The sequence below is a fragment of the Cupressus sempervirens genome, chromosome 10 (genome assembly GCF_028749045.1).
Source record: "Cupressus sempervirens isolate cs-2001-9-10 chromosome 10, ASM2874904v1, whole genome shotgun sequence".
Taxonomy (NCBI): Eukaryota; Viridiplantae; Streptophyta; class Pinopsida; order Cupressales; family Cupressaceae; genus Cupressus; species Cupressus sempervirens.
The window spans coordinates 639,170,882-639,290,348 of record NC_143127.1 but is presented as its reverse complement, the minus strand read 5'-3'; the positions used below and the strand labels follow the sequence as shown (position 1 = coordinate 639,290,348).

The 119,467-nt window shown below is 36.4% G+C and overlaps 1 protein-coding gene and 3 long non-coding RNA genes across 6 annotated transcripts; 1 reads left to right on the top strand and 3 right to left on the bottom strand.

The window, feature by feature from the left end:
• The first annotated feature begins 26,172 nt into the window (after window positions 1–26,172).
• Window positions 26,173–89,799, top strand: LOC149535453 (zinc finger CCCH domain protein). Its single transcript, XM_089804633.1, has 2 exons — window positions 26,173–26,384; window positions 89,406–89,799. The coding sequence occupies exons 1-2, from the start codon at window positions 26,274–26,276 to the stop codon at window positions 89,541–89,543; spliced, it is 249 nt and encodes an 82-aa protein (XP_089660759.1). The 5' UTR covers window positions 26,173–26,273; the 3' UTR covers window positions 89,544–89,799.
• LOC149535455 (uncharacterized) lies at window positions 28,093–45,448 on the bottom strand. The gene is made up of 2 exons (XR_016357034.1): window positions 44,700–45,448; window positions 28,093–30,783 (listed from the first exon to the last, which is right to left on the bottom strand). It is a non-coding gene; the product is annotated as an uncharacterized LOC149535455 (long non-coding RNA).
• Window positions 68,390–70,713, bottom strand: LOC149535454 (uncharacterized). Of its 3 annotated transcripts, none has more exons than XR_016357032.1 (5): window positions 70,368–70,713; window positions 70,185–70,265; window positions 69,291–69,503; window positions 68,813–69,190; window positions 68,390–68,708 (listed from the first exon to the last, which is right to left on the bottom strand). It is a non-coding gene; the product is annotated as an uncharacterized LOC149535454 (long non-coding RNA). The 3 variants fall into 3 exon arrangements; XR_016357030.1 differs by having other exon boundaries at window positions 70,368–70,669; XR_016357031.1 differs by lacking the exons at window positions 70,185–70,265; window positions 70,368–70,713 and having other exon boundaries at window positions 69,291–70,178.
• A 593-nt stretch (window positions 89,800–90,392) lies between the features above and the next one.
• On the bottom strand, window positions 90,393–91,657 carry LOC149535452 (uncharacterized). Its single transcript, XR_016357033.1, has 2 exons — window positions 91,514–91,657; window positions 90,393–91,415 (listed from the first exon to the last, which is right to left on the bottom strand). It is a non-coding gene; the product is annotated as an uncharacterized LOC149535452 (long non-coding RNA).
• Between the last annotated feature and the right edge of the window lie 27,810 nt (window positions 91,658–119,467).

Genomic DNA, 119,467 nt, shown 5'->3' with positions numbered 1-119,467 from the left:
CCATGGCATCAACCGCTTTATTATCTGCGCTTGGAACTTGTTGGAAGGTGATGTGTGCAAAATACTTCATCAAGTCATCAACCATGCATTTTTAAGGAATTAGTTTCTCATCCTTTGTTTGATACACATCATTTACTTGGTTGATAACAAGCTGAGAGTCACCGAAGATGTCCAACTAATCTACTCTCCATTCAACTGCAATTTTCATACCATTGATCAAAGCTTCATATTCAGCAATGTTATTTGTACAAGGAAACATAATCTTGTATGCTTTGGGCAATGAGTATCTCTATGGTGTAATGAAGAGTAATCCAACACTTGATCCTTGTTGTGTGAAGGATCCATCGAAGAACATAACCCCTGTATGGTGTGTGAGTGTCAGAATTGACTCATCTGGGAAATCAATGTTCATTGGTAGAAGACTTTGTATGGGTGCCTCGGCCAGCTGGTCTGAAATTTCCTATCCCTTTATAGCTTTGCGTTCAACATATTGGATGTCAAACTCACTTAGTATCATGACCCATTCAACCAATCTTCCTGTGAGAGCTGCCTTACTGAGAAAGTACTTTAATGGATCTATTTTAGCCACAAGCCGTGTAGTGTGGGCAAGCATGTAGTGTCTCAACTTCTGGGAAGCAAAGACAACTACCAAGCAAGATTTCTCAATAATGTTGTAGTTTTTCTCATAAGAGACCAATGTTCGGCTCAAGTAATAAATAGCTCTTTCTTTGTTGTCATTGTCTTCCTGAGCCAACATGATTCCCAAAGATGTTTCAGTGGCTGAAATGTATAAAAGTAAAGGCTTCCCATGCATAAGAGGCATAACGATTGGTGGATTGACAAGATATTGTTTGATCTGTGTTAAGCTTTGTTCACAATCCTGGCTCCAATTGAATTTCACACCCTTATGTAAGGTATTTATGAAGGGTTGTGACCTATCTGCCAATTATAAAATAAACCTGCGAATAGATTGAAGCCTTCCCTGTAGTCCTCTCATCTAACTGATATTTCAAGGTAGTGGCATGTCCATTATTGCTTGTACTTTTTTGGGATCTACTTCAATCCCTTTTGCAGAAACAATATATCCCAACAATTTCCCTGATGTGACACCAAATGCGCATTTCTTAGGATTGAGCCGAAGATTGAATTTTTTCATACGATCTAGGACGGTCCCAAATCTTGTAGCTGAGTATTGCGTTTAGCGCTTTTGACCAGGGTGTCATCGACATTGTCCTCCATGGTTCTATGCATCATATCATAAAAGTCCTCCATGGTTGTATGCATCATATCATAAAAAATTGTAGTAACAGCTCACTGATATGTAGCACCAGCATTCTTTAAACCAAATGGCATCACATTGCAACAAAAGGTTCCCCATGCAAATGTGAAAGCCATTTTCTCCTGATCTTCTAGTGCAATTTTTATCTTATTGTATCCAAAAAAAACCATCCATAAGTGAGTACATCTCATAGCCAGTCATCATGTCCACAATCATATCAATATTAGGGAGCAGAAAGTCATCTTTAGGACATGCCAAGTTAAGATCATAGAAGTATGTACAAACCTTGATAGATTTATTGTGCTTGGAAATAGGAACAATATTGGATATCCATTCAGCATAATCAATTGCACGGATGAAACCAGCCTTTAGGAGTTTCTCCAATTCTGCTTTGACGAGCAATGCAACGTGAGGGTGCATTTTTCGAAGCTTCTGTTTAACTAGTTTGATGCCTGGTGCTATGGACAAATGATGCATGATAAGATCAAGATCTAATCCTAGCATGTCAGAATATTTCCAGGCAAAATTTATTTTCTTTTTCTTGAAAAATGCAATGAATTGTTCTTTCTCTTTAGGTGACAGTGACTGCGCCAAATGTATCATATGAGGATGTTCTTCTGTGCCCAAGTTAATTGGTTGTGTCGGCTCTATTAACACTGATGATCTCTCCTGAAAGTGACTGGGAAGGACATCAAATATCTCATCCACGGGCGCCTCAGAGAGGTTTTCACCCTTGGATATGTCTTGTTTTTACTTTTTTGGGATCCAACATTGCCACAATGTGGTTTTCACCGTCGGACCTCTTGCATTTTTTCTTTTTAATTGTATGACTGAGATATTTGATGTCAGCCTCAGTCATGTTAATACTTTTCTCATTGGTGGAAGACGTTACAGGTTCGATAGTGTTTAGGTAACAGGCGAGAGCGTAGTCATTCTGGAATGTGGGGACTTCGTTAGATGCATTGGGGTTCTAGTCTATAAGCTCAGGATGTGTGAGTGAGAGAGGAGTGGCTGGTTCAATTACATTCACAGTATAGTCATTAAGTGCGTGGACCAGCAATTCGAGACCTATGGCAACCTCGTCCACAAGTGTGTTCAAATGCCTCAGACTACTAACATCAAGAATTGACGACTCTAGGACACTAGTTTGATCAAACCCCCGTGACCTAACCCTGGACATTTCACCCACTTCGATTCAATTTTCATACACATGCACTTGGTCAATGTCTTTATCAATAGTAGCTTCTGAAAGATTGTCAAACTCATATTCATGAGAACCGGTGCTACATGGTGAGAGACTATAAAACTCCCCAACAGTGATAGGGACATACTCTCCTTCAGCCTCTAGATTCTTACACAAATACTCAATACGGCATGACTAACTAGATTCTCCCTTTTTTGAATGATATTTGAGTTGCTCAGTATTGTCCTCAGAAGAATCACTAGTATCATCCACAGTGCTAACACATGGCAAAAAGTCATCTGGCTCAGCAAAGAATTTAGCGAGATCATAAGGAATAGGATGAGGGTAGGAATCCTCATCATCAAATTCTTCCTCTTGAGTATCTGACTCAGCTTGTGACTCATTTTCAGATGAAATCTTAGGTTTGGGGATGAATTGGTTTGATCCCAAATGAAAAGGGACCTTCTTAAACCCTAGGCCAGTTGTATCATGGTTGCTTTGAGCTCCTTCTTTGATAGGATCAATTAGGCCATTGTTATTGCAGCCAATAGGGTTAGTTCCCTTGTAACCAAATCACTTCATAAGCCTAAGACCAGGTCCATATTTCTTAGGAGTGATTCCTCAAGCTTGTTTAGTTAGGTCCACTGGAGCCTCTTCTTTGTAAAACCATGCAGCAATGGCTCTGTTTTCACTTTCATCTTCTAAGGGAACTATAGCCTTGACAAAAGAGCCATTAAACTTGGTTTGAGGTGTCAGCACGAATGGCTTCTTTGCTTCTGAGGGCCTCCCATAATGTCAAGGGAACTTTGGGAGAGATGTTAATGATAGCACTGGTTCCATGTGGTACTCTCCCATACCAGTTTCTTTTAGTTTAAATGACTACTCAATTTGTTTTAGCTTATAATCGTGATAATCAGTGGACTCACGGTTAGCAGGGATGAAAATTTCAGTAGCTTTGAGCATATTGCAGGTGTAGCTAGTAGTGGTAGGAATAGTAACTTCGGAGCCATGAAATGGGAATTTGATGCATTGGTGGTATGTGGATGGCACAGCGCGCATCTCATGTATCCATGGCCATCCCAATAGAATGTTGTAGGCCAAGAGAATGTCAAGCACCTGACAGGTGACATCCCTTTCGACATGACTGACGCGAATTGGTAAAACCACAAGACCTAGTGACTTTCATTCCACTTCATCGTATGCTTTAATAGTAATCTTTCATCGGGGATCAATAGAGTCCTCAGAATAATCCAATTGTCTAAGAAGAGCAGCAGAGACAATATTTAGGCTAGCATCGTTGTTAATGAGTACTCAACGAACATGTATTTGGTGAATCATAACCTCAATGTGTAGAGGCTGATTGTGTGGGTGATTCAGCGAGTTGTCATCTTCTTCAAAAAAAGTCATAAGATATAGTGAGGTCAGGTGACCTACCATGGATTGAAATCACTCAAGATCAAGATCTTGAGGAACATTTTCCTCAGCGAGGGCTTTGTCCAGAATTTTCCTGTGAGCAGGTGAGATTTTAAGCAGCTCAAAGATGGAAATCTGAGCATTAGTTCGTTTTAATTGATCGAGAACACTATAAACGGTTACAGTCAAGTTTGTTGTAAGTTTTGCACCTTTACTGGATGGACCAGCAAGAGCTTTGTCTTTGTGTTGTTCAAGATTTGAAATAGGAGGCACAGGGCCTTTGAGCACCAACTTCGCATGAGAGCGAGTAATAGTGTTAGCACAGTTTTGCGAAGACATATTATCTATCTCATTGGAAGTAGGGCCCCTTAAGATGTAATAGACCCTTACAAGGTCTACGGAGATTCCTTCTATTTTTCTATAAATACTTGTCAATCATATGAGGAGGGAAAAAAGTAATTTTTAAGACAACCAATTAATGATAAATGGAAATACTATCAATATAGATTTATATCAAAGTGGCTAACTTCTTTCAGTAATAATTTGATGGAACAAATTTGATGTACACCAAACAGTTGTGAGGAGAAAATATTCAAGAAATGTTAAAACCTGAAGTTCAACTAGTATTTATGAATTCCGCTCTTGGTCCACCAATTGCTACGGCTCTCTGCGAACAATTTCTCCTGTCATCTGTAGTGCTAACCCTACTGTCGGCGGTTTCCTTGTTGGGTTGAATTTGCACCTCAGATCGATCTCTACTTCGTTCAACGGATAATTGCCCAAAGTTTTGTCTTGTTTGGTTCCCAGTCACACTCTATCATTCCCACGATTTTCTTCTGAGGGTTTCCCAGACTTCACACGAGCGACAGTAATGGCCACGGGTGTTTGGAAAGAAAACATATCGCCGAAAACATACTTCTGCCCGTCGTTATCTCCATATCTCCATTTTGTGGGTTTTTACCATTCATTTTTATATTTTCCCTTCCGACCTACCTTTGTGATTTGCTCGACTATGCCTTAATCGACCCGTCTTGGACTGAGCCTATCCGAATTTCGGTTTGACGGGATAATGTTTCAAACTAGCCTGGAGAATTTATCAAGGTGTCTTTATTTGTTTCCCTTCAAATTCCTCTGATTCTGCAACAATTTATTTCCTTCTAACTTCCTTCTAACTGATCGTTAAGTGGACCAACAATTTGCATTAATTGGCCTTAAGCCACAGATCTCTGTCCAGATGAATTGACTATGTTATCACCTCCTGTTTGCAATCATTCGGGCGATATTCCACACCCTCAAAATTGCCTATCAATGGGAGTTTTCGTTCCCAAAGATAATCTGAGAATTTGCAGACCCTATTGACTACAAATCGCTCCAAGAAGAATTAAAGTCGAATCCACAAAACTGCTTGTCCAAATGGGAGCCTTAAGTCCTCTATTTATTCACTTCGCTGAGAAGTTTCTGGAAGTTTTTCGGAATCATCTTTTATGATGTACTACAATTATTAAACTTTATAAAATTAAATAACTTTATAAAGTTAGAGTACAACCTTAATTTAATATTAGAACGAGTAGGCCCCACTTACTAAATTATTATTCTTCGAGAGCAAAATTGTAATCATCGGAAGACAAAAATGACCCTCTTCCCATAATCATTTGCCTACGAGAGTCGATGATAGGCAAATCCCCTGTTAAAGTTATGTTGCTAAAAAGGGGACATGACACAAGACAAATGGTGTCTTGGGTTTGTCGTTATCTTGCTTGCCCTTTATGGTAATAACATCGCAGTATTCAGAATCTACAGGTTCAACCATGTGAATGACATTGTCATCATTAGAATATGTATAGTTGACCTTATTGTAGGGTTCTGGTTTCGAAGTCTCTTCTTTTTCATAAGCTGGGAAAGGCTCTTTGAACACCTTGTGGTCCGAGTTTTTGTTATGTCCATCTACCACAAGATCACCAGCATCAATCATGTCCTGGACTTTATGGCTCAAGTTTATACAATTGCTAGTTTTGTGTCCCTTGTTTTGGTGATACTCACAAAATGAGGTCTCATTCCACCATGGTGGACATGGTTGTGGATCATAGGGATGAGGGTTATCCATTGGTGAGATAAGCTTGTGTTGTAGCAATGTTTTGTAAACCACATCCAAAGGTTCTCCCAAATGCATATACTCTCGCTTGGGTCGTGTTGTCCATGAGTTTCTCGGTTTTTTCCCAGACATCTTATTGTCAAGGGGAGGCTTCTCAACATTTTTGGCCACTTTGAGGCAATTTGTGAGATTAAATGCCATTTTAGCAGGTTTGGGTGTGACATTGTCAACAACCCCATCATGTACAATTTCTCGGTTCTTGTTGACATGTTTGGTTTTATCCCTGTTGGAAGTGGAACCTTGTTTTGTGTCTCTCTGAAGAGTGAGCTCACCTTTCTTGACCATAAATTCTTCGATATGGATAGCCTGTGTAATCATGTCTTCAAAGGCACTTGGACCTTGAAGTTGGACTCTGTATCTGAAATCAGGTAGGAGGTTGTCAGTGAAAATGTCAAGCTTCTCCATTTCTGAAATTTTGTGAGAATACTTAGTGTACAATTATCTCCACCGTTGGAGGAAAGTGAGAAAAGGCTCACCAACCTTCTGTTTAAGGTTGCATAGATCTCGAATATTGATAGGGTGTTGTATGTTATGAGAATATTGCTGAACAAATGAATTGGCAATTTTGTCAAACGTCTTGATACCAGGAGGTAAATGTGAGAACCACTCCAAAGCCTGACCACCTAGGCTTCTAGGGAATAAACGCATGAGGTATGTTTGATTGTGTATAAACTCCATAGACAGAGCACCAAATTCCCGCAAGTGATCTTGGGGATCAGTAGTACCAAAGTACTTGTCATAGTTGGGTAGTTCTACGCCTCATGGGAAAGGCGACATGTTTATGCTTTTGTCAAATGGAAATGAACAAAGAGCGTCCAATGTGTATGTCTTTATGGGTTTCTCTTTCTCATGCATCATCTGAGCCAATTGATCTTGCATAATTTTCAATTATTTTTGGAGTTTGGAAGTCTCAATTTCTTCTTTAGTTTTGACAATGGTTTCCACATTGAAATGAGAAGGTAATTTTGCTCCCTCTTGGGAAAGTTTGAGAAAGTATTTTTCTTTCTCTTCGTTGATTAGGATTCCCATGACCTTCTGAAAGTTTTTGTCTCTTTGACATTTTGCTATGTGTTCAGGGAGTATTTCCACCTCTTCCTATTCCTCATCAATGTCATAGTCTTTCTCTTTCTCTTTTTCATCCCTATGTGGTTCTTGATATCGACTATGACTACCATATTCAGGTTCACGATTAGTCATTATAGGAACGTGTTCAGTTTCTGTATGTTGTGTTTCAAAAGGGTCTCTGGAGAAAGGATCATACATTGTGTTTGGGAATGCAGGACCTCTACCTGTCTCAATATCCTCTTGGTAAAAAGGATTCCTAATTTGTTGCAAATTTTTGGAAAATATTTGTTGAACTCAAGATGACCTGGTAGGTGAGGGAGATCGTGAAGATGCCTCACTAGCCAAACTGGATACAGATTGCATAACGAAAGGTAAGCGACCTCTGCCATGGTTACGACCCCTAGCACGACCACATTTAAGGTTATAGGGATAAAATATGTTGCCGCTTTTGGTTGTGACAGTCATAGACAAGGAGAAAAAGCTAGAACCTGGACAAGGACTACACTAAGACTAAGTCTCAAAAAGGACAAGATAATAGTAAGAATGTTGTTCACTAAGGCACAAATGGTCTGATTTAAAGGATAGAATAGCCAGAGATTATGACCAATGCAACACAAAGTATGACAAGCATTAAGACAAAGACCAAAAAAATTACTTATGAGACAAGACTAGTCAAGGTGTAAGACACAAGTCTTCAGCTAAGCGAAGTGTCAATATTTCAGGACTGTTTGCAAATAGAGAGCAATAAACGGATGCAGAAAAAGACAGCGTGCAGGCCGTAGACAGCTAAAACAGACCCAAATTGGTAATGCTAACACAAGATCTCGCGTAAAAAAACTTTACAGGCCGCATGAAGAAGTTTCACAGATCACACGAAGAATTTTTTTGGCTCGCATGAAGGTCAGTGATAATAATTTAATTTCGCGCAAAGAAGTTCATAGGGTCATGTGAAGACTCATAATAGCAGTTTAATTTTGCACGAGAACAAAATTATTTTGCGCAAGGACCAGATGATTTCCCGCGAGACCAAAATGATTTCGTGCGAGAAGGCAGACCAGTTTTACAACAGCAACTCATTTTGACAAATTTTGATCATTTCAATAACCAGGCAGATAAATAGGCACGTAGAACATTAAGCAAGTGATTTCAAGCACGTCTAAAAATAATGAGCAAGGGCAAAAGCAACCTTGCGCATGAACAATCAGGTGACTTAGTTTGTGCTAATCCCTAGGAGAACTATTTGTGTATGTTTTCAAAGAGTTTTGCAATCATTGCACACATTCCTAGAAAGTGAAAAGTTGGCCTCTCTAAGGTTTTTAGTAATGTTTTGACTCTACAACTTTTATGACTCACAGGGGTGACCTCTAATCTCGGCACACTGAGGTTTCAACACAGTCTGAGAACTTAATCTTCAAGAGCTACTGGGGAGATCTGACAACCCACAATAAACCACACCCATGGAGATTTCTTCCACAAGGACATTTATAGTCACTACCACGTCAAAAATGGCTATTATAGCTCGAGGTTCCGTCAACACAGTTTGCCCTATAGAGGGATTGTCTGCTACGGTTAACCCTCTCTAAAGGTGACCGACTCACAATAGTGTACCACAAGGGGACTTAGCTTCCAGATTCAAGGTCTTGACACCTTTTCACTTTTAGCCCAATCAAAGCAGACAGATTAATCCAACACGCTAAACTAAGAGTATCTCTTAAAGATCTATGATATCAACTCCCAGTGATCTATCAACCTCTTTGGAGAAAGGATGTCTCAATCAACAAGTTGAAGATTTATCTATCTACAAGATGCTCAAAGTATCCTCCCCACCTACAAGGAATCCGTCTTAGAGAGGAGTTTCACTAGGAACCCACTCCCTTAAGATCCACGAATAGTGTTCATGGGGCCTAATTACTATGTGTTTACATATGTTAATTCCCAAAAGCAAATCTATCCAAAAGTAATCAAAGAGCACAAGGTGGTACACTTAACGCTTTAACTAATGTGAGGTGAGTCCAAAGATGTGGAACATTTAACCCCTCACACAAGCCAAAACGAGTCCACAACTCATAAACTAGTGAGTTCTAGAAAGCACAAAAGGGTTGCCTAGTGGAGCATTTAATGCTTTTTTCCTGTAGACCCCTCCCCTTTAACGTGGTGCTGATCTTGCAACCATAGGGTGAAATGAGGGGTCGGTGGATTAGCGAGTCCAATAACCCAAGATAGCTAATTAGATCTACCACTAGTAACTAAGCCTGCTAGATGAAACTAATAGAGATCACAACCCAATATCAAATTATGCATGTGTTGTAAAATGAGAACATGGAAGTAAACACACACAAGCTTGACACAAGAGATGTTCATTTTAGGTCCAAATGAAGTGTTATCAGTCAAAGAGAATTACCTGGTAATCCTTGCAACATGCTTAGTAGATGTTTTACCTATTTTTAGCAACTTTATCATGCTTTTCCAATTGTCTCGCAAACTGTTGTTATGCTGTTCCAAAAAATCAGAAAACATAGAAAAACCAGAAACAGTGAGCAGTTAGCAGAAAAACCAGAAAACACAAAAATCAATCCAAAAAATAGCATTTGTCAGCAGAGTCTCGTGCGAAATTCCTGATAATCTGTGCGAAGAAGTTTTACGACTCGTGCAAAATTCTATTACGGCCCGCACGAAGAAATAGGTGTTGCACGAAGTTTTGCATGCTTAGGCACTTTCTTGCACGATACAAAAAGAATCTTCACATGAAGATTTTGGATCCTTGCATGAAAATAAACAGTCTCGCGCGAAGATTCTCAAATCTGTACGGAACAATACAGATAGAGAACAAAAAAATGATTAGAAAAAATGCAGAAAGAGGCCAGAAAAATTAATTTTCCCTGCACCACGATGGGCGCCAGAAATGTATGCGTGAATATGCGACCTATGCTAACACACACACTTCAACACGATCATTGTATATGGATTCATCCCGAAATGAACATTGGATTGTTCATCCGAAAATCAGCCGACAAGGCGACCTGTTGCCTTCTATCTAAAGGGAATTGCTTGTTAGATATCCTCAGATTTGAGGTGTTAAGCAACCAGACCCTCTAAGAACGAAGGATTTAAGAAATGAAATGAATCTATATGATTGTGCAGATTAACCTAGAATGAGAAATGCATTCTAATCTAGGAACAATTGAAACAAAACTAGATTAACCTATGCATATTAAGCTAAATGAAATTAAGCTAAGGATGCAAAATGTATGCAAAAATGTGAGCAAATGTAAGTATGAATTTCAATAGCAATTCAATGCATATTCTAATTCATCCTCCCTCAAAATGAAGAGATGAGGGTCTCTTAAATAGACTTTCCTGGAATCCATCAACGGTTGAGATTGATTTCAATCAACGGTCAGGATTGAAAATGAAGTTTAGTTATAAAGGAAGATTCCCAAATTAAAGGGAGTTAACTGATTTAATTTGAGTAGAATAAGGAGTTAACTGATTTAATTCCTTTTTGATCAATAGTGAACTGGAAATTTCCCTTTTTGAACTGAAGAGAGATTTTGGTGAGATATTTAATTTAATAAAATGAGATATACTCTCATAATTACCTTTTCTATTTAATTAAATAATCCTTTAATTAATTTGATACACTTTTCTTATTTAATTAAATAACTTCATTTAATTAATTAGGAATGGCTTCCCATTTAATTAAATAACTTTGTTTAATTAATTAGAAGTAAGTACTCCATTTAATTAAATAATTTTGTTTAATTAATTAAAATAGGCACATTTATTAAATTAAATAAATTTAATCCCATAGTACATTAGTCTTAGGAGATAATTTAATTTAATAAAGTATAAATACTTTTAAATTAAATTATAATTAAATCAAGTAGGTTTAATTCGACTAATATGAGTACGTACTATAGGAATTAAATAAGAAATGTGGTGAATGCATATTAGGGTCTTCTGCATCTAACAATTAAGTCAAGTAGCGAGTTAGATCAAGAATGTGTCTAATGAAATAAGATTTTAGCAATGATCAAAATAGACCAGAATTGGTATCATGGCAATGAGCCAATTTTGGGGTATTACAATAGAAAATCGATAAATTGATAAAAATAAACTCCAAATAAATTTCTGCTACTTTATAAATTTCAATCACAATGGAGGCATCTTTATGGAAGGTTATTTTCATAAATAGGTAGTATAAATGATTTTGCTTGTGAAACAAAGATCTTAAAAAATAATGCTAACTTCTTTTCAATTAAGTATTTAAGTATAGGGCTAAAAACATAATTAAAACAAAGCATTCTAATTTCAGAGATAGTAAGATTTTATTATCAATAAGGTATGCTATATTTTAGATTTTATAAAATGAAGATTATAATTATTTAAAAAAACACTTATTGAAATTACATTAAAAAATAGTAATATGAAGGGTAACTCTAACTTTTTATTATATATTGATTATTTAATTATATAAATTATACAAATATAATGTAAAATTAATTATAATTAAATTATTATTGAAATTAAAGTTAAGTTCTGAAATTAAAGTTTAGTTATTAGTACAGAAAATTCATTCCTTTTTATTCTTATTATAATATTTATAAATAGTGTTGATCAATTGATTTTGAAATCATCATATCTTTGGCATGAAACAAGTATAGATGAATTTTCTACATAATAAACCTATAAGCGAACAGGCTTTTTTAGTGGATCTAGATTTCTCTTATTTGGTTTGGATGCACTTCTGTGATATTGTGATTAAATCCTTAATGAATTTGTATTCAATATTTTATCAATTTTAAAAAAGTAATCAATAATTTTGATATTCCTTCCAAAACATCACAATTTCTTACACCATATTACATTGTCAGTCTTAAGGCTAATAAAAAAACCTCTTACCCAATCACATAGCAACACCTCAACTCTAACATCCTCACTTGGCACAACACCCCATTTTCCATCACACAAGCTTGATGAGGGAGGACAATTTGAATTTAGTAAATCTATCATCTCTAAAAAATAGAGAAACTCTCTTTTTATTTCCATGTCTAATTTATGGAAGTTAACATACTCTAAAGCAACTCCTATAGCATCCAAATGAGATTTAAAATCATCATAGTAGCCCTGATTTATCTCATCATTTTATGCTTGTTTAGTTATTGGCTTGTGGAATGAACCTTTACTAATAGTGTGGCTGGTAAATCCAATATTCGTAGCTAATTGACACATGCATAGAACTAGAACTTTGAAGTTCATCAATAAATCTAGCATTTGATAGAATACCCAAAGTCAAATACAAGTGCCCATAATCATCATCAATCATACTCTTCTCCAATTATCTATGAAAGTATAAAGGGATTTTATTCTTTTTGTTATAGATAGATTTGGGAGATCAGGGGAAAATAATAAACATACAAACATATTTCAAGTGGAATGAATAATATGTTTATATTAATCACAATATAAATATATTGCCACACTTATAAGTTTTGCAACAACTCCTAACCATTAAGGAAATGGAATAAAATTAACCTAATTTATTAATAAACAAACCTTAGAGAAAGTGAAAACAGAAAGTACAAATGAATAATTATTAGTGACTAATTATCCAGTCACTTATTTGGTAGTTTATTTGTTCTGTTGTGTTTAGGTGACTACTTATGCAGTCACTTATTTAGTCATTTATTTGGTAGTCTATTTAGTCATTTCAATTTGGTTGATCTTGTGATTTTACCCAACGACCAAATTAGTCACTTATTTAGTCACTTGTACTTATAAATTGCAAATAAATCGTGGAATGTGATCAGTTTCAGTCACATGCCTAAAATTTTTAGTGGCATGACTAAAAGTTTTAGTCACATAGTCACATAATTCCCAAAATGTACTAGTGAATCCATCTCCCTGAATCCTTATTTATTATACATCATATCCCTAAAATCCTAGGGTTGCCTCTATTGGAAATGATTGAAAAGATCTTTGAATGAAGAATGATGGAATTGGTAAAGAATGTTTTCAATCATTGTATTGTCATTGATGTCAAACTTGCTAACTATAGGAATGACAATTGCTTAAGTGATCCAAATACTATCACTTAGTTGATTGACAAGGAGGAGTTAATCAACAAGATGTAACTAGAACACCTAGAGAAAGGTTGAAGTTATAATGTTGTAATGAAGTATAAGGATCAGCTAAGACAATGATAAAATCATGTATTAATGACATACTTTAAGACACAGGGAATGGACACTACAAAATGCAAAGTTTGACTAAACCATTTGCAAAGACTGACTAAGTTCATCTATGAGTGCCAAGCAATCCTTTAGGTGTCGAGCATCAAAAAAAGGTAGTGGATGCCGAGAAAATCAAGAATCATTCAGGTACCAAGTGATCCAGAAAACTGTATATGCCGAGTAATAGAGATGTTCATATGCCGAGCTATACAAAATTCAACATGTGCCGAGTAACTCAGGATCCAACAGGAGTCGAGCACTATGGAGTAAATAGAAGTCGAGTGATTCAAGAAAATAGTAGAAGTTGAGAAATATAGGAAAGCTTTAGGTGTTGAGTAAAGCAGAAACTGCAAAGGATGCCGAGCAATCCAAACCTAGTTAATGTTGAGCATCAGTAAACCAATGATGTTGAGTTGCTGCATTATTTGTTAAGTCAAAAAAATTGCCAGATCAATAATGATAAGTTTGTTACATTGAATTTTTTGAATCAGTTGGATGATAAGGATGATGAGTAGATATCACAGAATTTTATGTAAACCATGCAAACCAATTCAAGGCAAATACTGATGAATTTTCTAGAAGAAACAGTTTGGAGGGAAAACAATTTCGAAAATCAATTCAAATTGATAAGCAGGAAGACTTGAGCGAAAAATGAAGAACATAACTTCTTTATAAGGAGTTACAGGTCAGAGATCAAGAGAGTGAGTGAGTTGGTCATAAGTGTGGTCATGTGAAGAAGCCAAGGAAGGCTAGTGTGAAGTGTCAAGAAGAGAGCATAGTAAGGAGTAAGCATAGAGCATCAAGACTCTGAGTTGATCAAGTGACCATAAGAGTGCATTGGCATAACGAGTGGAAGAACTCAAGGAGACAGATCTTGAAGGGTGGACAAGCTGTCAGCACTGCAAGGAAGAAAATCAAAGCAAAGAAAATAATTGAAGAGCGGTCTGAAATCTGCAAGGTTGGAGTTGCAATCTTTATCAGGTCAAAACCTTTCTAATACTTTCTTACATTTGTATTAGACATTGGAATCCTACATTGTTAGGTTAGCTTAACAGCTAGGTGGATAAGCCTCAAGAAAAGGATAGAAGATCCTTAGGAGAAGGATAAGAGATCCTCAAGAGAAGGATAGGAGATCCTTAGAGAGGGATAAAAGATTCTTTTGAGAAGGTGACTGTAAATCCCATGGACTTGGGTGGGCCTAACAGCTCTATGTAAATCCTTTAATAGGGTGGCATTCTAAGTTGAATGTTCTTAAGTCCTCTAACAAGGCACACTCCTAACAGGGTGTAGAAATCTTTTAACAGGGTCACATCTGATAGTGTGTAAATTAATAGGACAAACCATCATAAGTGGTTGAAATCAATTGCGCAGTAATTTTATGGGTGTCATCCCCACCCCAGTTTTACCTTCTTATTCTTGGAGGGTTTCTGGGTCACCAAAATCCTTTGTGTTATGAGGTGATGCATGTTTACTTTTCATGGTTGTTTAATGTTTAATTGCATGCATGATAATTTCAATTATATGCCATTAAGGATTTGACAAGAAAGTAAAAAGGCTAGTACTTCTTATTTACCCTCGTTTTATTAAACAAATTGTATTGGACATTATTGGACCTTGAATAACTAATTCACTCCCCTCTCAGTTATTCTAAAAGAATTCTAATAGCCTCTAGATGCCCTATCAAAGTTCAGTTTTGACCAACCTAAGGGAGGAGGTTCGCATTTACATTTATCCCTTGCCTCTTGACTCCTTTTTTTGTACACTAATGGTGGGTTGATCAGATTATTTCAATTTCTTTTCATCATTCCATCCTAGTCTGAAAATGCCCCTTCTTCTTTTGGAGTCTTCCTTAGATGTGTATTCATCACTTCTACTATACACGCTTCTATTTTATTGAGTAGCATAGAGCTTGTCAATTCTTTTTCACAGAATATCCTTTTATTTCTTTCTTTCCAGATTTCTGAAAAAAAGATCGAGGGGCAAATGATCCAAAGTTTATTATAGATATGTTGAAAATTGTCAGAAGGCCAACTTTTCATATTTCTCTCAAGGCTATTAGGTAATGGTGAAGACCAATCAAGCCTTAGTTTTCACCATTCCCAACAGTCTTGAGAAAACTTGCACTGAAATAATAAGTGATCAATAGTTTCACTTTCTTTCTTACATAAAACACATCTAGATGGCCCTTCAAATCCTATTTTCCTAAGCCTGTCTACTATCAGTATCCTCTTGTGGAGTACAAACCAGAGGAAGGTCCCTACTTTAGGGAGGCAAGTAGAGTCCCAACATATTTTTAAGGGTATGTCTACCTTGTCCCATCTCTATGATTGGATAATAAGATTGTAACCTGTTTTAACATTATATTTCCATCTTTGGAAGCTCCCCATATTAGTTTATCTCTTCTTACTATTTGATTCACTTTCCTCTCTCCGAGAATCTTTTCAAAAGCCTCCTTTTCTATAGGGTCCAGATTTAAATCTTCTAGATTTTTCCACTTCCATATTTCTAATCCATTTTCCTCTATGAGATGTTTGTAATTACTCACTTTATTCCCTCATAACTGTACTAGTACATTTTTGACATTCTTTGAAATACCCAAGCTATCCAAGGGGGGATGTCCATCCCATGAATCTTCTTAGAACAGGGCTTCATCTCCCCTTCCTGTATCCCAAGTAATGTATTTACTTGTTAGTGCTCTACATTTAGTAATGAAATTCCAACACACTGATCCTTTGGGTAAATGTTGCATCTAGAAGAGGGAAGTAGGATCAACTATATTTAATTATTTATTATATATGATCTTAGCCCATTTTTTCTCTCTTTCATAGTAAATTCTCCATACCAACTTGGCACTTAATGCTTCATTCTGCTAATACAAATTTTTGATTCCTAAGCCTCATAGTTACTTGGGTTTGCTTATGTTTTCCCATTTTATTAATGCCAACTTCTTATGTTCCTCTATATCATTCTAGAAGAAATGTCTAAGTTTTGTTTCTATTTTTTTGTTAGTAGTTTGGTTTAGGGGTAGGCAAGACAGTTGATATGTAGGAAGGGCTGAAAGTACAATTTTAATCTTTATTACTTTTCTTGCTTTTGTTAACCACTTTCCCTTCCAACTTCCTATTTTGTTATCCATTCTTTTTAACATGTTGTTCCAGCCTTTATTGTTACTTGAGCCTTTCTCTAGTTCTATACCAATATATTTACAAGGGAATTGTTTTTTTTTATAACCCATCAAATTGCAGATCTGTTGAGGAAGAAAATTTCTAATTTCTCTGAGTTCACTTTCTCACTGGATGCTTCTAGGTATAGTTGTATTACACTTTTTAAATTTTGAGCCTCTACCATTGTGCTTTCCCCTAGCAATATAGTGTCATCGAAAAATTGTTGATGTGTGATGTTTGGGATATTGTCAGTTATTGTTATTCCTTTGATATTTCCTTCAATTTGAGCTTTTTTTAACGTGCCTCTCGAAAGCTTCTATCATGATTATGAATAGAAAAGGAGACAACAAATCTCCTTGCCTAATACCTCTAGAGATGTTGAAGAAACCTTTAGGAGACCCATTGATGAGAAGTGAGATTTTGGGAGACAAAATACATTTGAAAATATAATTTGATCCATTTATGGGAAAAACCAAAGGCTTCTAGTGTTTTGCATAGGAATCTCCAATCCACCATGTCATATGTTTTCTAAATATCCAATTTCATAAACATACTAGCCTCTTTGTTTTGGTTAGCTGAATGGATCGTTTCCTATATAGTTATGATTTCATCTAGAATAGATTTGCCAGGGACAAATCTTGTTTATTCTTCTGAAATTAATTTAGGAAGAATCAATTTAAGTCTCTTGGCTAGTGTTTTTGACAAAATTTTGTAGATAGTCTTACAAAGAGCAATAGGTCTAAAGTCCCTAGGGTAAGCAACTTCCTATTTTTTGGGTATGAGTGTTAAGAAAGTATGGTTGATTTCAATTAACAAGGATCCCCCATTCCTAGATGCTTCTAAAGCTCTCCATAATTATATCCCGATAATATCCTAGCATTTCTGATAAAAGAATGCTTGGAATTTGTCTGGCCCTGGAGACTTATCTGGGTTCATACTAAATAGTGCTAATTTAACTTCTTCTAAGGTGAAGGGTTTGTTTAACATTTTGCTATCTTCTAAAGTTATTAATTTTGGGATGGACTCTAACATTTTAATTTGTGTTAATCTATTTGAACTATCGTTGTTATTAAGAATGTTTCTATAATAATCTATGAATATTTTTGCAATATCTAATGGATTTTTGTGTTCAATCCCTGTAGAGTCTTTGACTCTATTGATCTTATTCCTAGATCTATTGAAAATGGTATTGTTATGAAAGAATTTTGTATTTTGGTCTCCTTCTGTAAGCCATGTTTCTCTTGATTTTTGTCTCCAAAATGTTTCTTCTTTTACCAATATGTCTTCTTGTTTTGCTAGGAACTCTTTTTCTTTTAGGTAATCTTCATTATTCATTCCCTTTTTTATAATTTATTTATTTAGTTTTTTTAGATTATATCCGTTATCTAATTTTTCTTTAAATATATTGTTAAAGTGTGTTTTATTACATTTAAGAATATTCTCTTTTAGCATTTTCATTTTTGCCACAATTTTTTTTTTTTGGATCCTTCAAAGTTGCCTTGCGCCCACCATAATTTTATCTGATCCATAAAGTTGTTATCAAGGAACCACATTTTTTTCACATTTGAATGGATTTCTATGAGGTTTAATAGGTTCAGTTATTTTGATTCTTATCGAAAAATGATCTGATCTAGCTATAGGTAAGATGGTAGATTGAAGATTCCTATCTATGCTTCTTAATTCTCCTTTAAGGAAGAATTTGTCTAGTTTTTCAGTGATGTAGGTGAAGTTTTTCCTTCTATTATTCTAAATATATGTTCCATTATTAGTTGAAATATCTAATAATTCATTAGTATTTATCCAATTTTTGAAATCATTGGAAGCTTGTGAAATATGTTGTATGCCTCCAAATTTTTATCTTAGGTTTAAGATTACATTAAAGTCTCCTCCTAATATTATAAATTCATTACTAAAATCTCTCATGAAAAGGCTTAATTTGTCCCATATTCTTTTTTTGTCTACTATTTGAGTAGGGCCATATATATTAATAAGAATTATTTATAAATCATTTTTAACACTTTTGACTTTACAACTCATCAAGTTCTGATTTGAATTAATTAAATCTAGATTTATTTTCCTTGGGTTCCATATTATCCCTAATCCTCCAAATGCACCTCTAGATTCTTGTAGGACTATGTTCCAACTTCCTAGCTTTTTTTCTAATTTTAGACCTTCTTCTTTGTTGAGTTTGTTTTCTGTAGAAATATTACTTTTGATTAAAATTTAGCTAAGTTTCTTTTTATTAATCTTTTTTTTGCTAGGAGCATTAAGCCCCCTAGCATTCCAGGTTGTTATTCTCATATTGACTTGGGAAGGCTCTTGCCCTTTCCTGCCTTAAGAATTTGAGTGATCTTTTGTTGTTCTTTTTCTTGGTCATCTGCCTCTCTCAGTTCTTTAAGGGATTTTCTTCCTTGCTTCATCTGTTGTTTACCACATCTGGGGGTCTTTATACCTTCTTGATTGATAGAAATGCCTAGTTGTTCCATATTTCCTTGCGTATTGCTAATACTGTCTATTTCCTTTCCTTCTTCCTCCTCATCTTTTTCACTATCTAGTTCTTTAATAATTTGTTTTGCTAAATCCAATTGTTCTTTATTTTGGATCCTTTGTTCTTCATTTTGCCCATTTTCCTCATTGTCTAATTCCTCTGTTTCTCTCTATTTTGTTTCTATAAGCATTCCTTGTTCTTCCCATTCCTACCATAGGCTTTCCTCCATTTCTTCATCATTGTTATGATCTTTTCTTTGTTCTACAACATTCCTTTTTTCTGTTATAATTTGGTCTTTTGATTCCTCTACTTTTGTTTCTTCCTTGTTTGAGCTTGTTCTCCTTTGTACTTCAAAAGGATCTACTCCATTATCTAGAGTTTCCCAAAATCTATGGTTGCTTTTCTTGGCTCTTTTTATGATGGTAACATTGTACCATTGATTTGAGGTTGCTAGAGGAATAATTTCTTGCTTGTTCCATGCTCTAGAAGATCCTTTTGTTGCTTCTATTACTTCTTCCATTGCTATATAACTTCAAGTTGTGTAGATCCATTTTTGTCCTATCTTATTGGTGTCCTAAACAACCAATAATTCTCCTTATCCTCTATACTCTGATTCTACTCTTGTCCCTACTTATCTTCAAATTCCAGTAGTTCTGTTAGAGTTTGATTCTATAGGTTCCTATTCCTTTTTTCTTCTCTATAATTTGATGTAGTATTTTTTATTTTATTCCCTACTGATATCCTCAAAATTTTCATTTGATCTATGACATCATTTATTTTTAGTATTATTTCTTCATTCATTTTTAAAATTTCTTTGATATTCTCCTCCATATCTAATATTTTTGTCCCTAAATGCTTTGAATCCTCTTTTAAAATTTTAACTTTTACCTTTAATGTATTTTGCAATTAGATTCCTTCTTTATATCTCCTTTGAGTCATTAGATTAATATTTTCTTTCTTTGTTTTTTTGGATTTCTTTTCCATGCTTCTCAACACACTCTGTATGATTTCAAGTTTTGTTATCTCCCCTTCTTCAATCTCCTTATTCTTTGTGATCACTATGCTATCTATTTTACTTTGTATTATGCCTTACATATAATCCATTTCCTTTAATAATTCTACTATATTTTTCCTTTTTTTAGTTTCCCCTCCATTTTGGTCTTCCATTTTTACTTCCTCAAAATCTTTGTTGATTGCTGCCCTTCTAATTCCTTCTGTAAAATAATTCACAAAACTGATTTTCCCAGTATAGATCACATACTTAATTATGAATATGGATCTATTTGTAATTATTTTGACCTGATCTTGATCTATGCCTTTTAGTTTTAGATTTATTAAAGTAGTTTCATAGAGGTTGTTTTCAAGTGATGAGGTTCATATCCCTTTAAATCTCCTAGTGTTTCTCTGATTCTAATGAATATTTCTAAATCACAGAGTTCTACTTATCCATTTTGGTTATATTGAGTTTTCTAATTTCTGTGTCATTGAAATTAGGCTTCCATTTCATAAAATTTAAACTAAACCCATTGAAGAATCTTAATTTACTTCTAAGTAAATATTCTCTAAATTTTAAATCTTTACAATTTATATAGATTAAAAACTCTAAAAGGAAGAAAATATTTACTTGATTCGCATCCATCATTTTGAACCAATTCATCATTTTTTATTGTTCTAATTGCGGGCCAATTCAGATAGCATATAGTCCTCTCCTTTCACACTCAAACCATTTCTCTTCTATAATTTTGTTACTGATTATAATCATGTTTTCCATCTTCATTTCTATTTTGTGGTTTATTTGCTGCCGGTTGACTATAATGCTATTTTGAAAGTCCCCAAATTGAAATTTAGGGTAAAAGGGTTTTGTGGTTTTCTCTACCAAGATATTATTTCTTGTTATTTTAGCCCTATTTCTAGAATTGAATGTTACTAGAACACTATTAGCTTCAGAAATGATGGAGGGTTTAGGGCAGGAATGATCCATTTTTGGGGGATGATTCCCTAGGGCTATTCTTCCCCTATTTTCTCTTTAATATTGACTTTCTTTTGCATACCTGGTTTTTTGAAAGAAAAGGGCTTGATTTTTCTGTCTTTCTCCTCTTTTAACTTCATGATTCTTGGTTGTCCCCTCTCAAAAACAAGTTGAACGGGAAGTGGTGTTTCCAGTGGAAAGCTATTCAACTAGCTGTAAATTAACTGTCATTTACCTATGCAACTGTAATTAGAGCTTTTTCCAATTCAACTTCTCTTAAATATATTCATGAGTAATATTATGAATGGGTTTGAGTCTAATTCTTTTGTAGGGAGTTTTCTGGGTGACATGTATGAGAAATTTAGAAAATTGGAGATAACACACAAAGTGTTTGACAAAATACTTGAACAAGATTTAGTAACCTATAATTCCATGGTGGTGAGATATGGAAGGAATGGGTATCTAGAGGAGGTTTGATTTTGTTTCAAAAAATGGGAGAAAGGGATGTCTACTCATGAAACTGGATGTTTGCAAGGTATGCACATTGGTTGATAAGGCAATGAAATTCTTCCAAATAATGCTTTAGAGAACTCAAATATTGTGGGATAATGTGATTAGTGGGTATGCATAAAATGACCAAGTTGAGGAGGCACTAAAAATGTGTGACAAAATACCTTGGAGAGACATCGTATCATGGAACATTATGATTGTAGCATATGGGCAGAGTGGGGATTTTGACTAAAACTTGGAAATAACAAAGAGGGGATTTTAGTCAGATGCTTTTGTGGGCAATATTTATAATTGGAGAGAGAGCTGAAGAATTGGATAGAATGCAACATCAAATATAATTTTTGTTATTATAAATGTAAAAGCTAGCTAAGATGTGAGAAGTAGAATAGGCAACATGCTCAAGTTCCAAAATGTGATATGATCTTGGAGCCTACTAGTCTATTAGCACACCACATGAATGCATGGAGAAAATCTAGAATTGGGTTGCATGACATCAATTTCTTTAAAAGTATTTGCATCTCCTAGTCACTTTCACTAATTGTTTGTGCAGATATCATAGTCTGAACATGCTCCTAGAGAATCACACTCTCACATTGGTTTTATGAAAAATGGTACAAAGACAATGCAAGATCTTTCTACTATTTATTTTACTAAGCACATTTTTGAAATCCCAACTAAATCCAATGTAGTTTAAAGGGCATGGCTAGGTGTTTTTACATTAAATTATGGTGATCATGTTATCCTTGAGAATAATAATTAAGGGTTTGATTATTGTATTAGGTATGTGTTATTTGCAAAGCACTTCATATGTCATGTGTTTAGTCTTTCACTTTGCATACATGTAGGGTAGCTAAGTGATAGATGGAAGCATTTTTCCATACATGTTAATTGACTTTTCTCATATTAGTCAAGTTGGAATAAAAAAATAAATTTCAATTTAGGTTGTAGAAATTATCAAAGGACTTAAATGGGATAGGCTATAAAATCAAAGAGTTTCTAATGCCAATTCATCCATCATATCATAGAAAGTTATTACAACAAGATTAAGTTTTGGTATTTTTTAGATTTATCATAATTTGCTTGATTGTAATGGTAGAACATTGACAGACACATCGAGATTGGAGTCTTTTAGTTTTAGTACTAGGCTGTTGGTTGTATGGATTGATGAAGGCTCTACTTGTTAACATTAGTAGGTTTTAGCTAGAAAAAACATGTTTCTTCAAGTATTTTGTAACAATTGCCTATTTCAAGAGCAAAAGTAAGAAAATTAGTTATATTTTTCATATACTTTTGCAAATGGAGATTCTTATAATTTCTTGTTTTTTAAAGCTTGCGTTGATTAAATCCACAAGAAAATTTGAGTTTGTGCCAATCTCAAATGCTACAATGTCCTGATAACAGTCATATTGCTTTTGATTGAATTATTATGGTTGCTCTTTCTCTTGTTACTACATGTGATCCTACCAGTGTTAATAAGACTATATCATTATTATGGTCAATGAATATTTCATTGATTTCAATTATTTTTCTATCCCTATCTATATTCTACATAGTTCTTTACAATGTGCATGCCCTTAATCATAGAGGAAGTCATAGAGATGCAATATTTTAGTGCAGGTATGTTGTAGCATTTAGACGGTTTGCAACCTCTAATTTTGTTCTAGTTACATTTGCAACAGGGGTCTGTGCTTACCTTACTCCAACAACCATTAGATCTGGTATACCTAAAGTTCAAGCTTATTTAAATGGGATTGATGCTTCTGAAATACTTTATCTAGTGACAGTGATAGTGAAGGTATACGTTGAAAAAATATAAGTCTATCTGAAACAAGAATTGTATTTGTACCCCTTGCTACAAAGATTTAGTAGGTTGATCAATTTTGTGGTAATTCTTCATTAAAAAAGGTATTACAAGACTAGATTTCTATTTTCATGAATTCAACTATGAGCTTCCTCACAACCCTAAAACAATTCCCTGATGGCTGCTTTATGTTCTATGTGACCTCTTCCCTTTCTTAAGTCGATAATGCTATGTCATTTAATTTTGTCGAGTGTCTTTGTTATAGTTTATGACAATCTAATGATTTGAGTAACATAAAGTATATGATATTTGATGATGTACATATTGATGAAAATGGGTTACATTAACTTGAAATATTGTCTTCCTTGAAACTACCACTCTTAGTGCATGGGATTGAACTCAAATGTTCTGGCATTTAGGCAAGATTTTTGACTGGATTTCATTTGATCGTGTGGATCTTCTGCAACACTTGTTGCTACATTTCGTGCCCTTGTGACTAACATTTTATTGACCCTCAAAGAAGTATCACCATGGTATGTCTATTTGTTTTCCTTAAGATTTTGATTGGAATCATTTACACTTGCCTTATTAACTCTAAGTGACAAAGAGACACACAATTGATGAGGACAATTGCAAGTAGCAAAGTTACTGAACATTTTGCATGAGTTAATTATATGGATTTATTACCTATAGACCTATAGACTATTACTATATTTGATAAGTTTTAGAGCATAACATAATTTCAATTTAAACATTCATGTTATTGTATTTGAATTAATAGAATGATATTGGTATTTGTGTTGTTAACACTTTGATTGATTTCCTTTGTTTAGGTGGCAGAATGCTTTTCTTGGGAGAATGTTTTCACAATAGTGGTTGTGGTAGTTCGACAGGAACTCAAATATTTTGTGAGACTTGAAATTGTGGAGGGTTTTTAATAAATTTCCTAATCTCTTTTATAGAAAACCAACTTTATCGTTCAATGCATAGTTCTCCACTTTTTTTCAACTACCTCAAAGGCAACTTGCTAGAGCCATTTAGGATTTTAATTGATGGTGTTTTTGATTTTCTATGGTTTCAAGGGGTATGTATACTATTTTTGGACATATTTCTTTCAAGCCTCAATAAACATGGGGTGATTGCGTGAGAGGAAGGATTATTTTTGGGCATTTATCCTATCCTCGTGGGAATAAAAAACATAGGGAGAAGAAGAAAAATATGAAGAAACAACAAAGCATGATCAAGATCATTGTTTGATGTTATTACTATCATTTTTTTATTGCTTATTGCTCATTGTTGGGGGTTTGTAGGTAGTACTAGTGGAGATTGGCAAGGATCTCTATATAATCTTTACATTGCCTTTCTTATCTCCATCTAATCTTCACATTGTCTTTTTACTCCATAATATATTAGGGCACCTAAAGCCATACCCAAAACCAGTTGAGGAAAAAAGCTCAAGCTTATTTAGGTTTACAGGAGTTTGGCTCTCAGAACTCTTGGAATTGAACCACAAACAGGTCAGAGCAGAAGATCTAAATAAAAATATGTAGATAAGGAAATAAGTTCAATATATTCTTCATACCAAACAAAACCATAGATTAAAAAACAAGACGAGAGATGGCTGTAGAGAAGAGAGAGTATATCATAGTCTTGTAGAAGGTTTTGAACTTGAATTCCTTGAGCATGTTCACTAAGGGTCCGTTTAGTAGCGAGAATATGAGTGGAATAGGCATATGCAAATTCTTAAAATTTCAAATTCTCCATTCAGGTGCACCAAATTAGAATTGTGAATAGGAATACGCATTCCAAATTTGGTCCAAAATACAAGCATTTGCAATCCCACCTAAATAGGTGGAATTGGAATACATATTCCTATTCTAGTTTTATTTATTTTAGAAAACCTAAAATTTTGGTCCGTGAATTCCCCATCAAATTCTGACTGAACCAAATAAGAATAGGAATAAATATTCTTATTTTCTATTCTAGAATAACAATTCCAAAATACATGTTCCTATTCCCATATTCGTATTCCCGCAACCAAACAGACCTTAAAAGATTACCTTGTAGATAGTGGCATGAAAATTCTTAGTGGTACTCAGTGATAGACTGGTAAAAAATGAAATTGCTCGGGTGAAAAATGAAGCTACCAGGGTGAAAACCATGGCCAAATGCAACTGTAAGCCTAAAAAAAGGAGTGTGACTTCAAAACACTTCTAGACTCTTCTACATTGAACAAAACAACATTAATTGCAAACAAATAATTATATTATTTCCTAAGTTTGGATAATAATTATTGGTAATTTTTTGTTTGGAAAAATAACTTTTTCCCTTGCTATTTTCCAACATACCCAATATGATATTAGATTAATGGTATTTTTTTGTTTAAAAAATTTGTCAAAAGTTCAAACTTTATCATAAATTTGTGTCTTCAAAAATCCTTCAATTTTACTGGTTAAGCAATCATTTTTAATAGTTTTATATTGGTTAAGTCATTTCTTATAGTGGACTGAACGATTGTGTTAGTTCTCTACCCGTTTGGCAATGAGGATACAAGTGGAATACGCATATGTATATTCTTAAAATTTTAAATTCTCTGTTTGGATGTACCAAATCAGAATTGGAATAGGAATATACTTGGAATACGTATACCAATTTTGGCCCAAAAATGAGCATTTGCTATTCCACTTAAATAAATGGAATAGGAATACATATTTCTATTCCAATTTTATTTATTTTAGAACACACAAAATTTTGAGTCTTCCGCATTAAATTCTCTGGATGAACCAAACAAAAAAAGGAATACCTAACCCCATTATTTTCTTTTTCAAAATGAGTATTCCAGAAAAAGAACTCTATTCCCATTTTCATATTCCTCCAGCCAAACAGACCACCCAGATAAGACCATTCTGGTCCCCTCTCGAAATGGACTAATTAAAAAATTTAAAAGAACAATCTAATGAAACTTAAAACGAACAAGACGCTTCCAGATTCCGAGCTCCAGAATTAAAACACAAGAATGGGGGCGCCTCGGGAGTTTGCTAAAGGAGCCGATGAGAATGGAACTCGCGACGCAACACCCACCACAAACATCTCCCATGCACAATTTCTCCTCTGGAAACAGCGCAAGGTCTCTTATATATTTATTTTTGGCATTATCGTATTTTACACCATTATTTTTTTTTCCCTTCAATATACAGTTTATTGATCTTGAATCCAAAATAAAAAGTTCAATACAATAGTCTTCCCCACTCTTCGATCTATCAGGCTCAGTCAATTCGGTTGCAGTCTTTAAATGCCGAATTGCTCTGGCATGCGGCCATTCGTCTCACTACCCTTTAAGCCAATCCCTCAGCACCAAGGGAAGACCCTCTCGCTATATGCACAGAGGAGATATTGTTGGGTTTTTGCAATTCATAACTCTTCGGTGATACCTCTTGCCATAAGGCGTAATCGCGCAGTTTATAATTATTGCAATCAGTTGAACTCCAGAGGCCAGCGCATATTGATTTTAGAATTTCTCCATGGGCATGCTGAATTTGGACTTCTTTTTTAAGTTCGAGTTATCGTTTGCCGCTGAGCCTTGGTACATCACAATCAATGGCAGAGAGGTGAATGGGGTGTTAATATGATAAACGAAAGACGAATTCAATGAAGGGTGATATTAGGTTTCCAGCAGTGGGAAAGCACCTGTCCAATTTATAGGGTCTTCATCCCACGCTCCTTATTGGGTGAAAAAGATCTTGACTCAGTTGTGACTTGCTGGGCAGCACATTTCCATATGTGGTCGGTGGTCAGCGTCACTGCACTATGACCATCTTTAATGAGTTGGGAGACTTTGAAATTCAAATATTCTGGGTTTTTGCTTCCAAGTCAGTGTTTCTACTTTTACCTTGCAGAAGCTCCCTTTGCCTGGGTTAATGACACCTTGATGCTACCATTAAAATTCATACAATTTTAAACCACAGCAAAAAATACAATCCAAGCATTAATGCATTCATCTTTGCAATGGATGCTAGTTATTAATCACTGCTTTCTAACAGTAACCCACAGGTACTGTATATTTCAATTTGTTATCCTCAAAATACCATTGCCAATGTTTTCGTTGACCAAAGATGAGATGATCATGTCAGCATGAGTTTATTTAAGATCTCTACATCAATATTCGTGCACACGTGCATGCTGTATGATGATCTTTTCATATCTTATAGCATTATCTATTGTGAACAATAATATGTTGTTTATGTGGTGATTGAGTAGCTAAAATGTGGTACATATCTTCCTTAGTGTTCATGGGTGTTTTATGACCACCCCAATGCAAAATAGAATACCAAGATATCTGATCCACTCTTGATCAAAACTCTGTGTATGCTAAGATTGGAAGAGAGATCACACTAGTAATTTCCAAGGTTCCTTTTGTTGTGGATAAGCTCAAGGGTTGATGTGAATCGCTGGTATCAAAAAGGGACTTCCATTATTCTCCTAAAGCTGACTTCAAATGGTACTAGTTTTGGGAGCTCTCAGATGATGTGGCAAGGAATGTACTTTTTGGGATTTTTCATAATATATGCAAAAAAAAAATGAGACAAGGGTTTAGGAATTCTACTCTAGTCCTAACAATTCGAAAGATATTGACTGCAAAATTTAAATCGACGACACTTTTGCTATGCCAAATTCAACAACTACCTAAAGTGAATACAACCTCCAAAGATTGTGCAAATGATTTTTATAGCACCAATAACAACCGTTAGGGAATAATGCATATTCACTGATAAAAGTCAAGCAACCCCATATAAGCCCAGAACCCCACAACACATATAACTCAAAGGATAAAACCGTTTCTTTAAAGAAGAGGTAAATTCATCTCAAGATGACATGATTTTACTGTGCGTAGCATGATCATCTTGAATCTTAGTCTCCCACCAAACCAATGCATTGCTTCCCATTTGAAGAGTAGCTAGCTGGATTTTGGAAGAATCATCCAAGATCTATTGAACCCTGCAATACACTTCGATCTGCTTAGAACAATACACTTCGATCTGCTTAGACCAGTTATCCAATTTTTTTGCATCCAATTAACTGTTATATATAGACGACCCAAAATTAACATCCAGTTTTAGTGAAGGATTTTGCACAGGTTTTTGTTTTTAGAAGTAGACGAAGAAGATGAAGAGGATAAAGATGGGGATGGAGGTTCAGGAAGGTCATGACCACCTCCTGCTCCTTTATCGTTGTCATCTTTCAACGAGGATTCAACTTCCTCCTTTCTATCCTTGCCTTCCTTTCTCCTCCGTCACTCCTGCCTCTCTTGGAAAAGCACTTCCACCATAGATTTCATGTAAAGGAAGGCTTTCGGAAAATCCCGTTCATTGAGCTGTGGAGATTCATGTTCAGTTGCAATCTCTGACATTTTTGGTGAAAAGGTTCTTTGTTTCCCAATCTCAGGATTGAACTTTGTAAGAGCACCTTCTCCATGTTTCAGTTTTTAACCTTTTTAAACGTTCACTCCACAATTTCCTGCAAAACTGCTCTGATAGCACTTGATCTGTATTTAGTGGTTTTACAAAATAATTTGTATTCAATTTAAATTGCAGATTTAGCCTGATTGTAAAGTTGAATTGTGTAAATGTTCATAAACCGTTAGAATCACAAACCAAGTTCATAAAACTTTTACAGAACTTGAGGAAAATGAATAATTACTACAATGTTGTAATTAGAACCTAAAATACTGAAAAAGAAATTAAAGAGAATGTAAGACAAGAGAGAAGAATGATGAGACAGAAGATAGAAGGATCACACACAGGTTGATAATGAGTTCGTCTAAGTGGACACTGTCTTTGGGTCTGCTTGTCAATGTTGGACTGCTTACTGAAGTTACCAAGCGAATTTGCCTTCTTACAAAAATCCAAGCTCCAAAGCCTGCAAACAAAATCCTTGCAATCTCTCTCACTTTTACATTTCTGATGTAGAATAACACCTTGTAATTATTCTCCTCCGAAATGGTCACACTTAGAATTATTTCTCCAAGAGCATTCAGACCTGCCTCGATTTTTGTTTTTTAGTTCTCTCCAACCACTACTACTTCACCCCCTTTAATACACAATGCTTACCAATATGGCTAACAACCATATGATTTGAAAATCTAACCCTTATCTCCCAAATTTAAAGTATAACTTTGAAAAACCCTTTAAATAGCATATGAAATTTGACCCCTTAAAATATATGACTTATATTTTAATCAAGCCTTAAAATATAATCTTTGGGATGACTCTTAAGTTTTCTAGTTATTGGGGTCCTACAAACATAGAATAAAATAAAAAGTATCCGGCTAAATCCGGAAAACCATGCAGTGGCTTGATCGCAGAGGAGATAAAAATGTATATGGGAGGTTGACAGATAAAACCGTCACCCCACCTTTTTTGCTTTATACAGCTGCCTAACTTAGTTTAAGTATTAGTTTAAGTACTACTCGGCCACATTATTTTACAACGCAAGTGTTTTGCAGATCCTCCAACCATAACTTTGGTTTTTGTGAGCACTGATTATTTTGATATGACTGTTTAAATAAATTGTGCACTCAAATCATACCAATTTGAATGTATGGCGTGTTGGTGGAGAGAAAAATTAGTAGAAGAGAGGTCAAAGGGTCAAATCGCTTCTTCATTTTGATCTAATACTACTGAAGTCAACATGCCACAAGGTGCTACATGTCTTTTCAGTGGCTAGAACCTAACTTTACCTGTCATGTCAGTGCCAAGTATGCTGCCACATCATGCTGATGTCATCATTTGACCTGGTCAAACCATTCTTTTTGGCAACTTTAACCAGCCGTAACTTTCAAATACAAAATCCTTTTTTGAAATCGAATATAGTTCCGGAATCAGTGTGACGAGCACTACAACTTGTCATTGTTTTTGCTTGAATTTGAGACAATCAAATATTCATCCTTTTGAATGCCTGATAGTTCAAATTTTGTCAAGATCATGTCAGTGAATTTTACGCATTGATGTGGCTTTTGTGAGATTCTGAGACTGTAATTTTCAAAATTTTTTGGTCCACTTGGATCACTGCCAATCCTTTCTCTCTCGTTCTCTCTCTCTCTCTCTCTGTCTCCATTGGTGTAACCTGGAATGCTTGCATATGTTAAATCTCATCATGAAAGACTGTAGCTGAAGGATAAATTAAACAATTACACCATTCCACCACCAACACTTACAAGAGAAGGTTTGGTCAGCAGGTTAATAGGCAGCTCGAGCCCCGGGCAGCGGAAATCAATCAGTAGTGTGCATGTAGAGGAGAAGCATTTGTTTGAAGGTGTGGTCGTTTTTCTCGAGTCGAGCTACTCCATCCACTTGACTGTTCCGCGGCTTACCCGCCCAATAACTTCAGATCCAGATGCAGCAGATTCAATGCACCCTACGGGCAGCTGGGTCGAGTCCAACTATAGCATGGGAATCCGCCCGGCAGGGGGGCATGCATCTCTTTCAATTGCCTCTCATTCCACTCCAAGCTTCTGCCGAAGCATAGGTCTGCATGCAGAGGTTGAGGCATTGATTTCAAAAACAGTTCACCTGCAACAGCTCAGAAGTCACAATTAATCAGTAGAAAATTAAAAACTATTATTTATACAATCAATGCATCATGAAACATTATAAATACAGTTGATTTAAAATACATACTTAGCCCCTTATAAACTTGCTATTCTTGCTTCAACATAAATTTACCATCTGGCTACCCAATTCTATATAAAATAAAAACCATAGTTTGCATGCTTGGACTTGGAGAGTAATTGGCAAGGTTAAAATTTACAACTCGGAAAAACTTGGCAAGTACTCAACAAAAACTTGGCAAATACTCAACAAAAACTTGGCAACTTAGAAAGAACTAAACATTAAAATCTCTTAAGGAAACATGGTTTTTTAATAAAACTCAATTACAAAATGTTTTAAAATAAAAATTGACATCTCAAAAGAGAAAATGCAAGGTTTTATAGCAAAAACAACAAGTGAAAAATGCATTTTAACCAATGTTTTACCCATGCCAAGATCTTTACCCATGTGTTTTTTGCACCTATAAAAATGCAAGAGCTAAACTTCTAAAAACTTGCCCAGCCAAAAAAATAGAGTACTTGACAACTCAGAGAGTGCTCAGACTTTGAAAACCATGATAAAAACAACATATTATTATCTCATAAATTAGGTTAGCGAGATAGCTAAATCAACACTATCCAATAACAATCAATTGCTTGTAGATTATATAGTCATTCAGGTTAAATTGTTTTCTATTATTATATAATTACAAATTGATAACTCTCATGATGGCTCAACAATCCTCTGTATTGGACACAATTGTGTTCACATCATTGAATACCCTCATGCACGGGTGAACAAGAGCAAAAGCAAGATAACATACAAGGGAAACGTAAATCATCTTTGTAATGCCCTGCCCTGTTCCTGTTGCAGTGCTACTGCTGTTGCGATTGCCACTGTGCTGTTATCCCCACCAGGGGGCCCCGAGCTATTGGTTCAACGGGTGCTTATGCACACTCAATCTTTCTCAAATGGATTTTGATCTGCATTACCGTTAATCCACTAACTAGTATAAATAGATCCACAAATCTATCCCATTTTGATCAATAAAAGAAAACTTACTTTCTCAAAATTGATACTGGTTGGGTCTTGCCGGTATCAACAACTGGATTGATCCCATGGAAACGGGAACAACAACTTGCTATGACTCTTGGCCCAGACAATGTCCGCCCTTATTCATTGGGCCCGCCTATAAAAAAATGGGCATAAACCATACCCTACCATAAAATTCTAGGCTAGGCTAGGGCCCCCCATAAAATTCTAGGTTCTATTATTGTAAGGGCTATGGCATCCGCCTTAGCGGTTATGCCCTACTCCCCAACCCCGAAGCTGTCCATGGAACCCTTGAGAATAGACAAATTGGTACTGGTGCAAACTGTTGGACCAACTGGATCTCACTAAATGATTGGATCAACGTATGGACCAACAAGATCCTTGGAACAAGGATAGATAAAAGCCTATACAACATCAACATGCAATCGATCAAAAGATCACAATGGAATACTTAACCAAGCAATCCAGATATCCAACGGATCTCCAAGTGTCACCACTTACCAACACGACCAAAACCAACTATGAAAGTTTAACAATTACGAAAACTAGAATCTCTGATCTGTCAAAGCCTAGGAAGGTGTGCAACCCTGAAGGGTACTCAAAACACCTAAACATGTTTCCTGAAAACAAGTGGAAGTATCCCTAGTTTTTCATGCGAGGAAACACAACCCTGCAGGTTCACACGAGGAAACACAACCTTGCAGGTTCGCGTGAGGGCTCTTCGCGCGAGGAAGTACCTCGCTACACGTGAGAAACTGCTTTCTCGCATGAGAGAACGCACTTCCTGCGCTAGGGAACGCCAAAACTAGCCGGCAGACTCTTAGCAACGAAGACCAAGGCTTATGCTAGAGAATGCCTAGCTTTGCGCGACAATCATGCGCAAGCATTCATCGCGCTCTGCGTAAGAGAAAGGTTTTCTTGAGCGAGGACTCCCCTCTCTGACGAGAGGTTCAACATCAACAAAAAGGAAAAGCAAAGCTAGAAATGTAAAGCTGAATAATTCCTCCACACTGGGGAGTACCAGATCCACAAATATCAAGGCTTGAACACTCGAATGAATGTAAAACAAATAAGCATGCTAGAAAGGATGAATCAACTAGCTAATCATATAATCCATAGCATCTAGTAATCATGCGGAAAAATAGCATCACAGTAACATACATAAGCATAAACCAACTATCTCTATAAACCAAAATAGCATAAATCACATGGAAACATACTTTGGAAGAAACAAAGAACCATATGAGAATCCAACTCCAACACTGAACATGGAGAAAGGCCAACTCTGTATGCCGGTCTCCAACAATGGCAAAGGTAGCTATGCCTCCCAACCACGTGGAACCCTTCGGCCCACTCCTGCTGTGCTGATGGAGATAGTGATCCAACTACAATCACTAAAGACAATCACCCATGGCTAACACACACGCCAATCAATAACATGATACAAAATGTCTATATGATCCATAAGATAATGCAGTACAATAGGTCACTGGTCAGACTCACTAAGGATAACTATGCAGGGACTCTAGTGGAGTGTTATTACTTGCCATCGGGTAGCACAAGTACTTTGAACCTTCAATTAACTCCCTCGCGAGGCCAGACTCAGAATGTATCTTCAATCAACTCCTGCAGGAGGACAAATACTGTGCCGTCGATCAACTCCCTCAGGAGGCTAGACACACACCTTCGATCAACTCCCTCGGGAGGCCAGGTGTTCCTTAATCTTATCATTCATTAAGTTTATTTCTTTTCCTTTTGTTAATTTTGGTTATCACTTTTTGAAAACCTCTTTACATTACCTTGTCAGCCACTTCCGAGCCTGGGTACACGAGAGAAGCCACTCCACACGTCTACCCTACATACCCATGGTCATCACATGATGAGTGCTCGCAGGTAATGTAGTTTCCCAACCCAACCCCCAAATGAACATAAATCCACCGATATCAACTGGGAGTTCGGGCCTTGCAAGAGCTCGACTAGTGCATGCTCACGGGCACACCAACTACACGAAGATCATAACCAACAAGGGTTGGGTGAGAAACATATAAAATACAAATAAAACAAATCACTCAACTGGCCTATGTTCGGGAGTACAAATTCAACACGAATCCCAAGGCTACAAAAATACATCAAGGGTTGGATAAATATCCCTACGGATAATCTGGATCCACAGGCAACCTCCATGCCAAGAAAACCTGAGAAAACCAGGCGGCATTCAAATCGAGGCGGAAAAAAATGACAAAAACCTTGAAATTAAAACCCATTATGTCATTGGGTATAAAAATCACAAATCAAATAGAATATGGGTTCGGAGTCCGTATGCAAAAATGGCCAGCATAACAACACGAAACCCCAAACCCTTAAGTCCAAAAAGGGACAAACTCTTGTACCCACCTAGCATGCAGAAACAGAGGGGAACATTAGTTCTCAGCCTCCAAATGTGTTACTACCAACAATATGTTAATTTTGTAACTTGTTAGCATACTGATCTGATAGTAGATCGATCCAATTTGAGATAGCATGATAAGTGTAGGACTAAGTCTTTGCATTGTTCCCTTTATAAGATCGAAGTATATCCTTAGGTTTTGGTTTAAGACTAATCCAAACTCCATTGTTTATGTTTGTGATTAAACTTAATTATTCTTGGAAAGTCGCCAACTTCTAGAGGTTAGGCAAATAACTTTGGAAGAGACATGCCCTTTCTAAGGTCATGTCCCTTGATTCCTATACTTATAGAGGGTAAGGATGAAGTCTAAGTGCACACAACAAAGACAAATCTGCTCCTTAGTCATTACTGCCCACATAAGAATTGCAGAATTAAAAGACAGAATTCTGAATTACATTTCTAATTCAATTGAAGGCAATACTTTGAAGTTATTCTCAGCAAATCACAAGGAGAAGAAGAAGATAGAATCTAGTCTATATTCAGTCATAGAAATTGCAGAAACTTTACATGGTATCAGAGCTCTGGTAGTCGAACCTAGGCTCTACAAAATTCAGTAATCAGACTTTATATATATCTAGCAACTATCTCCTATCTTCAATGGCATACACAATCAGACCCGAGAACAGGTTTGATGGGCAAGAACACTTTGAAGCCTAGAAATTCAGAATCATGATGATTCTTGAAGAGAATGATTTAAAATAATTTGTTGATAAAGCATCCAAACAACCTCCAGTTGAACCTCATAAATCTATCTGGAGCAAAGGAAATAGGAAAGCAATTCAAATCATATTAGATGGAGTAAAAAATGATATCGTACCCATGCTTACAAAACATTAGACAACATTTGATATGATGAATACATTACTAAATGCATATGAGGTCAATAATGCAACTAGGGTTCTCGCATTGAAAGACAACTAAATCACATTCAAATAAAGAAAGGAGAATCAATGAATTCTTACTTTCTAAGGGTTGCAGGCATTAGAGATGAACTATTAAGTATAGGAACCATTATTAGTGACACATAACTAACACTAATGGTAATAGATGGATTACTAGATTCATGGGAAACTTTTACACAGGGAATAAGTGCTAGAGATAAACTTCCTGACTTAAAACAGACTTAAGGGTGATTGTCTTCAAGAAGAATCCAAAAAATTAAAGAAAGGAGGGAAATTGAAAACAGAGGATGAAGAACTTCATGTTCTTAATACAAACTCTTATAATGGCAAGAAGAAGCATTTCAAGAAGAAAAAGGGAAATCAAAAGAATGGAAAACCCAATAAAGATCTATCCAAAATAAAGTGTTTCAAATGTGAAAAGTTTGGACACTACAAATCTAATTGTCTTGAGAATTCTAAACAACAAGTGAACTGTACAAATGTTACTAGGGAAGAAGATAATTATGATCCTAAGAATTGTGTATTATATTCGTCACTATCAAATGAAATCTCAAATAAAGCATGGGTAATTGATAGTGGATCTTCTAAACATATAATAGGATACAAAGAAGCACTAGACTCTATTTCAGAAAAGGTCAATGGTGAAGTTACCATTGGTGATAATTCAACACATCTCGTCGAAGGAATTGGAAATTGCATCTTGAAACTAAAATCTGGAAATTCTCTTCTTCTCAAAGGTGTACTTTACGTAACAAGAATTAAAAGAAATCTAATCTCAATTACAACACTTGAAGATGATGGGCACAATGTTGCATTTGTGGACGACAAAGTAATAATTTGGGCAAAGAACTCCTCAATCAAGCAAGCAAAGTTGATTGGTCAGAGAAAAGGATATTTGTATGAATTGAATTCAGATTCTAGTCGACCTATTCAAGCCTTAATTCATGAAGCAGAAGACATAAATGAAATTTGGCACAGAAGATTAGAGCATCTAAACTTCAAAACCTTATCAACTATGGAGAAGATGTTTATTGTTTTACCTAAACTCAATAAAGACCACTTAAGCATATGCAAAGGGTGCGTACCGAGTAAGAACATCAGAAGTCCATTTCATGATAGCACTAGAAAAACAAATAATGTTTTAGAATTAATTCATTCAGATTTATGTGGACCTATGTCTGTTCCTTCTCTTGGAGGATTCTGGTACTATATTTTGTTCATAGATGACTTCTCTAGGAAAACATGGATTTACTTTTTAAAATGCAAAGAATCAGAAGAAATCCTAAAGAGATTTAAAGAATTCAAAACATTAATTGAAAAATTATGAGGACATAAAATTAAAACTCTTAGAACTGATAATGGAGGGGAATACACCTCAGATTTGTTTAAAAGGTTTTGTAAAGAAATAGGAATTAAGAGGGAATACACCGTTCCTTATAATCCAGAACAAAATGGGGTAGCAGAAAGAAAGAATAGAATAATTATAGAAGCTGCTAGAGCTATGATATTTGATCAAAATCTAGAATATTATCTTTGGGTGGAAGCCTCTTGTATTGTTGTTTATATTCAAAACAAAAGCCCTCACTCTTGCCTTAGAGATAAAACTCCAGAAGAAGTCTTTACTAAGGTTAAACCCAATATAAGTCATCTTAGGATTTTTGGGTGCCCTATATATATCCATATTCCAAAAGAAAAGAGAACCAAGTTAGAACCCTTTGAGAGGAAAGGTATTTTTGTAGGGTATACTGAAACATCTAAGGCATATAGGATTTTCATACTCGGATTGAAAACTATTGAACTTAGTAGGGATGTAATTTTTGAAGAAGATCTAGCATTCAAAAGAGCCCTAAGTTTTGAAGAACCTTCTCTTTACCTAGTTTTGAAAGAAATACTGAGTCTGAGTCTCAAAGGGAGAACTTAGAAGAAATTGAAGACGAAATACAAAATCTAAATCTTGAAGAAATTCAAAATTTAAAGAAAAAACCACTGTGGGCCATCAAAACAGTAGAGGAAGCACAAGACTTTGCTACACCTTCTGGAACAGTTAGAGAAAGCAGAAGACTTAAAAGATTTTCTAGTTATACAACAAACATGAATGATTTGTTCAAAACAGAACCAATCAATCCTTCAGATGCTATTAAACATACAACTTGGAATGAAACAATGATAGAAGAATACCAATCTATTATGAAGAATGATGTTTAGGAAATTGTTCCAAGACCTAAAGGAAAATCTGTTGTTTCTTCCAAGTGGATATTTAAAATAAAGCATGTTGCTGACGGTAGCATTGAGAAGTATAAAGCTAGATTTGTAGCCAGAGGGTTTTCTCAGAAAGAAGGGATTGATTATGAAGAAACCTTTGCTCCTGTTGCTAGATATACCTCCGTAAGAGCAGTCCTAACAATTACAACATCAAAGGGATGGAAAGTACATTAGATGGATGTAAAAATAACATTCCTAAATGGAAAAATTACAGAAGAAGTATATCTAGAGCAACTTGAAGAATTTGAAACTCATGATCCTAACGTTTTTGTTTGCAGGCTCAAGAAGGCTCTCTATGGGCTTAAGTAGGCTACAAGGGCCTAGTATGAAAGAATTGATAAGTATTTCACCGGCTTAGGATTCTCCAAGAATGAAGCCGATCCAAATTTATATTATAAAAGAGATAAAGATGATATGGTAATTCTGATATTGTATGTTGATGATTTACTTATAATAGGTGATGATCATCTTATAGATCAATGCAAGAAAGATCTAACTAGAGAATTCAAGATGAAAGACTTGAGGCTCCTTCATTACTTCTTAGGACTGGAAGTACGACAGAATTCTGGCTGTATCATACTTAATCAAGGGAAGTATACATCAGACATTTTGAAGAGATTTGAAATGTGGAATTGCAAGTCTATGTCTTCTCCAATGGAGACTACTCTACATAAACTTAAAGAAGCAGCAACAGAATCACCTTCATAGATTCTACTCTCTACAGACAGATGATTGGGTCCCTTATGTACTTAGTAAATACAAGACCTGATATTTGCTATGCTATTAATGCCTTGAGCCAGTTTATGTGTGAGCCAAAGGAGATTCACCTAGTTGCAGTTAAACACATTATGAGATACTTACAAGGCACTCTTAATTTTGGACTCAAATACGAGAAGGTTGGCTTAGATTTATATGGATTCACTGACTCACATTGGGGTGGAAGTGTTAAAGACAGGAAAAGAACTTTAGGATGCTGTTTCAGTTTAGGATCATTGTGTTTATGATCAACAATGATATCTTGGATATGCAGAAAACAGTCTTTAGTAGCTCAAAGCTCCACAGAAGCCAAATACATTGCAGCAACAATGGCCCCTCGAGAAGCAGTTTGGCTAAGGAAGTTACTTGTGGGATTATTTGGGCAAGCCATGAATCCTATGATTATTCATTGTGATAATTAGAGTTCCATCAAGCTTTCGGTGAATCCAGTTTTTCATGACAAGTCCAAGCATATTGAAATTCCTTAGCATTATGTAAGAGATATGGTAGACAAGAATTCTGTAAAATCATAATACATTTGCACTGCAGATCAGACAACAGACATATTCACCAAACCTCTATCTAGAGTGAAGATAGACCACTTAAGGAGAAGACTTGGTATGTTTGAATTGTAATCCATTTGCATCCTTTAAACTATTAATAAAATAATTTTATTTGTCAGTCTATTGATTGTTATGGGCTCCACCATTTGTATTCATTATTTAAGAGGTGACGATCTCTGAGATAATGAACACTTGTATAAAAGACATTGTGAGAGGTGACAATTTCTTAGATAATGTGCTAAACCATAGAGTTCTATTGTAAGATCTAGATGAGTTCAAGATCATATTGTGATGTTGACATTGCTATGTCAATAAGTCACAATTTGGATAAAGGAAGAATTTTATTATTCTCCGGGTTTATCCTGTATTTTGGTAGATCTTAAACTCATGATCATGTCGTGATATAGAAATACCAGTATCTATGAGTCACAACTTGGATAAATGAAGAATTTAAATCACTCTTCAGATTTATCTTGTACATTGTATTCTTTGCAATACTGTTATCACTAGTAGCAGTGATTTTTCATACTACAGGTTTAGTAATATGACATTGTATCATGTGTTCTATGATACCACATGCTAAGGAGATTTAGATAGATATAGAGTATCAATTCTTGCTTGTTCATCTTTATTGATGTTGCTAGATATGATATCTCTTAGCATAATTATCAAGTTAAGAGGGAGTGTTAATTTTGTAACTTGTTAGCATACTGATCTGATAACAGATCAATCTGATTTGAGATAGCATGATAACTGTAGCACTAAGTCTTTGCATTGTTCCCTTTATAAGATCGGCGTCTATCCTTAGGTTTTGGTTTAAGACTAATCTAAACTCCATTGTTTATGTTTGTAATTAAACTTAATTATTCTTGGAAAGTCGCTGACTTCTAGAGGTTAGGCAAATAACTTTGGAAGAGACATGTCCTTTCTAAGGACATGTCCCTTGATTCCTATACTTATAGAGGGTAAGGATGAAGTCTAAGTGCACACAAGAACAAAGACAAGTCTGCTTCTTACTCATTACTGCCCACATACAAATTGCAGAATTAAAAGACAGAATTCTGAATTACATTTCTAATTCAATTGAAGGCAATACTTTGAAGTTATTCTCAGCAAATCACAAGGAGAAAAAGAAGATAGAATCTAGTCGATATTCAGTCATAGAAAGTGCAGAAACTTTACAAAATAGACCCCAAAACAGAGCGAAAACAAATAAATGGGAGAGCCCTACCTTGCAGCCAAAAGGGCTAAACCAGGGACGTGTGCAATAAAATAATCGCTCCACAATCACTGCCGAAAATCTTGGCAAAATGAAGGTCTCCCCAAGTTGGATCCAACAAGCTCAACGTTGTGACGATCCCACGCCCATAGCTCTTACAGTGAACAAAACGGTAAATCCTTCAAAGAGAATTTTGGAATTTGCTCTCCAAATTCCTATTTCGCAATTGAGAAGTGAGAAAATAATTCCCTTTTGGGCTATATATTCACTTTTAAAAGTGAAATATAATATTAGGAAATTAATTGGCTCACTAAAACAACCCTTTTTAACCCAGACAAATTCGGGCAATTCCAATTAGATGAAATTCAACTGCGGCAAAGATGCGGGGAATTAAAATAATTAAATTAGATATAAATTTCCCAAAAACTTTTAAATCACAATATTCCTTAATAACTTTTGCGACAGTTGCGAACCTCTAAATGCGCAGACATGCTCATGGGTCTAATCACATAATGCAAGTGAGTCCGGATTTATTAAATCACTAGAGGGTTTAATTAATCAATTAATTAGGATACGTTGATCATACAGGGATGTCATTGGCTAGGTAAGGACAGTCGAATCACTAACTCCATGTGCCACTATTGGGGATATAAATCCTGCACACTAAACAACACGATCAAGTGCAATTGCATATAATAGTATAGCTGAAGCGATAAATGCATTAAATCACATTAATAACCATTTATTTAATTACATTAAAATAATCTGTATATAATAGTATAGCTGAAGCGATAAATGCATTAAATCACATTAATAACCATTTATTTAATTACATTAAAATAATCTGTTTATCACTGCGTCATAAAACATTCCAAAGCAAGAATGACGTAAATAACTGTAGCATCAATTCAAAGCATAAATAATCCAATAAGTCCCTAATATAATCATAAACAAAGTATATGTCCGAATACAAAATAACCAGATATCATCATAAAGCATCATGTCACATCATATGATCAAATTGAACAGCATAACATCTAACATCTATGATACTAACAAAGTATCTCTCGAATCCAAAATATAACAAGGTACAGAATGCAAGCACGGGATGCACTACAATCTTCTAACGCGAGATCAGGTTCCCAGGTATGCAGAAGCTGATTTAGGCAAACAAGGCTAGGCCTTGTAGAATGATACGCAATCATTGTAGTAGAAGGGATATCATATCCAGACATTGTTGGGATCTATATTCTTCTGAAGAAGGGGGCAAAAGCAACCACAACAAGGCTACATGCTGGTCCACTATGATTTCCATTCACTAATCTTCCTTAACTAATAAATATGAACATGGTTTTGATTATTCCATCTTGGTAGAAGAGGATTTCTGCTGTAGTGAAAAGAGTCTTATGGTCATTAAAAATTGGTTTCCGCATTCAGTTGCGAACATCGAATCAATTGGGGCTATTGCTCTCAAGGAAAGACATTCAAGTAGCTGGTAGACCACGTTGTGGTGTTACCAAAACTAGACCATGGGATGAGAGACCATTCTATGTTCCATGGTAGTAACATCATGGCAACCCTTCTTCAGAAAATCATCTTTCATTCACATGAGAGTAAGATTAGGGGATCACTTTTGATCATGAGGGGCCTTTGAGGAAATCAGTTCTGGTTGCTTGGGGCTTATTCTCAAGGGATTTTAACATCTAAACACTTTTGAAGAGAGGTCCATTTCATGGTCCATCAAGAAATTGGTCCATGAAAAATGTGTCGCAAAAGTGCTAGAATATTGACACATTTTGGTGCCAAGAATGGTACTCAGGTTGGAAAATCTCTACATCTCATTGCATAACTGTCATGATGTCAAGCAACACAACATTGAGTTTGCCTAAGAACACAACTTTGAGTTTGCCTAACAGCACTTTCTCTTCCTATCCTCGTTCAGCACTAGTTTGTTTTGTAACGGTCAAGCATGTTATAATGGTTGGGAGAAAACACTTTCATATTGTTGCTGATTCTTCTATATTGAACACTTATATAACATTTGCATGCATAAACTAGGTCATTTTTAAGACAGATATATGCATCTTCTCTAGAGCATAGCAAAGAGGGGGAAGGGGGTTCAAGAGGTTTCTCCCCACATAACATATTATGGCACAACTTCTTTCAGATGCAGTCTACTCCTGAATACTGGGATTTATTCATCACTTGAAGGACCTCAATGCTGGAATATATGGATTCTAGATCGATAGCCAGCTACAATCGTCTGCACTACACTGATTGTCTTGTCACACATCGTAAACATTATTTAAGTTTTGACATTGAGTTGTAGCTTGATATATTCCATTACTGTGCAGAGCTTGTTAAATATCCCACTCAGAAAATTCAAGTTCGCATACCCAGTTGTCAAATATTAAACTTAGAAAATTCAATCAGAGTTTGCACACACAGTACCATAGTCCATAAGCAGCAAATAGTGTTTGAACAGTCCCAAATCAATGATGTCTGATTTGTTAAGCACTGGCAAATTCAGTCAATGGTACAGAATTTTTTTAGGACGAATATGCTAAGACAGGGTAAGAGCTTATAACAAGCTATTCTTTGAATTTGAATCACAATTTTGTCTGTTATACATACTCTCTCCAGCAATGATTAGTCTGGTATAGGGCATTCAATACAATTTGTTGATCCTCCAGCAATGAGTTATTCTGCACAATGTCTCTCTTGATTGCTGATGCAATGCACCCCTCCTTGTGGCATCAGATCCACCTTGCTTGATATGTGGCAATTAGGTGCCTTGAAGTGACATCAAACCTTCCAGCAAGCCTCCTCCTGCTGTGCTATCTTCTTGCGTGTGTCCTTTCCTTCCTTTTGAAGCTCCGGAGTCCTGACTCCCTGGTATTGCTCTTGAGGCCGGTGTTCCAAGAAGCAATTTGTACTCGCACCAAATTCTCAAATAATTTGTGATGCCTTCACATGAACTCTGCTCCATAAATTGGCGATGGTGAAACAGGTTGGACTCAGGAGGAAAATACAAATTCTATACAATTCAGCGTAAATAGAGCAATACTATCTAATATTATTAATTTATTTAAATACTTCTATAATAGTATTTAAATTTTGTTAATATTATTTATTAATAAAGAATTGAAAACACAATATTACTAGCTGCAAAACAACGTTGATTAATTAGGGACATGACAATGATGTTGCCTGTCCTTAAGTAACTGTAAATTTGGATGCTCAAATATCTCCACACCTTCCCAGGTTGCATCTTGTATTAGTAGCTTCCTCCATTTGACCAAATACTCTGGAATAACCTTGTTTCTCAACCTCTTTTCTCTCACATCTAAGATAGTCTTAGGTTCAAGAATCAATATTCCCTCATCATCAAGTGGTGGTAGCTCTTGTGAAGGTATGATTTGTTGTCCAAGAGCTTTCTTGGGACATGAGATGTGGAAAACATATGAATTTGTTGTTAGCTGGAAGTTCCAGCTCATATGCTACCTCACCGGTCATATTCAATACCTTGTAAGGTCCATATTATCATGGCTTCAGCTTCTCGATTCCACTTCCTTTGTTGGAAGACTTATTGATGTGAGTTGTATGATCAATTCAACATGCAGAATCAAATACTTAGTATTCTAAATAAACACTAACTGTCCAACTCTCTCTTTAACAAGGAAGCTCATACGCTAAACAATGTATATGAATTGTGTGTTCAGATGAGACAACCCCAAAGTTCCCTTCTAATTGTGGACTTTCACTTGGTTGTAATGATGTGATGTGCTGGTATCACAAAGGGACTTATGCTGTTCATTTAATGGATAACAACTACTTCAGCTTCTTCTAACCAAACAAACTACAAAGGGAAAGTGTCTAGAAGGCTATTCTACTCATAGAATGAAAGGAATGGTGAATGTTTTTGTGACTTTGCTAGACTCATTTTAGCCATCGACCTTAACCAAGCTAATGTGATCTCCTAATGTAAATGTATGATGTTCGAAGTATTACCATTCCATTAACACCATTGATAGATGCATATTAATATGCAAGCAATAGTCTAAGTTCATTAATCTTCCAATTGACCACAGAAGACACACTTACAATAAACAATTAGCGGTGCAGGTTAAGCAGGTCTCACAAAGATTGACTCACAATTACTTCCATTCAACTTCTCAATTACTGCTACTCAACATGAAATGGAATCTGCTCCGAGTTAGGAAATGAAGAGACCATGAGATACTCCAATATAATACAAGTAATCCACCATGAAGACCAACGATGAATTAGCAATTACTTTGCTAGGATTAAAGCAACAATTTCAGCAACTCCCCTCTTTTACAAATGACAAGACCTTGCCCTTTATAGTTGTTCAAATACAATGGAGGGCCATGACCACTTGAAGATCAAGGGCCAATTATGGTAAAAAAAACTCTAATCCAACTAACACATACAAACATTAAATGCTTGACCAATTGCAATGAAAGATCACCCTGTAGGCAAATGAGAAAATTTGCTTTGATTGATCAATTATAAAATAGGTTAGGTAGAGATATTAGGTGGACTCCATATGTGTACTTGGCATGATTTGATTGAATGCTCTTGGATTCGTGCAATTGGGATATTCTGTTTGGTTGAAGATGAATGGAAACTACCTTAGCGTGCTTGTTCTATAGACTTGATTATCTCTTTGGTGATGAGAATATATCCCTCGATATTCTGAAGTCTTCAATTGTGATAGCTTGTTTTCCCAAACTACTTCATCTTCACGACTTCTCTCTGTCTCTTGGAAATCTTCTCATTGTCAAGATTTTGAACTTGTAGAAGTGATGTAGGTACTTCATGTATGTGAACCTTGAACTTGGAGTTCTGAAGGAAATTCAAGTTTGTATTGGTTTCTTTAGCTTTTGACCTGTTCATTTCGTTGTACAACTTGTACTTAGAATTAGATATCTTGAATCTGCACCTTGACTTGTATCTCGATCTCCATCATCTTGTTTTTTTTCTGAAGTGCAATTAAAATTCCTGATTATCTCTACTTGACATCTTGTAAATGAAAGGTCTTGCTTGCATCTTCTAAATCCTTTGATCCGAAATCCAGCCCACCTCCTTTCCTCCAGCATCTTGTAAAACAAGAAAAGAAACTCGTGTCAAGTTTTCAAAAGATGTCAAAGAAAACATAATTGAGGCATTTTATGGCAGATTTTTTTAAATATCATGAACTACAATAGCATACAGCAATTAAGTGATAAACCAAAAGACATAAGAACACTGAGATACCCTGAGAACACCCTCCTTGAGGAAAACAGCCAACAAAACCAAAAAATGTTCCTTTATTGAGTTCTCAATTACAATACAAGGAACTTTCACTTATGATTGAAGATACTAAACCTTTCAGTTGTTAAGCCACATACATTTCATGCACAAACTGAGCTTTTGATTGTATCTAGTAGAGTAATAAACAAGAACCATTTGAGAATCTCACTGATATGCTCAATACTAAGCGATATGAGAAAGCATCAATAAATCGATCATATGCAGATTGAAAACAATACAAAACCAATGAGCCCTAAGTCTGTGTTACAATATTCTCCACCCAGAATATTATATTTGCATAGACCTGATGAACAACCACCCAAAAGGACAGATCACTACTCTCTTTCTTGATTTCATATCGTCAAGGAGTTCAATCAGTAGCTGAAGAGGTGTGCGGGAATGACAATAATGGGTGGTTACGAACTTATGAGCACCGATAGCAATTAGGAACATAATTGACAACAATCTTCAATACACAACTCGACAAACTTCATACAATAAATGGGCCTTCCGCTTATTTCATTTTAACCACAAACTTGACCAGCAATAACCATCATTACTGTCAACCAGGTACATAGAGAATGGATAATATAGCAACCACTTACAAGATAGAATCTTCGATGAAGATGATAACTGCTCGTACAATAACAGAAACCACGGGTATGAATAATATATCTTGTTGCTACCAGAACTTCAATTCTCCCTCTTAACAAGGGAGATATTATTCATATGACATAGTGGCGCTCAGCATGACAAGCACAACGGAGTTGCAACCAAAAAATGTCCATAAAAATCTCATCATAGATTCTCTCAATAATATTGTTATCTCTGCATACTAAAATTCGTCATAGATCCTTTATTGAATTATCAAATACAATACACAGATTTTTCACTTATTAGCGAAGATATTAAACCTTTCAATCAATAAGCCACATACATTTCATTCACAGATTGAGCTGTTGATTGTATCTAGTAGAATAATAGACTAGAACCATATGAGAATCTCACTGATATGCTCAATACTAAACATAAATAAATCGAGCATATACAAATCGAATATAGTAGAAAACCAATGAGCTCTAAGTCTCTATCACAATATTCTCTGTTGGTGTTGGTAGAATCATGTGCTATCTGAAATTTTGTTTATGTTAATCAGGTTGTTGGTAGTTGACGTGGCCAAGGTGTAGGTAGTTGTGGTCGCGATCGTTTACGTTGCACCCCCTCAGATGGAAGAGGGCATCATGATCATTTGCATCAACATTGTCTTTGGTATCATTGTTTACTGGATGTAAACTTTGACTGATATTAATGTAATACATGGCAGTTCTTTGATGTTGTATTGCATATCCTTGCATTTATTATAGCTCTTATACAGTAGCATGCATTAGACTACTTTTACTGTAGGTGGTAAACATCTGGCATTGTTGCCTCTACGATCTTGGGAAGCAACAGATGGGATGGTGAACAAAAAGCAGTGATGCAACCAATAGACTACAAAAAGAGTAGTCTTCAGGAGCACGGCACAGAGAACCCAAGCTTATTCGAAGGTGAATGGAAGTTGACAGTTGACTTCATCTCACTACAATAGGCATCCATTAACACACATGCAAATGGAGGTCACACAGGAAGAAATACTTGAGATTGTCGTGTGGAGTGCCCTTGGGGTAAGTCCAATGGTAGATCGTTTGATGTGCCATCTCCCTTGGTTGTTGACACAAACATTCTTCAGACTTTAGAACCGATGGGAGGAAATCATTCAGGAGAAACGACGAGAACAAGTTCTCCAAGAGTACTACCATGGAAGGGAGGAAGAGGAGAGATGAAACTCGTCGTAAGGGAAACATGAAGTCAATCCTGAGAGGAAATATGAATAAAGGAGAACACAATGTTATGATTATGTCTATAGAGTGACATACATTGTATACAAATAATAAATGAATAAAAGTGTTCTTGTTTAAGTCATGTTTTGTTTCAATTCCATATGGGAGAAGAATACATGCCAAACCTATTAAATTAAGGTATAATTGGAAAAGAACGAATAGACGAGAGCGAGGCTATCTAGAGGGCTTTATCACTCCAATAATAGGCAAAACAAAGGAGACGGTTAAAGACACTAGCCGAAAGACCACCAGAGGGGTTGACAGAGGGAACCTAAGGTGGTACCACCAAAGGTGAAGAACCCAAGGAGAACCGTACAATAAGGAAGACTACCACTAGGAGTACTGTAGACAATGCTAGGTTGGTGATGACAACTTAATAGAGGAGACAAGGAGTCGATTAGGGAGTTTAACCCTTACACCGCATAGTGAGGCAAGGGAAGCTTGAAGGAAGGGGGAAGAAGAGGCTAGGGAAGTCTAGAACATTGAGGTAGTGAGGGTTGTTAAAGGGACACCACACGGTAGTCAAGACAACCTATCAAGATCTGACCAAACCAGCTCGAGAGTACAACCCACTAGATGCAGTAGAAGTAAAAACATGTTGTAAAAGCAGAAACTACCAAAATTTAATGGTGACAAGAAGGAAGATCCAGTGTAAGGCATTGCCAAACCTATCAAACCATTTGAACGACGAACATAGTCCTAGACAAAGATGAATGGGTCCAATAGTTTCCAACGACTCTACGAGGAGTTGCCATTGATTGGTACTCTGACATGGATAAAGAAAAAATAAACACATGGGAGAACTTCAGGAATAAATTTTAGGTTAGAGTTTCGATTGCTTTGGAATGATGATGAAATAGTTACTGAAATCTACAGTGCAAAGCAAGGAAAGAAGGAAATGATACAAGCATGCAATCAAAGGCTTACAGAATTGCTCAGGAAGATGGAGACCCAACCAAAAGATGAATTGAAAAAGAGATGGTTTGTGGAGGGAGTAAAGTCTTCTCTTGGGAAGAAAATGAAGATAGTACCACCCACGTCATACGTAGGCACCCATCACAGGGCCATGGACCTTTAGAGCGAAGACAAAACTCCCAAGAAGAAGAGGAGTAAACATTAAAGTAATGAAGGGGAACAAAGGACAAAGTGACGAGCGAGATCTTGTTGGTGCCTACCAGTATTTGGGGTGAGGGTGAATCAATATGCACACTTTTACAAAGTCTACTAGTTAGTCTACTAGCCTTTCCTTACAAGAAAATGGGTGCCCTGTTAAAGGCTTACATCTGTTCCTTATGAGAACACATCCTGTTAGGAATGCCGGTAACTTGTTAGGATTACAATAGCCTATTAAGGCTACCTTGCTAGAGGATTGTAATGTACCCATTTTAGCAGTTGACCAAGTGTGTGTGCGTTAGCCTTGTTCTACATGGTCCCGAGGGCTAACGAAGGGTTTAATGGGATCTTGGAGTGTTTTGGCCTAGTCATTTCCAGTTTGGGCCAAAACGAAGTTGATTTACTCAGTTTCAGGCATACTTACTATCTTTAGTAAGTTGGTAGGACATAGTGCAGGTCAATTTTGGTGATTGGATTCGATACTCCTCGGTGAGAGCTTTCCGATGAGCTATCGCTCGCATTATTCGGAGTCTGATTGCTAATACATTTTAATGCCTGAAGTTTTATTAAAGTAACGTCTAATTTAATTGTAAAATATTAAAGTGTTACTTTAATATTTATTTTATGGTGATGTGTACCCAAGGGAGACATAAGGGGTATTTTAATATATGTTTTATATTACACATCTTTTATCCCACATTGCCCATATGAGTTGAGCGGACCCGTGGGAATAGAATAAAAGGAAGCATTTGTGGCTTCATTAGACAGGTTGAATATGAGAAGAAATTGGTGTGTGAGTTGCAGCTCTGTTCTTGGCATTTGAGGACGTCTATCCTCTCTTGTAACATTCTAGACGTCATTCCCTTGGGGTTTGGCCTTTGGAATTCTTTCTTATTGGCTTCATTATCAGGCAGTTTAGTTGCATTTCCGGCTACAGGCAGATTTGATATTTTGCTCATATCTTCTTCACTACTTGTCCGACGCTTATGCCGCTTGGAGGGAATGGTATTATGAAGGTAGTGGACTGATTGGAGGACAAAGTATTGTAGCAGCAAGTTCGTAAGCATGGGCTGGAGTATTATGACAATATTGCTGAAGTAATTAGTGAGTTGATAAATCTGCCATGTATTTGGTTTTATGAATTCTGAAAATAACATTTTATTAGCAGCAGTTCATTTCCACTTTGCATATTATTGTAGTTTTTTTCTTGTTTATGTTGTATGATACCAATTCCATGCACGAAACACAACAAACAAATAAACGTTTGATTTCCAGAGTTATAAGGGGTTTTAAGAAGTAGAATGCAAACTGTTTGACATAATTCCTTTCAGCAATTTGGTTTAGTTTTTTGGGACATCCAGGGGTGCCCATTACAGTGGTATCAGAGCTATAAGTCCTGCCATTCTGTGGAGGTCTTATAGGGAATTTGGAACAGCCGGATAGAGGGAAAAAGTAAGTAAAAAACATAGGCTAAGCATTTATGTTTGAGCATGCGACAGGGGTCTTATAATTTCCGTAATACCAGAGCAAGACAAAATAGGATTTCAGACTTGCAAAGCAAACAGTCTAGTACATCCGTACAGGTGGACATTGAATCCAACCATACAGATACAGAGGAGATATTCTTTGATCAGGACAATAATATGGGTGATCGAGATGACAGAAATACAGGATTAGGCGGAGGCAGAAATGCTGGTCCAGATCAGGGGGAGGTACTATTCAGACAGTTATTGGATACATTAGAGCAGGGGCAGCGTATGCAAGAGGAGCAGAATAGGCAAATGGACATGATGTTGCAGCTCATGGCTAGACAGATGGGTGTCAATATTAATCCAGGTGATGCTAACAACAGAAACAATAACAACGAGGGAAACAATAACCATGGAGGCCAAGGCAACAACAATGGTCCTGAGAATAACATTAATGGTAATAATGGACACGACAACAATGGGAATGAGGCTGATAACTTTAGACACGTTGCACGCCTAGCGCAGACTGTGAGCTCGAGACCTCTTCTACCCACTTTCCCACCCAGAGATCCGGTTCAACCAGTAAACGAACCGCAGATTACCGAGTTACATGATCAGTTCAGGAGGGACTGGGAGGCTAGTGGACCGGAGTTTCAGGCGGATATTTCTCTTAGAGATTATATGGACTTGAGGATGAGACACATGCCTAAAGCAGGAGGAAGGAATCAAAACTTTGAGCTGAGAAAGAAAGTTGGAAAACTTTCTTTACCTTATTATGATGCTTCAGGGAAGATGACTGCACGAGCTTGGGTGCAGAAGGTAGATACATACTTGCAGCTAAATCCTATGCCTGAGGAGGAGGCTATCAAGTATGCGGCTATGCACTTGGATGGCGTTGCACATGAATGGTGGCATCATGGCATGGTGACTTTGGGGCATAATCAGATTACATCCTATGAGGAATTCATCGAAACATTGATTGGGAGATTTGACACTAAGGATTCCGAGTTACATTTCAAGGAGCTAGCACAGTTAAAACAGTCAGGTTCTGTGGATGCTTACATTGCCGAGTTTCAGCGCTTGTCTGTACTTGTTACTGATATCTCTCCTAGGAGATTGGTGGTGTTATTTTGTGATGGTCTTGCTGATCCATTACGAGGTTGGGTGAAGGGACATGATCCACTCACATTAGCTGAAGCAACTAAAAAGGCACGAGATTTAGCCCCTTCGGTATACTAAGGAAAAAACCATTCAACAGATTCTTCCTACCACAAGGACAAAGACAAAAAATCGTTTCAGAAAGAGTATAGCAAACCCAAAGAAGGATCAAAAGGACTAGACAATGAAACCTTGAATGAACTTCGAAAGAAGAAGCTGTGCTTCCATTGTAGAGAGCCTTGGGACTTATCTCATAAATGTTCTCTTAAGGCTAAGGCAAATCAAATGGAGTATTTTTCAGCAGAAGAGTCAGAGTCAGAAGGGGAGGATCAGCACTCTGATTCAGATGAGGGTAACACTATAGAGGAGAGCAACATTCCTAAGGATGATAGATCGTTGGCACGCTTGACAGGGGCCCAAAAGGCAATCACATTTAAGGTCAGGGGTACTATCCAGGGGCAGAAAGTGATATCTCTTATTGACACTGGGGCTACACATAACTTCATAGATGCACAGTTGGTAGCCAGGAGAGGGTTACAGACAGAGGAGCATGATGGGTTTAGAGTCATGGTGGCTAACGGTGATAAGTTATTATGCACTCGGAAGATATCTAATCTTCGCATCAGGTTTGGAGATGGCTACGAGTTGGAGGATGAGTTCTATGTTGTGGACATGGGAGATTATGATGTCATCCTCGGCATGACATGGATGGCTTCACTAGTTGAGTTCACACTCAATCTAGCGAAATTGGAGATGAGATTCCAGCACGAGGGCAGAACTGTGGTACTTTAGAGGGCTTTCAAATGGAGGTTGCAGAGTAGTGTCCTTGAGGAGAATGCAGAGACTTTTTCGTCATGATGACATAGAGTGGGCAGCAGAGTGTCACATTATGCCAACTTCACCAGAGCCACAAGAAAAGAGTCATCCACTAGATGTCCAGAAGATACTTGATAGACACGCCAAAGTATTTAGCGATATTCCTCATGGGGTTCCTCTTGACAGAGGGATGGAACATGTTATTGAGCTCGAGGAGGGAGCCAAACCAGTTATGATTACTCCCTATCATCATCCTAAGAAACACAAGGATGAGATAGAGAAGGCGATTAAGGATTTGTTGGAGATGGGGCATATCAGGCCTAGTAAGAGCCCCTTCGCTTCAGCAGTAGTATTGGTAAAGAAGAAGGATGGGACGATACGCATGTGCATCGATTACAGGGCACTGAATAAGAAAACAATTAAAAACAGGTATCCCATTCCTAGGATTGATGAGCTGATTGATGAGTTGCATGGGGCATGCTTCTTCACCAAAATTGATTTACGATCCGGATACCATCAGATCAGGATAAGAGCAAAGGACATTGAGAAAACAACCTTCCGATGTCACTATGGCCACTTTGAGTTCATGGTTATGCCATTTGGTCTAACCAATGCACCTGCTACATTTCAAAGTTGTATGAACCAGGTATTCAGGAAGCAGCTGAGGAGATTTGTCTTGATCTTCTTTGATGACATCTTGGTCTTTAATAAGACCTAGGAGGAGCACTTACATCATCTGGAGGAGGTGTTATCTATTCTGGAGAGAGAGTCATTGTATGCCAAGGAATCTAAATGTGAGTTTGGCATGACTGAGCTCCTTTACCTGGGGCATATCATTAGTGTAGATGGCGTTCGGGTTGATCCCGAAAAGATTAGAGCTATTGTAGAGTGGCCTACTCCCACAAACCTTACACAACTTAAGGGATTCTTTGGTTTATTTGGTTTTTATAGGAGGTTTGTTAAGGGATTCTCACAGATTGCTACACCCTTGACAGATCTTACCAGGAAAGGAGCCTTCGTGTGGACAGGGGCAGCACAAAGGTGTTTTGAGCATTTCAAGCAGGTAATGTCTTTATGTCCAGTTCTAGCTCTACCGGATTTCACGAAGCCTTTTGAGCTTCATTGTGATGCATCAGGTGATGGGATTGTAGCAGTAGTGATGCAGGAGAAGAATCCCATTGCATTTGAGAGTAGGAAGCTCCGAGGAGTTGAGAAAAGTTATTCTGTCTATGACCGGGAGATGTTGGCCATAATGCATGCATTGGCCAAATTTCGATCATATTTGGTAGGTGGACGTTTTGTGATCAAGACTGATCACAACAGTATTAAATACTTCATGAGCCAGCGTGATCTTAATGACCGGCAACAAAAATGGGTGACTAAATTGCAAGCTTATGACTTTGACATAGAGTTTGTCAAAGGTAAGAAAAATGTGGTGGCTGATGCCTTATCTCGGAGACCTCACTTATGTGCTCTGGCAGAGATTTCAGGAGATTGGAGAGATCGGATTATAGCAGAGTATGTCGGAGATGCTTGGGCTTATGGATTGATTTCAGGTACCATACAGGATGATCGCTATGAGGTGATAGATGGATTGATCAGAGTTCAAGACAGGGTTTATTTGATTCCGTCATCACATTTGATAGAAGCGATACTGAAGGCATTTCATGATGCACCCATAGTTGGACATCCGGGGGTCTTCAAGACCTACAGGCAGATCCGAGAGCGGTTTTCATGGAAAGGGCTCAAGGATGATGTTCAGAGGTATGTCAGGGAGTGTGTGGTTTGTCAACAAAATAAGGGAGAGCACACATTTCCTGCAGGTTTATTACAGCCCTTGCCCATTCCTGATAGGAAATGGGAAAGTATTTTGATGGACTTCATCACTGGTTTACCACGAGTGCAGGGAAGGGATTGCATCTATGTGGTGGTGGACCGCTTGATGAAGTTTGCTTACTTCTTTGCTATTCCGTCCACTTACACAGCAGCACAGGTGGCAGATCTTTTCTTTAAAGAGATATTCAGGTTACATGGGCTGCCCAGATTCATTGTCAGCGACCGGGATAGTAAGTTTATGAGTGTTTTTTGGCAAGAGTTGTTTAGGTTGTGTGGTACAGATCTTACACCTAGCTCTAGTTATCATCCGCAAACAGATAGGCAAACAGAGATTGTGAATAAATGGGCGGAAGGATATTTGAGGAACTATGTAACTACACAACAAAAAGCTTGGATTAGATGGTTGCATATGGGAGAGTATTGTTATAACACCACTTATCATATGTCCATCAAGATGACTCCTTTCATGGCACTCTATGGCTATGAAGCACCTAGCTTCATGGATTTAGTTTTGGGGGACAGTAGAGTGCCCAAAGCCAAAAACTTATTGCAGGATAGTCAGGACATCCTGAAAGTGCTCAAAGAGAATATACAACAGGCCCAGAATCAACAGAAATTGTATGTTGATCAGCACCGAATAGGGCGTAGCTTTGAGGTAGGGGATATGGTTTACTTGAGGCTACAACCATATAGACAGTCATCGCTCAAGAAGAGCGGAGCTGAAAAGTTGAAACCTAGACTTTATGGTCCCTACAGGGTGATTCGCAAAGTGGGCAAAGTCGCCTATGAGCTTGAGCTTCCAGAGGGCAATCGAGTGCACAATGTGTTTCATGTGTCTAGGCTTAAGAAAGCCATTGGTCAGAGTGTAGTGCCTTCTGCAGATTTACCCCCTTTGGATGAGGAGGGGAAGCTTGTGTTAGTACCTGAGGCTATTCTGGATACCAGAGAGAGGAAGCTTAGAAACAGGATAGTGAAGGAGTATTTGGTCAGATGGAAAGACCTGCCAGAGGAAGATTCTACATGGGAGAGTGAGCAGGTTATTCAGCAGGCTGGACTGAGATTGCTTGAGGACAAGCAATTTCAAGGGGGGCGGACTGTAATGTCCCCATTTTAGCAGTTGACCAAGTGTGTGTGCGTTAGCCTTGTTCTACATGGTCCTTGATCTTTAGTAAGTTGGCAGGACACAGTGCGGGTCAATTTTGGTGATTGGATTCGATACTCCTCGGTGAGAGCTTTCCGATGAGCTATCACTCGCATTATTCGGAGTCCGATTGCTAATACATTTTAATGCCTGAAGTTTTATTAAAGTAACGTCTAATTTAATTGTAAAATATTAAAGTGTTACTTTAATATTTATTTTATGGTGATGTGTACCCAAGGGAGACATAAGGGGTATTTTAACATATGTTTTATATTACACATCTTTTACCCCACATTGCCCATATGAGTTGAGCGGACCCGTGGGAATAGAATAAAAGGAAGCATTTGTGGCTTCATTAGACAGGTTGAATATGAGAAGAAATTGGTGTGTGAGTTGCAGCTCTGTTCTTGGCATTTGAGGACGTCTATCCTCTCTTGTAACATTCTAGACGTCATTCCCTTGGGGTTTGGCCTTTGGAATTCTTTCTTATTGGCTTCATTATCAGGTAGTTTAGTTGCATTTCCGGCTACAGGCAGATTTGATATTTTGCTCATATCTTCTTCACTACTTGTCCGACGCTTATGCCGCTTGGAGGGAATGGTATTACGAAGGTAGTGGACTGATTGGAGGACAAAGTATTGTAGCAGCAAGTTCGTAAGCATGGGCTGGAGTATTATGACAATATTGCTGAAGTAATTAGTGAGTTGATAAATCTGCCATGTATTTGGTTTTATGAATTCTGAAAATAACATTTTATTAGCAGCAGTTCATTTCCACTTTGCATATTATTGTAGTTTTTTTCTTGTTTATGTTGTATGATACCAATTCCATGCACGAAACACAACAAACAAATAAACGTTTGATTTCCGGAGTTATAAGGGGTTTTAAGAAGTTGAATGCAAACTGTTTGACATAATTCCTTTCAGCAATTTGGTTTAGTTTTTTGGGACATGCAGGGGTGCCCATTACAAGGATTTAGATCTCTTTCTAAGAGATACCTTGTTAGAGGATTTCAAAGACTTCTTACAAGTCTGTCGTGTTAAAGGCTTACAACATATGCTATGGTTAGAAAGAAAACCAATGTTATGTGATCTAACTGTATGACACACCTTGCTCGATAGATCCTCTGTTGCGTCTTCTCAAAGATGCTCTAATCTACCTCTGCCGCTCTGACTTGGGTGGGCTTCCTTTTGCACTCTACCCTTCTTCCTCTTGTGCACTTTACACTTGCTCTAGCTCTCTGTTCACAACTGACCTCCTCTAATGGATTCTTTGGTTTTCATAGTTGTTACGACAACGTTTTTGGCTCTCTAATTTGAATAATGTTCTTCTGCTCTTTTTCTTAGCCATTGACAACAACATATTTAAAATGAGTGTCAAGTCATCCTTATATCACTGTCTCAGATTACAGATGGAAACCTTAAAGTTATCTCGCTCAAACTACAATTTGAATTTTGAAATACATAGTGAGCATAGTCAGGATACTTGTGATTACCTATTCGTAGGTGCCAATGCTTAGGCTAGCTTGTCCGTCTGCAAGTCTATAGTTGTACTTGGAATGTTGCGTGCTTCCACCACATTCTACCGCTCTTCTTTGCTGCATGTCGTGTCGCATGCATACCTTCTCTCATATCATCACATCAATGGTGACTGGGTTATGTCCATTTCACATTTCATGCTTCTCTTTCATTCTATTGTCTTGACTGGTATGTTGGTCTATCGGGTAGTTGCATTTGCAATGTTTAGTGACTTGTTAACCGATTGCCAATCATTGACAATACAATCTTCATACTCGATGTTTGAGTTCATCGCTCACCACTTGCCTAGTTGATGTATCTTATCCATCAATCTCCCCCTTTGGCATTTGATGGAAAAACCTTCTATAATTCCTTATAGGTTAACAAGACTCGTACGCTAAGACTTTGTCTTCTTGAGTGTTGGTTCTTTCTGCCTGTCTGCGGCCTTAGACTTTTTCAGTCTACTTTGTCAGATTTCTTTCTTGTCACTATTCTCCTAGGTTTTCCTTCTCCATTTCTTGAGTATCGATTTTCATGCTTCCCCCCTTTTTTATCTCGGGTATACTCCCCTTGGTGTGTACTCCCCATGAGGTATACACCCCTTTGTATGTACTCCCCTTGTGTATCTTGTATCTTCTTTGATGTACTCCCCCTACTTATCTTTGTATCTTCTCCCCCTTTTTGTCATCAATGACAATGGGAAGGGTTAGGGTATTGGTGCTGGGTTCTGGGTGCCTGCACCCCTTGTGAGGGCAATTCTTGCTACAACTTTGCACATAGATCCTTGTTTTTTCTTTGGCTGAGTTCAAAAGAGCCTCCCATGACTCCTTTAATTTTTTGAGTGTGAGCATTGCACTCCTCAATTCTGCCAGTTGTCTGTAAAGGGCTTCTTGTGTCTCTCTGGGTGACATGGCTAGCTAATCCTGATCTTTTGCTACCTTTAGTCCTGAGCTGATGAATCTGATCGTTGGAGTTAAGGAGTAGTGGAGCTTTGTTAGTTGGATGGTTCTTTTCTCTTTTTCTATGCACAACTGATGTATCAGGTACATTGTGTCCTATATCTTGGTGATATGCTTTGTTGCTGATCCAGAGAGTAGATCAAATGCTTGTGCAATTGCATCACGCTCTTGTTGAGCCTTTGTGTTCTTCTATTCCAGATCACCTGTTAGAGTGTGTGTTGTGCTTGGTCTTTGAACCAGCGGGTTATGTCTTTCAAAGCTTCTTACATCTCATCCATGAGTGTCTTGAGTTCCCCTTTCTTTCCTTTGATAAGTTTCTTCTCCTCTTCTAGAGGTCTCCTTTGAAACTGTTGTTCAACTATCTTCAGAAGCTTGATTGCCTTGTCATGAAGGTGTCCTATAACATCTCTGATTTGGCTAATTAAATTGCCATCTTCATTGCAAGTTGTTCCTTCTACAAGTCCCTTCAAAATGTCAAGAGTTTCAGCCAGTGTGATCGCTCATTCATATTGTTTGCTATTTTGCTTCATCTTTTTGTACTTCTCGAATAGCCAAGTATATTTTCTGATTTCTTTGGATTTCATTCCTTCCGTTCTCTTGCTCATCTCATTGATTGTTTCTCCAAGCTCTTGCAACTTTGCAGCTTTGGCTGCATCCAAATCATACAATGCTCCTTAATCCTTTGAGATGTCTGACTTTGCCGGTTCTTGGGATTCGTCTATCCGTTTGCTTCTCGATTCCTCTGAATCTCCTTTTCTCTTTTATGGCTCATTGACACTCCTTTGTCCCTTGAATGGTGTCGAGGATAACTATTGTTGGTGTCCCCTGTGGCTGAGTAGATTGCAAGGCTGCTTGCCTTTGCACAGTCTTTGTTTCTTTTGCTTGTTCTTGTCCTACATCATTTTGTACTTCCATTGTAGGTAGCTGAGTTTCCTCTATGTCATTGCCAGTTTCCACAACCTGTGTTGCTTCTCCCTCTACTTTGTGTTTGGCCCCTTCATCGTGACCGGATATCCTCTGTTCTATTTCTTATGCCCTATCAGTTACATTGTTGACACTTGGCTTGTCCTTGGTATATGAGTATCCTTTATGAGTTGCTCTGTTGTAGTGGATGGTGCTATAGAGACCTATTGTGTTTCTCTGCTTTCCTTTGGTTCCTTGTTCAAGTCTTGGCTAATTTGGGTCCTTTGTTTAACTGGTGCAATAGGCTTCTCTGCTGGCTTCTTCTTTGCACTTCTAGGACCTGTTGTCTTAGGTTACCCCTTTCCTTCTTGTGTACCTTTGATTTTCTAACCATGGCCTCCTCCTTCCTTAAGTGTTTCCTTTTCCTGTTCATATAGTTGTGACCAAAACTTCTTTGCATTTGCGAATGCATCTCTCTTCAAACCTGTGGTTATTAATGTCACATTCTCAGGCAAGTTGGTGTTTTGTCTGCATGAATCTACAAGATCCATGACCTCTTGTCTGCTCAAGTTGAGTCTTATGTTTGTGAGGGGTTCATCTAGCATGCCCTTCCATTCAACTATGACCTTAGACCATTTCTCTTTGATTATCTCAGATAGTTCCTTTGGGATTTGGGACTCTACATCTGTCAACGTTCTACTAAACGCTCTTAAGCTTACTAGTACAACATGTACTATTTTAATCCTATTCGACTTATTGAACTTCAAAAATCTGTCTCTAATAGTATTATAATTTCTATTATTTTCAATATCATTAATAATGTTTTGTAGTGAAAGCTTCTTACCTTCTTTTGTAGACTTCAAGCTTTTAATATCTAATTCTTCTTCTTGTTCGTCTTCCTCCCCCTGGGTAGGAAGTTTCTTCTTCTCCTTTGTGGTACCTTTCCTTTTGTAGGTCTCCACTGTTGGATGCTTGGTGGTTGTCAGATTCTTCTTGCTCCTTGCTTCCTCTTCTTCTTCTAACTCATGTTTTGGTGTGGAACTTTCTTCTGTGTTAGATTGTGGACTATCTCCAATTTCTTGAGTTGTCTCTTCCTCGGCTTGTTTTACAACTTGCATTGTTCTTTTCTTCTTCGTCAACTTCGCTTCCTTTGAAGCTTTTTCTTCTTGCCCAATGAGTTTTGTCTTTATCTTCTCAATTGTCCCAAACCTTTGTTGCTCCTTGTCAACAGGTTTCTCTAGTAGCTTCATGATGAGGCTTTTAGTTGGTCCTTGATCTCATAAGGGAATGTCAACCCATGAGCTCTTGGTTCAACTGCTTGCACTATGCAACGGTTTGTGCTTGCTAAGAAGCAAATGCTGCTTCTATAGTCATTTACCAAATTTATAGGTATCCTTCTCCTATTCTGCATGTCCGTTTGAAATTTCTTGAAGTAACTTCCAAGCTTTTCTAGGCCCTTGCTGTTTGACTTCTTGTGCATGCTCGTTATCTGAGCAGTGGCACTACTCCTTGAGTTCCATTGAAATTCTTTGTATCTAGGGTACTCACCTTAGAAATAGAAAAATATGCATACTAGTACTGCACCAAATTTGAATGTGTGCTACATTGTTTGCCTAATCTTCTTTAGACTTTCCTTCATCTTCTCATGTAACCAACCGCTTAGATCTAGCTTGGTTTTCTTTATCATTAGTTGGTGCACTCCATATACTGCTCTTGTCGGTATGCTATCATCCAGTTTGTCTAGTCACTTCTGTTGTTTTGTGCATTCTGGTGGTCACATTTTCTTCGGGTCTGCTGAACTGTGTTACTCTCTTGATCACTTCTATTGTGATCTTGTATGGCTTATCCAACCACATGTACTTGTCATCTTGATTGAGCACAAATCTCACCCATTCCCCTTTGAAGAAGTTTGTAATGTCCATTGCACAAACTAGGGTTGTGGTTTCCAGCTCTTTGAGATTATCTTTCCTTGTTCCTTTTGCATGGATCTCCTCGTAGAGCCCTCTAATCAATTTATCTCCCATTTTGACTATTTTAGTCTTAAGATATTCACCAACATCTTCTAGCAACAACACAATGCTTAGGAGTGAGGATAGGGCTTGATTCATGTTCTTGTTAGCACTCAACACGATCGGTTCATAGATAGGCGGTTCCAAATCCTGTCCATCGACTAGTTCTACATTGAACAAGTCATTGTATTGGGCCATTGTGAGTTGGAGTTGAGGTTTTGTCTCCTGATCTGTTGCCCTAAGTAAATTTTGGGGTTGTGAAACAATTGATAGCTTTTTGCACAAATACGCTCAAACAATAACTCTTGGTAGTTACGGTTTCGCAAGCAAAAACTCGATTGATCTTAAGATTGCAAAAGTAACTTTTGTTTAGCAAAGTTGCTATTTATAGATTTGGCGAAAAAGGTAACATTGCATTCCAAATGGTAACCTTGTCTCTTACCTACCTCTCACTTTGTGCAATAAATGCCTTTTGACTGTTGGATCAACGGTCACAATTTGATGACAAACCTGCCTTCCACTTTTGGGTGCAATGCATCCTTTCCCTTTTGAGTCACGAATCATGACTTACCGGTTTATCTGAGGGGACTAGTGCAAAACTTACCTCACTTGCCTTGCCCTTTTAAGCTTACTTTTGCTTAACTTGATTGGGAGAACTCACCACTTACCGATGAACTTGTTGCTTCTCCAATCTTTACTCCAGTGTTTTCTAATCTCTTCTTGATCCATACCTTGCCAAGTTCTTGTTGACTTGCTTAGAATCAATAGCCTTGCCTTTTCCTTTGTTCCCATTGTTGTGTTGTTTGGGTCTTTGCCTTGGCCAACAATTCTTGATTACATGACTTGTCTTATGACATTTGTAGCATGTCTTCCTCATGTTGCTCCAATGTCTTGCTTGTTTCTGTTGACTCATCCACCATTTGCACCATGATTTATTGTGCCCATCATTTCCACAAGCGAAGCAAACCTGTCTCCTGTTCCTGGGAAATGATTGGTGTGATCCAGTGCAATATCTGCAGTCTCTTTCATTTTGACCATACATGTCACACAGCAGTATTTTTATGCTCTTGTTTTATTTACAAAGTTTTTGCATTCTTTTGTACTATGTCCACACAGATAACAACTATAGCATAGTTCTCTATTTGTGTAATTTCTACCGGTTGCATTTTGCCTATAACAACATTCATTTAACTTGTGTCCTATTTTTCCACAGTAAAGACAAGTAAGTTTATTTGATGACATAACTTCTTTTGCTCTCACTTTGTTCTTTGTGGACTTTGTGTCTTTTGCCTTTGAAGACTCTCCTCTTTCAGATGTACAAATTCCTTGGAATCCTAAGCTAGTTGAGCTTGTTGTTTCTCCTTGAGTTTTTAGTTGCTTCTCCACTTTTTGTGTGTTTTCACTTGGTTTAGCAAGTCTATCACATTCTTCCTTAACTATCTTGAGTTCGTCCATCAGTTGACAACCTTGCTCTTCCATTTGCCTGGCTTCCCCAGTCAGAGTATTCAGTCGTTCTGTCTTCTCATGATCATACTCCTATAATACACTTTTTTTTCTTGCACTATATCTGTGCTCTTCTTCCATGAGGGCTGTCTCATCTTCTTTATCTTTCACCAAATCTTTAGCTTGCTGTCTTGCTTCATGAGCTAGCCTTAGCTCTTCATAGGCGTGATCTATTGCTAGGATGGCACTACCTTTCTCATCCATAGCTTCACCTAATCTTACTGTAGAATGTTCGGGTTCCTTCTTCAAGACCTTGATCTTTTTGTTTAGCTTATCTTTGTCGGCCATGAGTTCTGCTATAGCTTCTTTTGATTCTTCAAAATAACTTTGTTCTTTGAGCTTCTCTATTAGCTCTTGGCTTTCTCCCAACTTTCTCATCAGCTTCTTTCGCTTAGCTATAAATTCTCTTAGTTTGTCCTTTAGATCTTCGATAGTTCTTCTTGCGGCTATCTTCTGAGTAATGCCATTGTATCTTCCCCTAAGTTGTTAGACTTGTCACTATTAAGGTCTGTGCTCTAATACCAATTGTTGGTTCCAATCCGAGGGGTGGTGAATCAGTATGCAGACTTTTGCAAAGTCTACTAGTTAGTCTAGTAGCCTTTCCTTGCAAGAAAAAGGGTGCCCTGTTAAAGGTTACATCTGTTCCCTTTGAGAATGCATCTTGTTAGAAATGCTAGTAACCTGTTAGGATTACAACAACCTGTTAAGTCTACCTTGCTAGAGGATTTAGATCTCTTTCTAAGAGATACCTTGTTAGAGGATTTCAAAGGCTTCTTAGAAGTCTACCCTGTTAAAGGCTTACAATAGATGCTATGGTTAGAAAGCAAACTAATGTTATGTGATCTAACTTTATGGCACACCTTGCTAGATATATCCTCTCTTGCGTCTTCTTGAAGATGCTCTGATCTTTCTTTGCTTCTTTGGCTTTGGGGAGCTTCCTTCTGCACTTTACCCTTCTTCCTCTTGTGCGCTTCATACTTGTTGTAGCTCTCTGTTCACAATTGACCTTTGATGGACTCTCTGGTTTTTATAGTTGTTGTGACAACATTCTTGGCTCTCTAATTTGAATAGTGATCTTCTACTCCTTTTCTTAGCCAATGACAACAACATATATAAAATGAATGTCAAGTGATCCTTAAATTACAATCTCAAATTATAGATGGAAACTCTAAAGTTATCTTGCTCAAACAACAATTTGAATTTTGAACTGCATAGTGAGCATAGTCACAGGGCACCCATGATTACCTATCCATAGGTGCCTATGCTTAGGATAGCCTATTCGCTTGCAAGTCAATAGTTGGATCGAGAACCTTGCATGCTTCTGCCACAATCCGCTGCTCTTCTCTGCTGCATGTCGTGTCGCATGCAAACCTCCTCTCATATCGTCACATATATGGTGATTGGGCTACGTCCATTTCACGTTTCGTGCTTCTCCTTCATTCTACCGTCTTGACTAGTATGCCAATTAACTTCTTGTTAACCAATTGCCAATCAATGACAATACAATCTTCTAACTCGATGTTTGAGTTCATTGCTCACCACTTGCCTGGTTGATGTATCTTGATCCAACAGAGCTATTGTGCATAGATTGTAAGGAAAATGGGCACAGAAAAGGTGCGTGCTCGAGAAAATCATTTTGCGACATCTCCTAGGTTATGGGTCATTCCACTAAGGAATGTCCATACAACATGAAGATGGGGAGCCAACAAGTGCTCTTTATACATGAACAATCGTCTACCTTTGGGGCAACAAACACCGCACAACAAATAAGCAATAATGCATCATCTGGTGGGTTCCAAAATAACCCATGTAGAGGGAGAGGAAACAATGACAATAGTGTTGACCAGTCACATAGGTTTTGTTCATACGACCCTTATTATTAGACACACACTTGATTCCAACAGTGTCAGCAAGATAGGCGACCACTGTAGTGATTTTGGCCTTTGGCCAAGCCTGCACACAAGTGAGCATGACACTCATGCCAGCAACACATTCGACCCTTCAACAACAAAGATAGTTTCAACACCTTCCATGGAGTTAGTTTTTATGCCCCACGTTGAGTGCATTTTAGTGGCATCACCACCTTTAGTGGAGTTTGCTGTACCGTAGGAGGTTGGTGATAACAAACAGATGGAGTTACTAGGTGTTGAGCCATAGAGATGAGAACAAATAGGCACAAAGAGAGGAGAGAGAGCCACATAGAGAGGTGGAGATCATAGAGGGTGGTGAGATGCCAAAGGAGGAGGCAACACAAGTAAACTCATGGTTAAGTTAGTATAATATGGCATTGATGAGTTTGATTAAGGGCATTCTTGGCTCTCCATGACATGAGCCACCAACTCCACAGGAGGTAGTTGATTTGGATGATGAGAGCTTACCAACGAGACCTATCCCCATGGAGTTAGAGTAGATAGACTTTGAGCATACTCGAGAGCTTGACATGTTATTAGAGTTAGCTGCAGAGCCCATTGAAGAGACACATGTGATAGGAAATGTGGAGCACGGTCACGCATAGGAGTCTAGTTGGAGAGGGTCTAGAGAGAGTGACTTTGAGCAGTACCTATATATTCACTAAAATCTAAGTCACCAATTCGGGTTTGGGGACGGATTTAGGTTCGAGTTCGCGTTCGTGGGTTCGGGCCAAAAAAAATTCCCATTTGGGTTCGTGGGTGGGTTTGTGAGTGTGTGTGTGTGTGTCTATATATATATGCAAAAGAAGAAGAGAGATGTGCATAATTGCAAAGCTTAGTCAGTTCATAGTATGAATATATGTTGCTTGATCATTGAGCAATGCCAAATGTCAAAGATAAACATTAAATACTTGCTCATTAATAAATACCCGCAGACCAAAATGAGAGAGCAAATGAGTGAAATGCTTTTTATTAGACTCCTTTTAGGGTTACATAAAAAAAACAAAAAAAAAACATTATTTTAAGTTGTTTTGTTTCATTTTTTTGACCCTACTATTGTGGGTCCTCTTACATTTGCCCGGATTCATGCCAACAAGGACCTAGATGGACCCACAGTTCGAAATCTAAACCCTACATGATTTTGCAACGAATCCGGGCCTGCGTGAACCCGAACTTGAATCCAGGCTACAGGGTGCAAACCCGATTTTAATAGAGATTAAAATGATACCAACATAATTATATATAATATCTCATATATATAATTTACTATTTAATTAACTGCACACAAATATATATATATATATATATATATATATATATATATATATAACTTTAGTTTAGTCTCAAGTTTATCCAACTGAAGCTACCAAACATCAACAATCCCTCTTAGTTAGGGAGGATAAACACAAGACGTGTTACACCATTGGTAATATTAGGAAATGACAAATTTAAAGGACATCTTTGATCAGAAGATCACCATTTTGATATTATGATTATTGGTCTTCCAGAATATCAACACATGATATTCACCAAGTATTCAATTAAGGTTTGATATCACATATGATATCATGAGTATTGGTCTTCCAGAATATCAACACATGATATTCACCAAATACTCAAATAAGGTTTGATATCACATTTGATATCATGAGTATCGGTCTTCCAGTATATCAACAGATGATATTCACCAAATACTTTGAGTAATGGCCTCCAAAATTTCGAGATGCAAGATATTCACCAAGTACTGTGAGTAATGGCCTTTAGAACATCAAGTTGCATGATATTCACCAAGTACTCCGTGTAATGGCCTCTAGAACATCAATTTGCATAACATTCACCATGTACTCAAAAATGTTTATAAGGTATGTGCACATGGATTCTCATAATGCGTACCATATAGACATCCACCATGCAAAGTATAAGCTATCATGATCTGCATAGACATCGTAAGATATCCATCATTATAGAAAATTAAGTTATTGTAAGATCGTCACTTTTCAATAACTTTTGTAAATACAAGTGATGATCATTTGGAAGTCATCACTTCCTCATGATGTACATAGGGGGTAGGCCCATTAAATCATGTGGTCACATGCATGATACCAAAAGTTTACCTGAAGTAAAAACTCCCTCTCATTCTGATATGATTGAAATCTTCAAAGATCAATTGAAACATATCCTATATCTGCTCCTTTAGACAGACGTGTCAGACTCCCTCTAAACATCAATCTTCCGAGCTCCTTTACCTTTGAAGAAGTGTTAGACTCCCTCTGAATCTAATATCAATCCTCCTATTCCTGCAACAACATTCTTGGAAAAGGTCAAGGCAAATAGATCTTATACTACTTATTGATAATAAAAATAAGAGCGAGATTAATATAATACTCAAGAATAATAATTAGTTATGCATAATAAGACCATTCCAATTTTTTTTTGAACATATATGCATATATTAGAACTTCTATATGTATACTTTAATCTTTATTTTAACATATTATTTCTTATTAAGATAACATATAATAATCTAAGGTGATCACAAAAATAAACAGGAGCTCTGTCTGAGCATGAGTCCCTGCCTATTGTAAGGAAGGGCATGTATTTACGGTTTATGTCATATTATTAGTTTATGTTTGGTGTACATTTAACATATATTGGAAACTTTAGAAGCAGTGGCTGATTCAGTGATCTTCATGACAGCTTCATCATTCATGAACAGATTATTGTCTGTCTGTGACATAGGCCATTGATTTAATATGGTGCGAATGGTTAAGCCTGTCTGTTATATCTGAGTTGGCCCAAACTGTAGTAGCAATAAACAGCTAAAAATCATGATAATTCAGAAATGGTTACTTAATAGCGAGTCTTGGCAACTCAAACCTGTGATGTCTTACAAGCCATATGCTACAAGTGAAATTCTGCAAACTGAGATTCTCGTGACAGATGAAATTATAAACATCTTGAGTCAAAACAAAGGGAGAAGAATCAAATGACTGTATTAAAGCATGTAAAATATAGGATATTTATTATTTCACCATAAAATTGAATTTGTAAAAGTGAAAAGCCTACTGAAGAAACAACCTGTGTTCAACGCTATAAAATGATAATCCAAGAAACTCCTACCTATAGATACACTTGATACAACAAAGTCAAGCTAAGAAGGATGATGACTCAACACATGCCTAGCAGTGTTGTTTACTGAAAGGTATTTGGTACTTGTCAGGGCAATTATATATTTATTCTTATCAACACAAAACATAAAGCACAATAATTCTCTCGGGTGAGTCAGACTTATGTGTATAATCCAAGTCATGTCTTTGTAAAACAGATAATCCAGTAGCTACAAAACAGAGCATGTGGTTATTACTCAGATACAAATGTTCAGTTTTCTTATTGTTTCTAATTGGAAGTTATCACATCATCATATGCCTAGAAATATTGAAGTTCAGTAGTGTACATACTAGAGGAGAAGGAAAATGAAGAGAACTCAAAGCAACTTTATATCGACCGTGAAACCCACTTCTAGACACGCGAAAAGCAGTGGACATTTGCAGGAGAATTGCTAAAGGTTAATCCTACAAATATGTTACATGAAATATTGAGCAAATGACAGGGCTACCTAGAGGCTTATTTTTGGTCAAATTCCTCCGTGAAAAAATGGAGGAGAAGGCTACCGGCTCAAATAAAGACATCCAATGAAATAGCACAAAATTCAGTTTGAAAATGCAAAATAATAGGTTGAGAATAATTGACTATCCATTGAGAAGTCTTTATCATGTTTAACTTGCATCCATTGACATAATCCATGCAACTGTTTCACTCTATTCACTATATTCCCTCTGTAAAAATTGTAAAATTCAGTGGGATTGTCTTATGTCAAATATGCATACATTGTATTCTGCAAGATTACCAAACCTGCTACCATTCCATCCACTAAATTTTCTCAGGACTCGGCAATAACACAATGCTCTATTTACTATGCAATCAGCCACAATGTAAAAAATGAAATGCTCAATCTGAAGATAGAAAGTTCTTTGTGTTCTGAATTTTAAAGCAGATTTTACAGATAAAAATCTGTGTCACAAATTTTATATCATTACTCTGTTTTTCAAAACAGAAGAAGCTAATATGTAGCATTTTGAACTGGCAAATTGGCAATAAATAATATGACTGATTCCCTTAGTGAACATGAATATGGATCTGTCAGACACCAAACATAACTCCTTTGCTATTTGCTGTTTGCTACGAGTCTTTTGCTGTTTACCGTTGCCTGTGTATCAAACCAAATGCATCAATGTCATCCATATGCAGAAAATAGTGACAACTTCAAGCAGCCTGTGAACAAGAAAAAGACTGGCATCACTCATGATGGACATACAGTATGCAGCGACCAAGCATCATCAAATGGATGAATGCAAAGGCAAAATTCAAGACCTCTGTTTTGTCAGGAAATTCAAGTATGTAAGGAATCTATTGCATTAATAGTAAAGCAAAGACATGGAAGACCAGAACACTGGTATTTCTGTGTTTAGATGAGGGTCTCAAAATGTCCTTTCAGTATTTACACGTTTGATTTGAATAGATAAATGTAAAAGTCATGACCTGTCTAGAGGAATGATGAAAGCATTATAAAGCTGGTTGCTATTTCTAACAGCCAACACCAAATTTGAAGCACATATCATGTTTCAGACAAATAATTAGCATCAAAAGTTAGACCTGAAAGTTCCATCGCCACAAACAAAATCAATGCAGAGAAATCATGATAGCCTAGAAAACATGACAAGCATATAAACTCGTTCCAGTACTCTAATTAGAAAATTTGACTGAAGACAATATTTTTCTATAGATAGCAAAATTTTAGACTGCATGTTTTCGACTGAAAGTTATTTGTGTATGCCTGAACACAGGATAGCAAAATTTTAGACTGCATGTTTTTGACTGAAAGTTATCTGTGTATTGGATATTGTTCATCAAAGCCTTTCTATACAGGCCAAAATTTTTATAATAGAAGTGATATCTATCGAAAATATTGTGTGTAGCAGATCTGCAAGGTCTTCACTGGATTCAATGTGATTGTGTCTATTGAAGCCTTCCAATGACCAAAAATGTGGACTGTAGTCTATAAGCCTTAGTTGACCTGTAATACATTCCAAAATGGCTTCGTTTAGTGGAAAGGCGTGGAAGGGAAATTAATATTTGACAAAGCATAAGGAAAAGAAAGATGAATTAGTTCTAGCTTACGTTGGTGTTTTCTCCTATAATGGAGATGATATTGTTATTCATTGCAATAGAAAAAGTCCCCTGTATTTCAAATGTTCGTAGCAGGTACATGATTGTTGAGATATTTTTTTTGTAGGTGTCGAAGGGTATGTTTGCAAGTTGTGGCAAGCGTTCTTGAAGCATTTTCCCAGTCATGGTACATTCAACAATGTTATTCTCAGTTTCTATGGTGCAGTGCAAGAAAGTTGCATAGGCGAAGTTTGTGATTTGGCCACATGCAAGACATTGGATAGTTGCCATGGCTAAGGATGGCACCAATGAAGTTGGCTGGTTGCATTTTGTGCATAGTAGCTGGTATGGCTGTAGATAAGCATTTTTTGGCCGGAGGGTTCTGGTGACCTAGGAAAATGAAAAAGATTTTGATATCAGTTGGAAATGTCTTTTTAGCTAGAATATGATTGTAGTATTATTGGAGAGATGGTGTGGTTTTGTCGGTTACCTGGATACTACAAGAGAGTATGTTTTGTAAAGCCTTTATTGTACTTCAATCTTTGAGGCTGTCGACATATGTCGATGGTGTTGTTTTAATGCTGTCTGTTCCTCTAGGGCCACTATGTACAACATTCTTTAGGAGGAGGAGCAGTGTTGTAGTAGAATGCAGGATTTGTTGGATTGTTGTGAAAGCTTGGGCATGGAATTTAGGAATGGTAACCTGCAATAAAAATGAATGTGTCAGTCAGCAGAGCAAGCAACTGTATATTGAAGGAAAATAAAAAACAAGTGCGGATGTAGAAATGGAATAAGAAGATTAAAATGGATGTGTCTGATATAGATTCTCTATCTTTGATGTGAAGCTCGTACTCCTTTGGTGTTTGTTTGTGAGCTGCAACTATAACATCTAACGTGCCAATTGAATAGTTGTTAGGTGACTAAATTAGTTGACATTTTCTTGTGTCAGGCATCAGTTTTTGGTGGCTGCAAACTTGGTCAATTGTTTCAACAGATGTTTGTGTAGTGAGCTGAATGCAATAGTCTGCATCACCTCTTTCATACAGTGTCTTTTTCTTGAGAGAGAAACCTTTTATGCGGACACTTGCGCCAGGCAAAAGCTTTGCCATAAATCTGTTAATTAATTGGTTGGTTATGTTTACTATTATGGTCATGTGACCATCACTATCAACAAGATCAGCGTGCACTATAGGAGCCTTTGCTGGGCTTGTTGGATTCTTCGCATACGCAGGCCCATAAGTGATGAGGACATCACCTTCAAAAATAGTACTTGATTGCGTTGCATAGATATCCGCAATGGTGGATACATTGTTTTCTTCTATGCTCAGTCTTCAATGATATGGTAATGAACCATATAGTTTGAAAAGAAGACAATTATTTATACCTTTTTCCCAGGTCTCTATCACGAGATTTGCTATCATCTGCTGCAATGTTTTGTTGTCCATGTGAGGATATGAACAAAGTTCTATAAAATGTAAAAAGAAGAGTTAGTACAATAACTAAATATGTATATAAATAAAATGGATGCATGGAAAGGTATGTAATGTTGCGTATATTATTGCAATACCTTTTGGTGAGAGTTGAACTCTGCTTTTGCAGCTCGTTTGTATCAATGCTGCTGTCAACTTCATGTGTGTTGATTTTGGGTGGATCCATCGAATATCTGTTCATGAATTAAACTATGACATTGTTCGGATGTAAGAGCAATACGAAGGTGAATTTGACAAAGGTCATGTGAATGAGACAGGTCAATATTCTTATAACATTGATTTCAAGTCTTCTTGTTTTATATGTAGTATTTAGAGACAACATAAATTGTATTAAGCATCTACTCTATTTAATTTGTAAAGGTATCTATCAAAGACATTCATTAGTCTATATGAAAAATGAATATATATAAACATATTACCAGTGTTACGGGACTCGGACTCGCCTTTGACTCGGAAAGTCAAAATCCGACTCGGACTCGGACTCGGCGACCGGACTCGGCCAGGACTCGGCAAGGACTCGGAAAATCATACAAGTATAATAACGAACTTTTGAAGGAAAAAATTGAATAACATAATATAAAGTTGAAGATTTAAGATTTAAGATTCAATCCTTAATAGATTCTTGACATGCTACATCATTTTCAGAATTCATATACATTGTAAAAAAACATCTTCCGGAAATCTCTATCTTTTTAAATTAAAAAAAAATAAAATTTAATTTAAAAAAAAAAAAATTTAATTTAAAAAAAAAATAAAAAAAATCAGAGTCCTGGGCTCTGGACTCGCCCAGGACAGAGTCCTTGGACTCGGCGAGTCCATGTGGACTTTGCTAGGACTCGGCCGAGTCCGAGTCCAGAGGCAAATTGCCTCGGAAACATGGACTGAATACATATCCATGGATAAGAGGAAGGTACGATAGTGAATTTACCTTACCAGATGTCAATTTGAGATCCCAAGCGATATCGGAGTTACCGGTATCAAGTGCAAGTAGAACCTGAGAATTTTATATTACATAACAGTATCGTACAATTGATAAAATATTATAAAAAGTAAACAAGAAGTTATTATAGTCTCTTACTTATAGATATATGCCTGGTCATACAAAGTAAGAAAACAAAACGGAGTACGACTCTATGCTAGTTGGTTTTATTATGAACTGCAAAGTACACAAATATCAATATGAGACCTGGCTGAAATTTTCTCTTCATTATATGTCATAGAATAGGTCACAGTTAAAGGCATATGATGAATGGGAAAATAATTGTTTACAGCTGCAAGTTAGCTGTTCTAGACTATGTCTAGAAAAAAAAGATCCATGGAATATTCAAGACGAGACTTTTTTTTTTGTTAACAGAATTTACTCTTCTTATGCTTTTTTCTGATCCTCATATCTAACAAAATAAATAAATAAAATTGCACTTCATTATAAGGTTTAGAAGTGTAATTTTTACGAAGAAAAATGAAGCTGGGGTAGAAGCCAGGATAGAAGATGGGAGCAACAAGCCCAGGAGCAACAGACCTGGGATTTGGTACAACTTGGCAAATCAAAATATCTATCAAATGAAACTCTTCAAGTAAAACAAAGATGCAAAACTCTTCTATAGAACATATTAATTTATAAAAGAATCTATACAATACATAGCTATAAGATCTGTATAAAAATCGATCAAATCATGACAAAGAAAGTAGTGAACGTGGGAAAATATTGTTGGCTGGACGGTATCTAATAGAGATTAATAAGAAGTCTCTAAAAATTTAGCGGAAAACTCTACTAAACAAGTACCAGCTAGATACTCACCTACCTAGTTTCTAGAAACCCACCTGCCAACCATATCTGATTCACAAGTCCAGCAGGAATTTTAAACTAAAAAAAGAACAGGGAGAGAAGCAGAAGAATAAATTAAAAGAAAGCAGCTAAGAATAAATAGATTATAAGAATGAAAAAATGATTGAAGAAACCATTTATTTTAGCAAATTTCTAGCAAATGAATTCATTATCTTTTACAAACTATTTGGTAACTCCATAATTTAAAACTCAGAATCAATAATTTAAATGGAAAATAAAATCAGACATCTAGTATAATTAATTCAAAACTAAGAAACAATAATTTATATGGAAAAATAAAACCAGACACCTAGTATAATTATTCCAATTACCCTGTATATTCTCCAATCCATCCAAAGCCAGTCAATAAATAATAATCTGCCCTAGCAAGATCTTTTAAGGACCCTTAAAAAAGTTTTCGATTACGGTCATGTGTGATGGCCATAGGTTTATTTTGCCATTGATTATAATTCAAATCAGTCTGGAGAGAAACTAAACAGCTATATGTCATATATAGACTCAGAACTCTTCACTCCAGATTAATAAACATGCAAAGCTCTTCTAAAAAACATATTAATTTATAAAAGAATGTATAGAATGCATAGCTATAAGATCTGTTTAAAAACTGATCAAATCATGACAAACAAAATAGTGAATGTGGAAAAATATTGTTGGCTCGACGGTATCTAGTAGAGATTAATAACAAGTTTCAAAAAATCTACCCAAAACCTCAAGTAAACAAGCACTAGCTAGAAATTCACCTATCTAGTTTCTAGAAACTCACCTATCTAGTTTCTAGAAACCCACTTGTCAACCATATCTGATTCACAAGTTCATCAGAAATTTTACACTAAAGAAAGAATAGGGAGATAAGCACAAGAATAAATTTGAAAAAAGGAATTAAGAAAAATAGATCATAACAATGAAAAAATGATTGAAGAAACAATTTATTTTAGCAAATTGCTAGTAAATGAATTCATTATGTTCCACAAACTATTAGGTAACTCCATAAGGTTAAGCAAGCTAAGTGAAAATGACACAATTGATGGATGGAATAAAAGGCTGTATAATATGTTACAGATCTGGCATGTGTTAGAACAATTTGGATATCTTAGACATCGAAAATGACCTCTATGTTATCTTGTGTGCATCTTTATCATCTTAAATGGCATAACCCTATCACTACCTTTGTAAGCCAATGGGACAAACCTTGTTTTGAAAAATAGCACAACAAATTTGAAGCTCAAAAAATGTCACACTATTTGAATTTCCTAAGCTATTTGGACAAGCCACCGCTGAAGGAAGTAAACTTCAGCACCAGTAAATGAGTATGACTGATGAGAAAATAGCCACAATTTGCAGAAGTGCTGAAAGATGTTATTTTAATCAGCAAATAGGGTACCATTGTTATTAGGGAGTCCCGGCAACTCAAACCTGTGATGTCTTACAAGCCATATGCTACAAGTGAAATTCTGCAAACTGAGATTCTCATGACAGATGAAATTATAAACATCTTGAGTCAAAACAAAGGGAGAAGAATCAAATGACCATATTAATGCATGTAAAACATAGGGTATTTATATTTTTAAATTCATAATTTTTTAGTTTTCATTGCAGGCCGGTCTAGATTTTCCTGGGGTATTATTGTATTTTCCATTAAGAATATATCAACCATAAACCAATCACAGTATCTAGAAAGAGCTATAGTTTTTTATCAGCTCCCAACGCATTTAATTTGAAACTCAACAAACAGAAAATGTACATGTCGCTAGCACTACTGCTGCCACAATCCATATTAATTATATTGGACCCTAGTACCTAAATGCCCCACAGTTCTAATTTTAGTCATCTTAAATCTCGGGCACTCTTTGAAGGCCCAAGCTGCTCCCAATGTTTATGGTCCAAGCTGCTCCTAATGTTTATTCACTGTACCATGTAATATGTCTTGTCTAGCCCTCCTCCTCCAAAAGGAAGGGATTTGAGCTATTGTTTCTTCTCAAATCCGATCCGATTGTTCAGTCGAACAACAAAATTAATGATTACACTTTACAGATCAAAAAGCTTTCTAGACATATAAAAGCCAATTTAAAAATTCTTTTTAAAATTATTGAAAACAAAGCCCCAATGAAAAACTGCAGTATTTGAAGAATTTTTGAGCAATTCAACCCGAAGTCTTCGGTACTAAAAAGAGTTTCTCAAGAAAAAACGGAAAAATGAAAAATTTGACATCTTTACACGAGAATTTACCTAACCTTCTCATTTACAGCTACATTTCAAACAAAACAAAATTTCAATACTTGATACCAAAAAATGGATTGCAATGAGGATAATCCAAAAAGTACCTGTAATCCAGCTGTTGTGAAAATAAATCAAACGAAACTGCCGCGCTTCTCATTGTTGTCCAGATTCGAACCCTAGACATACTCAAAACTCAGGCTCGTCTCAAATATTTTGAAAACTGAAAAGTAAAAATAAATTTTGGAAAAATTCACTGTAATTGGAAGCGCCAATTCTTGCCTTTAAGAGATCTTTGGACAAATGCAAATATTTGAAGAATATTTGAGCAATTCAACCTGAAGTCTTTGGTACTAAAAAGAGTTTCTTAAGAAAAAACGAAAAAATGAAAAATTTGACATCTTTACACGAGATTTTACCTAATCTTCTCATTTGCAGCTACATTTCAAACAAAACAAAATTTCAATACCTGATACCAAAAAAAAGGATTGCAATAAGGATAATCCGAAAAGTACCTGTACTCCAGCTGTTGCGAAAATAAATCAAACGAAATTGCCGCGCTTCTTGTCGTCGTCCAGATTCAAACCCTAGACATACTCAAAACTTATTCTCGTCTCAAATATTTTGAACACTGATTTTTTTTTCTTTTTTTGGAAAAATTCATTGTAACTAGAAGCGTCGATTCCTACCTTTAAGAGATCTTTGGACAAATGCAAATGCCTCATAGAAGACCACAGCGAAAGCCTAGCACATTTAGAAATCTGCACGATCTCCTCTACAAACTGCGAAGACAAACAACATCCAGTCGCATGCTATTTTATCCTTGCTTTTAACATTGCATTGACCCAAACCAATGGTTTTAATGCGACATTCAATAACAATAATGACAATAAGGATACTAAATATCTAAGTGTGCCATTTGCCAGTTGTCCTCTCCAATACCTCCGAAAACGTGTTGAAGGCTCCTCCTTGCACATGACACTGAAAGAAACTTTACAGCTGTTTTGATTTCTGAAATGTACTTGCTTTTCTTTTTTATTTATTATTTAACAGAAACAATACTAATAAAACCACTGGGAAAATAAAGCGGACGAATAGGAAAATCAGAAAATTCGAATAAACTAAAAAATTAGAGATATCTAAGTACTATGAACCATACAATATATTCCTTTTTGCCTATGATTGGAAAAGTATGAAAGGAGGATTAATAGTTTTAATTCATATGAAAACAATAGTCTTTGCCTTTTGAAAGGCAGAGACTAATAAAAGTAATTCTACATAATAATAATAATATCATTCTAAATATAGATAAATATAATACTCAAGGAAAATACTTATCTGCATATAAACAACTTTGATGCAATCTTTTATCCTTCTAGATATCAATACTCCCTCTTATTCAAGTTCATTGCTCCTTTGAATATTTGACAGTCCCGAGTATTGATGTATTTTTGCAATTTATATTTTCTGCCTCCTCCGTACTATTTCATATACTCCCCTTTTATTATTATTTCCTCATAGGGAGATCGACATAAAGGTTTAAATGTATTCCCTCTCCTTTATCAACTCATGGTGGGTCCCTTGTATGGTGTGACATGGGATTGGGCAAAGAGGTGTAATTTATAATTGTTACTAATCTTGCCTCGTGGTAATGTTCGACCTGTCTTTGTTTTATTAGACTGACGTTGTGTAAGGATTAAATGCCCTTTTTAAATGCACCTTAGACTCCTATTTTATACTCCACTTACGTGTTCCCTTAATAGGTGTCTGAATGGAAATCAATTTGCACCGTACGTATTCATACTTGTCCATCATTGTGCATGATCATTATTAGGATTCAGTATGACTCGTGATGCTCGGCTCATGCAAGGAATGCGAATTAGTCCCTTGGGTGTCATTTGGTTACAATCTCTTGTCGACGATAATGTGTAATGATTAAACCCAACAAGGAAATTATCCTTTCTTCCTGTCTAGTCCTTTGGTTGCTGGTGTTTTTGTTGAGAGATTCGTTCCTTTAAACTATGATTCTTGCCTTACTTATTTTCAGTTGCTAAGTCTTGCCCGCTGATGAGTACATCGAGGTGAATAACACCTACATCATCCCTTGCAGATGTTGGTTGGTGCAGAAACTATATAATAGGTTTTCATTCCTCTTTATGTGATCACATGTATCATTCCCTTCCAAATCATTATTTGGATTTTGTCTTTTGATTGTTTTTTGACCTTTCAATGATATCTCATCATTGTCAACAATGTCCCCATACCTGAGGTCTCTTTGAGAGACTTTCAAATTTATTGCTTTTTTTGTATATCTATCTTTTCGATGGAAGAACACTCTCTTCCCCAACTGACTAGTCTTGGAGACATCAAGATAGTGCTAACAACCACTTGACATGCTATTCCTTAAAATGGGGGTAACCATTTGAAGAGGTTTATAAGATTAGTTCAATGTTGTGCATGATTGATCGTTTAAGCATCTCTCTTTCTAAGTATTCAATGTCCTTATACACCCAATATCGCACCCCTCTAACATTGAGCACTATACGATCCCTTTTGCAAATGGATTTGCTAACCCTCCTAAACTTCCTACATATAGCAAAAATGTTCTTCATATCGCATTTTTGTAGAACGCTTTGAAGCGTTTGAGCTTCTATAACCTGCTAACATGCCGTTTTTCTCTTTTATTGGGCCTTCATTGATTTGAAGTAACTATACAATTTTGGCTTTTGTATAATATGAAATCGGTTACTACATATGATCACAGTTGCTGCTTGTATATATTTGTTGCTGTCAAAAATCTTGGTCTATCACCTTGATATGTATATCTACAAAAAAGGTAGCATAGGAAGAGATGTGATTCTTGTTTAGGCTTTGATTACTCTGATCTTACTGTGTATCCACAATTCTGATCACGGCTCATATACGCATTTTCATAGAATTCTGCTATGTGGATATCAGGTGCCCACTAACCCTTTTATTGAGTGCTGGCTCATAACAAATGTTCTCCTTTTGATGATATGTTTTACTTACATTTGCAGTTTGGCTCTGATACCATGCTTTCTTTTACTTGGATCGCTGCAAATGTAATAGCACTGCCATAATGTTTGGTATGTGCTTTCCAAATGGCAGCGACCCTTATTTCTTGATATTATATTAAGAAGAGACATGTCCCATGAAGGGACACGTCTATTCATTAAAATGATAACAAGATAATTATATATGTAATATCTCATATAGATAATTTATTATTTAATTAACTACACACATATAACTTCAGTTTAGTCTCAAGTATATCCAACTGAAGCTACCAAACATCAACAATAATTACAGTGCCATGTCATTTAATACCCGACTGCAAGGAGGAATCGTTAACATGAATACGTGAAGATGGTAAATGATCGTTATACAACATGATAGTGACTATTGCACAAAAACATGAACTGACAAAAGCTAGATATCTTCATGTCACTCAGAATCACGAGCCGCCTCTAATGAAGGAATCATGATGCCAAGACTGTACATGCATGATGCCAATATGTAACCGCTCAAAATAATTGAGACCACCATTGATGGGATTCTACTTGTTAATTGCATCCCAGTTGGCAACATAACCGCCAAATACCACAGGCATATTGTGGGACTATTCAAGACGAAAATTTACTAGTGGATGGCATATGTTCGAACTGCGTTATTGCGCATTTTTCCGTGGTTGGATGGGAAGTGATACCGTGTAACCAAAGAAGCCAAAAACTTCATATGATCAATGGGCCTTCCGCTTATTTCATTTCAACTACAAAACTTAACCAACAATAACCATCACAACTCCAAACTAGGTATATAGAAAATGTATAATTTGGCAACCATAGACAAGATAGAATCTCTGTTGAAGATGATAACAACTTTCGAGAATATAATAACAAACAACACATGTTTGAATAATTTATCTCACTACTACCAGAACTTCAACACTCCCTCTTAGCAAGAGAGATTTGGTCATATGACATGGTGCCTTTCAGCCTGACAGGCACAATGGAGTTGCAATCAAAAAATATTGAAAAAGTCTCATCATAGATTCTCTCAATAAAGTTGTTATCTCCGGATACCAATATTCACCATCACTACTCCCAGAGGGTGAATTAGAAAAATAGAAAATAAAGTTATGCAGTCACACACGACTTCCACCATGGCTACTCCTAGAGGGTGGATCCAACATAGCTACTTCCAAAGGGCAGGGTAAGGTATTTCACCTCAAACTTCTCTCGCAGAGAAGAATTCATTAACAAGGGATTTTACCTTGAACTTTTCTTGAAGAGAACACTCATTATCAAGGGATTGCACCTTGAATGTTTCGCGCAGAGAAGAACTCATTTACAAGGAATTGCACCTCAAGCTTCTCCATCGCACCTCGAACTTCTCCCTTACAACAAGGACTCCCTATCAGTAGGGGCAATGATCTCACAGTTTTGATTTTCACACTAAAATACAGTTGGCTCCAATGTTTGACCAAACAATGAGCTTGCTGATCCTCTGCAAAGGATTTGACACTTTTCATCTGCTGCCCAAGCTCCCTCTGAATCTTCAAGTGCTTGCATCAATCTCTGGACAGTCTCATCCAAGATTGTCTGCAATGCTTGCTATAGTGTAATGATTTTCAACACACACTTTTGAACCTTCTGAGATGCTAGAGTCTAGGACTATCCTTCTTGACCTCCTCCCAGATTACTCCGTACTGAGTGGAGATACTGAAGTCAAAACCAGATTGATTTAGCAAATTCTATTCTCTGCCGACTTTAGCACCTGATTTTGCAGACTGCAATCTCACGTAGATGACATCTTCACTTCTACGCAAAACTCTCTCTTGGTACCTGCTGCCTCAGAGATTTGAAAGAAGTTCTCTGGAAAATGAACAGCCTTTGAGTAAAAGAAACTGGTCACAAGACAGTCCGATTCCTTAGAAAAAATGAACTTTAAAATCACTGAAATCAATAATTTAGTCTCTGTAAACTACTAATCAGTCACTTAAAAATTGAAACACTATTAACATGTCTGCTGCAACAACCTGTGCAACCCCAACAGAGCAGCCATATTTCAAACAACACCTTCAATAGTCGCCCAAAATAGTGTCAATTAAATCAACCTTTTATGAGACATCAATCTAGCCCTACGACTGCAAGCTGTCTTCATATTTCAGCCTACTTGACTTCCTCACAGGATGCGTCAAGCTCTTCCTCCCTGTCAAGCTCCTCTATCCATCTTATCTCTTTGATGATAAAACACCAAATGAGCTAGACTTGTCTCCTCCTTGTGATCTTCAGATTGAAGTTACCATTTATATTTGCTGAAATAACTCCGAAAAAATACTAAAACAGGTGTACCAAACTCCACTAGTTGATGTTCATGACACAAGAATACAAAATGCCACCCAAATCAACCACCATGAATGTTCCTGGCTGGGGCTGATAGGCAGCCCATCCAAAAAGATGCAATCTAATTAACATCCTTATGCTCCTTGATTCGATCCTACAACAAGGATAGATTAGTAATAGTCTATAGAATCAAACCATCTTCAAGACAAACATACAGATCAATGATAATAGCATACATGATTCACTATTCTCAATAATATTGCATGGATACATGATCATTATTTAAGGTACAAACTCTAAATACTTATCTCTGAATAATTCCTAGTGATTTTGACAACGTCCTCTATTGATTCCTCTTGAATGGACTTACTGCACTTCTGCCCATCAACTTCAGGTAATATACCTTGGAACATTTCAGCAAATATTTCTTCATGACTAGAATTTTCAAATGCAGCTGCCAAAGAGTGATGATGCTCTGTAGAATGAGTAATAGAGTCACTGGCACTTAAATAGCAAACTCTTATGTCTTTATCCAATAGGAATGAGTGATGGCAATGTTATTTTCCAACTACAGAATGAATGCTGAATACACAGGGATAATGATAGAACAACCTTTCCTGCAAAAACATGCTAAATAAAATAACTGATAGTACTGATCAACAATGCTGTAGAATTCAATATGCTCCTATAATTCTACAATATGCTCCTATAACCACAATCTACCAAAACAATAATCTGGAGAAAACAACACTCCTATAGTCTCCATGATAAGATATTCTTCAACAGTGATCATAGATCACCACATAACCTATATTCACAAAAGCTACTGGTCACACTTGAAACTCATTCCAGCTGATTTTTATCACTGAATGCTCTTCCCAATGATATGGTGCTAGAGAATGTCAAACGTTGCATAGCATAATGACGTTACGTTTCTTGTATGTCACAATGGACATGAACTGTGAGCCATAAAATTTAGTTACACGTGAGATGGCACTTTGAATTCCAATGATTATATCAAAGCAGAACTGTCTATCGTAGAAGATTTCTGCAATCTCAAACTTCTTCAAACACAATAACGTAGATGCTACATTTGATTTAATTCTTCAAATACAATCAGATAAGTTTCTTCAAACATGATCGCACATGAGCATCTGCAACATCAACACTGAAGAGATAACAATTCCAAATGAAACAACCATTGCAGGTATAGATATCTCTTGTAGTTACCTGTCTTCAGCATTATTACATCACAACTCAATTCCATTTACCAGCAAACAACTTGTGCACATGTACTTTAGAGATCTCAAATGCAGCACTCTGGATGCTATTGCAGATTTTACTAAAAAATAACAACCTTTCATATCAAGTCACTCCAGATTTAAGCATCGACGGGGAGATTGAAAAAAGGCCCTGATTGCTTTCTGTAGCAAATTCCAGTATTACCCGCATTATATTTGAGCTATATTTCCAATGTGATCAAACCCTATTTCTGTCAATGCTCCATGCCTTGAAGAAAAAACTGTTCAACTTGACATGTTGGCTTTACCATTTAAAATTTTTAATCCCATGATTCTTCTAGAATACATTTCCCCTTTTCTGGTTCTGGATCTTATTAGACCCTCTCTCATACCATGTTAAATTTTATGAACCAAAATAGCATACAACCCATATCTGATAAACCAAAAAACACAAGAACACCGAAATACCCTGCAAAAATCCCCTACTTGAGGGAAAAACCCAATCACACCAAAAAATGATCCTTCATTCTCAAATACAACACAGGATTTCTCACTTATGATTGAAGATATTAAACCTTTCAGTCAATAAGCCACATACATTTCATTCACAGATTGAGCTCTTGACTGTAACTAGCAGAATAATAGACAAGAATCATATGAGAATCTTACTGATATTCTCAATATAAATCAATATGAGAAAACATAAATAAATAAATCATATACAAATTGAATACAGTACAAATTCAATGAGCTTTAAGTTTCTATCACAATATTCTCTGCTCAGCATAATATATTTGCACAGACCTGATGAACAACCACCCAAAATGGCACATTACCACCCTCTTTCTTTCTTCCATTTCATCAATGAATTCAATCAGTTGCTGAAGAGAAACCCGGGTATGACATGAGTGGGCTGTTGTAAGCACCTATAGCAATTATGAAAATAACTGACAGCAATCTTCAATACACAGCTCAACGGAATTCAACATAAGAGGAGAATACAATGCTAGGTAAAATAATTACAGTGCCATGTCACGGATTACCCAACTTCGAGGAGGAACCATTAACATCGACGTACCTTGGGGACATGTCCCCGCCCAAAAAGGCCACGTTTTGGAAAAGGGGACATCTTAGGAACATGGGGACAGAGTATGGGATGTCCCGGGAATGGGATGACGGGTATGAGACGCCCCCCCGAGTACCCGTTTTCTGAAAATTCCCAGGAAACATCCCGGAAACTTGGGGACTTTCAGGATTTTTTTTGGGGACTTCCAAATTTTTTTGAGGACGTCCGTACATCCCAGGGACGCCTTGGAAGTCCTAGTGACGGTTGGGTGTTCCCGATTTGATAGACAACGTCAGTGCTTAGAAAATATATATTTTTAAATTTTAAAGTGGGCCCCTCCTTCCAAGTTCACCTTAACATGCTTATTACTGTTTGGTAGTTAATTCCAACTATATGGGACCCTCTGATTAGTATATGACAACATTAAGTTAAGAATCATGGAATTTAATATTGCTGTTATAGTCACACTACACGCTCCGAATTATATAGCAGACTGTTTGCAAGGTGCTAGGAAAGTTTGAAAAGTGCATCATAGACCTAGAACATGCATCCTTATGTCATTTTCTGGCATTACATTAGTGCTAGGTTGGTCTTGGGTTGATCTAGGGGTCCTTTGTGGAAGATATGGTGAATATTGAAGTTGCATCAAGATACTGTCTTACTGTAACAAACCTTTATCATGTTCAAAACTGTATAGAGAACCTTTTTTTTTTGTAATTATACTATCGGTCCACTTACAAATGAATTTAAAGTGTAGTTTCAGAATTAAATGATAGTAGTGTGTTTCAATTTGGAGGTGGGTTATTGTTCATGTTGCTATTGAAAATGAATTCTAAATTATGTTCTTGGGTTCATTTCAAATTTTAATGTTATTATTTTAATATTACATCTACACTTAAAATAATTCCAAATTATGAATGCATTATAGCATATTGAGCTTTGAACATTGAGTTTGATTATTGAAGTGTTGTATGTTAAGGTTCGAAAATTGTTTAAATAGCATGGTTTATCCATGTCTTAATATGAATGTAATATATATATATATATATATATATATATATATATATATATATATATATATGCAAATTTTCCTATATATTTTATATTTTATATTTTCAGATTTTCCATATATATATATATATATATATATCAAGGTCACCAGGAGACGAGGAGACTTTGAGGTCTCCAGTACTGGTACTGGTACCATTACTGATACCAATACGACAATTTTTCAAAAATAGGAGATGAGGTACTTGAAGACGGCAATTTTTTTTAATAGTTAAAAGAGTCTAATACAAAATACAAAATAGTAATACTGTAAAATCAAAAAACTGAAGTAAATAATAATAGTAATGTCACATTAATATGGAGTCACATATTTCAAGACTCACATAATCACATTAATGTATCTCATAGTGATACTTGTTTTCCAAATATTGCATATGATTGTTATCATATCAGATTGATATCGCTGAGATTATCATTACATATTCAAATTTTAAATTCAAAAAAGTATAGTTTGATGCTAAATTGCCGATATGCAAACAAAAATGAACAAACTTAGTACAGTAAACAAACCAGAAATCTATCTAGTACTAGTATGTTGATGGTACTATCATCTACTCCACAAGTTTGTGATCATCCATCTCAAGGTCTTCAACTATCATGCTCTCAAAATGATTTAAATTGTCATTGGTCTTAATTTTTCCATCAAAAAACATTAAAATGAGGGCTAAAATACATAAAATAATTTTATTTTTTATTTTTTACATTTATTTTTTATTAGGAGACTTTGGGGAGACTTCACATTTTGAATTAGGAGATTGGGAGACGTCAGGAAGTTTCCAACCTTTTTTGAGGTCTCCGAAGATGCGAAAAGTCTCCCAGACACATCTCCGTCTCTGAGACGTGTCTTTTAGTGGGGAGACGGGTCTCTAGGAAACCATGATATTTATATAGTCGTCCCCGTTTGCCTTTCCCCCCATCCCCAAAATCGACAAATTTTTTTGCCGTCCCAGAAATCCATCTCGCCGTCCCCATCCCAAAAACCCAGGGTAACATAGGTTAACATGAAAACATGAAGATAGTAAATGGTCATAGAGAATACCATAATGACTTGAACAAAAACATGAACCAACAAAAGCCAATTATGTTCACATCACTCAAAAACACAAATGCCAAGACTATACACGCACAAGAGCAATTTCTAACCGCTCAAGATGATTAAATCCACCATTGATGAGATTCTACTTGTTAATGGCATCCCGGTTGGCTACACAACCGCTAAATACCATAGGCATATTTTTAGACTCTAATTGTGTGATATCTTGTTGAAATAGAGTATAAATAAATAAATAAAATAATAATAATATAATATTAATAAAGTTATGATCATATTATAATATATTAAAATATTGATAATTAAATATTATAATTAATGGTCATTAATATATAATTGAAAATATTATGCCCTATATATAACAATATTAATATTGAAAAATAAATAAATAATATTAATAATAAGAAAGATATTTGATATAACTTATATATAAATTTTATAATATATGTTAATAATATATATTATTAATATAATATAAATTGTTAACAAGATATTATCAATTGATTAATCAGGAGATATTTTCCACAGGTGTGATTTTTGAGTCAAACTCATTGACCCATATTTCATGAATAGTGGTTCATCAAACCCATCTCTCATGAGAATGAATGGAACACTTAGCACTCATTGGATCTAGGTGATGCTCACAGAGGTGAAGTAGTGGGACTTCTCGGGAGGTCAGCCATCCCAGTACTACTCCAACTTGAGCATGCTTAACTACAGAGTTTCCTCCATGGTTAAACCCACTTTGCTTGCAACCCATCTGCAAAACCTTCACCAAGTGTTGTGGCTTACGAACCATTCATTAGAAATCCCCTTAAGCTCATCAATTGATTAAGTAGGCGATATTTTCCACAGCAAATCAAATTGTGCTATTGCTAACAGGATTTAAATGTGTGACTTTTGAGAAACTCATGGACCCATATTGCATGAGTAGTGGTTCACCTAACTCATCTCTCATGATAATGAATGGAACACATAGCACTCATTGGATGTAGGAGATGCTCGCAGTGGTGAAGCACTGGGACTTCCTGGGAAGTCATGCATCCTAGCACTACAACTCGAATGCACTTAGCTAGGAAGTTTCCTCTATGGTTAAACTCACTTTGCTTGTAACCCTATTTGCAAAACCTTCACCACGTGTTGTGCCTTATGAACCATTCATTAGAAAGCCCCTTAAGCTCATCAATTGATTAAGTAGGAGATAGTTTCCACAGCAAGTCAAATTGCGATATTGCTATTAGGATTTAATTGTTTAATTTTTGAGTCAAACTCATTGACCCATATTTCATGAGAGTAGTGGTTCCCGAGACTACCCGGGAGGTCACCCATCCTAGTACTACTCCAGTTCGAGCACACTTAACTACAGAGTTTGCTCCATGGTTAAAACCACTCTACTTGCAACCCCATTTGCAAAACCTTCACCAAGTGTTGTGGCTTATGAATCATTCATTAGAAAGCCCCTTAAGCTCATCAATTGATTATGTAGGAGATATTTTCCACAAGTCAAATTGTGATATTGCTATTAGGATTTAACTGTGTGATCTTTCAGTCAAACTCATTGATCCATATTTAATGAGTAGTGGTTCACAGAACCCATTGCTCATGAGAATGAACAGAACGCTTAGCGTTCATTGGATCTAGGTGATGCTCATAGAGGTGAAGCACCAAGACTTCCCAGGAGGTTACCCATCCCAGTACTACTCCAGCTCAAGCGAGCTTAACTATGGATTTTTCTCCATGATTAAACCCACTCTGCTTGCAACCCCATTTGCAAAACCTTCACCAAGTGTTGTGCTTATGAACCATTCATTAGAAAGCTCCTTAAGCTCATCAATTGATTAAGTGGGAGATATTTTCCATAGCAAGTCAAATTTTGATATTGTTATTAGGGTTTAACTGTGTGATTTTTTAGTCAAACTCATTGACCCATATTTCACGCGTAGTGGTCCATTGAACCCATCTCTCATGAGAATGAATGGAACACTTAGCACTCATTGTCTCTAGGTGATGCTCACAGAGGTGAAGCACTGGGACTTCCCGAGAGGTCACCCATCCCAATACTACTTAAGCTCGAGTGCGCTTAACTTCGGAGTTCCTCCATGGTTAAATCCATTCTGCTTGCAACTCCATTTGCAAAACCTTCACCAAGTGTTGTGCCCTGTGAACCATCCATTAGAAAGCCCCTTAAGCTCATCATTAATTGATTACGTAGGAGATATCACACTTTGACTTGCTGTGGAAAATATCACCTACTTAATCAATTGATGAGCGTAAGGGGCTTTCTAATGAATGGCTCATAAGGCACAACACTTGGTCTAGGTTTTGCATATGGGTTGCAAGCAGAGTGGGTTTAACCATGGAGGAAACCCCGAGTTAAGCGTGCTTGAGCTGGAGTAATACTGGGATGGGTGACCTCTCAGGAAGTCCCGGTGCTTCACCTCTTTGAGCATCACCTAGATCCAATGAGTGCTAAGTGTTCCATTCATTCTCATGAGAGATGGGTTCGGTGAACCACTACTCATGAAATATGGGTCAATGAGTTTGACTCAAAAATCACAGAGTTAAATCCTGATAGCAATATCACAATTTTATATGTATTGAGTAAAATTATTGCTGATTGTTACAATTTCTGCTGTTCTAAATCCCAGATTAATTTGGACGCGCAATGATTTTCTCTTGTACTTCTGCTATAACTTGTGATTGGAGATTGCTGACTTTTCCTGTAAGTCAAATGTTTGAAAATGATATATGGTGATGTGTAATTTTGGGCCTTTTCTCCAACACTATTTCTTTTCCTCCATATATATTTTAATCTGTTCAGGAAGTGAGACGTCCTTTGGAAATAACTGTCTTTTCATGAGTGGACACCACCTCATAAAGTAAGCCGCCTTCTATAATATGAATATTTTAAAATTAATCATTAATTTGTTTCTTATACTCCTGGAGTTATTCTAAAATAGTAATAATGATCACAGCTATTGACATCGATATGATTGATGCTTATGCAACTTCATTGCTGTTTAATAATAACCCAAACGCTCAGCTTCGGTGAATGATAACTATCGATTACTAAATGACTGGTATTAGGATTATTTAGTATCAATTAATATTCAGTAGTTTTGTCAACATGGATCTCCATGCAGTCTTTTCCTTGCATCAACATTATTTGATGGAGATTGGTGTTAATTTGCACCATTCATTTAATGAAACTTACACAACTCGTTACCAAAATTGATGACCTCCTCTTATAGTCCGTTTGATTAATTTTATGCCCTTCACAGTCTACGCCCTACTTCTCACGTTTGCTGGCATGCTCAGATATACGATAGGATTCACAACTTCCATTTTGTCTACAGTATTGTCTGTGTCAGTACCGCCAGTAATTTGTCTTCTTAGTTGCTTATTAATATGCTTTTCTCTTTGTAATACACCATATGTATTATTTCTTTTATATTTCAAATTCAATTTTATTAATATTTTCTTAACGGTAATGATTTAATTGCTCAATTTGAGTTTTATGCTATGTACAATATTATCAATCATCTCAGCTATGCTAAACTCACACACAAGCCATGAATCTCTAGACATTGTACCCGGTGTTTTCATTATCTACGAAATCATATTTTTAGATATATCTACCTTTTACTATTCTTATTATCTTGTGATAATTTCATTATCCATTTATATACAATATTATTTGGTGTATTTAATATTCATTATTTATATTTGAATTAATTTTTAAAACATATTATTAATAATACTATATATTATATTATATTTTATATTAATTGTTTATCATGTCATGATCTATCGTATTATAAAATATTTTGTATAATAGACTTATTATTACTAATCTAACGTTATTATTTTAAATATTTAAGTTTTTTATCTTAACTTTATAAGTTGATTTTATAATTTATTTATTCATTAATTTTATCTTTTATTATTTATTATTGAATCCTATTTGAGAAAGGGAATATTTCGGTTATGTCCCTCGTTGGCTACCTTAGAAAAATTATAAATATGAATAATTATTTTAAATTTTCTTCCTTAACCAAAAAAATGGTAATATGAATATCTGATCTTTACTTGTGGGCTTATGCTATCGATAATGATAATACTCCCAACAAAAACGATGTAATGAGTTGCTAATATTACTTTTCTAAAGAGTGTAATTTATGTATTTTACATTTTCCCAAACACCGATGTCTCGGTTGCCATGGATCTTTGCATGTGAAACATGACTTTTTCTTTCGAAGTTTAGTTTTAGACACCTCTGTTGATTCCGCTTAGGAGATGATACCATGGGAAGTGGTGTACTGTTCTTAAAAGGTCACTCTGGCAAAATAGGAGGTGCTTTCTTGGAATAGAATCTGTCCTTATTCATTGAATCTTCCAAATTTATAGCTCTCTTGATGGCCTCTTGCAATGAACATGGATCAAATGCCCTTCCTAAACTTTTGAGGGGTTTAGTTAGGCCTTCTACAAACATGACTACCAAGTCTTCTTTTTGTCACATCTGGCTGCAAGCCTTAAGAATTCTACTACACAATCTTGTACTTTATCCTCTTGCTTCAGCTATGCTAACTCCCTAAAATGAGTTTCGGGATTACCATAATTGAAATTTACTTTGTTGGGAGACGGAAAACTTCTGTCAACCAGGATTGGTCACTGCAATCACTTTATTGAGCGAAAATCCTCAGCATAGCTTGGAAATCTGCCATTAATCCATATGAGATTTATAGGTTGGGAAACGCTCATCCTTAGAGGCCATGAAAGAACCTGGTAAGCATAAATCTCAAAGAGGGGCTGATTGAAAAAATAGCCATGATCTGGAGATAAACAGATTTACAAGCATCATCCTCAACTCCAAATAAGACAGTGACAATTCTCGTGAGATTATATTGCTTTCTTTTGGTTAGGCCATTAATGCTTCAGATGCATGCAAAGCATTAACTCTGTCCAATGTGATAATAGAGTATATTTCAATGTGTCTTCTTTCCTCTCCACGGTTGTTTGATAGTAACTGGTTATAGATTTAAATTTGGCCACTTGATCTTCCGTTGCTACAGTAATCTTATGGATGCTATTTGACCAATTAATTTGTGAGGCCCATTTGGACGTGATTCTTTAGCATATTTGAAGAGGAATCTATAAATGGGTCAAGCTTTCATTCTGTTTCTTTTTTTTGTCACATTTAAAGTTTGAAATGTTTATTTATTTTATTCAAGAGTGAGAAGGTTACTGAAATTACGATTTGCAGGATGCACTAGCAGCTGCTAAAGCTGCAGAAGTGGCTAGGAAACGTGCAGAGGATATAGCAGGGGGCCGAGTACGATTAAACGGGCGTGAGCTTTTTGAACGCGAACCTTGGGTATTTGATGACAGTCGATTTGATTAAGTACCATACTTTTCACGAACATTTTTCAAATTATGAATATTAGTGTACCTTATGTAAGTTGATTTGTCTTAAAACAATTTTAAAGATGAGTGTACCTTATGAAGGTTCATTTTATGTCAACTCTCCAGTATTCTGATGATGGATCACAGAGTGTGATCTAAAACGTTTATTCAAAAACTAACAGAGTTAAATCCAAAAATGCAGGCATAAAATAAGCTTATAGATTATGACAATCTGATATCATTACCATTTAAGATATTTTGTGCACTTCATGGCAATGAGTATGAGACTATTTGTTGATAATGAATTTCAAAATCATAGGGTGTAATTAATAACTTAGATATAACGTAAAATTAGTGCAGGCTAACTGTACTTTCTTTTGTACACGAAGATTGATTTTGGTAATGATTATATATACTTTATATATTTATTATTCATCATGACCTATAAGAAGTTTAGCCCTCTGTTGACTTAGTTTTATGTCATTTCGACTAACAATATGCTTTGTATTATATATTAATTAAAGTTTCTTATTATGCTGAGGGCGTACCTATATTGAAATATTTCAGCTTGCTTTGAAATCAGTGACACAATTTAATGCAGAAAGAATGCAAGACGATTGCATTCATTGGACTCTTCATTTTCATTCATTTTATTTGATGATCAGGGATATTTGGTTCACCTATTTGTTACCTCCTTTTTTGGGCTGTTTGTTACTACCCGTTTTTGGCAGAAGTAAAATTTTGGGCACCTTCTAAAGACGTGGAGAATGATTTCTTTCAAAGTTGAATGCTTATTATTTTTATTTTTAATATTTATATGAGTTTTAGACAGCATTATATTTGAATGTAAAATAAAAAATCTTTGTTTAATATTTCTTTATGTTTTCTTTGATTGGTAATGCATAATGGTCCAATCTGTGACCATGAAAATGCCATCAAACTACCAGCACCACCCAAACCTAACTCCAATATGGAGTTTACATCAGTATATCAACTTGAAAACCAAAATCTACCCCACTGTACACAAAATGACAAAACAGGCCAACATAAGATTCACTTGAACCAAGCAGCAGCCTCCTCACGGGAGAATTTGGGGATTCCCTCATAACCCTCACACCAAATGCAGAGTTATCGCTCCTCCAAGCCGCACCACCACCCTCCGATTCACGATCAGCCAGCAACGATATATCAAACGCCTCCAGCCACACCACCATCACTCGAGCCAAACCCACCATCTCCCTTCAAGCCCACCTTTTCTCGTTTGAATGGGATATGCCTTCAAACCAGTGGGCAGGCGGCCGTCCTCACTGAATCATTGCTGAAGACTTCACTGCAGACGTTTTTCGCTTCCTCAGAGCTACTTCACTTGCCAAGACACGCACCTGTGCACAAGACCGAAGGATAAATCCCAACTTGCACCACTCCATACGGGCCACTGGTAGGTGAACCTTTGCTGGAGTCAATTGGAAGACAAAACCAACAGGGGCTGCAACTCGTCCACACCTCCACCAATCAATCTCCACGAGCGTTGCCCCATAGGCAAACCGACCCCAATTTCAACCCTACTCATGTCATCCTCTAGACCCACACCCCATTTCGGCTCCAAACAGTATCTTGCAACACTCATATTTTCAGGCTTGGATTCCGCCTCCATTAAAGCTAATGCCAGAAATAGAGAGGAAATATCCAGATTTGATTGGGCCTCCAATCAGACACCAAGTAATCCTCACCAAAGATCAATTTCAGAGCGTCCTAGAAAAACTCATCATCGAGCTTGAAGACATTTCTCAAACGTTTCACTATTGTCGGACCTTCGAAAGCGGTTTCCATATCGAGACCTGTCCACGTTGTTCCGTAGAAGAATGTTGAGCTGGAGAGGCAGAGAAATAGGGTTAAAACAATGTAGTCACAAAGATCTTCTAGTTTTCCTCTACTCCTGATACTACATAAAATACTAATTCCTCACACCTTTCCAGAGCTTCTGCACCTTGCTATCATTAGATATTATCACTACTGAATGCTATTCAGAAGGATTTCTGAACATATCGGCAAGCTTCGGTTTTGGCTGAAGTATCCTTTCAAATCTGATTTTGTTAGGAACTGGTTTAAATATGATTTTGTTTGGTTTGATCAAAAGCTTGATTCTATTTCTTTGCTATGTTTTGTTAGGCTTTTCATTTGTACTTTCATTTGACTGTATAGATACAGAGGCAAATTAAGTCCAGAAATTAGTATAAAGAATTCTTTATTAGGGAGAGGATCCAACAGTGGAGCAGGGTCCAATAGTTGATCACTCTATGGCGAACATAGATTCCAATTTTCCAACACATTTTTACTATATATTGTAATTAATTGATCTATTTGTAAATAAAAAAAAATCTAAATGTTTATAAAAAATATACCAATACTTCAACACATGAAAACTTATAAATGTTATAGGAAAAATAAATAAATGAATTGATCAATGAGTGAAATAAATAACCTTTTGTCTCAAACAAAATATCATAGCTATCTAATATTATGTATGTCACTCAAAACATAATATGCTTACTTAAATAAACATTGATATTTTAGTTACACATACTATTCTTGTGGTAGCAATGTATATGCATAAAGTAAATCATATCAATAATATGTATCATCACAAATATAAAAGGTGAATACAAATAAATGCCTTGTATTTTCTCATGAAATGTGTGAGATTGTAAAAAAAAATGTTAGTGTCCAACTAATGGTCCCTATGTGTTGGATATAGGTTGTATTTTATATAATAATGTGTTATTTTTATAAAAACAAATGATCTTTTTATGTTGAAATATTTGTACTTTTGTGTTACATATAAAAGTTATATATAACAAATATCTATAAGTAATAATAACTATTTGGTCCATTTAAGTTGCATATATGTTACATTTCATATAGTTATACAATACTTTATTAACAATAAATAATAATTTTAAATTCAATTAGTAGAGATTTTTAGATTAAGCTTTGGTCGAATGTTTAAAAAGTCATTTTTTAGACATATTTCACTAGGTGCACTATTTTAACGAGTTGGGTGATGAGTCACACCTTCAAACCTTAGTTGTAGGTAGTTCAATATCCATTTTACATTTCAAAAAAAAAAATGAAAGTCTTACGACATCCCATGTAGCGGTTACATGTTGACGAAGTTAGCTCTCACCACTAGTGGTTCCTCTCCCCTAACACTAAAAAATAACTCTTTCAAGAGTTTGTTCGCTATTTGATTTCATATTATAAAAATATATTTATATTTAGATAATATTCTGAATCTATTTTACATATTATTCATGAAATATAAAATAATTTCCAAGGAATTATCTTTGCGTGATATAACTATAGATTCATTTTGGACAACACTAATATTGTACTGGAAAAGAGAATTAGTTATATTTTTTTTTAATACAATGATCTATGGAAGTGATACGATTACAATTTCTATTAAATTGGATGCGTAGTTTATAATTTTTTTAATCACACACACACACACACACACACAATTAAAATGTAATATTTTATATTGTATCTTGAAAACAATCTAACAAACTCCATGAAAATATATTTGTTAAATTTAAAATAATTGATTACAAATATTTGAAAGTGTGATATGTTTTATAAAGATATCAAAATTTGATTATTAATTTCAATATGATTGAAATTAGAAAATAAAGTTAATTACAATGATAATATTTTCATTCAATGATTTTTTTTAAAAAAATAAAATAATTAATATAGTTATTAATATCCTTTTTTGTTCAAATTTCTCACTACAAAAATTATAATATCTTTTACTAATAGAAAAGTGTAGCTCTCAAAAGTTCTTGTTATTATTAGTTTCTTCCAAAGGCAGTATACTATTGTATCCTATCTTGCCTATCCTGCCTTTGGGAAGAACAAAAAATACAAAAAAAATGACACTTCATGTCATGCATTAATATCAAATTTTATCTTTTTACAATTATTGTATGTTAATTAGATTTTTTCACAACATATGAAAAGACTTTATTTCATTAATGACAATTTTATGTCATTCATTAATAACAACTTTATTTATTTTATCAGTAAAAGGCCTAAGCCCTGATAATTATATATAAAATGATAAACAATTACAACAATCTTTTGTTTAAGATATGCACTGGTAGGAGCAAAAAACCTCCAGTCTAACTCGGAGACTATTGCCCTCTGAAAAATTACAAAATTCAAAATATAGGGGCATTCCCCTATTTATATAAATGTTGGATGAAGGCTTTCATTCATTATTTGTCCAACCTCTTCTTTATATGCGGATTTCAAACTATACTACACAACTTAGTTTTTTAGCCAAGATCAATATTAGTCAACTTATCATATAAATTGTTCTTATTTACTATTCTTCATATTATTCAATTAATCGAAGAAAATATGGGAGCCATCTAATTATTATATTATTTCTGATCTTATTCGAACATTACTTGAAAATTTATTGTGCTTTCTTAATTTTTAACTATTGCTAAAAGTTCTTCCTTGGGAAGCTTAGTAATCTAGAATTCTTTACATATGGTCATTATATAACTAATTTTTATAGCAAGCTCATTTGTAAAAACATGTATTCCAATTTTCTTGAAATTCTATATGTGCATCTAATATTTAGTTTTACCATCAAAATTAGCCTCCTTGTTTTATTTGGCAAATTCATAAGATTATTCCCAATCCTTGGAATAACTATTAGACAATTTACTGGAATTTAATATTTTCATGCTATTTTTTAATTTGTTAATGTATATTTTATTAGAAAGGTTGCAATCTTGAATATGCTGTTAACTTTTTTCTATTATACTATAAGTTTTATTGAATGCCCCATTTTAAATGGGAAGTCTTTGATTATTCTGTCCTCATTCGAAGTTTCACCTATTATGTTATATTTTAATGTCACATCTGTATATCTGGCTTTAAATCCCCAATTCAAGTATAATTGTCCTAGTTAAATGAGCAAAGTCATAGTTTGATATGCCAAGTGGTGTTCATCTATTTAATTTTGGACCTTACTTTTTTCCAATGATAATTTGTTTAAATCTTTCCTTTGGGGAATGGGCGATTACCTCTATAATTCAAAGAGGACTGTGATCTAATTTTGTGAATAATCTAAGATAAGATATGTGCTTATTTACTAAAAAATCATTTTATATGGACAAACCTTCATTAAGTGTTTTCCTATCATTTGTTAATGCTTATGAAAATTGTGATAGAGATTGCATCTCTTGGCCAAACAAGAGAATAATGAAAAAGAATCTACGATTATTCAGATTGATAAACACTTGTAGATGTTAATTGTTGATTGTGTGAGAAATATATTAAAATTAAATTTAACACTCACAACCCTAAACCTAAAATTTTGCTCGGCACTTAAAAGTTGTTCGGCACATGAAGGTGCCAAGTGCCAGTTTTACTCGGCACTTGGTGGTGCCGAGTGATAGATTGGTCGGCACTTGATGGTGCCGAGTGGCAAGTTGCTCGGCACTTGATGGTGCCGAGTGACAGGCAATAGGTGCCGAGTAAACTCGACACACAAAGGAGAAAGCTCAACACCAATGGATGCCGAGTGAGCTCGGCTCACAAAGAAAATGCTCGGCACTTGAAAAGCTCGGCACAAAAATGCAGTAGGTGCCGAGTGTTATGTTTCAATTGAAATATTATAACTTAGAGAAATTCAACGTGAATGCTTTCACCATTAAAACCAGAAAGGCCAAAGCTTTATCCTTTCAAACAAACTTGTCAAATGCAATGAATAGAAGAGGAAGATAGATTCAAGTATGCCTGCTTGCTTTCTATTCAATCTTTCATTAAACTATTACAAAATCTGGGAGCATTTGGCTTCAACCAGAAAACCCTAAAATAACCCTAAATTGATAATACTTCAAGCTTCAATAAACTTTTAAACTTGCAGCTCTAATGGTTGCATACAATGGTGCCTGGAGCAATCATTGCTTCAACATGACGAATCTAACAATGACAAACTTAAAGAGTGAACAAGGGAAACACGTGCAACTGCAGGCACAAACTTCTTTCCTTCTTCCTTCTTTGTTCAGCTCTGCAACTTCTCTTTGATCTGCTTGATCTCTACTTGAACTCTTTGAATGAATGAATAAACATTCCTTTTTGTCATATCTTTCCCCCTCAACGTCCAAATTCAAAATCTCACCTACCAAGAATAAATGCCTGCCATTCATGGATGCCTGCGGTGACCTGATAGGGTAGATGGGCGTGGGGCTCGAGGACAACCTGCTAGCTCTTTAACGTTTAAGTTTTTCAACACTCCCCCTTTGTCCCAAGCCAAACAAACAAGGATCACAATTGATCCAAATAAACTACACCAAAACTCTCTCTTAAGTGTAGAAAAGTTCCAATGCCTAATGGCTTGGTGAAAATATCTGCTAGCTGCTACTCAGACTTGCAAAATTCCATCTTGATATCCCCATTCTCCACCAACTCTCTGATGAAGTGATATCTGATCTCAATATGTTTGCTTCTTCCATGGAAGACTGGATTCTTGGACAATGCAATTGATGAGATGTCACAATAAATTGTGGTTCCAACCTCTTGCCTTTCATTCAAATCTGTCAAGATCCTCCTTAGCCAAATTGCTTGACATGCTGCTGCATTTGCTGCTATGTATTCAGTCTCTGCTATAGATTGAGCAACAATAGGTTGCTTCTTGGATGCCTATGAAATTGCACCCGATCCCATATGAAACATGTATCCGAAAGTGCTCTTCCTATCATCTATACTTCCAGCCCAATCACTATCTGTGTAACCAACCAATTTGAAATCATCATTTGCAGTATACAAAATCTCAAATCCCTTGGTACCTTTCACATACCTTAGGATCCTCTTTCCTACTTGCCAATGGGAATCCTTTGGTGTTTCCATAAATCTGAAAATTAGACTTACTGCATGCATTAGGTCTGGCCGAGTTGCAGTCAAATACATTAAACTTCCAACCATACTCTTGTATAGTGTTGGATCCACTCTTTTGTTGTTGTCTTCCTTGCTCAATTTCAGACCTATTGCTATTGGTTTGGGGGCTGCCTTACTATTCTGCATTTTAAATCTCTCCAAGATCTGCCCTGCATATTTTTATTGAGAGATGAAAATGCCATCATGCATTTTTTTTACTTCTATGCCTAGAAAGTATTTCAAGAGACCTAGGTCTATCATTTCAAATTCACTTTTCATGGCCTCTATAAACTCACCAATTAGAGCCTTATTATTACCAGTAAAAATCAAGTCATCTACATACAAGACAACAATCAATACATTACCATCTGTTGCCTTGATGTAAAGAGTGGGCTCACCATTACTTTTGCTAAAGCAATTGCTCATAAAATATGAGTCAATCCTACTGTACCATGCCCTTGGAGCTTGCTTGAGCCCATAAAGAGCTCTCTTCAATCTATATACTTTGTTCTCTTCACTTGCAACTTCATAACCAGGTGGTTGCTCCACATACACTTCTTCTTTCAATACACCATTTAGGAAGGCAGACTTCACATCCATTTGAAATACCTTCCACTTGTGCTGAGCTGCAATTGCTATGACAACACGCACGGTTTCCATTCTTGCAACAGGGGCATATGTCTCATCATAGTCTCTTTCATACTGCTGTTTGTAGCCCTTGACTACCAGCCTTGCCTTATGCCTATCAATCTTGCCTTCAACATTGCATTTGGTCTTATAGACCCATTTCACTCCAATCACATGCTTCTTGGGAGGCAATTCAGTTAGCTTCCATGTCTCATTTCTTTCTATAGCATCTATTTCCTCATCCATGGCCTTACACCATTTCTTCTCCTTGATTGCTTCTTCAAAATATATTGGATCACTATGAGAAAATAATGCAAAATTAACACTCTCATCATAATCTTCATACCTTTCATCTTGGTATATCTCCCTAAGACTCTTGGTCTTTCTTGGTAACAGGGAGGAGAGTGTAGGATTAGAATCTTCACTGCTGCTGCATTGCCGACTAGTTTGGTCTTCACTAGTACTTGGCACTGACACTCGATCATGCCTAGAGGAGCTTGACAATGTTTGAATCTGCTTGCCTTTTCTTCTACTTACTCCTTCTTGCTATTCATCAACATCCTCTTCACTCATAATTAGCACTTTACTTGAAGTGCTCGGTGACTCATCAATTGAACCATACCAAGATTGATTTTCAAAAAATTCCACATCTCTTGAAAGAGTCATCTTGTTGTTCAATGGGTCATACAATCTGTATGCCTTTGATTTTGAGCTGTACCCTGTGAAGATGCACTTCACACCTTTGTCATCCAATTTTTGCCTTTTTTCTTTAGGCACATGTGCATATGCAACACATCCAAACACCCTTAGGTGTTCAACTGTCCATCTTCCTCGTGACCATGCTTCTATTGGAATTTTTTCACGGACTGCCTTTGTAGGACACCTATTAATTAGGTAAACTGCTGTTTCCATAGCCTCTCCCCAAAATTCAGTTGGGAGACCTTTCTCTTTCATCATGCTTCTTTCCATTTCAACAATGGTCTTGTTCTTTCTTTCAACCACTCCATTTTGCTGTGGTGTATAGCTAGTTGTGAGCTCTTTCTTTATGCCATGTTTCCTGCAAAAATTTACAAAAAAATTGGAGGTATACTCCCCTCCTCTATCTGATCTGAGGACCTTGATATAGCGTCCACATTCTTTTTCAGCCTGGGCTTTAAATTCTACAAATTTATCAAATGCTTTAGATTTATTCTTTAAGAAATACACCCATGTCCTACGACTGAAATCATCAATGAATGTCATGAAATAAGTACTCCCCCCAATGGAAGTAACTTGCATAGGACCGACTAGGTCGGTATGCACTAACTCTAATGGATATCTAGCCCTCCTAGAATTTTCAAAATTAAAGGGAAGCCTATGTTGCTTACCCAAAATACAAGCCTCACACTTGTCACAAGAATTTCTTACACATGGCAAACCATCTACCATTCTTTTATTTGACAATAAATTTAAACCAGCATAGCCAAGATGACCATACTTGAGATGCCACAATCGTGAAGGGTCTTCAATCACACTCCTTAGAGCTGATTGTGTGGGAGGTGTAGCTCCAACTTGAGATGAGAAACATGTCTCAATCCTCAAGGGAAACATTCTGTTCTTTGTCATTTGAACTGCTGCAAGTAAGTTCTTGCTCCCATCTTTTTCATGAATGACACACCTGTCATTTTCCATCAACACTTTGTATCCATTTTGAATGAGCTGACCAATGCTCATATAATTGTGCTTTTTTGTATTTCTTTCTTCTCACCTTTCTTGGTGCGGACCATAATAGATCCTTTGCCCACAACTGGTAGGGTTCCATTGTTACCCATCTCAATTTTTGATTTGAAACTCTTGTCAATGAATGAAAACAAGGTTTCATTACCACTCATGTGGTTGCTACGTCCACTGTCGAGGTACCAAACCTCAGGGCTTCCTTCTTCACCAACATTACACATGATGAAGGCAGTGCTTTCACTTCCCATATTCACGTCAACCACATTTGCTTGTCCTGACTGATCTCTTTGCTTCTTCCAGCATTCACTTGCATAATGCCCATATTTATGACAATAGTAGCATTCTACATTACTCTTATTTGAGTTTTAGTTTTTCTTACCTCCTCTTGAGGTATTTTGTGAGCTACTTGCTCCATCTGCTCTTCCTGAGCTTTCTGCTGTAGCATTTCTTTGTCCTCCATTACCTTGGCCTCTACCTCTAGAGTTGCTGCCTGAGCCATTTCTTCCTCTCCCCCTTGCTCTTGGATTTGACTGAGCCTTGAATGTTTGCTCTTGGGAAGATGAAGAAGTAGATCTGTTGATCCTATGCTCATGGGTTTGAAGCGTACCCATCAACTCATCCATTATTAAAACAGTGAGGTCTTTTGTCTCTTCTATGGTCATGACCAAATTGTCATATTTATGAGGTAGACTCCTCAATATCTTTTCCACTATTCTCTACTCTTAATAGTCTTCTCCATTTGACTTCAATTGGTTAATCACATTGGAGGTTCTTGAACTGAAATATGCAACTGATTTATTTTCCTTCATCTGAAGGTTCTCAAACTCCCTCCTTATGTTCTGTAGCTTTACAGTACGAACTTTATCAGTCCCCTTGAAGTTCGTCTCAAGGATATCCCATGCTTCCTTTGCATAATTTTTTGCTACAATCTTTAGGAATACTATCTCTATCATTGCTGCTTCAATCAAACTTAATGCCTTTGCATCTTTCCTGCTTGACTCCTTCAAATGAGTCTTCTGTGCATTTGTGAGAGCAGCATACTGAGTTGGGTTTGTTACATCATTGAATCCATTGACCACAAACTCCCACAAATTATTTGCAACCATTATGGTTTTCATCTTCTTGCCCATGTATCATAATTTTTCCCATTAAAGGATGGTGGCTGCTGCCATATCTTTCCTGCATCTCCTGCCATGTCAAATATCCCAAGAAAAACAAATGCCCTAACTCACTGTGGATGTGGGGCCTCAAAGCTCTGATACCATGTGAGAAATATATTAAAATTAAATTTAACACTCAAAACCCTAAACCTAAAATTTTGCTTGGCACTTAAAAGTTGTTCGGCACATGAAGGTGCCGAGTGCCAGTTTTACTTGGCACTTGATGGTGCCGAGTGACAGATTGGTCGGCACTTGATGGTGTCGAGTGGCAAGTTTCTCGGCACTTGATGGTGTCGAGTAAACTCGCACACAAAGGAGAAAGCTCAACACCAATGGATGCCGAGTGAGCTCTGCTCACAAAGAAAATGCTTGGCACTTGAAAAGCTCGACACAAAAATGCAGTAGGTGCCGAGTGTTCTGTTTCAACTGAAATATTATAACTTAGAGAAATTCAACATGAATGCTTTCACCATTAAAATCAGAAAGGCCAAAGCTTTAACCTTTCAAAAAAACTTGTCAAATGCAATGAATAGAAGAGGAAGATAGATTCAAGTATGCCTGCTTTCTTTCTATTCAATCTTTCATTAAACTATTACAAAATCTGGGAGCATTTGGCTTCAACCAGAAAACCCTAAAACCCTAAACTAATAATACTTCAAACTTCAATAAACTTTTAAACTTGTAGCTCTAATGGCTGCATACAATGGTGCCTGGAGAAATCACTGCTTCAACAGGACAAATCTAATAATGACAAACTTACAGAGTGAACAGGGGAAACACGTGCAACTGTAGGCACAAACTTCTTTCCTTCTTCCTTCTTAGCTTAGCTCTGCAACTTCTCTCTGATATGCTTGATCTCTACTTGAACTCTCTGAATGAATGAATAAACATTCCTTTTTGTCATATCTTTCCCCCTCAACGTCCAAATTCAAAATCTCATCTACCAAGAATAAATGCCTACCGTTCATGGATGCCTGCGGTGACCTGACAGGGTAGATGGGCGTGGGGCTCGAGGACAACCTTCTGGCTCTTCAACGTTTAAGTTTTCCAACAGATTGTTCCCTTGCATTCTTTGCTCTTATAATTCAGGCAAATTCGATCAGGAGGAAGATGTCAAGAATTGCAAAGTGACTAGAATTCAAAGAGAGTAATGAAGTTCATCCAAAATGTCATGATTTTACTTTAATTACCTTTTTCATTAATATTTGTATATTTACAAGCTTGTTTCTTGATACTGTTATATAGGGAATTAACCGGTATTGACCCAACCTTTAGCCTACTACTATTAGAGAATTCGGATATGATAGATTAAACTTAAGAACGAATTGACCCAAAATAAAGAAGGCTAAGACAAAGTTATAGTGAATGATCACGAAAGAAGGACAAAAAAACCATACTAAGAAAACCAAGCTAACCAACTCGGGCCCCAGATTAAACAAAAGAGACCCCAAAAAGCCATAAAAACACCTTAGAGAAGAAGGCTAAGCCAAAAAGACTAGGAGCCTAAAAACAAGACTACAAAGGCGACTAATTAACAAGAATTTTATTTATATAAAAAGAGAAGACGGAGAGCCTGAAAAGAAGAGATACCCCAACAAATATCAACCAAAAATTTCCCTAGTCTGGGCACAACCAACTACTGCAGACCTTCCTCCTAGAGATACCGGTCCATTCCTTTCCAATTGACACAAATGTAAGTGTAGGTAGCTGCTAATAGGAACATCTAGTTCCTTGTAGTTTTCCTTTATTTTTGAGATTTTTCTATGATTTTGATCTCTGGAATCGAGAAAACTTGAACAGGGTAGTTGTGAACACCATACTCACAGTGTTTAGGGATGCATGAATTGTCATCAATGTTTTCCTAAGCCAAATCTAACACCTTAATAATGGACTTCTTGAAAAATTCTCTACAGAAGTCTCTAATGACAACCTTATCTTGGTTGACATGCAAAATGGTGGCTACAAACATGGCTTCTATGTCAGTGTTATGCTTCTTCCTATCAATAAGCTCCAAAATTCTACCCCTACAACTCAATTAATATCCCTAATGACAAGATCATTATCTATCTTAACCATCTTGCTAATCCTAAGCTCACTAACATCCCCCAAGAAAGACATTTCCCTTTTAGCAGACCTCATACAGATAGGCCTATCCATGGCTAAAACTACAGAAACAGACCTAGATAAAGAGAATCGCTAGAAAATAATGAGCTACTTCCACCAAGCGAGCCTGCTTAAATAACAAGTTTGGTAATTATGTTTAAGTTCTTGATAAGACATGGGAAAGACAATTCACATTTACCAATACTCCTAAAATTTATTTTCCTGCCTTCATCATGTACTTATTAAATGTGGCCTATTTTCATTTCGTAGATCTGTATGATGGGGAAGAATAGCTATGTTTAATACCCAATTCATATCTTTGAGGCTGAAGATTTTTTAGATGATAGTCTTTCCTTATGTGCAAAAGGATTTACCATTCTCTGAAAAGGTTTGTGTTGAAATGATTAAATTATGCCTACATACGACATATTAATTTATCACACCTTTAGTATACTTAAGGAACATCATGCCTCTAATATGATTATTAAACAATACCTATAAAAGACATATTCATTTATCACATAGTTGTGAGATAAAGATTAAGAAGATATATTTGATAAAAAGTGACCCACTTTAGTTTTATTCAATCTTTATGAAACATCTAGCTACATTCTAGATTAAATCATTGTGATTCCAATTCTGTAGAGATACTATCATTAGAGATATCTTTGAGATCTTCATTTAGAATCGTGCTTGATTCCCATTCTTAGGCTTCAATATGATCCTCCATAGTAAAAACATCAATCTAATTTGGTGATGGAGGGGGGCGAACATGTCAAAAATGGAATAGAAAATCTAAATTCCTAGGTAGGGTGGGAGTCCATTCAAGAAACCCATTAATGTCCTCTACTTCAAGAATAGGGTATGATGAAACTACTCTACCTTCCATAATCCGTTGTTGGAAAAATCTTGGTTTAGGTATTGTTAAGTCTTCCCTAATATTGGAGATTACTAGTTCTAAATCTTGAATGTATGCTGCTTTGAATACTCTTTTGTAGAGAAGTTCGATGATAACTTTATCTAAATCCACCTAGAGAGTTGAGGCTAAGAACATTGTCGGAATATCTGAATTTACTCTAAATTTGTCCCCATTGTTTATAAACTCCTTCCCCAAAATCCTCTAAATTGCTGTGATAGCTAGATAATGGGTAGCTAGCATAGTATTGCAAAGTTTTTGACCATTAATGGGGCTATCAGAGCTGATTTGAATTGCAGGGCTCCTTAGTTAGATGGGTGTCAACATTGTGTCACACTTAATTGGGTCCTATCAAATCCACTCATAGGTCATGCCTATTTATGGAGGATTAGATAACTAACTTGAAGATGAATCAACACATACCATTACATTTCTAAATTCCTAGACTTGAGAGGTCGATTCAAAAATGATAAAGGAAGGAGAATAAGGGTTAATAAATGCTAGATTGAAAGAATATTGAATATCACTTGTTTTTGACAAGTTATTTCTTCCTTTTTTAATTTATACTTGGTCATTTCTAATAAGGAAGTCTTCTCCATCAACAACTAAATTAGCTAGCATGTTAGCTTCTTTGTTCCCTTCTCGATAGACATGTTGAATTTTGATTTCCTTAAATTTGTTAGCTAGTGATAAAGAATTTTCAATTTTGAGTTGAGAATCCAATTAAGAGTCTTCTCTTTCTTAAGGAATTTAGGAATCTCCTTCTATGACTAAATTCTTTATACCTAACTCTAATCTAAGATTTCAACCTTTTATTAAGGCTTCTAACTCTGTAATGTTATTCGATGTTATCCCTAATTTTTTTTCTCGTTTAGCTATCCAAGTGCTATTAGTTGAATGAGTGATACAATCTATTCCTCCATTCCTAGGGTTATCTCTTGATGCTCTGTCAAGGTTCAATTTCATCCAGCTTGTTGGTAGGGGGTCCCATTTGTAGTTTACTCTTTCCAGTTTGTCCAAGTTTGAATTATATCATTGGTGGATTAATAAGATTTCACCAATTATTTCTCATTTTTGCATCCCAATCTGGAAGTGTTCCTTCTTCTTTAATTGAATTCTCGAGCTCATTGTTTGTTACTTTGATTATGCTAGCCTGTACTTTATTCAAGAAGGAAGGCATTGACATTTCTTCATTGATAAAAAATATTTATTTCTTTCCTTCCATATTTCCTTTAGAAAAATTGATGGGGAAATCTTCCATAAGCTATTATAGATCTTAGATTGCCCAAATTTAGGCCAACTTTTAAGATGATCCCAAAGGTTATTTGGGAGGGCCATTGACCAATTAAGTTTTTTACATAACCAATGCCAACATGTTTTTGGAAAAGTGTAAGAATTTGCCTAAAGGATAGAATTCACCCAGGAACTAAGAACTCAAACACAAGCACATAGTAGACCAAAGTAGATAGAGTATGATCAGAATAACAATGTATTCAATACTTGATACCAAGAGTACACTAGGAGTGCCTGATTATAAAGGCGATAGGAGAGCTTCTAGAATGCATAGAAGTTAGCACCATGATGTGTCATACAACCAAGCACATGTCCACCAGATATGGATTATCCTCCATTAAGCATGGAAGTAAGTGCGGTGATGAGAGGATAAGCCTAGAAAGGTGGGACACGCAAAATAGTGTTGTAGACACCATGTGCTCAAATAGAGGTGCGTACTCCTGTGTTGTCTACATGACAACTTACAAGGTTGCACAAACTCCTAAGTGTCTCATAAATAAAAATAATAAAATAATGCAATATAATTAAATAATGCATTAACCTAAGTAAACTTAAGTAAGTGTAAATAGTAAAGTACTAATTTACACCAACACCCCCCCTTAAGTGCAAGTTAGGGGAATGTGCTTAAGCTTATGAACTAGGATGAAGATGCAGAATGGGTCCTGGCTACTAGGCCATGTAAGGTACCCATGTACATAATGAAATGAAAATCTCCCACAAAGCGGGGAAAGAGGGAAAACCTCATGGGAAAAACCCTCCCCCAAAAAGAGAGATGAAAGAGGATGCATCGATGGATGGAGTAATCGGGACCCCCCCATTACGACATACATCCAGTATATACATAAGAGAATGAAAGAAGGAAGAGAGAAAGAATAGGCTCCCCCACAAAAGAAGAATGCCAATAGGTGAAAGCTCCTCCGATGAAGAAGCTGGTCCAAGAATGCAGAATGGTGTTCCTCCCCTTAGGAAGAAACAATGCCCAAGGTACAGTCCTGAAGATGTGTGCTGGCCTAGAAACCTGCTCTAGTATCCCTGTACTGATGCTGAAGTTCGCCCCATCCAACTGTGTTGAAAAGAATGAATGTAGATCTGGCAAGGATGTCTGCTAAACCTGTTCCATTGAACCATCTGTCTCCTCTACTGACAAAGAGACCTCCACTAATTGTTGTTCATAAGGATCCACAATCACGCCAACCTGAATAGATTGATCATGTAGAGAATGGACACAAGGGTCAGAGTGAGCCCTCGCAACAACTGTAGAAGAATCATCATCAATGAGAAGATGTATGTCCTCAAGTCTGTCTCCCAAGTCAAGTGAAGCTGGAGGTGGAAGACAAGATGTACCGTGCTGAGATGGACCTTTCACTGTGGCAATATAAGCACGTGGACTAGACTGATGTGACCTCTCACTGCAACTGTCGACAGAACCCCACGTATTTGAACCTATTGAAGCACTATCGCTGGAGTCACTATGAGTTTCCACTGTGTATGAAGTGCGGATAGGAGTAGAGGATAAGCTTAGAGAACTTTCCTCAAAGTGAACATCCTTCTCCACAAAAATCTCATGTGTTTCTGGATCCATAAATCTGTAAGCCTTTGCATTATCTTCATAACCAATAAACGTACAAGGCCTAGGTGTCGGTGCCTTGCAACTCCTGGAAGAAAGGTTAGCCCATGCTGGACAATCGAAGACTCTAAGGTGACTCACAACTGGTTTTCTGCCGCACCATGCCTCAAAAGGAGTCTTGCCATCTAAGGCTGGATGAGGAGATTTGTTAAGTATGTGAATAGCACTGCTAATGGCTTCAACTTCTAATGTAGGATCAAGAGACTTGGCCTTTATCATGCAACTTGCCATGGTCTTGAGAGTCGTAATCCTCATAGTTGCAACATCTGTCTTGTGTGGAATGAATGCTGGTGAGTTCTAAAGATCAATCCCCTCAATTCTGCAAAAGTTCTTAAGTCTCCTGTCAACATATCTGTTCTCATTGTCCACTCTTAATACTTTGATGGCTTTCCTTGACTTGTGTTCAACATGAGCCTTGAAGTCTTGAATTTTATGAACCACTTCATTCTTATGATGAAGGAAGAAGACCCAAGTGAATCTCGAAAAGTCATCAACAAATGCGATTGTGTAGCGGCCTTGGCTGACTAAAGTCACTGCAAATGGTCCTACTAATACATTGTGAACTAGATGAAGAACAACTGGAGCTCGAGAAGACTTCCCTTTATCATACTTCTCCTTGAGATGCATATCCGCTGAACAAGATGAACACTTCCCCTTAGAAAAGCTGGTGTTGGGTAGACCTTTGACCATGCATTTTGAGCAAAGTTGCTGAAGAGAGCGAAAGTCAAGGTGACCAAACTGCTCATGCCATAAGTTGATGTTTGAATTAGAGTGAGTTAACAAGGCTTGAGAAGAACTCTTAGGCACAAAATGGGAGAAGGAATAAAGCCTCCTGTCATGATTGACTTTCCCAACTGCTACCAATGAATCATCTTTTAGACTTTGCACCATCACTGAATCGGGAAGGAACTCAACCTTATGACCATCTCCAAGGTGAGTGATTTGGTAAATTGATAGGAGATTAGAGCTTATATTGGGAACATAGAGAAAATCTTTGAATTCCCCATCTTCCATTTCTACATATCCTTTCCCTTTAACTTCCATTTTTGCATCATTTCCCACGAAGATGTGTGGTACCTGTGACTGCTTCAATGAAAAAAAGTCTTTCTTTGAAGAACCCATGTGGTAAGAGGCACCTGAATCAAGTATCCATTCCGAAGAAGAATTTGAGTTGGCCATAAGTGCTTGACCTTTACCCTTTGAAGAGTTAGGAGTTGAATCCTTGGAAGTACCTGGCACTTGAATTTTATTCTTCTTGAGTATATTTTCTAACTCATCGATTCGTTTTGTTTTGCAATGATGCTCGTCATGATTTGGCTTTTTACAGTATGCACAAAAGAGTTTGTCCTTCTTGTCATTAGTTCCTTTCTTGTTTGAAGAAGAATCGCCTTGTTGAGAGGAGTCATGTTATGTCTCAGATTGTGTTGTCTGCTTCCATCGCTTCTTTTTGTTGTTTCTTTTTCCCCCTTGACTAGATTTATGATCATTACTAGCCACTAAGGCTTTGGTCTTAGATGACTTGAGAAGGCCAAAATCCACCAAGTGAGATTGTTCAATAATCAACATATCTGCAAATCCATCAAAGGAGGGTTTCTAGTAAGAAGATCCCATGGTCAACTTGTGAGTATTAAAACTTGAAACAAAGTTGGCGTACTCTTGAGGTAGCCACTTCAGGATGCGATGTATCAACCTATCATCCTTCATGGGATTTCCACAATCTTTTAGAAGTGCCCTATACTCATTGACTTTGATGATGTAATCTTGAATTGTGTCATAATTTTTAGGATCTAAGAGAAGTAGATCATCCTCAATCTGAAATCCCTTTTCTTCATCTGCTTTACCATACAACTATTCAGGTTTATCCCAAGCTTCCTTATATTCTGAACAATTTTTAATGTGGAAGAGAAGATCGCTATGTACACAACTCCTAATAACACCTAAAGCTTGTCGGTCTAGATTTGTCCAATCAATGAGTTCTTTAGCATCAATAGGTTTAGTGATTGTGCCATCAACATATAAACTATATCCTTTTTCCATTAATCTACTACATGCAATATCTTTCCATGTAGAATAGTTGCGTGAAGTTAGAGGAGGACATTTAAAACCCATGATGCAGAAATGAAAGAGCATAATAGAGAGACACAAAAAAATACAATACACCCCCCCCCTTTTCACTCAATCAAAAGACCCGCCCAAAAAAGATGCTTCGGCACTTTATAAGTAGTGCGTTTACAATGAGCCACTTGTCAAAATAAACAAAGTGGACTTTCTGATTTGGCTTTTACAACTGCCTTATGATGCTTAAATCTGTCACTTAAGCACTGTAGCTTAGATTTACAAAAATTCTGAAAAAGAATCAAAGCATTACAATGCCAAAGAAGGCCTAATTCTGAAAGTGAGAAATTTTTCCACACAACCCTAGAATTTGACTTCAGATCTAGAAAGTAGACAAAAAAATACACACTTTCAAAAAAATGAAACTTGAAAAAGTGACCAGATGTTCCCGTACGGAGCTTCTGAAGTTGCAAAATGCAGGATTATGCAAGTACAGTTGCCAAAAAATGAAAATTCTACAAAATCTATTCACCAAAACAAGAAAACAACCCTACCACTGAAAAATTCAGGAAATTCTACCTGATTTCAAACAAAATTGCACTTGAATCGGAGTCCAGATGTCCAAGTTAGGAGCTCACAAAGTCAGGCTACCAAATTGAAAAGCAATCTGGAGGGGGGTATGAGGAGAAATTGCGAGTCTAAATTTGACGGTCAAACGACCATCAATTCAGTTCTAAAATGGCCTGGAATGACGTCCAGACGAGCGTCAAATTTAAACTCATGAAATGATGACATCAACAAAAATTTCACCCACTGGATGACGTGGCAGATGGCGTGTCGATACGGACTGTACAGATCTGTACTATACAGAATGTACAAAAAATACCAGCGTGGCAGGGTGGCTGGTCGTACAGATCGCTTGCAAGTCAAATTGCTGACTGTACTTGTGATGAGTCAGCAGAGCTGACTGTGCACAGGGATATTACTGTGCGTTTGCATGTTGGCTGACTGTGCGGGCCTGAGCAAATGTTTAAGTGCTACATGGGCATGTTAAATCATGCCACATTGTCTCAGTTGTTGGGTAGGCAGGTGTGAGTCAACGACGACAGAAGTTAAAAAGCCAAGCCAGTTTTTTTTTCGCACGGTGGTCAGACTTTTCTTTTCGTTGTCGGTGATGGTGGGATTTAGTCCCACATCCGTGGGAATATGAAATCCTATGCGCTTTTTATGCTTAGGCCCGCAGATAACCAAACAAATTGATGATGCCGGATGTTGGAGGTTGGTCAGGTTGGTGGTCGAAATGCCGAATTTGGATGTTGTTTGTTGTCGAAGATTGCAGAGTCGCGGCCAGAGTTTTCGCATCACCGGGCTTTGCCTTGCCGTGGCTAGAGACTGTCCACGATTTTCGAAAGGTGGGCTATGTTCACCGGAGAAGTCTGTTGTGTTGTCGGGTTTACTCAGAATAATCCCACATTTTTGGGTTGGCTGACTGATATGCTGTTTTTAAACAATAGTCTGTAGAAGTGAATGAAACGAGCGGTCCATCGGTGAAGGGCTTGGCCTCGTTGGGATGTGAGGCCTGCCATTGGTTGATAGTCTGTGCCGCTCTTCACCAGAAATGGAAAAAAGACCACCAGTTGGTGTCGATGTTGTACGGGCCGCGGCCGAGCGGTGTTAATGAGCCACAGGTTATATAAAATATAACCCGTACTTAACAATAGTTCGTAGTATAAAGGTATTAACCTGCAATAAAATAATAATGCCACCAACAATATAGATCTGGGATTTGATCACTTGGGTCTGTAAAAAAAATTTCTCTGTCTAATTTTGAAAAAATAATTTCGGGAAATAAATTGCAGAGATCAAATAATGTTCAGATCTGGAAAATAAATTCAATGGATCAGAAAAATCATACCCAAATTTGCAAATCGGTGCCTTCAGGTGCCGGTTTGCAAATTTTTTTTTGCCTTACAGTCGACTATGGGCCAAAGTAGGCGTGCTTATAGTTGATTTTCACTGGTTTAGCATTCCGGATGCAATGGCAAGGTCAGATCTGGTGTTAGACGCTCCCAATTTTTGCAGCACTCCGGATTCAGGCTAAGGTGATGAAGCAAGCAAGAGGTCTCAAACGGCTTGTGAAGAGAAATTCTTCAAGCTCTGATACCATGTAAGAATTTTCCTAAGGGCAAAATTCACCCAGGAACTAAGAACTCAAACACAAGCACACAGTAGACGAAAGTAGACAGAGTATGATCAGAATAACAATGTATTCAATACTTGATACCAAGAGTACACTAGGAGTGCCTGATTATAAAGGCTACAGGAGAGCTTCTAGAATGCATAGAAGTTAGCACCATGATGTGTCATACAACCAAGCACATGTCCACCAGATATGGATTATCCTCCATTAAGCACAAAAGTAAGTGTAGTGATGAGAGGATAAGCCTAGAAGGGTGGGACACACAAAATAGTGTTGTAGACACCATGTGCTCAAATAGAGGTGCGTACTCCTGTGTTGTCTACATGACAATTTACAAGGTTGCACAAACTCCTAAGTGTCTCATAAATAAAAATAATAAAATAATGCAATATAATTAAATAATGCATTAACCTAAGTAAACTTAAGTAAGTGTAAATAGTAAAGTACTAATTTACACCAACTAAGGAACAATTAAATAACAAATGCTCAACTGTTTTTTAATTTCTTTTACATAAAGGACATCTTGAGGGACCTTCAAAGCCCATTTTAAAAAATTGTTTGTTTTGAGAATTCTATTTTAGAGAGCTACCCATAAGAATATGCCTTCTTTCGGCAAGCATACATGGTTCTAGCAGAGTGTTAGAGGGATATATATCCCATCCCATCTTTGGAAGCTAATAATTAACTCATAGCCCTTTTTCACTTTGTAAACCCCATCTTTAGATACTCCCCATATTATTTTATCATTTCTATCTTTATGATTAGCTTCTCTTTGATTTATCAATTGCTCATAGATGAGTTTTTCTTGTTTTGATGGGTTTGTGTTGGATACTTTTTTCCATTTACATCTTTCTTTTTTATTTATGTTTGTTGCTTGTAGATTGTTGCTAATATGTTTTCCCAAGATGTTTATTAAAATATTCTTCATGTTCAAGGGAAGATGAAGGCTATCTAGAGGGTGGAGACCATCCCATGAGTCCTCCCAAAACAAAGCATCCCGACCTTCTCCTATATCCCATGTTAAGTTATTACAAACTAGGGAACAATAATGCATCATAAAATTCCACATTTTAGATCCTTTAGGTGGAATATTGGTTTGGAATAGACATAAAGGATTAGAACTCATAAGATATTTGTGATACATAATTTTTGCCCATTTGCTATGTTTTTCATGATACATTCTCCAGACTAGTTTTGCTTCCAAAGCTTCATTTTGCCAACTACAATTTTTAATTCCTAAACCTCCTAATTCTTTAGGTTTACAAATATTATCCCACTTAACTAAGGCTTGTTTTTTCTTTTTCGTTTAGCCTATTCTAAAAGAAATTTCTCATCTCACTATCTAGTTTTTTTTAAATTTCCTTAGGGAGAGGGAGACATGACATTTGGTAAGTTGGAATGACTGATAAGATTGATTTTATTTTAGTCACTCTACTAGCTTTGGTTAGCCATCTCCTTTTCCAACTTTCCATTTTAAAATCTAATTGATCTACAATTAGTTTCCAAGATTTAGACTCTCTATGGCCTTTTTCTAGCTGAATACCTACGTATTTACACAAGGAAAACCTTTTTGAAAAAACTATTAGATGATAGATTCTATGTTCTAAATTTGGATGGGTATTTAAGAAACATATTGTGGATTTTTTTGCATTAACTTTTTGTCTTGATGCTTTCATATATGTAGTTATAATTTGTTTAAAATCTTGAGCTTCTTCTAATGTACTTTCTCTTGGAAGAATGGTATCATTAGCAAATTGTTGGTGCGTGATTTTAGGATAACCTTCTTAAGCTAATACTCCTTTGATTTTTGACTCCTCTTGAGCCTTTTTCACTGTTCTACCAAAAGCTTTTAACATAATAAGAAAAAGGAAGGGGGATATAGGGTCTCCTTGTCTTATCCCTCTTGATATGTTAAAGAATCCTTCTGGAGTTTCATTAATGAGTAACATTTTTTTTGGAGTAAAAATACAGTTGAAGATCAGATCAATCCATTGATGTGAGAAGCCAAAAGCTTGAAAGTTTTTGCATATAAATCTCCATTCCACTTTGTCATATTCTTTTTGAGTGTCTAATTTCATAAGCATATAGGTCTCTTTATTTATCTGAGTGGAGTATATTAATTCTTGAATGATTATAATTCCATCTAAAATTGATCTATTAGGCATAAAGCTCATTTTTTCTTTACAAATTACTTTAGGTAATACTGTTTTGAGTTTGTTTGCTCATTCTTTAGTTAAGGTTTTATATATTGCTTTACAAAGAGCTATTGTCAGATAGTCTCCAGGTTTTTCATGATTAGCCTTTTTAGGAATAAAGGCTAAGAATGTATTGTTTATTTCAGCTAGAAGAGAACTTGAGTTCTGGGTAGCTTCTATTGCTTTCCATAAATTATTTCCTAGAATGTCCCAACATTTTTGAAAGAGAAAAAACTTGGAACCCATCGAGGAGATTTATCTAGATTAAGGCCGAATAGAGCTTCTTTGATTTCTTCTCTTGTGAAAGCCTTGTTTAAAAATTTGTTGTCTTCATTTGTTATTAACCTTGGAATTGAATTGGCCATTTCATTTTGAGCTCTTAAAATTTGAATTTTCATAATTGATAAGAATACCAGTGAAGTAATTTGTGTTGGATTTTCTACTAATTTTCCTTGACTATTCTTGGTTTTAGATATTTTATTGATAATCCTACTGTTAATAGTGTTGTGGAAAGTTTTTGTATTGCAATCACCTTTTGATAGCCATGTTTCTCTTGACTTCTATTTCCAAAAAAATTCTTTTTTTGCTAGAATATATTATTGTTTTACTAATAACTCATTTTCTTTTATATATTTAGTATTGTCCATTCCATCTCTTATGACTTCTTCATTGAGTTTTTCAATTCTTCTTTTGTTTCTAAGTTTTCTTTGAAAATATTGTTGAAGTGATTTTTGTTCCATTTTAAAATATTTTCTTTATAAAATTTTAAGTTTAGAGACAAAACATAACATCATAGATCCTTCAAATTTACCTTCTTGCCACCATTGCTTTATGTTGGACATGAATTCTTCATCTTGAAACCACATCTTTTCACACTTGAATGAGTTTCTAGAAGGTTTTTGGTGTACTGTTATCTAGAATGGGTTAATTAGATTTTTTTAACAACATTGTTTTGACTTGTGTATTTTTACAATATTATAATTAAATAAATCAAGTTACTAAATATCATTTATTAACATATTATTTAACTTTACATTTTTAACCAATAGAAAATAAATTATATTAATAATAATCAATGAGTTTTTTAAAAAAATATAGATATTATCAATTTTACATTAAATGGTAGGCAAGAGCCTACAACACAATGGTAAATTGTGAGCCTCCCAATACCGTACTTAACAAAAAATACCACACACTTAAAATTATACGCATCTATGAGTACTAATGCTAGAAACTTTTAAAATACATGTGATAGATTGAGCTGTGCACAACCTGTGCAATAAAATCATTTCTAAAACAATTCCACAATGTTTAAATTTAAAAAAAAAATGATATATGTACTGGATAAAAGTAATGTAATAAAATAATCTTGACAAAATGTTGTTTGCATATGGATTTCAAAAAATTATAAATTTGTTTAATATCTAATTCTCATTTAAGTGGAATTGGAATTGGTTTTCCAATTTCAATTTTGACTTTACAAGTAAATGAGAATGGACAAATCTCTATTCCTATTTCATGTTTTGAACACAAACATCGAAAATGTTAATTTTGCAATTTGACAATCCCAATTCTAGTCTAATTCCATCAAACAAATGGGCCCTTATGGATATGCATATATTAAAGCATAGGGAATTAAATTATGTAGACAAGATTGATTATTTTGATATTGCTATCCAGATTCAATTGTGTATTTTGTTAAGTCAAACTCACCAGCAACGAGTTTGGCTCAAAATTCTATAGAATTGGATCTTGATAACAATATCACAATTTGACATATTATGGAAAATATCTCCTAATTACTAATTCATGATGAGCTCAAGGGGGTTTCTAATGAATGTTCATAATACACAATGCTTGCTAAATGCTTTGCAAATGAGGTTGCAAGAAGACTGGATTTTACCATGAAGTAAACTCCGTAGTTAAGAGCACTCAAGCTTGAGTAAAACTATCCTATCCTCTGAAGTTGTCGAGCTTCACCTATTGAGGATCACCTAAATACAATGAGTACTAAATGTTCCATTTATTCTCATGCGATATGAGTTTGTGTACATCACTAGTCCTGATGCATGGGTGAATGGATTTGACTTAAAAAGCTACATATTTGAATGTAGCCAGTCTTAACTATCACACACTAAGCATTGACTACTTACCTTTGTTTCATTCGTCATTGCCATTTAACTTTCACCTATTCAAGTTCAAATTTTAAAAACTATTTCCCCCTTATTGTATGCAAGTAATAACAAGAGTATTCGAACCCAACCAATTTTATTATTAGTAACACATGTAAACCTAAGTCAAATAAAGGAGTACTAAAATTGAGAAAGAAAAATAAGATATATGCTTTAAAATTAATATTTTTGTTGTCATTGTTTTGTCCATGTTTCAGACACTGAATACATCTACTCAATTCTGTACATCTTCTTAAGTAACAAAGAACAAAGTAATATTCAACTTCCCAATTTTGTTACTCTTCTTGTTCGACAAAGAATGAAGTAATATTCGGGTATTACGGTGCAACTCTGACCAATTTTCTGCGACTTTTCCAGATTGAATTCAAGTAACAAAACTTAAAATAGTATTGTAGATTAGCTATAATTTTTTCTGATAAATTCTGCTGTGACAACTTATGACTTGTTTATTGAGAGATTATCTCTCCAAGATAACTTAATAAACTTCTTACTCTGATAGTAATGTTTAAAAACTGAAGATTTTATTCACAATACCTGATTCACAGAAAGTACCGTCCCAGTTGTGCTTGGTTTGACTTGTTTCTTTTCTGATTTTCTGGTTGTCAGAATTTCGCAGTCTAGAACTCACAAGATCACAACTCATCTTCCACCCAACTCTATCATTAGTATGTATTTCTTTGTAGCTTTTCGTACTCCTATCGGGCTGCTTAGACAAATATACAATACACTAAAAATGACGTTGGCTAAGTTACAGACAAAATGAATCAAAGACATAAAAAAATAAAAAATAAAAAATGATTCTTTTTCAGATTCACTAAAACACAGCGAAATTTTATCAAAATTTTTATTGTTTTTGATTGCAAAATATACAGATCATGAAAATCAAATGCTAAAAATTTCAAAAAATTTCATTATATTTTCGTTTTTTTGAAATTTAGTCAAGAGTACAAAAAATAGTTGCACAGTATTATTTATGTTGTGCATACTTATATCGTGACCATCATTTTTGAAAATTCAAAACTTTGAAGAACGAGTGACTTGTATCTTGTGAGATAAGTTGCAGCTGGAGATTTCGTTGTGGTGATAGAAGACATGTCCTTGAGCGTATATGTTGAAGCAGAGCAGATCGCCTAGAAGAAGTGCATATACTACATATACCATAGATAATTTCTCTAAATGACAATCTTAAATATATTACAGATACGGTTGGTTTATTTAAGATATTCAAACAATGTGTTTGTTGAAATAATAATGCCCCCTGTGTTTATATACAAGAAATAGCCATCTGTATGCAGCCTGATGTTTTCTCTAATATATATCATCTCTGAGATCAGTCAACATGTACAGTTATTGCAGCGTGTCAATAAAATATTTATTATTCACAACTTATATAACAGATAGAAGATTATTAAAGCTCTTGACAACAATGAGATTCTAAATTGCCATGTAAGCCTTGATTGGTCAAAATGGCTCAAAACACCCAATTGAGTGCGAAAGTGATGGAATTGTTGTTTTTGCATGTCTACAGTCATGATTGGCATGTTTGTGATGTAATAGGAGCAATAGAAGTTGGGAAAAAGTCTTGGAAGGGGGTGGCTCAAACAGTCCTAAAATTCAGATAGAGAGGAAACATGCCAGCACATGCATCTCCACACACTTCACGAGAAGTGCCATATCTGTTTGGCAAAAGGGCACTGGAAAAAATGTGAGAAACAATCTCTTCATTTTTGTGGCATAAAACACAAATGGAAGGCCCCTGGAAGCCTCACTTGTAGAGATTCTCCCAAGTAAGACAACGATTGTAAACCAGAATCCAGAGGAAAAAGTTACACTTAGGCCATGAAAAACTATTCCAAACTTTTTTCCACCAAGAGATCTCCACCTCACCAAAAAGTTGCTTCGTCAGCGCAAGGTACCCTGAAGAAACAGAATACTTGCCAGAAGAAGCACCTCCCCAAGCCAAAACATCAGGTTCCTACAAAGAGCTGCATTCCCTAGAAGCCAATATCTGAGATAGTTCCAACCAATCCCCAAAGAGCCACCCAATGACCAATCAAAAGAATTCTTCCATCTGTAGCCCACAACAAGGCCTAGATTATAAGCCTCCTTATAATGAGCCACCTTATTCCATCCAATAGAAAGGAAAAAATCACAAAGAGACTGCAAGTGTGGATGAGAGGATAAGAGAGGAGGATGCCCATTTCAAGAATCACTCCAAAATAGAGCCTCAGTGCCTTTGTTATAGATCCAAAATAAACTTTTCTTCACCAAGTGAACACCAATCTTGACGGTATTCCACACCATAGAACCTCTTCCCTCAAGAGAAAACCTAGAAATATCTGAAAGTTCAACGCCAAAAAAATACTTGTGTGACAGGATATAGGCCCAAAGCTGAGATTGACTAGAACACCAATGCCAATAGAGCTTGGTATCAAGAGCTTGACTGCACAAGATAGCAAAACGAAGGGCAAGGCCTCCTTCCTTTTTTGGCCTACAAACTGTATCCCAATTGACGAGGCTCCATTTGGTATTTTGTAGATTGCCACTCCAAAGAAATTGGCAAGAAAGAGCATCAAATTTCTTAAGAAAATACACCGAGGCAGCCTGAACCGTGCTTTTGTATATGGGAAGGACCTGAATGACTAATTGAAGGAGTGTCACCCTACCAGCAGTAGAGAGCCACCTACAAGTCCAATGATTGACTTTTTGTCAAAATTTGTCGAGCAAGCTTTGCCAGAAAAGCCTAGGCTGTCTACCCACCACAATAGGGACCCCCAAGTAAGTCAGAGGGAGAGACTTAATCTAAAATCTCAGGATATTAGCAATCCTCCCTTGGATAGGCTTAAGAGTGTTGAAGAAAAAAATAGAAGACTTGTGGTCATTAATTTTCTACCCAAAGGCAGCCAAATAAGTATCCAAGGTGAGCCGAAAGGCTTTAGGTTCCCAAATTTGAGCTCTCCTAGCAAGGGCCATATCATCAAAAAATTGGAGGTGGGAAAGAGTGGGCAAAGCATTTTTCCATTGCCATCCTTGAATTAAATTTTGGGAAACATGAAACTTGATAAGTCTGCCAAGTCCCTCAACCATAATGATAAATAAATAAGGAGAGAGGGGATCTCCCTAGTGAAGACCTCTAGATGCCCCAAAAAGCTCCATCGGTTCACCATTGAGAAGGACCGAGAAGGAAGGAGTAGTAACACAGCTAAGAACCCATCTAACCCATTCCTGACTAAAGCCAAAACCCAGAAGAACTTTTTACAAGAAATTTCAATTGACTCTGTCATAAGCCTTAGCCATATCAAGCTTAATGAACATGGCCCATTCCTTGGAAGTACACATAGAGTGAATAGCTTCGAAAGCAATAACCACCCCATCCAAAAAAAAATTTCCTGCCACAAAACCCCCTTGTTCCTCAGAGATAACCATGGGAAGCCAAACTTTAAGCCTCTCTACTAGGAGCTTAGTAATGATTTTATAGACCACATTACAAAGAGCAATGGGCCTAAAGAAGTCTAGCTGATTAGCCTCTTCCTTCTTTAGCATAAGGACTAAGAAAGTAGCGTTCAAGGCCCAGAGCATTTCTTTGTTGGAATAGGACTCCTGAACCACATCCAAAAGGTCATGATTGATAATATCGCAAAATTCTTGAAAGAATTCAATAGGGAAGCCATCAAGCCCTAGAGCTTTGCCTTTCCGCAAGCTAAAGACCACCGCCTCCAAGTCAGACATACTAATAGGCCTCATAAGAGAGTCATTCATCTCCCTGGTCACAACATAGGGAATACAAGACATGATTGTATTCACCTCAATCTTTGTTGGAGGTAAGTCATTTGAAAAGAGAGTAGAGTAAAATTGAATAGCTTCCCTAGATACAACTTGAGAGGAGGTCAAACGCGTCCCATTAGAAGTAACAAGAGAAGAAATGTAACTCCTGTTATGTCGAGCCTGCATAGATTTATGGAAAAAAGAAGTGTTCTTGTCCCCTTCCTGAAGCCAGTCAACTTGGGCCTTCTATTTCAAATAAATTTCTTCTCTAAGATCCCACTTAGCTAAATCAGTAGAAGCTCAAGATTTTGCTATGCCAAGAGCTTCAGAAAAACCCAGATCCCGAATTTGCCTGGTTATAACATCAAAATGATCCTAAGCCCTCTTCTTCATAATGTGGAGATTACCAAAACAATTCTTGTTCCAATGCTTCAACTTCCTTTTAACATATTGAAGTTTTTTAGAGAAGGAGAACATAACAGTGCCATAGGTAGGGCCTCCCTATCTCCACCAGTGAGCCATTAAGTCATGAAGAGACAAGTCTCAAAGCCACATTAGCTGGAACTTAAAGGGAGGCTTCTTGGGAACAACAACATAACTAGCTGTGAGCTTAATAGGCCAGTGGTCAAAACCTCTCCAATCAAGAATTTTAGAAGAGAGAGAAAGAGAGCCACAATTCCAAAAGCAAGAAACAAGGAACCTGTCCAAGCATTTTGAGATGTCATCAGTTCCAATACTTTGATTGTTCCAAGTAAAGAGCCTATTGAGAGGTTTGACATCAGAGAGATGTAAAAGATCAATATTTTGCTGAAGAAGCTCAGAAGAAGGACCCAAGTGAGCCAGCCCACCCCTCTTCTCCTCCAAACTGAGAACAGAGTTGAAATTTCTAGCCACAATCTAAGGCAAGAAAGGATGATAGCTTTTGACATGCCTAATATGTTCCCAGAGCTTAAGCTTGCTAGGGAGATCAATAGGAGCATACACATTAGTAATAAGAATCATCTCTCCAGTTTCTAGAGAGGATGCAACCATTGAGAGAGCCGAGAGGCAAGAGATCCAGTAAAGTGACGTAACTTTCCTAGGATCCCAGCAAATGGCAAGACCACTAGAGCTCCCCAA

Coding starts and splice junctions, on each gene's coding strand:
- LOC149535453 (XM_089804633.1), top strand. CDS start 26,274: ATGGGGGCGCCTCGGGAGTTTGCTAAAGGAGCCGATGAGAATGGAACT. Junction 26,385..89,405: donor TCCTCTGGAAACAGCGCAAG/GTCTCTTATATA, acceptor TACGATTTGCAG/GATGCACTAGCAGCTGCTAA.